Source organism: Tachypleus tridentatus, chromosome 4, assembly GCF_004210375.1.
Source record: "Tachypleus tridentatus isolate NWPU-2018 chromosome 4, ASM421037v1, whole genome shotgun sequence".
NCBI classification, from domain to species: Eukaryota; Metazoa; Arthropoda; class Merostomata; order Xiphosura; family Limulidae; genus Tachypleus; species Tachypleus tridentatus.
Genome location: NC_134828.1, coordinates 68,942,747 through 69,086,925, shown reverse-complemented (window position 1 = coordinate 69,086,925; position 144,179 = coordinate 68,942,747). Strand labels below are relative to the sequence as shown.

The window sequence follows — 144,179 nt, the reverse complement described above, 5'->3', positions numbered from 1 at the left end:
TTAAGAAAATAATGTTGCTAGGCTGTGTCACATGTACTAACTAATACGTTACTCAAAGACCAACGTATTAACACTGTTCGAAAATCTTTTAATGCATTGCTAGGTATACCTTATAGTCACAGGGTAGATGCTTTCCAGGTTTAAATGTTGATAAAACTCTATTTTTTTTTTCCAGCCACTAAGTCAATCAGCCATGAGAGTTTCAAAGGACTGGAGTTCTCCAATGCAACACCAGAGCCAGTGTAAGGCAGCCAGGTGGGAATAAACTGTTAGTCTCTTTCTATTTGACGATTTGCTAAATTAATGTGCTTAAGTTCCTTTCAATGTGAATGTCATGTAAGGCTAGTATTTACAGAAAGTAAGTGAGCTGTGTAAGACATGGTCTCAAAGATTTTCCTGATAAAGACTAAAGCAGATAGAAAATGCAAAGAAAGCATAATCATAGAATAAACATTAGACTTATTAACAGAAAATGAATTTCTAGATTAAAAGCTTGCAGTCAAAATACCCTTTGAGCAAATAAAATGAGATAAATCTAAATATGTTTTAAAGCAAGTTATTCTCTTATACTAAACAATACACTGGTTTACAAAGAACTTCCTCTGTGAGTGAGATAAATCTAGATATGTTCCAAAGCAACTTATTTTCTAACACTAAAGAATACATTGGTTCACAAAGAACTTCTTCTGTGGGTGAGATAAATGTATGTGTTTTTTAAATAAAGTAATCAAACAATTTTCTTCATAATAACATAAATTTATGTTCAGTCTAATTATAGTATCTTTTATTATAGCTTTCGTTGAGTAACACTATTCTTTGCGTTTTATGACAGTAACATAGATTTATTTAATATCTTATAGTAAAACAAGTTTATATATTTTACGACAATACAGACTCTTGAATGTCTAGCTCTGCTATTGCTACTACTACTACAACTTAGGGTATTGATAAAATGAACGTGTCTTAATTTAACCTACCACACCTACACAATGTTACAGCAGTATATTTTCGGACTTACAACGCTAGAAACCGGGTTTCGATATTAGTGGTGGGCAGAGCACAGATAGTCCATCTGTATCTTTGTGCTTGCTTACAAACAAATCGTCTGACTCTGATAGGGCCTGACATGTCTTAGTCGTTAGGGCATGCGACTCGCTACCTACGGGTCGTGAACTTGAATACCGACACTGAACGTGCTTGACCTTTTAGCCATTGGACGTTAAAAATAGATGATTAATCCTTCTGTTCCTTGGTTGAGAGTAGCTGTAGAAGTGGAATAGTTGGAGTTTAATATTTTCTTTCCGTCGAGTTTATCATTTTAGAATAGCAGCTCTAGACGGTTATCACAGAAATGTAGATAAGTTTGAAATTAAACAAACAAACAAATCATTTAACTTGTTTAATCCTATAAATAAATAAAGTTGATATTGCAGTAACAGAAGAAGCACAGATTCGAAAAGGCGTGTTTACTCTGCAGTTTCAATAGTGAAATAGTTTTAGTAACAGTAGCATTTATATCATGAAACGTTAAAACAATATAACAATGGAAAAATGCTAGAAGTTAAAATTATTCATTTCACGTTACACTCAGTTTACCTTATTTTATTATTTAAATTTGAATTAGTTATTTCAGTTATGCTCTGGATGTCAATTACAAAAATAGTGCATGACATCGGTTAGTTTTCTATTACGTAACTTTAAGAGTAATCCGAGGGTCGCGGGTTCGCATCCCCGTCGCGCCAAACATGCTAGCTCTTTTAGCCGTTGGGACATTATAATGTAACGGTCAATCTCACTATTCGTTGATAAAAGAGTAGCCCAAGAGTTGGCGGTGTGTGGTGATGACTAGCTGCCTTCCCTCTAGTCTTACACTGCTAAACTAGGGACGGCTAGCGCTGATAACCCTCGAGTAGCTTTGTGCGAAATTCAACAACAAAAAACTATTACATGACGTTAGAATAGCGCACGGCATTGGATTGTTTCCTAATAGGTATCCTTTGGTTAACGTAAAGCATAAGCTTGTTCTGTTAAATAAAATTAGAACAAAGTAAGGCTTTTGGTTATCATCAGACACAGATATGTATTATTCTACATAAGATATTGATCTTTTTTGTGTTATATAACTTAATGGTGAGTTAAGATATTGAATAGATAATTTTTTTGCTGCTTAAGCATCTGGGTTAAAAATATTATCACTCTTTGTTGTAAAACTCCAGATCATAATCTTAATTCGTAAGTTTCGTCAACTTGTAGAACTATTTTCGGTTCTTTCCTCTAACTTAACAATGAATTAGCAAAAGTAACTTTATTTTAACATTTCCAACGCAGTTTTTAAGCTCAATTTACTTATTGGAAGGTAACAAGACATACTGTAAATATTGACATGTGTTTTTAGATAGCTGTGCATACTTTTAAGTTATTAAAGAAAGAGATATCTTATGCATATGTGGTTCGCTTTTCTGGGATTTTTTTAAATAATTTTTAACTGACATTATATTATTGTACCATGATTAAGAGCAAGTAATAGTACTTAGAGACATAGATTTGTCATTATTAAAACCAGCATATAAAATAAGAAAACACTATTTAATAAAGAATAGAGAATGTCAGTACTATGAGTTATTTAAGCAAATAACCGTCACTTAGATTTGAACAACTCTTCTTCAAGAGATCTAAATTAAAAATTAATTCTATATATTAACTGGAAAAACCCAATACCAGTTTAACTGCGAACCAATATTCCTATACCTGTCCAAAATAAACAAATAAAGATTGATTAAATTTAGTTTGTTTTTAATTTCGTGCAAAACCACACGAGGGCTATCTGTGCTAGCCGTCTCTAATTTAGCAGTGTAAGACTAGAGAGAAGACAGCTAGTCATCAGCACCAACCCCCAACTCTTGGGCTACTCTTTTACCAACGATTAATGGTTGACCGTCACACGATCCCACGGCTGAAAGGGTGAGCATGTTTGTCGTGACGGGCATTGGAACCACCGACCCTCAGGTTTTGAGTAGACCGCTCTAACCACCTGGCCATAGATTTAATTGCATCCAATAGTTAATTTAGATGTATGCATATTCATTAACTCGTTTTAAGTTTACAGAATATTTAACGTTATAATATTATTAAAAGGTAAATGGATAAGGTTTTATTTCGTATGTGTTTGAGGAGAGAAAAACCTTTACCCAGCATCTTGTAGACTGAAATCACGCTGAACCAATCTACGATCTTTATTCAACATTGGACTTCCAAAGATCATGAATATGGAAAATTTTAAGGCAGAAGAAGTTCAATCATAGTTTAGTTTTTATAATTTTTCCACAATTTACAAGTTATTTAATCAAGGTAACCTAAATGCAGCTAACGATTTATGTAACATATTCAATAAAAAAACGTTTAAACTTTTGAATAACATGTTATCGCAGTCATGTTTTAAAACAACACAGTTATACAAAAACTTGATATATGGAGGAAATGGATCCCAATACAGCCTAAAGCATACATTACTTTTAGTATATCTTGGATAAATAACTCGAAGAAAGGAATTAATTGATTATTGAATAATGTTAACTTCTGATCAGAAGAAGGTACAAACTTAAAATAAAACCAAAAATTAACTTTGTAATCAGTATAGTTAATTAATTATTATTTTTACGTCATCACTCATAATTCTTAAAATGTATTGCTTCATCAGTTGGATACTCTCGCTATTAACGATATTTTCGGCCATAATTCCAATTTATTATGGTATTTAGATTAATAAGTAAAAATGGTTTCCACACTGAATGCTACATATCATTACTGTAAATATACTTATTTTCTTTTTATCATGGATTAAACTTATTGCAGTGTATCTCAATAATGCGTGTGTGTGTTTTTCTTACAGCAAAGCCACAAAGGGTTATCTGCTCAGCCCACCGAGGGGAATCGAACCCCTGATTTTAGTGTTGTAAATCCGGAGACATACCGCTGTACTAGCGGGGGGCCTTAATAATATACTTGCAGTAATTTCTAAAACCATTGCACTTCTTAAAAGTAAAAATTAATTTCAAAACTATTAGATTTGTGCTATATATTTAAGGATTTTTTTTCTAAACAAACAAATAGCTATATTATCCAATGATAATATCTCATATGGATAACATTTTGCTTAACATTCATCTTGATTAATCTTGCAAACTAAAAATTCAATTTACAATTTTGTCAGATATATTCCTTTAATTGTACATTCTTTTTTTTTTACGCAAATACTTTGAATTAAGTTCTTGTTGTAAAAATTAATTACTGAATTTCTACTTAGAAGTACGACAAAATTGTATCAACAAGAAAATGTTATCCGTTGATAAAAATCACTCTGCTGTAACTTAATGATACGTTTACGTTCAATTCATTTTCCTTTGTGTTAATTCCTACTTACAAAGATATCGGAAAGAAATTGTTCTCAGAATCTTTGATTATGCACGTGTCATATCTGATTTATATTATATTGTTTCTATTTTGTATCGTTTGGTATGAGAACACTTCTGCTGTATGTTTACATGAGAAATGTGTCAAGAAAGCTCCCGAAATACCACGAGTAAAATAAATACAACAAATAAGAGAAACATGTAAGTCTGCAGCAAAACAAAGGAAGAATAATGTTCATCACACGAACAGCATTTTCTACTTACATTTCCTTGCATCTAGATTTTGTTTGTCTTGAATCGAGAGTTTTCCTTACGAGCTAGGAATCCTTGAGCTAAAGTAATATTATATCTAAAAAAAGGTAGAACCAATACTAGTTTATATAACCACCATGTAAGCTGGAAACTGTGGTCTAAAGAAAAAAAACAGGGCTAGACAAATCGGCGTCTCTGAGTAAAATAAATTAAAAGAAATTTATTTTTTAGAAAACACAAATAATTGAACGAAGTATAGAAACCGATGCTCACGAAGACAGGAGTCGCCACAATCTAGTGTTATTATGTGAAAGTTTTGGTACTTGTGAAGAGTATTGGATTTGGTGTTACACTTTTTATGATCACCCTTCTCTGGATACTCTCAACATTCTATGTGTTTTGTTATAGCAAAGTCACATCAAGCTATCTGCTGTTTCCACCGAGAGGAATCGAACCATGATTTTAGTGTTTTAAATCATTAGATTTACCGCTGTCCAACTGGGAGACCGGATACTCTCACAACAACTGTTTTTGTTTTTTTATTAACTTGAGTAACTGTAGAATATAAACAGACTGCTTAGTTTCGACTTCACTTGCACAAACATTACCTGAGTACCAGTACTGAGTACTCTAATGTATTACGTGTAAAGATATATTTATCCAAACTATACATTAATAAAACCAAAAAGCAACAAATAACTGTGGTGGAATCGAACTTGATGACAATAAAGTTTGAAGACGGGTTGAATTGGTAAAGAACAAACCTTTATTATAAGTTTAACACAGTAAGAACTGTACAACGTTTCAACAAGGTATCTGACGATGACATGAAAAACGTTGTCCAAAGGTTATACATATGTTATTGTGTTAAATTTCTAGCAAAGAACTTTATCCATTCACGCAACCTACAAACTTAATAAACTTAAAACTATGTTTAATCTATTTTATAATACAGAGGAACTGATGATATGTAAAACTAATTTTCATAACGAAAATTCTAATAACTTTATTACAACCTGCTAAACTGTGAATAAACAATGTTTATTGTTATCTGTTAATTTCGTTACTTAGAGTTAGGTGCTTTGGCTTTGTTTGTTTTTGGTGAATTTCGTAGAATACCAGTCGAAGGTTTTATCTTTCCCATATATGTGTGCATCGCTGTTTATATATGGTTTTGCATTTAGTGTACAGTTTGTTTCACAAAAATCATAAGTCAAGTGAAACTAGTGTATTGGATGTTGTTTTTACTTTATATGATACAAAGCAGAATGTATCTCAAATCGAATTGATGCGATACAAGAGCTATACTGACATAAATTAATATATTTTTTTGCTTAAGATGTATTTAAAGCACCGATTGTAGGTTTATTTTTTTTATAATTCTGTCAGTAGAGACAATAATTCACACGTGGACGATACCTCTAGAAAATAAAAGTACACTTGTGAGCAGTTTTTATCAATTACTGTTAAAGGTTGCATTAGCTCTTATAAGTTATTTGAGTAAAGTTTTGATGTAATTATAATTTGTTTTCATTTCCATTTCAAACATTCTATTCAGTAATGATAAACATAATAAAACATATTATGTAAGAAATATTGAATCATGCCTTGTTCAAGTGATCACAACATGGATTAATCGAAAAGACCTAGAGTAAAATTACTAACTAAACGACAAAAGTATAATATTTGACCATATTAGCGAATAAACATGTTAGTGATTAACACGACACAATACAAGCACTAATACAAAAGAAGGCATTTGTCTCAGTTCAGGTTACAGTAACCATCGCATTCAACAGCACAATGAAAATAGTTTTAAGAATGGTTTAACAAACGTTTTCTCGATGGACTCAGCAGATAGTCCGATGTGGCTTTGCTATAAGAAACAACAAAGATTTTAACAATGAATACTGGTTGTATCGTTGACCACATGTTTCGTCTGTTACATCTATTTTAACAACTTATGTAACTTTCGATTTATCCCAGCTATAATTGCGCATGTAAATCTATTTAACGTGTGGAAAAAGTTCTTTATTTCGATATACTGTCTACCGTGATTTATAAGCCAAATGATTAAGCGTCAGAGGGAACACCTTAAGCAAATGGGTAAACTATTATTCATATCGCTTTTACATTTATTTAGTTGTCAAATTACAGACTACGTGATGGAAGTATCATTACCATTTTGTTTAGAATAAGGTTTGGTTAGAGGATTGTAAATTATCTTAAATGTTCCAACAACTATTGTTTTTGAGAAGATGGTTTGATCTGTTACTAAAATCCCGTCTTCGACAATTTCTGATGAAGCCAACCTTCGAGATGTGGGCCTAATAACTGTTATTTATTAAGCTGTTCAATCTATAGCCTGCTACAAAAATCAATAACCTGTCTTAACACATCTGTAACGTAGCATGTGAAGTTGAGATATTTGTTGAAAATATTGCTCTGTTTTGTTTCACCTGTAATTGTTTCTTAGTATATCTATGCTGATATGTTTTTTTTTAAATAATGTTACATGCGTTCAATTAAGCTTTTTTGTAGGCTTAACTAGCAACTCATTTTAGCTACCAAGACAAGGTCATATCACATTTCTTTCAAAGACCGTCAAAGCCAGATTAGGTGCCTTAATTTAGTCATTATACAAATGTCATATTTCTGTAGCAGTCGTTTGAAGTTATCTTAGATGCCTTAATATAGATATAAAGTTATTTAGCTATTACAATAATATAATATCACGCTTCTCTCGAACAATGCTGAAGACGATACGTTTCACTAGGCTGTTCTTATAGGTTTGTTGTTATTATGGAACTGGAATACAACATTATATGTTACCTACTGTTGTACATACTCAGAAACCAGTTTTACTCATTAATTATTTTTTACTGCTGTTGTTTCATCAGGAGAAACTCCCATCCTACAGTTAAATACAAACAGTAAATAATAGTTTTAGGATCTTATGAGCTAGAGCACCTACACCCACTTCAAAATTAATTTTCTGGTTATAATTGTATTTAAAATATGAAGCTTGCAAACAAAGGTTAACTGATAACTAGCACGTTTCTATTTCTGTGTGAGCTCTACTTTAGTAGACAATTCTCTCACTAGGATATTCTTCACTTTTCTCTCAGTGTAGCTTGAATCTAGTTTTTTTCTCTGCCTTTTATGTGTGGCACGTGCTTCGTGTCTTTATTTTTGTTTAGACAATTACTTTTGTAAAGCATCATTGTTCTCTGTTTATTTAACAGTATGTAAGATAAATAAGTATTTTTTTATATTTGTATTTTCGCATTAATTCTGAGAAAACCCCTTTTCTAAAGTGTGCGATATTATAAAGTTATATTATAAAGTTAACCCCAAATCTATAGCATAATTTATTTCCGCTATTATTAAATATTTGAATGAAATTCATATTCTTTTGACACATTTTTTTACTAAAAAAGTTTGTGGTATTCAATATTTTTTCTTGATTGCTCTTCATGACTGCTATAATTGCAAGCTTTGAGCAATGCCTTTAATACGAACGTTCCTGTGAAAGCATGGTTGTTCAAGTACGATGCACGAATTTTGTTAAATGTCAATAGAATAATATTACGTTCATTACGAGAGGCCCGGCATGGCCAAGTAGTTAAGGCACTCGACTCGAAATCTGAGAGTCGCGGGTTCGAATTCCCGTCACACCAACCGTGCTCGCTCTTTGTGCCGTGGGGATGCTATTAAAAGAGTAGCCCAAGAGTTGACGGTGGGAGGTGATGACTAGCCGCTTTCTCTCTTGTCTTACACTCCTAAATTAGGGACGGCTAGCACCGTGAGCCATCGGTGGGCTCAGCAGATAGCCCGATGTGGCTTTGCTATAAGAAAAACACAGATAGTCCTCGTTTAGCTTTGCGTGAAATACAAAAACAAACAAACAATCCACTAGGAGATTGTTAAGTTATTACATCAAGGGTAACATTGATCCTACTTCATTATTGTTTTTGTTATGTAAGCAAACTATATATTCAATATTATATACAATAAATAAAGTAAATAGACAATACAAAGTTCATTAGAATGGCAATAAAAAATAATAGTGTTCGCTCAGGTGTATAAAATACAATATTATTGTTAGTGGGGAGACAAAACTTTCTACTTGACTCGTGATGTTCGTATGTATAGGTGAAGATGGGATTCGATCCCTCCGGGGATTGTGTGTAACGACGACATCTCTTCAAACGTGTTTAATCAATGAAGCGTTTCATAGCATATTAGTACAGAGGCGTCAGCTGGAGCAGTTTTCCCATCAGTTTCAGAAGAGTCTTCTGCTGGCACACTGTTGCTAATCTTAGAGAATACAGTAAACACACGAGCTCTCGAAATCACACAGCTTTATAATCACTAGAATGTTTCTGTAACCGTCCAATAAATCCTATACAAATATAACCTACAAGGTTTTTGTAATGTTCGTCCTTTGCTTCTGCATTTCCAGTTAATAACAACATAACTTTGAAAACTAGCAACACAACTATCCCTAGAGCAAGAATTAGTTATCACTAGTACCTAGAAGAACAGCAAACACAGTTATCAGAACAAAGTCTGCAAATAACGAGAGATTTAAAACTATACAAAACAAGATGGATAAAATGATCGAATGTTGAACTTACTAATGTTTACCACACGTTAAACTATTCATTAAAAAATGTACATTACTGCCTTAAATGGGAAGCTAAGAGAAGATTATATGAACTTAAAACCAGAAATATTCTATCTAAAATCTACTATTAGAATAGAGATAAACTGAATAATACGATTAAACCCACTTGTCCTGTTACAAAAAAAAAATACATTTTGTACTTAACGATGCAATATTTCACTTTACAATTATTTTAATTGATTTTAATACAGTAAGCGATTTTAATTTAATTAATAACTACGATAAACCATGATTCGCTTTTTCTTCTTGGAAAATGTAGCGATGAGTAAAAGTTTCGGACAAGGCAGCCCATATGAGAGTAATAATTCAGCTACCTGTGTTTCTATTAGTTTCTGTTCTCAGTACGCAAAACATACAAGGTGAGTAATAAAAGTAGTAGTATTTATTAGGAAGATAATATTAACATACTTCCTTCATTTTCAATCTCTTCAAGTGTTGTACTAATTGATGGTACTGCAGTATCCTGTACACTGTCATGCATTTGATTTAAATTATTCGACGTGCTCACTCCACTCCTATTCCCACGATCGCGGGTTCGAATCCCGGTCGTATCAAACAGGCTCTCCCTTTTAGCCCTGGTAGCATTATAATGTGACGGTCAATCCCACTATTCATTGGTAAAAGAGTTACTCAAGAGTCAGCAACGGGTGGTGATTAGCTGCCTTCCCTCCTGTCTTACACTACTAAGCTAGGGAAGACTAACTCAGATATCCTTAGTGTAGCTATGCAAGAAAATTCCCCAAACAAAAGAAAAACTCTCCAAGTTTAGAAATAAATAAAATGCTAATTTGAAAGAATAAGGAACTAAATATCCAGCATCACAATGTTTTGATAAAAAAAAACTGTACAATGTTCAAATTTCGCTGAATAAAACTTGTGGTTATCACTGTATCTCTTATGCAATCATCGTTGATCTAAGAGAGTAATTTTTCACCCGTAATAATTTTAAATATGGAGTTTTCTTTGTACTCATCTTGTACATAATCCTATAAAGCAAAATATAAGTAAGAAATCAAAGGGTTATAATGATTAGGGTGTATTGCATCACTAGTTGCATATCCTCATTATTACGCTATTTTCTGAAGTAATCTCACAATATTATCTTTTAATTGTCGGCTTGTGTAAATGGCGAGTTAAAGATTCTCTTTGATCGATTTGTTTAGAATAGGCCTATTTTTAACTTAAAGCTCAAAACATTATCGAAGTAAGGCGCACAGAGGAGTTGGGGAACATTTTATTGTTATAATTCTTGTTGTTAATTTGTTAATAAACAACAGAATCAATACAATAACAATACAGAATAGTACAAAAATATAATGTGTCAACTGATAAATGCCAGTGAAAGTATATTAGCTTAGCGGGTAGCTCGACGCTAATGTATTGTGTTATATTCATTCATGCATTTAAAAATGTACATGTACACTGAGCGTGAAAACCAAATAATTTTCAAAAGTTGACAAAATCATTTCGCTTATGGATATTCGTATAAACAATAAAATTATTTACAAACTTCTCACGTGCAGAGAATTAAGCTACATACTTTAAATATAAAAGGCTTACTTCGATTCTTGAAACGTTGTGTTGTAAAGAACATTTCCCCTGACAAATGTAAACAGAGATGCGATCTAGAACTCCAAAAACCATTTCATTTGTGCTAAATATCTCTCCAGGTCAACTTTGTAGATACTTCGTTATTAGAGTCCTTGATAAAGCCCTAGTGGTGATATATCAGGTATAAATAAAATTGTTTCTGACGCTCTCGACTGTCTTTTATCTTTGTTTTGTTTTATTTAATATTAATACCATAGTGAACTTTGCTTTGCCATATTAAATGTAAGGCGTGCGACTCGTAATCCGAGGGTCGCGGGTTCGCGCCCGCGTCGCGCTAAACATGCTCGCCCTCCCAGCCGTGGGGGTGTATAATGTGACGGTCAATCCCACTATTCGTTGGTAAAAGAGTAGCCCAAGAGTTGGCGGTGGGTGGTGATGACTAGCTGCCTTCCCTCTAGTCTTACACTGCTAAATTAGGGACGGCTAGCACAGATAGCCCTCGAGTAGATTTGTGCGAAATTCCAAAACAAACCAAACCATATTAAATTGTTTGCAAAGGTTACTAGTTTTCAAAACTTGATTTCCCGTAGGATGGCAGCACAATCGAATCCAGGCCATCTCAGTTACTATTCTTTTACCGAAGCCTAAAGATGAGGCCCGGCATGGCCTGCGTGTTCAGGCGTTCGATTTGTAATGCGAGGGTCGCGGGTTCGAATCCCCGTCACACCATACATGCTCGCCCTTTCAGCCATGGGTGCGTTATAATGTTTGGTCAATTCCACTATTCGTTGGTAAAAGAGTAGCCCAAGAGTTGGCGGTGGATGGTGATGACTAGCTGCCTTCCCTCAAGTCTTACACTGCTAAATTAGGGACGGCTAGCGCAGATAGCCCTAGAGTAGCTTTGCGCGAAATTCAAAACAAAGTCAAAAGATGAACATATTTTTGAAAACAGAAATCTTACCAACAATACAAAAATAGGCACATCATTTTAAATTTTGACTTCATGATTCACCAGCCTTCTTTGTAGAGTCTATAAACTATAAGAATATTAAACAACATTTAATGAAGCTTTAAATAACACAACCTATAGTTTTTACTAAATAATATTCACATTTACAGATAGAAACTTCACCTTTATGTTTCCATAATTTTTTTTACATACTTAACACCACAAACATGGGGCACACGAGGACACTTTGTGACACGTACAGAAACAACATAAGCAAATCAAATTAGAATGATTCCGTAGAATAGAACTTTATCACTGAGGCAAAACTAAGAAAATAATTCTGGAATAAAATTATATTTATTAAAAGAAAAACAAGTTATGCCATGAACAGTTATTTCTTGGTAATCATTTATTGTAAATTGATTCGTAATTTCTTCTATACTTGTCTAACATTGCATTACTTTATGTGGAATGTTTAGGTTTCGATTAGTGGAATATTCATGCCCACGCATTTTATAAACGTGGCATGCAGCCCGTCGTAAGTGGCACAATTGCAGGCTAATGCATGACAGAATACTTCTTATTGTTACAAGCTGTTCGACCGAAAAATCCAAGGAAAACAGAATTAGAAGCTGGGACTGGATTGGCTGGTGGCACTGCTTTTGGTGACCTCTTCAGTGCGGAAAGTAGTTCCTATCCTGCGCTATAATCTAATTTATTATCTCACGCTATATGAACTTGTTCATTGAAAGCGTAATAAACTACTATTGCCTAAATGAACCCAGAATAATTGTAATACATCTTTTACTTATTACTAAAACAATGTTTGGCCCCAAACTTGTTTTGTAGGGTAGGTAATTCTTATAAGTTGAAAATTTACGCAAACAAGTGAAATGGAAAATTATTTCGATTTATGGATTTTCTCTACACCCCTGGTGTTATATGGAAGAAAAAAATTAAATTAATAATTACAGAGAATATACATAACCTTTAGTTTATGTTGTAATTGTTTGTTTTGTTTAATTTGTGTTCTTGTTTTGGATATCTGCACTCTGTTCATAGAGGAGAATCGAACCGTGGATTTTAATATTGTACGTTGACCCACTTGAGGACCGTCATAATAAAAACTTATTTTCTTTTCTAATTGAGTGAGGTAGCTGCAAAAATATATTTCTTTTTAATACTCAGTAAAATATCAGTTTACAAATCACAACCATGAAAGTCGTTTTTCACTGTTGACTTTTTAATAGTGACAAATGTTAAATATCTTCCTTAATAGCGTTCTTTTTGTTTTTCAGAACGTGGAAATATCAAAGACGAACTTGAAAGTAAGTCACCGTAATTGGAATTATTAGTAAATTATATAATAATCATTTAGAGGAGCTTCAAGCTAGGAACACCTAACATTGAAGAGAGTGCGCTGTGATCAGTAGCAGAACTGAAGCTACAGTCAAAATCTTTTAAACGTAAAACAGCTCTCACGTTTAGTTTATTTGTATTGGAAGACATAAAGAATCATTTGGAGCTCTCCCGTAAAACAAGTATTAGCTTCAAGGAAATGGAAGGGGAGAAATTGACGGTATAGTGAACGTTTTGTTTGTATATAGATCTTGTATCAAAAGAAAAAGAGAGTGTTAAACCTTATTATGCAACTAGTTCAATACATTTGTCGCCATTCTTGAGCAAAATCGTTATCTTTTTATGTTTTTAAAGAACCGAACGCAGTCCACTAATTAGCGTTTCAGACTGTGATACTTAAGTTCTATGATTCGCTTTCCGTTTCCACAAAAATTGTATTCCCCACTTTGGAGCAGTAGGTACGTGATAAGAGCGACAGTCAAATTCCGTTATATAACGTGAGTAGCTCAAGAGTTGGATGGAGACGGTGTTGACTACTCTATTGTATCAAACATAGGTATAGCTAGCATGGATAGTTTTGGTGTAGTTTTCTGCGATATCCAACAAACAAACCATGTAAATATTAATAATAACCTACATGCTTCCTGCCAAACACACGTTTTTATATATTTAATAAAAACATAGTTTCAGAGTATGGGTGGCTATCAGTAATAAACAGGAAGGGCACTCACTCTCTCCACTTAAGCTCTGCCATATTTGTTTTTCCCAGATTTGATTAGGAGAAATTTTGTTATGTTCTCCGAACGTCTAAGCCTTTTATCAGATTCGGAAAGAACAAACAGCTCAAGCTTCGATGATGAAGGGAAACAAAGTTCGACATAGAAGTTCCTTTATACTGTATTAGCAAAGAAAAACATGTTATTCTACATTCAACACAGTTTCACAACTTGGAGCTGTTTTTGTAGACAGCAAATTTTCATTGGAAATCCCGTTTTACGCAAAAACTAACAGATTTGTTACCAAAGCTAAACAAAGTTGAAGGGATAATTAAAGTAAACAATAGTCGTCTCAATGCATGTTAAAAAGGTGTACCTAGTCTTGACCAGGTAAGAACAAATTAATCAGGAATATATTTGTAACTAGTTTCTATACGGTTAAGTACCAGTGTATCTCACTTTAAGGATATTCCTCTTTAACTTTTCCTTCCTATACCTGAAGTAAAAAGTTTCTGAATCTGTACAATAATAAGCATTGTAAAAATATTGGTCAATAATGTCAAAATACATGCAAAAAGTGGACCCGAATTAGCACAGAAAATAATAAATATATAGGTCATAAATACGCTACGCTTAATCTCGGAAGTCGATCACTTACAGGAAAATTAGCCATTTCACGATTTCAACTTATTAATAGTTATTACATTCGTTGGTAAAAGAGTAGCCCAAGAGTTGGCGGTGGATGGTGATGACTAGCTGCCTTCCCTCTAGTCTTACACTGCTAAATCAGGGACGGCTCGGTGCAGTGGGCTAACCTCCTACTCATTTAAATACTTGTTGAAGAATCCGCAAGCGATTGCGGCCCTATGTTCCTTGATGGAATCTAATGGTGATAACTAAACTAACTAACTAATAGTTATTACTGACCGATGTAAAGTGTTATTATAGCGTTTTGATGAATTGTACTAGGAGCTACTGTAGTTACTGAACTGGAGTTTGTGTGAATTGTACTGCGAGTTATTGCATATCCTAAACGGCTGTTTTTTTTTGTTAGTTGTGTTGGGAGCTACTGCATCTACTGAACTGTAGTTTGTGTGAAATGTGTTGGTAACTACTGCAAGTTTGTACAAATTGTGCTGGTAGCTACTGTAGTTACTGTACTAAGTTAATTTTGAGATTGAGTGTAGCAAATATATATGATAATCTATATTATACACGTGCTCTAGACACGAATTAAAACTTGTAATATCTTTAAGTTACAATACTGTGCAAAAGTTTTAGGATAAGAGAGTATTTTATCATTTTTTCCATTTTATGGGGCTAATTCTTTCATGCTATTACAAAATGTGAATTTCAGCACTATAGTAATATTTCACTGATCCTTGTTAACAACTGAGAAAGAGCCCAGCTGAGAATACATATGATTCTACATACTTCCCCATATACTTATATCAAGAACATGTCATAAGTGTCCATTCTGTTTGAATGAACATGCTAATCAAATTTAGAATCTGAAATAATTGTCATGGTATCCCATATAAAGTCTTAACTACATAGAAAGAAACTAGCATATAGTACTGGTATATGATAGAAGCAATCAATTTAATAACATCCCACATAAAAAATCTTCATAAACACAGTGCTCAACACTGTATGTATTAAATTTTATTGTCATTCGACGGCCCAAAAACATAGAGAGTTGTCAGTAGAGCAGACAGTTCGCATTAACCTGTTCAGTGCCGAAGACGAGATAACTCGTCCAAGCCACGGACGAGCTAATTCTTTCTCAATAATACCTAACTCCAACGCTAGATGTCAGCACCATACATGCATTTGACCTACTTACAAACTGTTTCACTTTCGATCCAAAATGCGTCATGAAAAAGTTACAAAATGAAGAAGCATTGGAGTTGTAGTGTAGCAGCTGAAATACTTGGCAGTGAACAGGTTAAAGCTTTATGTTATGCTGGTTAAACTTTCCGATAAATTGCTGTGAACTTGAAACGTTCCTCAAACACTGTCGAATACATAATAGATCGTGAGACCGAGACTGGTAAATTTGAAAATAGGGAAGGAAAAAGCAGAACACCTAAATTTAATGACACTGATGTCAGAAATTTTCGTTTATGCAGCTTTTGGGATAGAAGGAAGACAACACTAATGTCTAGTACGAAATACACGACGATGTGCCAAACGACAGAAATTGTCCAGATTTACAATATCAAGATTATTTAACGAGAATGGAGAATTTGGTAGTGAAGCAGTTAAAAATGTTTTAATTCGATCTCCAAGTATTGTCAAGAGACTGAAATTTGCTAAAAAGTACAAAAATAGAACTATTGATGATTGGAAATTGGTGTTATGGATAGATAAGTTTAAAATATCTTGTTCAAAGTATAGGTTGTACATCTGGAGGAAGGAAGGTGAAAGAAATGTACCTGGATGCACAGCATTTACCATGAAGCATAGAGAGGGCAATGCAGTAATTTAGGGCAATGTTTTGCTTAGGTGACAGGAGATATTTGTAAAATAGATAGAATAATGGACCAGCGCAAGTACCATTAGATTCTCTCATCTGTCATGGTATACCTACTGATAGATTCTACTAAAGACCACAAACACTCATCCAACCTATGAAGAAATTACTTAGCTAAGAAAAAAGCTGCTAGAGTCATTCAAATGATGCAATGGCCCCCACGGAGCATCGTTTTCAACCAAATTGTGCAGATCTGGGATTTGTTAAACCAAAAACTTGATTAATCAAAATATACTCACTCCCAAAGAAACTAAAATCAGGGGTTCGATTCCCCTCGGTGGGCTGAGCAGATAGCCCTATGTGGCTTTGCTGTAAGAAAAACACACACAAAACACCCAAATTAACGTAATTAGAGTGTATTAGGAATATTTGGAATAAAATCCCAAAGGACCCTTTTAATTAAATATGTTGCAACAATGCCTAAAAGAATGTCTGCAGTTATTAAAACAAAAGAGGGGCAAACAAAATATTAACTGTTTGTTGAACTCAAGCACTTTTACTGAGTTTCTGTTGTACTAAAAATGAAATCAATAAAATTTTGATATTTCAACTGTGATTTACCTTCCACTGTTCTTTGATAGGAGCCTGAAATCTAATTTTTTTATTTTTTCCCTAACACTTTTGCATAGCACTTTATAAAATAGAAACAATGTTTTTGTGAATGGAAACCATTCTTGAAATTATACACGAATTGTTGTACATAATGTTTCACGAAGTACGTACTTTTTTGTATTAATAATTTATAAATTCTAGTTCTTTTAAAGTTTTGTAAAATAGTCAATGATATAATTTATCTAAAAAATAGTCTTTCTTAACTTAGTGTGCGAAAATCACTCGCTACTCCTTTCCTTTTTCAGCAATATGCTTTATCGGTAAGAGTAATAGAACAACATTGTTTAAGACTGTCTTAAAACAGAAACACTGACGACAACAAAACGAAACTCTAAATTCTGTTACTACTGGTTCGTGCTCCATCCTTTTAAGCCGTGAGTGCATTACGGGTGACTGTCAAATACAACTTTGCGATTAGAGTAGTTCAACAGTTGGTCTGGGTGTTATTGTGTAGCTGCCTTCTTTCTGGTGTATCTGTTGGCCTGAATGCTAATGACTAGTTCCCTTCAATCTCGTTTTTATGATGTCTTGAGTACTGTTGGTCAGCTGCCTTCTCTTTGGTCTATCCGTTGGCCTAAATGCTGCTGACTAGTCTAGCTACCTGCCTTCTCTCTCTGATCTGCCTGTTGAAAATTAAGTCCGAAACAAGCAGTAAAGCGAAATAAATCACAAGTCCTGCTCTTTAAAGGCTTTTAAGGAAATAGTCGATTTATTGCTTATTTCTAATGAAAGTAAATACAACCATGGCCAAATTAATTTGATACTTATCCTATGAATCAAATTAATGATTTGATGAAAGTCTGTATGGGTTGGTGTCCACTTTTAACTGGCGAAACGCTGGACCAGTTGTCACCAAACTCATCATGTATTCTCAGGCTCCACAAAGAAGTGATATGGGGAAGGAACTGGGGCTCGAATGATCTCTAGTTCATCTCTGGGTCTCTGTGTCTTCCCTGTGCGTTGAACGGATAAATTATTTAGTAGTATCAATTTAAAAAAGTAAACAGTCGCTTGATATGATTTAAACTAGGTAGTTCTATATGTATAATGGACTCGAATAATACAGTACTAAAACTAAAATAAAAACGCTCTGAGCAACGCTGGAGTCAACTGTTATCATTCACATCTGCTAAAACTGGAAGAATAAAAAGATACCCCAAGACTCATTAATGACCACATTTCAGTAAAGAAGATATTGAAATTATGTCATCGGTTGTAATACTTGATAACATTGTTTACGTCGCGTTTTTTCAAAGTTCTTAACAATACATAGGTTTACCTACGGGGTCAGTACAAACCCCATTTGCTTCTCAAACTTAATGCTCTGAACTATTATGAGTCCTTGGCTTTGACAGATACGGAGTCACTTATAGCGTATGAGTCACAAATAAAATTTAAATAAAAATACGATCAGTGCTGCAGTCGCCATCTATTTTCTGAAGAAAAAGAATAATTTCATCCAGTATGGTATGTTCTGTACACTCAGTTTGTAGCAGGTAAAACCATAACAGTGCTCTATATATCAACCACGCTGATAGAGAATGGTTTCTTTGTTTGTTTTTAAATTTTGCACAAAACTAGACGAGGGTTATCTGCGGTAATTGTCCATAATTTATCAGTGTAACATTGGAGGGACGGCAGCTAGTCATCACCACCCACCGCCAACTCTTGGTCTACTCTTTTATCAACGAATAGTGAGATTGACCGTCAACTTATAACGCCCCTCGGCTGAAAGGGCGAGCATGTTTATCTCCTTTTTACAAAAATATAAAGCTTCATATTTCTGTGTACATTATGTTAAACACTTTGGTGTCAATTGTTACTTAGGCCCGGCATGGCCAGGTGGGTTAAGGAGTTCGATTCTTTAACTTATGGTCGTGGATTCGAATCCAAGTCACAACAAACGTGCTCGCCTCTTCAGCCGTGAGGGCGTTATAACGTTACGACCAATCCCACTATTCGTTGGTTAAAGAGTAGCCCAAGAGTTGGCGGTGGGTGGTGATGACTAGCTGCCTTCCCTCTAGTCTTACACTGCTAAATTAGGGACGACTAGCGCAGATAGTCCTCATGTAGCTTTGCGCGAAATTTAGAAACAAACGAAACATTGTTACTTTTATTGCTTTACTAAACACAAAAACAACAAATATATCACGTGATACTTGGCCTGTTAGCGTGCTTCGGAACAAAAACAATCAAAACAGTGAAAGAGTTCTGGTTGAAATATTATAAGTTTGGCGTATTATCAGTTCCATAATAAATATCACTATACACATAATCAAAGAAAACAAAAGTTCTAAAATTATCGCAGTCTATATGTTTTTTCTTACACGTTTTGACATTCTCTGATTGATATATCTTAAAGAGGGAAACACTTTCTGAACTAATTAATTTTTTTTAAAAAAAGGATTCTATGAATTTATGTACTAATGAGTTAAAGGACAATTTGGGTTTATAATATTGTAACTATAACAAGACAAACCTTTGTTATAACTGTCAACCATTCCCCCTTAGTTCATTTTTATGTAAATCAGGCATACCACGATCAGACGTGTGATTTGAAATGCAAATATCTTGCCATTCCGTCTTGGACCGTAAATGAGCATTTGGTAGAGGTAGATTTATATTTTTATAACTCATGACATTTCATTTTAGTGCAGAGTGTGTTTCTAATAACAACGATTATATCCTAACACTGATAAAGTCATCAGTTTTTTTCGACCGTTCTTCTTAACTAGTTTAATGTGTTGTTTCCAGTGTTTAAAATCACGTGATGAAATGTGACGTATAGCGTCCTATAAATGTTCGATAGGGTTAAAGTCCGATGCCAGTGCAGGTCACTCTATTTGGCTAATCCCATTTTCTCCAAAGAATGTGTCGCCAGAAAGTACGGCCGGGTCTTGCGTTGACTATCAATCCATTAGGCTAAAGTTAGGGGCAGTTGCACCAGCATGTGGCAGTAAAAAGAGTCATGAGAAGCAGTCCTCTTAATATTATCAATCTATAAGAGGTAGAGGGCGGTGCGCATATCACTTCTTATTTATCACTACGTCATATCTCTACTATATTAAAGTGGAACTAGATGTATTTCTTTTTTTTTTTTTCCAAAGACGTATACACCTGTTATCGGTGAATAACGAATCACCTTTAAAAAAGAATATTTATGTGTATCCTGATGATTCATTGGATGTGTTTTTGGCACCTTTACGTGCTTGCTATTCTGTGCTTTGTGTAATGCGTTTCATTAGGTTTGTTGGCCTATCATCTAATGGTATTGTGAATTATGGTGTGCCTTGTACAGGTGTCAGAACATCCGTAACATTGCTTTAGAACGGATTCGACGTTCTATCAATGATATTTTGAGATAGTTGTAGTCAACTTACAGTACACTACTTGGCAGGCTTCTATTCATTCGATGGTTCTTCACATAAGAAAAACATTCGAATGTTTTCTGTGAGGTCTAACCGTCGATTGCGAACATTCTGAAGTACTTTGAACTCTATAATTCACTGAAAAGGGGCAAGTGAGGAAAGACTTTGTTAAACTACTATATATATATATGTGTGTGTGTGTGGGTATGTTTATAAATCACTTGAATTTCATACCAATAAGTTGTTTAACAGTAGACGGTTTGCATTACTCCATAAAAATAGTTTTGTCTTGTTATAAATAACTACAACATTACCAATTCTAATTAATTGTATTGTGCATTATATAAAGAACAAAAAAATCTGAAATTGAACAATGGTCGCTTAAGAATCGATTATTAGGCCTGACAGGAAAGTCTCAAAATGCAGTTTAATGATATCATGTTAACACGTTCACTTTAAATAGTAGTGGATCTTATTATTAGTATTACGTTAATTGCATTAGAAAATCAAGGTTTGCAGCGAATTATTCACATTTACAGACTCACACGCCTCTTGAGAGTGTTGTGACTAAATGCTTAATACAGCAAATTTGCCGTGCGTTAACTATTTAATGGTATTACAGTGAGTAAATGTTGTTTTATTAGTGCAAAGCTGCACAATTGGCTAATGACACTCTGCCCGCTGCACGGAATTAAACCCTAGAATTTAGCGTTATAAATCTGTAAACTTGTCGCTAACCCACAGCGGAACTATAAAATACCCGTAAAATACCCTGTTCTATTAAGTTCTGAGTTTTCATGAGAAAAAAAGCCTATTATATGATAATAAAACGATTTTCGCAAATGATTTTAAACTTTTAAATACGCTCTTAACAGAATTCGCGTATATCGTTTTATTTAATTTTTTAATATATCGTTTCGACTTATTTTATTCAGAAACACAACATCATGAAGTTGCAAACTCATTATTAGAAGCCAAACAATTTTGTTTTAGTTCTGCAATGACAATACACCAAAACCTAAATCAAATATATTTAGCCAAGAAAGTATTACATATTCTATATTTCTTCCGTTATCCAAACGCAATTAGCACTTAAATTTAATCAACATAGCTTCATCATAACATTTATACTGCCGAGTGACAAGCCCCCAGTGGCACAGCAAAATTACAACATAGAACCCAGTTTTCGATACCCGAGCTGAGCTTTGTGCTTAAAATAACAACAAATGTTTGAGATTTGTTTTGAAATTCTATTATCCTAGTAAAACTTGTAGAATTAGTTACATGACTTATTTTACAGTCGAGCTCTATGTAATTAGATCTAATCAGAAGTTATTTGTAATTGTTTTGGTCGATAGGTTAGCTGTAACAGATTTGAATTTCGTACAGAAGTTTTATTTCTGAATACTGAATTATTTTGTAACATGTATGAAACACTGTGCTGCAAGCAAACCACCAAACAGATTAACTCCCACTTTTCATTGTGTTCATAGAACCGCTGTAAAAAAATCTGTTAAATGAGACTGCGGTTAAATTGAAACATAAACGACATGAAATGAACTCAAAATAGGCCTGTACATGTTTTGCTCTTGGTGTTGTCAACTTGAACAGCGCCTTATGTAACACATGGACAAATATTTTTAGTCACTCAGTTTTGTACATGAAATATAATTTATCTGGCTGAAGTTTTCTTGAAATTTCTCCATTTCTCTCACTGTACGAGCAATGCTAGACCAGTCGATAGTGTTGTGTTAAAGGTAATTATATGTATATAAAGGAAATTAAGAAAACCCTTAATGTAAAGAAATTCAGAGAATTTTTTTCCCTTAAACAACACAACTGAGCTGTATTTTAAAAGGAATCTGAAGATTACATGTTTAAGGAATATGAATATTTCAAAGGAACACGTGAGGATACGTGTGTTTAAGTTAACTATTTGTTATTGATGATTTTTAATGTAAATTACAAAAGTATAACTTAAAATAAATTCTAGAAAATGGTGATATTAAGTTAAAATTGCCTGGTGGAACTCTGTATTTATTCGTACTGCATTAATTAATTTACTGATGAAGTATATTTGAAACAAACTAGGAAATCTATTATAATCACATCGCAAATTTATTGGAATTTGAAAAGTTCAACCTTTCTCATCGGGATTCAGTCCATGTTTGGACTAAGGAGAGTCATTTCAATTATAATAACTAGCTGAGGTACTCGTACCCTGGATGGAAGTTATATAAATTCGTGATTAATTAACGTTTATCTTAGGAAAAGGTGTTTCCTTTATATATGTATAATTTTAAAACACTAATAAAAACAGCAAAACAAAAAATGTGAAACCTTAGTTTGCATGTATTTTCTCAGGGACCCAACAAATCTTCAAGTCAAATGTGATGAATATTTATCAAAAGGGTTGAAGTAGTGGTAAAAACACTCATAAAAGCCGCAAAATGCAAAACTGAAGATCCATCCACATCCTACAAAGTATTTATGCGAACATACAAGAAAGAGTACTATTATATTTATATAGATGACCCCAGAGCATTTGATCCGTGTGTGACGTATTCTTGTCGTCATGTCTGCACTCTAAGAATGGAGAAAAATAAAGGTCTCCTTGACGGGAAACGGAGACGACACGGGAAAATCGTGACCCCTATTACAGAATAAAATTTCGCGAAATTTAGAGTTGCAAGTTTGGATAATAAAAACTTGTTTTTAGTATCATATAAGCAAGAGCTCCATTATAGTACGAAACTCAGTTTTATCTGTTTTGAGTAAGCGCACGCATCTTACTATGTAACTGCGCACGCGCGCATACTTTATTTTAGCTAATCTAAAGAAAAGGCGGATGTAATGATACTTTTATAGTAAACGTTTTGTAGAACAATAAAAAGACACACTCTACATTTCACATTTAAATTTAGAGTCACTTATATATCAATTAATTTTTATGTCTATTTACATTAACAAAATGTTTAACCTTTAAATACAGTTTTAAACTGTTTGTATCATACACAGTGTGCACATTGCCAAATATGTTTAAAAAGCCATAGGGATTTTAACGTGTTTTTGTTGAGTTTTTTACGAACAATAATTCTATTGAAAGTAGTATGCATACAGGAATTCATTGTTATCTAACATCAAAGAAGATTAATATAGTCAAGATCTCTCAAAATCTTCACATATTTAAGGAAGCAAAAAAAAAATATCTCAAGACGGCTGGTATTGGTATTAAAATTTTTATTAAATTAAAGAAGAGAACAACGTTTTGACCTTCTTAGGTTATTTTCAGACATTAACCTGAAGATGACCGAAGAAGGTCAAAACGTCGTTCTCTACTTTATTTTAATAAAAGTTTTAATATTATTACCAACCGTTTTGAGATACATTTTCATTTCAAGTAAGTTTCTCGTCATTACCAAATAAAAAAAGCAAAACATTTGAAAAACGTATTTATATTTTGAGTTTTTTGGATGATATTGTCACATTGTCCAGCCCAGTCTCGGTAAATGATTTTATGAAACACGATCCAATCTAAATTAGGTATAAAGCAAAGTTAAGTAAAGTGGGAATGAAGATATTGAAAAGAAATAGTTCTAAACAATCACACTAGCAGAAGAATCCAAATTTCATTTAAACAGTCAAGCTGTCTTAATTTATATATAGTATTTTCAATACTGATCGTACAGGAGTAGTCAAAAACAACTTCATGTTCTTTATGATGCTTGCCTAGGTAGGTAATACGAGATTAAAAATTTCAATGCAAATATCGAAACTGTAACCAAATCTTTCGCATCAAGGTGACTTAAAAAAATTAATATTCACCCACATTATTCATAGTAATTTTGGGGAGTTTATCGATTTTTGAACCACTAACCTTCATTTCTCAGGGAGATAAAGCGAGTTGACTTTGAAAGAGAACAAACCAAATGTTCTAATGGTTTTCTAAAAACTTCTCGTTGATGATGAAAAACGAGCTGTCTGACAAAGTCTTTCTGTGAATGAGTCATCATTTTCAACCGCCTGCAGGGACAAAAACACTGGTTAAAGTGACTAAATGCATTTTTGTTTTATTTCGCATTTCTCAAGCAAATGGATCATAATTTAGAATTTTTATTTACAAACATGTAGATGTTTCTAACAATAACATTGAAACAGACTTAGTTGAATTTTATTCCAACCTTTGTCCTTTAACTAAAACTAAAACGAGATGGTTCATACTTTCCTGTAATGAAGCTGGTTTTTTCATATTTCTCTTATATGAAGTCATAATATTCTGAATAAATACAATTGTTTTTGTCTTTAAGCAAATATCAGACAGTGATATTTGTGACCCTAATCTAGCAGTGTAAGAATAGAGGAAGGTAGGTAGTCATCATCACCTACCGCCAACTCTTAAGCTACTCTTTTACCAACGAATAGTGACATTGACCGTCACGTTTTAGTGTCCTCACGGCTGAAATGGCTGGCATGTTTGGTGTGACGGGTATTTTTATTGAAATGTCCTATTTCAAACTAGTAAGAATTTTCGAGTCTGTAACTATATAACTTGTCAAGTCATGTTAGTATTATTCATAAGATAAAAATATTAATAATAATTGAATTAAAATGCTCTTAGTGGCTCAGCCCCTAAAGACTTATAACACTATAAAACCAAGTTTTGTGGTGGGCAAAGCATAGATAGCATTCTATATGTTTGAGATCAACAACAAACAAATATAAATCTATTAGAACCTGATAAATCAGCTTAATAAGTAGATTGATCTAAAATACATTTCTTATGGTTTGACTATCATTTTAAAAGATGCTTAAAATTAAATTTGCTGCTCTAAGTCAGACGTAATATCCTTATACTGAAAGGAGCTATTAACTTTATTATTTTATTTATCGAAAAAGCGATTAGTTAAATGAGATTGTTCCGAGAGTATTTACAAAATTAGAGGAAACGTTAACCAGGTATTATAATGATCATGTATAAGGCCGAGATGTTAAATTATTACTAACATCCCCAAGGTAATTCATATTGATTTTAGGACGACTTATGATGCATTTAGATAGTAATTCACTGGAGACATTAGTACTATGTTCCGGATGTTCTAATACTAATTTCCAAGTACACCGTGATATAATCAGTTTCAGTATTTAAATTAATTTACTTGGCAATATTACAAACCCATGAAAAAAGTAAACTCCTGAAACAAGTTATTTAGATGTCGATAAATTACACAAATTACAGAAAGATAAACCTAATGTAAGTTATTATACTTATAAACAAATAAAATAATGGACATTTGTTTCCCATATTATGAAAAAAAACGAAACAAAATGAAACAATTTGTGTAATTTACAAATTAAAGAGCTATTATGAATTTGGTCAATGTATCCAAGTATTTGCTGTTTTTTTCTGGTTGGTTTTTAATTAAGCACAAAGCTACACAATGGACTATCTGTGCACTGCCCACCACAGATATCGAAACCCGGTTTTTAGAGTTGTTAAGTCCGCAGACATACCGTTGAGCCACTGGGGGGGGGGGGGCGTGCTGTTTCTTAACCATCGTTTTGTACTAGTTATGTTGTGTTTATCGGAAACATTTCATGTGTTTCAATCTCTTGAGATTGCCTCCATGTTAGAAGTTTTCAAATACACTTTAATTATTGAGCTATTCTGAACTTACCAAAAGTATATAAATCAATATTTTATTCAGCTGGTATAGATATAAACTACCTTATAGATCTGCATAACTAGTTCTTCATCTCTGTTTGTTTTATTGATTAAAATATGTCAGCAAACGATACAAATCTTGACATAAGTAACTGATTTTCTAAATAAGGAAAATCAGATTTGATAAGTATTTTGCTGAACATCGTACTTGGTAGGTGAAACTTTAAAACCTTAAATCTTTGGAATCTTCGCTCTGTAAACGGTTTTCGCTATAATGTTCAGTATCTTGTGAAAACCATTCTAAATACTAGCTTGATACGGCTGATTTTTTAAACGATAATTAATTACACGTATGTAATGTTAATCATAACATCTAATTCTAACAAGTCCTAAAATGTAAAAGTTTTGGCACCTTTTAGGATTAATAGCGTACATTAATATTTGAAAAACAAATAGTGCCTGATTTTCATTTGAAAATGTTTTATTTCAGTTTCTTCCTGTTGAGCAGGTTGTTTGGGTCAGAGCACATTTCTTTCATGATATTTCTCTATTGCCTTTGATAAAAGTTACTGATAGAAAAAATAAATAATCCAATACGATAACATTTTCTATTAACATTTTGTATTTACATTATCTGAGAATATTGTATCTCGTTTTTTTCTCCCCTCTCCATGGAAGTCAGAACTTCCATTGACAAAGTGTCAAGTTAACCGTTCAGTTGAATAATCGTCATAACAAATTGGAATCGAAATTCTTATCAACTTCAATTTCCGCTATTGCCCCTAGTTTCGAATATTTAGTAAAAGGTAAAAAAAAATGCAAACTTTCCTCGTGGTTTTGCTGAGAACGTTTAACTGAAGACTCGATGATGTATGTGTTTTAAATGACCTTTATAAACTTTGAGTAATATCGTGAAATAAGATTACCACGTGTTAAATTTAAATAAACTCCCTTGTATTTATTCAGTAACTGAGTATGTTCTAAACGTACAAAAATGCTGTAATAATTTGTATGCATGGGTAAATATCTAAACACGTAGGCAAAGTTGTTACGCCCGACTTACTGTGGCAGTGCAAAGGTACTTAGTTTTGCTCGTGTATTATCATCAGTGTTCAATGAAAGTTCCTCTTGTTAGAAACTTGCTAATTGGAAAATATCGCATAGATTATTATTGTGTCACAGCAGTTAATTGTAAGAAACATTCTGAATGTTATTTTGTTTACGTTGTGTTAAGCGATGTAAGAATACAGGTTTGCATAATCTTTATTAAGATCAATAAACACAATTTGAAATGTTTTTTTCTATGGAAGTATAATTATTAATAATCATTCATGTAAGTACACAATGATATTATTATGTTCACTTGCAGAACAGTATTTTAAGTAGCTGATATTTAATTTCTAACCCACAAAATCTAGTCCACCTGTGGGACAGCAGTAAGCTTACAGACTTACAACGCTAAAATCCAGGATTCAATTAACACAACCGATAGCCCAATGTGGCTATGCTTATAAACAAACTGACATAAAACCTACATTTTAGTATGTTTCTTTTTCCAATTCGCTGGAAACTGTGGATTAGATACACATACAAATTATTACTTGCAGGATATCTGCTAAAATTACTTTTTATATTTCTTAATTCGGACAAAAGAAGCTTAATAAATATCTTAATGTTGTGCATTATCGTTAATAGAATGTTGGATATTTCAAATAAATAAATGGTCTGTACTATGCATAGAATAAAGATGAATAAATATGCTAAACATATTGTTTGTATGTTTGATATTATTTAGTGTAAACGAAACGAAACACGAGGATACATGGTCATTTGTTCAATATTCAAGGGAACAAAGAACCAAAAACATAGCAATATACATTATACTACAGGTATTGATGCACCTTAGCTTGGAATATTAAACCAAAGTTACAAAAAATTTAGTCATTGATGTACCTTAGCTTGGAATATTTAATCAAAATTACAAAAAATGTAATCATTTTTAATAAAAATAAAACACATAACAATGCACATTACAGTATACGTAGTGATGAACCCTAGCTTGGAGTATTCAATCAAAGTTACAAAATCTTTGATTGTTCTTATTAGTTTATCTTTGCCAATGTTACAATTATTTACGATCATTATTATAATTTTGATCAATGATATTACTGCAACTAAAAAACTAATGTAAAACAACCTTATCTAAATCTTCAATTTCTTGTCGAGCTGATAAACATAGCAATATGCATTATACTACAGGTATTGATGCACCTTAGCTTGGAATATTAAACCAAAGTTACAAAAAATTTAATCATTGATGTACCTTAGCTTGGAATATTTAATCAAAATTACAAAAAATGTAATCATTTTTAATAAAAATAAAACACATAACAATGCACATTACAGTATACGTAGTGATGAACCCTAGCTTGGAGTATTCAATCAAAGTTACAAAATCTTTGATTGTTCTTATTAGTTTATCTTTGCCAATGTTACAATTATTTACGATCATTATTATAATTTTGATCAATGATATTACTGCAACTAAAAAACTAATGTAAAACAACCTTATCTAAATCTTCAATTTCTTGTCGAGCTGATAAAGGTCGTAAACCTTGAATCTCATCAAGATAAAGTGCGAAAGAGACTTACGTTAGAGTTACTTATTAACATTAGTTACATCTCAGGTAATTTCCAATAAAATCTGAGGTGATTTTGCTTACTAGAAAAAATATTTTACGAAAGATAACTGATATTACCTCCATATGCTTTCACGTGATATTTCGATGATAAATATGGAATGCCAAGATAAGTAAGTACATTATTCTTTGTTCTATTAAATAAAAATTTAGAAAACGGTTGAATATAAAACACTGGTTTGTCACTCCACTTAATCAGCAAGGCGACTTATAAATATTAGTATTTTCACTCCATTTATTTAACAATATAAATTATAAGTAAAAATAAGTGTAGCTTTCGCATAAACATGTTCTTAAAGTTCTTGACTGAAGGAAGATATGTTCTAGGAATTCTATAGCAAGTAACGTTTTATAATGAAGTATATGAGTAAGAATTTAACTTTATTTTCTCTTTTATTTGTGTACTTCTGACTTTCAAGCAATTGTCTTCCCTAATAATCTTTACGATCACATTCTGGTGTATTAAGTGTGGTAAACAGCACTGCCTTAATAATAATATTTGTTTTTAATAATAATTTCGATCGTAGCTTTAACTTTTTTGTAAAGTATGGTCGCTGAAATTTTGTTATAGTTTGTAGAAACGTTTTCGCTGAGGAACGAGGAAGCTATAGAGAAAAACAAAACAGACCCCTTAGACCGAAGTAAAACACTCACATCTTAGCTGACTTCTACAACAAACGGTAGATAAATTGTAAGACTGATTGACTGCAAAGTAAGCCTTGGTTAAGTATGTTTTCATGTCGATATAAACTACGCAACAAGTTTAAACAAGTTGCTAACATACAAAGATGGTTTCAGCTAAGATTTAGAATGAAATGACTTAGTCAATTTAAGAAACGGACTTTTCCAACAGCGGCTTGCGTAGAAAAAGTAAACTATAATGGAAGGGGTTCTTTTCTTACTGAGTTCCTATATTACGTAATATATCTTACCCTAAGAGACTTCATACTTTGCCAGTCTTGACGTTATACATTAGTGATATAACTGTAAATTTATATTTCTTCTTTCTTTATATGGTCTTCCCAATCACTTGCCACACATTTCTTTGGAAACTCAAATTCATATACGTGCCAGAAACACGTGCAAAAGAGCTTCGGATTAAAGTTTATGGTAAAAAAATATTTACGACCTTTTTCGATCACTAACAAAAACTCTAAAATACAATTACTGGTACTTCAAATTCGAAACGTCACGAAACATTTATTTGTTTAATAAGCAGATTCATAGAGCCAAAACAGTTAAAACCACTGAGATATTTAATGTCCTTAGTACATCGCTGTCGAAAAATATTGCAAACTTGTTGAGTACTGATATATCAGTTGTTTCTTATTAGATTTATTAATATGAAAATGAAAACAAACAAATATTCCATGGGCAAAGTTTTGTCAAAAAATAGTTAATTGAAAGCTACATAATGCAAAAAAATAACATAAAACAGGTGGAAAGAGTACAAAGTATTCAGTACAGAGTTATCAACTCTAGTGGCTTATAGGTTTATTTGTTTTGAATTTCGCCTAAAGCTTCTCGAGGGCTATCTGACTAGATAGGACTAGAGGGAAGGCAGCTAGTCATCACAACCCACTGCCAACTCTCGGGGTACTTTTTTACCAACGAACAGTGGGATTGACCATAACATAATAACGTACGCACGGCTGAAAGGGCGAGCATGTTTGGTGCGACGAGGATTACAAGTCGAATGCCTTAACCCACCTAGCCATGCCGGCTTATTGTTCATATGATACAACTTTGTTCTTTTTTTTTAATACTATTTTCTGTCAAATGAACGTGAACATAAGCAACTTTATCGTCCATTCAGATTATAGTTCACAACAATATGTTAATAACACTCAAAGTATTTACATACCAAGATTTAGTATTTGACATATTAATTATGATTATGTACCGTCCAGTTTCCTCTCATTTTCACCTAGATGGCGCGTTATAGTTCAGTTAATGTATCTATTGTGAAGTGAGTAAAATATTTAGAACTAGGTTTTCATTCATTTTTATATCTTATTAAGTAAAAAAGTGGAAGAAATTAAATAAGAAAAATAAACTGTTATATGTGATGCTTGGTAACGTTAAGAAAACGATCATTTTATGAAATATCGATCAGAAAAGTAGCAATTATTTGCAGTTATACATCTTGATGTTTGTAAAAAAATAAACAGATGGATATTAATGTTTCCCTCAAAATTGTTTTTGTTTTAACACAATAACGTCTATGTTGGTGTTCATTTCTGTTTTTAATATAGTTCACTTACCTCGAGCCATTTATGGATTATAAAAAAATGGTAATCTACACCAAAGTAAATTATTTTGCTATGTTGCAATTTTAAAGGTGATTTTAAGAAGTTTTTTTTTATTTGTGTCTTTTTTTAACGCAAATAACACAACGGGCTATCAACTCTCTGTTCATCGCTGGAAAGTGAAACAGATTTTACTAATGTATATCCCGAAATGCAAGTTGACCCATAGGAACATTTTAAAGAAGAAGGTACAACAATGGTTTCAACAAAAGATTTATCAACTCACGTTAAACTCATTTTTGTATCGTATATTTTAACCCGTGTATATTGTTCGCATGTTTTCAGAGAAAAATGAATCTAAATGTTTTAAAAATAGGCCAAGCCTTTTTTTTTCAATATTTTATTACAAGAGTAAATCTCTAGGCTCGAATTCGAAAGAGGCAAATAAATATATAAATATTATTTGTTTCTTTAAATAGTATAATAATTTGTAAAAATACTCGAATATTACCTAATAATTTATTCCAGTAAAAAGATCGTGGCTTTTTTGTGAAATGCAGTGTTCAGTTCTCACTTCAAACATGAACAATACATAACATTTCTGATTATATTGCTAGTCCTTACGAGAAGAAAAAAAAAAACTCGCAAATAATTTACTTCTAAAGCAGCTTTAACACAGTGAGAACCATTATAAACAATACTAAATTGCGAACATTTAAAAAAAAGATATTGAATTTTCTAGTGTTGCTTAAAAAGAACTGATTAGATGCAATTCGCTGGTGAGTTAGCAATAAGTTTCTAGGTTTGCAATGTTAATACCCAGAGTTTGATCCTCCTCGGTAGACAAATTGCAGGTATTCATTGTATAGCTTTCCCTGACACAAATAAAGGTAAGATAAAATTTACGTTGATTAAAATATATTACAAACTAGCACTAAATTTGAAAATTTATATATTTTAATCTTAAATATTGATCATAATCATGATGTTATTGTCTGTCAAGTTTTGTTGGGTTGTAAGATAAAACCCATTAAAGTGATTACACTTCATAAGATTGTTTACTTTGTAGACTAGTTGTTAGATCTTGATAAAAACAATCTTACAAGTTTTTATGTTTGTTTGTTTTTTAGTCAATTTAAATAACAAGACCTAGCTAGCTGGTTACTCACAACCAGGAAATAAACCAATGTATGTAAAGCAGATGGGAACGATTTGAATTTCGCGCAAAGCTACACGAGGGTTATCTGCGCTAACATTTACTAATTTAGGAGTGTAAGGCTAGAGGGAAGGTAGCTAGTTATCACCACTCACCACCAACTCTTAGGCTACTCTTTTACCAATGAATAGTGGGATTGACCATAACATTATTACGCCCCTACGGCTGAGAAGACGAGCATGTTTGGTGTGACAGGGATTCGAACCCGCGACCTTCGGATTATGAGTCGAGAGTCTCAACCACCTGGCCATTCCGGGACGGATGGGAACTGAAAAATTTTGTTTGTTTGTATGAACTCAAGCACAAAGCTACTTAAAGGCTTATCTGTGCTCTGTCCACCACGACTATCGAAACCCTGTTTCTGGTGTTGTAAGTAAGAATACGTACAGATGTGCCAATGGAGAACAATATGGAATAGTAACAGGTCCCATTTTTAGTCGCATGAATATCAGACCTAATGTTTTAATCCCTGCGTGTGTGTCTTTATTTATGCTTTGTCGGTAAGACTTCTCGAAAACGGCTCATTGTTTTGAATGAAAGCTGGTATAAACTTGGACTATGACGCAACTTAGAAGTAATTAGTTTCTAGATCGTCAAGATCAAAAGTTAAAGTCATGTCAAGGTCACGAAAATTCAAAAATATTTATTTGTTAACACGTGGACTGGTTTTTCATACAATATTTGCACTATAACTCAGTCAAACATTATCAGTTTTGATGGAGCTTGGTGGACATATGTAGAATGTTATTCCCCAGTATCCTGCAAAAAAATGTCTGTGTCCGTTGATGAAGATGGACATACAAACACATTTATGTATTTTTTGAGGGTCGTATATGATCAACGCTGCGCTTTATTGAATTCCCCTGTGCTTGCCCACCAACGGCACAGTGATATATCTGCAGACTTTCCACACCAGAAACCAGGTTTCGATAACCGTGGTGGGCAGAGCACAGGTAACCTATTGTGTATCTTTGTGCTTAATTCCAAACAATCGATCAAACCCTATATTTTGCTTTTATACTATGCGTAGAAAAGTTTGTTTTGTATTTTAAATAAAAATAATAAATAAAGTTGTAATTTCAGAATTAAAAAAAACTAAAGTCTAAACTATAAAAACGATTTAACTTAAATTGTTGTGGAATCTAACATGTGAATTTGGAGATAACTATGGAAATCTTAATTTTAAAACATATCTTTTAAATATAACAGGTTTCAAAACCATACCTTAGTTCAATACAGAACAAAATACTTATCCACAAAGTTAAGAATATAAATAAAGGCGTTTCGTTTGTCTAAAGACATTTTGAAAGCTACATTTGGCTGTTACAAATTGCTGTAAAGTTTACCTCAATCATTCGATTATGTTTGTTTGTTTTGTTTGTTTTTGAATTTCGCACAAAGCTACTCGAGGGCTATTTGTGCTAGCCGTCCCTAGTTTAGCAGTGTAAGACTAGAGGGAAGGCAGCTAGTCATCACCACCCACCGCCAACTCTTGGGCTACTCTTTTACCAACGAATAGTGGGATTGACCGTCACATTATAACGCCCCGACGGCTGGGAGGGCGAGCATGTTTGGCGCGACTCGGGCGCGAACCCGCGACCCTCGGATTACGAAGTACACGTCTTAACGCGCTTGGCCATGCCGGGCCAAAATAAGTGTGTGTTTTTCTTATAGCAAAGCCACAAAGGGATATCTGCTCAGCCCACCGAGGGGAATCAAACCCCTGATTTTAGCGTGTTAAATCCGTAGACATACCGCTGCACTTGCGGGGGGCCCTCGATTATGTAACACTGGAAATTAGAGTGTCGAGTAACAGTGCCGTCAGAATGGAGGTTCAGTTCTATAGATGTTCTCTTTATCACACATTCATTCGGGCACTTTACACGAGTAATAGTGCCGTCAGAATGGAGGTTCAGTTCTATAGATGTTCTCTTTATCACACATTCATTCGGGCACTTTACACGAGTAATAGTGCCGTCAGAATGGAGGTTCAGTTCTATAGATGTTCTCTTTATCACACATTCATTCGGGCACTTTACATTCGAATAAATATTTTCTTTGCCTTCTGTTCTTCACCCGTCACACACACATTTGGATATTTTACTTTTGAGTCAACGTTTTCTTATGACATGGATAAGTTTGTTTTCTGTACATCAGAGATACTTTAGAAATTTCATGGTTGCAAAACAAAACATCACAGTATATAAATAATACTCAAAATAAGAAAAATAATGATTTATAAACTTGTATTGATCAAATCATGAGAAAATCCTTTAATAGTAATACCTTTACAATTTACAAAAAACAAACTGTAAATATATTTTGTTCAGAGAAGCAAAGAAAACAAACGACTTGATGCCATTATAACTCCCACGTGTATGACTTATGCAAGTATCTACGAAAGCTTTATGAAATACATTGTGCATTTCAGTCAGTTCAGTGCCGAAACACTGCCCATTAGAACAATGGGCATGTATCTTTTTCCCATCTCCCTTCAAAACAAAGCATTATCAAACTACACGGAATCATCCAATTCTTACGGACTCGTAAATGATTTACAATTTCTATATCAATCAGCTGTTAATTCAATTTGTAAGATAATATAGAAAAGTGTCAACAAGCCTTTCCAACCTTTGCAGATTGTATAGATAAACAATGACTGTATAGCTATACATTTTTCAATACGTATATATAACAAAAGAAGCAACTTTTTTACGACGAAAATAAAAGTGCAGGATTTATGGTATGTTCACCGGAAGAATGCATATTTAATTTAATAGAAAAGTAAAACGTTCTTTCAATATGCTTTATTCCTTCGCTAGAATCTTTTATTTAGGATATATTTATGCATATATATGCTTCTTCAATTGTCCAAAACATAAACAAAAGTACTAGAAAGCAAACATTTGCTATAAAATATTTTTATGTAAAATCGTAACAATACGGTTATGTTTCTAAAGGATTTACATCTTATGTGACTTTACTTGCCTAAAAAAATTATATGAAACGTTTCACTTTTATAAATCTTGTCCTACGCCATCTTGGTCTTAAAACTCGTAGACAGAAGAAACTTTCTGCGTTGTAGCATTTTTTGAGTTTTCTAGAATAAATAAGCTTTTGGAAACCCTCTTAAAAGGCTTCGATATTCATAAATCCCGTGATATAGTTACTAAGTAAACTAAAATATTGTTGTTTTAATGTGCTTTACTTTAAGTGTTGGTTTTGATCTTTATGATTAATCCTCCCAGATCTTGAAGTCAGTTTATTGAAGACGACTCACTCATGTTTCAGCACGACTGAACTGAAGCAAATGAATGTATAGATATTGGGAAAGAAGAAAAATATAAGATACAAGCTACCTTTCATGTTTGCTTGAGTAGCATAGTCATGTAAAGTGAAAATGGTGCAGGAAGAATTTTAGATTGTTCTCAATTCTTCATATTAAGTATCTCGGATTAAATCTAAAGCAGCTTTGCACTAGAATCAAAGTACCATTATTAAAAGTTTGATGGCTGCTGGTCCACTGCATGTCTAAAGTAGCGTTCGAAATCATACACAAAACGTCAATAAGAGAAACAAATTGTCAATCAACAGAAAATATACAGCATTATGGAAAAAAAAGAGAAACTTGTTATGGATATACGATTACCAAAAGTAAAAGTTCTTATTAAAATAAAGGAAAAATGTATTTGATTTTGCAAATACATATACAGCTTTCAAAGCTATCGTATGTTGATCAAGAAAGGAATTTGTTTCAGTTTCAAGGTAAGTGAAACAACATTATTCTAATGTGATACAAAATTCGGTAATAGTGATATGTTATGATAAGAAACTTATTACTACTTAAACGTAAAACTAGTCACATGTTTTTAAAAAAACAAAACAAAAAAGACGGTTTGAAATTAGAGTTTGTATGTTTATCTATGGCAGAAAATCCCGGTAAAAATAATTATTAAAATTGTGTTTTGAAACAGTTAAAACATAACATGATTTTTTAAAAAAATACTACGTAAGCAACGTCTGCTCCTACGATTGTACGTTACCTATGGAGTAAGATAAAAAGTGGAATAAATGTCTCCCAATTATTTCTAAATTAGTGAAGTATAAATCTTCTTACATTTTAGAACCACGTTGTTTAATTTCTACCAAGTTTCAAACTTTCATCTACTGCCGAATTAAAATTCAGCTCACGCTCAAAAAGAACATAAAACTAAATCGTTTTGACTTCTAGTTTAATACGGTTTAGGAGTTTTAATGAATTGGACCATTTAACAAAGTCAGCTAAAACAATAAAATAACATCTTTCTTTTGTGGATATGTATCGTTTTATGATCAGCCAGCGTACAAAAACATCCGATCCTCATGCATAATAAGTTGAAAACTGAAAACGTAAGATTGGAATAAGATGAGAGGAAGGAATGTTGTAATTTATCATATTAAGTGTCTGAATATTCTTTATATTATTTGGTTGGTTTAAGATCACAACGCCCTCATATAAAGCTTGATTAATCAGATATGCATTATAACTTTGACAGACTTTTTCTCCTCTTGTTGATCATGGAGCATTGTAGCAACAATGTCTTAAAATTATTCATTTGTCTGCAAAGTTTCTTCATTTTCTGTCATCTGAGTTTGCAATTATAAAACTTTCAAATGGGACTGTATGTTTATGTTCTACACAAGTTACTCCAAACTGAGAAAGCTAAAAAAAAGCTTATATTACGTGAGTAAGTTAGAATATTTTCTATTGCATAAGTATTCAACCCCTTTGTTACGACAATCCTAAATTGGTTTAAGTGCAAAGATTGGTTTGAAAGGTCACAACATTAGTCTAATGGTCTCTACCTGAGTGTAATCAAAGTGGCTTTACTTGACTTCAGAGTAAATGCATCTGTTAAAACGACAACTCAAATAATCATACTACAAACCAACCATGAAGACCAAGATGGTATGAAAACAAGTTTCGGATAAAGTGATAGAGAAGCACAGATCAGGAGAAGGTTACAATAAAATTTCAAAATCACTGATTATCCCTCTGAGTGGAGTGAGTTTATCATTAAGAAGTAGAATGTACTTCACACTATCTAGTCACTACCCAGATTAGGCTGATCTTACAAAGCAGCTGGACAACCAGAAAACTGGTAATGAATGCCACTGTGAAGCCAATAGCGACTTTGAAAGATTTGCAAAGTTTCATGTGTGAGATAAGAGTCAGTGCTCATACATCGACAGATTCGCACACATAGCTAGTCTGTGTGGACGAATGGCAAGAAAGAAGCCAAAAACAAGTCATGTTAAATCTTATATGGACTTTACAACAAGCATGATAGTTATACTACAGACGTAAGACGAAAATTTTTGTGAACAGACAAGACAAAAATTGAGCTTTTTGTCTAAATTCAAAATGTTACACTTTGCACAATCCCAACACAGCACATCATCCAGTTAACACCATCAAATATGATGATGGCAGAATCATATTATGGGTATGAATTTCATCAGCAGGGACTGTGAAGCTTGTCAGAATTGAGGAAGAAATGGATGGTACAAAACACAGGCGAATCCTGGAGAAAAGCTTGCTTGGGTCAACGAACAATCCAAAATGACTTGAAAATTTACATTTCAGCAAGATAATGACCCGAAGTAAAGGCCAAATCCACACTGAACAGGTTACAAAATACAGACGAATCCTAGAGAAAAGCCTACTTCAGTCAGCCAGAAATCTAAAATTGAGTCGAAAATTTACATTTCAGTAAGACAATAACCAGATGTACAAGGCCAAATCCACACTGAACAGGTTACAAAGGAATGATATTATATTTGTTCTTTTGTTTGTCATTATATCGCTATATTGAAAAGCACATGTAATATTAAATACATCATAAGGTAAGGAACAGTTTGAATAGATTAATACAAAAAAGTTTTATTAAGAAAAACTACAATATTTATATATAAACACAAACACACATTTAGTCTACTTATATAATTTATTATTTTACTCGGAATGTTATATGTTAAGAAATAGTACTATGCGCATTTATTCAGCTACATAATATGATTTCTGTGGTGTAGTTATATACATCTCTTTTTTATCGTTTTGAGTAGTGAACCAGACACTAGTATAGTTTCAGTCAAACTCAATGCTAAATTAGACCTGCCAACATAAATCTCAAGGCAGCTAAAAACACTTATAATAACAGTGACAAAGACTTCTGGTGATAAACTTGGTAATCCATCTTGAGCATGTACAACGCTTTGGATATTTCTACCCTGATCCTTCTATTGATCTATTGATCTATAATAAGCCGTTTTTCTTACATTCGACACTCTTCCTTTATGCTCACCATAAATTTCATTGTTTTGTTCTATATACGAATTTATTGAGGGGTTTTAGTTCCCCCGGTGAGATGGCGGTAAGTCCTTGGATTCACAACGCTAAAACTAGTTGGTCTATTCCCTTCGAAGAACACAAGAGGTAGTTGAATGTGGTTTTACTGTAAGAAACTATATATACGTATTTAATGTGATTTTTAAAAAATCCAACAAACTAATAAGAGGACCAGCATTTACAAATATTGAAAATAAACGATATGATAATCTGTTAGTCAGCACCTAACATAGAATAGAGTGTAAAAATTAACCACTTGGACCACAAATAAAGAATGAAGTGCACAAAAGGATAGTGAAATGAGCAAATTAAGATCAGTGTAAAAATGAAAAGTAAAGTACATGAACAAATAATGGACAAACAGCAAAGTACAAACAACAGCTATACAAACTATGAGATTAGTGCGTAGTTTAACAAAAAACAGCCAATGATATACATAAATAAAATGATTAACAATTTGCGTAATACATACATAGATGGCTATATTCACAGTGAAGTAGACATCGCATAGCTTTGCGTTGAAAACAACGGCTCTAACCAAATTTCTTTTTCGCGAAATTAATTTTTGCTCGAACATCGTTCTTTTCATATTACAGTTCCATACTTCAAATTTCATTAAACATTTTTGTTAAACGTTTTGTTTTACGAAATATCTTTTTACCGTCCTTACATCTTTCTGCTGTAAACTTTTTAACGCAGTCGGCAGGATAACGTAAGGGCTAACAAAGGTATATCAGTAAACCATTGGTTACTCATGCTCTAAACACATGTGCTACAAACCACAATTTTATCACTTTTATTCCTTTACAATTTTGTATAGACCACCACATGGTTATTGGAGTAAAGCCGAATTCGCAGTTCTATCGCGCCTTTCAGTCTCAGGAGACAATGGTAACAACATCTGTACAGTTCTATTGAAACCACCAACACATAAAGCAGTGAGATTTTTTATCAAAAGCAAAAATCGAAGAATAAGTAAATGCAAAGACGGAAAAGCGAGTATAAGAAAACATTAATCTACAGAAATATCGCTATAAGAACATTACAAACTGCATTGAGTCTTTCTGCACGAGCTTGAGTGTGTTATATATATTTTTGTAACTAGATAAATATGTAAGCGGGAGGAATGATACTGAAAATAAATAAGTTTTTGTTCGTCAATTATTTATGTTGTATTCTTATAGTACACAAGCACCATAATACGGCCAAACCTGTCAAAATTACAGTTTGATTATACTAAATATTTCTTGAGCTAAGAAAAAGCTTAATATAGAAAGATGATATTTTATTACTTTTATATAAACGGAACATGAAATATTACATCACACATTTAGGTTATTGTATAAAACAAAAACAATAACATTATTTACAGATACAATTATGCCTAAGTATATTCTGCAATTATGCTGGTAAAACAATTCATTTGTCTTCCTTAACCATTTTATTTGATCTTAAAACCCCCTTCAAGTTCGTAAGACTATCAAACAAGGTGTCATTACTTCTTGGTCCCTCTCTCTCTTTTATTGCGTGGAATAATTTTTCACACGAGCCCTTGTTTCTAAGGGATGTGAGCAGAGCACACACAGTCCATTGTGTAGCTTCACGCTTAACATCTAAGCAAACTTTCCTACACAAATATAATGTTGTATATACTACGTGAGCTTTCTTGTAACACTAGTTTCTATAAGCAACAGTGAATCGCCAACTGAACATTTCACTTCGCCGTTGCTCTTTCACACCCATTGTTGTTTTTGCCGATTATTGAAATCAGCACCTGACATAAAGCTACAGTAATAATTCTATTTTTTATGCAGAGTGGTTTCTAACGGTATTTCTAGTGGCTCATGCTGGCTTACGATGCTCAAAATCAGATATCGATACCTGCTGCGGGCATAGCACAGACAGACAATTATGTAGCTTTAAGGTTAACGACAACCACACGAACTTTCTTACACAAAATTAATGCTGTATACAACATGAACTCTTTCTTGTAACACTAGTTTCTACCTTAAATTAGAGCCAACAAGCAGTATATACAGTAACAATTTTAACAAAATTCGATTTTCTCTAATCGTTTCAGAATATTCTGTCATGAACTTTTCTGCCCTCGTTCACTGAGATGATTCTGACCTATTGCTCTGCAGAGGATATAAAGAGACTAATTCATAGCTATTTTAATACACTAGATTCGAAATTAAAAAACCTAAACCCAGGTGAAAACAGTGTTCAGCTTATTCAAACAAATCCCAAAAATAAAATAAACACTTGCTAACTAATTATAAATTAAAACGTTTCTTCTTAAAGTATATCCGGTAAACAATTCAGGTAAGCTGCAGAACATGATATAAACACATAAGGTTAAAATAAATCACTCAGCTCCAACAGACTTTAAAATATTGCATTATAAGTATGTATAATTCTGTAGTCTTGACAAGTAATAGTCGAATACTTATCATAAAGATAAAATTAAAAATATAAACAAAACGTCTACAGTAACAAATGAAACAGACATGTCCTCTTATTTTCTACGAACAAAAAGTCAAAGTGTGTTGTATAAACCTAACATTTTTATACAACAGGTACTGGCTAGAGAAGATATTAGAAACTTCGTGTTATGCTCCTTGATACAACCAGTTTGTTTCAACAGATTACGTGACATATTACTATATTACTGAACCCTAAACAGAAATGTTTGCATTCGCACAAACAAAAATAAACGAATGTATAAAAATAATTTATTTGGATGTGTGTTTCATTGTCATTTGATTATTGTTGTTGCGAAGTTACCCAACAGAAAAAAGAATTTTCATAAGAGAAATATTTTTACTTCATTGTTAAAAGTGCAATCATATTCGGATTCTATGGGTCAGTGGATTGGACAAAACACATAATATACCCGCTCGATACTGACAAATTGGACAAGACACATGATAAACCTGCTTGATACTGATAACATATAATTCAACTCAGAGTAAACTAGAAACGATGGGAATAGCAACGCAATTTGCATACAACGTGTACGTGTAACTTGGTTAAGCAGAGTCTAAAAAGTGACGAAATGAACCATGTGGTCATAGAGCTTTGCAGCGTTCGTAAAATTTAAGGATAATATAAGCACAATTTATGAAGAACTGAATGATGTTCAATATGTAATTATTATATTAATGTGCCACAAACTTGATAACTTTTATGGAAATAACTGCTTATTGGAAAAAAAAATCTGAATAAAATGTTTTGTTTTCCAGAATTTTGTGTATATATATATATGTGTGTGTGTGTATGTGAATTAGATTGTTTCTTTCAATGTCGTAATAATAAATCATACTTAAGTAGATTTTTACGATGTTCCCTCTCTTTGTATCTCAGATCATAAATTAGTAATCATATTAAGGAAATTAATTATATTCATCAATTATACAGGAAAAGTTTAATTATCTTAATAAGTATTCATAAAATAGAACATTTTTAGGGCACGCTGAACATTTTTCCAGGCATTATTATCAGTAGGTAAATTAGTAAATTGCAAGAATATCATGTTATTGTTTTATTAATGAGTTTAATATCTTTTATTAAAGCTATTGTTAAACATCTAACATGTTTTGAAATAACCCTAGTAACAGTATGGAAAAAGTAAAACGCCCGAAAATCGACAATGAAACGAAAAACAGTAGACGAAAATTAAATACAGGAAAACAAATGAAAATATATATAAAAATAAATGAAAAACATAACATACGATCAACTCTCATACTCTGTTTTACAGTCACACCTCATAATAGTTTCTAAGGAAAGCAAGCCAAATCCATGGCAACGTGGATATTTAACTGCGTTTATTCATGAAGTGTTATAGGACCTTTTGTATGGTAGATTAATCGCACTTCGTAAGAATGACGCTTTAGGTCCTTTACTGCATTGGAACTTTTTCTCTGTCGATATTCCCAGTGACAACACCTCTATGCCTAACAAAGCAATTTCCATGATAATAAGCTGAACAAAGGATGGCAAAGTGAATCTTAGAGACCACAGATCTGAACAAACTTTCCACACGTCCTTTACTCTACGTAGACTTCGGAGTTCAAGACCAAGAGCATAAACGTTTATTGGATCGGCATGAGAGGACTTGAATGGAATGTGGGTACGATGATTTCAGAGATCACATTCTTATTAACGGTATTAATTATTATTTTGGTGCAGAATATTTTTATTTACAACTGTAATTTTCTCGTCACAGAATAAGGACTTTTTCCAAATTGGTTTTGGTACGTATTGCTATTAAAAACTCTCTATCACGCGAATTTTCCCGTTTTACTTGAAACGTAGAAAGTTTCATTCTTTAAAATGTCATTTCCTTTAAATCTACATCACTAAATAATCACGCTATTCAAACCCAATTTTCTTAAAAGGCTGTGACATAATCCCTCAGTCATATTTATCATAACTCAATAACATGAGGCTCATTGTATTTTTGGCATTATAGGACCAGCTTTTATCCATGTTTAGCTGTAGACTGATACTGAACAACGTGTAAGTTTCATTTCCATTAACACCTAATATATTATGCTTGACAGTATGATTATTACATGTTATCAAATTTTTCTTTTCTAATTGCTTTGTCATTATCATGGCTTTGGCCTAGTATCGGGTTGGAACAAGAACATGAAAACCAATATGTTGATTGCTGGAAAATATAATATCAAATGCGCACACGTGTACTACAAATATTTTGAAACTACTTAAGAACTTTCTACGTTGCTTAACCAGGCTTACTGCGTACTTCAAGAGTTCCTTGCAGTCTTTTTATGTCTTTAACTCTCCTGTTGACACGACACACCAGACTCAACGTGGTATTAATTTCCTACGTGGTTAAAGTGTTTACCTTTCGTTCTAACACCTAATGGAATCGAAGCGAGGTTCTCTTAGATCACCGTACCTTGCACTACTAATGACCTTCTGGTCAGTTTTGGATGTTCTTATCACATGGATACATTAACCGGATTTCTCGAAAAACGTACTACTAGCTAGTATTTCAGGGGATCTCTTAGAATTTCGATTATTCTAATCTGTGGTCAGACTTTTTCTGTTTTTTTAAGCAGACTTCGTATTTTTGAAGTGATTGATGAAGGTAAGTCTCGTACCGACATCATTTGTTCAATCATTTTATCTTTTATTTCTCATAAGAACTCCAGTATCTTTTCTTGTTAAATAACTTGGAATATACCATTTGCGAATAGTAGATTTTTTATGTTCACATAATTTTTTTATTTATCAATTTATACTTACAAAACTTGTCAGCAAATACTTTTACCTAACACTAAAGTTAGATGTATAACATCTTTCACTTATTTAAATGAAGAATAAACTTCTAAAAATCCTAAGTTATTTGTGCCCAGAAATCTTCAAAAATAGTTTCGATACATGTTTGTTTATTTACCGTTTTGATTTGTCTCATTTAAAATGCTTAGATAATTAAATTGACATGTCTTATATTTGAATGATATAAAATCAGACTCAAGATATTGATTGAGATTTAAGATACACGAAGAACAGGACGATGGTTATATTTTATAAAATATTATTTAGGAAAGTTTTACTTGGACAGTATTATTTGAATTTCGAATTTCGCACAAAGCTACACGAGGGCTATCTGCGCTAGCCGACCCTAATTAAGCAGTGTAAGACTAAAGGGAAGGCAGTTAGTCATCACCGCAAAATCTTGGGCTACTCTTTTACCAACGAATAGTGGGATTGACCGTACATTTTAACGCCCCCACGGCTGAAAAAGCGAGCATATTTGGTGTGATAAGGATTTGAATCCGCGACCCTCAGATTACGAGTCGAACGCCGTAACCATCAGGCCATGCCGGGCCTACTTTGATAGATTTAGATGAGTATATGAGGTATTTTGTAATTCGTAGGCTTTCTTTAACGAAAAGTTAAGGACCTGAAGACCCAGTGTAATAATAGTAAAATCATGTTATAATTTTTCTTATTTTGTATTATTTTATATATAATTTTTTTCAATATTATTCATTTCATGATAAAACCAATATTTTGGTTGCGTACTGTAACTTTATTCATGTACTCTATATACAATATCCACTCTACGTTTTACATCTTACTGCTTTTAACATCGTTCTGGATTTATATTAACTAAACTCGTACCGTGCTACAGATTTTACTGATGATAGAGCAACAGTTCGACACAAAAAACAAGTTTGTTTTGTTTTTGCTTTAAATTGTCTTCTCTGTTTTTCTTATCAGATTTCGTTTCCCCCTCACGAGATAAGAATTTACAATTTTTGTTCTCTGTTATACTTCTAATCACGAAAAATCGCTTTCCAGTTCTTCTCATTTTTTTGTGTGATCAACAGCTAGCTCTTCCTGAAGCAATATTTCTATATACAGATCTTACAAGTTGTTAAGATGTTTCAAAACAAAATCACATTAGGCTATCTGCTTTGTATAACGCGTGGAATCGAACCTCAGATTTTAGCTTAGTAAGTCCGTATAACGTATCGCTGTCTCAGCACGAACATCAAGTTGGTTAAACCCTTCTCAATGGGTCGGTCGTGGCCAGGTGGTTAAGTCACTCGAGTCGTAATCTGAGGGTTGCGGGTTCGAATCCTCGTCACACCAAACATGCTCGCCCTTTCAGCCGTGGGGCGTTATAATGTGCGGTCAATCCCACTATTCGTTGATAAAAAAGTAGCCCAAGAGTCGACGGTGGGTGGTAATGACTAGCTGCTTTCCCTCTATTGTCATGTTGCTAAATGAAGGACGATTAGCGCAAATAGATCTCGTGCAGCTTTGCGCGAAATTGTAAACAAACAAACCAACTTCTCTACTACGTTTTACACATGTGTGTGTGTTAATAAATATGGCATGCACGGTTATATACATTGTTAAACATCAGTAATCCTCCAGTTGGTTTCCTTCTTTTCTTAAGAACTCTTTTAAATTTTATTTTCAAAAACGAGTAATGTGCATTTATGAAAAGTTACAAACAAGTACTAAATATGCCTGTCCCCAGTAATATATATAAATGAGTTTTTGCTAAGTTGTACTAAAATATCCTGTTTAAATGAATGTTTATGGACAATTATTTATATTAAGGAAATGTTCTAAAATATATGGTTAATGACTTAACTTAAGATAATTTTTCAGAGTAAAAGAGAAGCACACCAAATTATAAGGTATTTCTTGTCAGTAATTAACAGTATAGACGTAAACGCATCACACCATTAAACGTACAATGTCCTAGTATAGAACGTTATTAATACAACAAGAATGGATGTGTTCACCACTTCAATATACGTCACGAAACTTTCAGATCAATGTACTACCCTTACTTTATACCAGTTACTAAAATGTATTGATTACGTAATCTCTGTCCGTCTCCAATACTTCATAGTAAACGTTTGATATTTTGTGTAGACTCTTACCAAGTCATCTTTTCTATATCGATTATGGTCCGCCATGGCCAGATGGTTAAGGCGGTCAATTCGCAATCCGAGAATCGCAAGTTCGAATCCCTGTAACAACAAATATGATCGCCCTTTCAGTCGTTGGGCGTTACAAAGTTACAGTCAATCTCACTATTCGTTGATAATAGTTTATCCAAAAAAATTTTGTTAGATGAGATCTTAACAGATTTGAAGAATACTGTTAAAATCTCATCTAACAAAAAATATCATTATTGATCAAACATATAAGTTCAGTGTTGAATAATATTTTGCTAATCAGTTTTATTAGTCATTTAAGCTGATTAATACTTATCGACATTTCGCATTTTGTAATGATCCTGCATACTGGAGAATGTTTAGAGAAATAAATAACTTACACATGTATTAGGATAATTCTTGTACCTTATAAGTGTAATATAGGTTTATTTAGCACGTTTTACTAAACATCTTTGTCTGAAATATTTCAATTTAACAAAGATAGAAGAACAGCTTGGATCATTTAAATTTATTTGAATAAATTCATTCGTTAGTTAAGGCAGGCTGGAAAACAGCTCCACTTATTGACTTGGAGTTAGAAGTACCTGACAGTTTTATTAATACTACACTTCGAGAAGTCTTTTTCCTATTTTTATTGTCAATATCTTACCCTTCTAGACGTGCCTTTAAAACTTTACTGTTCAATATATCATCCCTGTAGCTTAGACAATTTTTATTGTTAGAAGTACTATGATGTCTTTCTGATGTAACATAAGTGTAACAACTAGTGAATCAATAATAAGTAGGTCTCTGTGAGGTTACAAATATAGTCTAACACGCAACGCTCACGTGTTTTTGCCCTGTCTGAAAGGAACGTGAAAAGCCTGAAAGGTATACTTAATAAATACTGGGAAAGGAGGGAGGGGGGGTAACACTAGCTTCGTACATTCAGGTTGTGAAGTTGAATAAAGTGGCAGTACGGTATACAACGATCAGCAATTCAAAACTCAACAATCATACATGGAGAAAATTTGTTTCACAATGAGGAAAGACTTCAATATTAACATGTTTTTCAAACTAGAGCAAATAAATCGTCAGCTATGTTCCGAGTCACGTAAACAGCGATTTAAATTTATCATTATCAAACATTGTAGACAGCGGATACTTTTTCCAAAAACAGCTTAAAATAATTATATCTTTATGAAATAAAAAAATCTTCCATTTTTTTCCTAAAAAAATTATCATCATCTAACTTAAAGTCATAAAAGCAAATTAAATTGATATCGAATCAAAAACAACTATTCCAAAGAGATCAATTACTGAATATCTAATTTTAGGGCTTTTTTTTTTATTCTTCTACTGAGAACTAAGCGAGTCAATCCATCATGATTTCCTTCCCAATTCTAAAGGTTGACTACTTTGGTGCTCCATTCTTTTCTATTATTCGCTGCCCGCACCAACTTTCTTAATTCAAGCTTTTCATCTCCAATCCATTTTCAAATATCATCGAGCCAAGTGAGTGTCTGTCTGCTTTTCGCTCTACTTCCTTCGACTTTACCTATCAGAATCTCTGCCAACCTTCCTTCAGATCTAATTATATGTCCCAAGCAGCGCTTCTTCCGTTTCCTACATATGTCCAGCAATCTTTCTGTCTTTGCACGTTCCAGTGCTCTCTCATTAGATTTTCTTTCTCTGTATCATTCAATATAACACCACATTTCAAGTTATTCATACTGTGGTTTAGTTTCAGCAGACAGAGTCCACGTTTTTACTTCATAGGAAACTTAGGATATTATGATACAAATGAGCCAAAGAAACGGAAAACTTCTTCATTTCTGTTGTATTTTTATTAGAAACAAATGTAAAAAAATATTACAATACAACTCTTAAAATATTTTTTAAAAATTCGTTTTCAATTATTTTATTAGAGATTTTCAGAAACAAACAAGAATATAGCTGGAAATCTGCATTATGCCAATTAAAAATTTTGACTTTGTTTGTTTGTTAAGCATGAAGCTATCCTTTGAGATATATGTGTGGTCTGTCCCCAGATGGGTAAGTATAGAAACCCCATTTTAACTTTATACTTCTCACACTTAATGGGGACTACTACATTCTTCAGGGATATTTCCATTCTTTGCAATATTTAATATAACTTGTTTCTCAAGAAGAACTCATATTCTGACAGCTTTTTACACAATTAACAAAAACTTTGAGTGTTTGACATCTAAAGGTAGCTTCCTTAGTTTCTTATTCTACATATGAATGTCTTTAAACCAACTTCATTCAACGTTTTTCCCCTTTTACTAAATCTGAAATAATTTCATACAAAATAAAATATACACAATTTGAACCAACATACTACTTTTATTTAGCAATTCATCTTGAGAGTAACTTACATGTGAAATTTAACATACAAATGCAAAATGACCTGAGTTTCAAGAATCCGTGTCTACATAACTTACATAATCTCATAATACAATTATTGAGTTACATTGAAATATAAGTAGATGTTTTGTTTTAGATTTTTCACATAAATTTACACAAAGAACTCTCTCCAAATACCATTTCCTAATTTTGAGCTCACAGATTATCAAACAGACAGTACCTACCAATAAGTTGGGACGCAAATTGTGAATTTTTAAAGTTTTAAAGTCTGACGTTGTGTTGAAGAAACGTGTATTTCAGTAACGTATTGCTATATTTATTTATATATTTTGTGGTTTGTTTTGAATTTCGCGCAAAGCTACTGAAGGCAGCTTAATTTACCGTCCTTAATTTAGCAGTGTAATACTAGAGGAAGGCAGCTAGTCATCACTAACCACCGCCACCTCTTGGGCTACTTTTTTACCAACGAATAGTGGGATTGAAAGTCGCATTATAACGCCCCCCACGGCTGAAAGGGCGAGCATGTTTGGTGTGACGGGGGATATGTTTCGTGAAGATTTGTCTATTCTTCCAAAGATACTTTTATTATTTAATGTTTTGCAATATTTTATATGCTCAAATGTGCGATTAGAATTTTGAAAAAAAAAATCAAAAAATATTCGTTTCCTAACCTTTCTTAGTAAGCTCATAAATAAAGATTTCTCAGTTTTTCAAACAAAGTCTCGTTACTGTTTTGTTCGGAAATAAAATCGATGGTGCCAAAGCTACTTTAACTAAAACATATATAGGTATATAATTTGCACATATGGTTATATTCTGTGTCATCCGGTTTACTTTAAATAATGTATCCTGAAGACACAACATGACCTTCAACTATATTTCACACGTTTCTAATAAAATTTTCACCAACGTTATGGTTTCTTTCAGCGCCGACTCTCAACGCATAATGTGTTTGACTACATTATATTTTCATGGTACGTTTACTGATATGATATGTTTATGTCTTAAGCTCTAAATTTATATCGCAATAGCCGTGTATGATTGTGTGCGTAGCTCAAAGCATCACTGTGGATTAATTACAATCATAATAATGTTAATTTTATTGAGATGTCTGTTTACATTTTATGAATTAGGTCTTCGTTAGCGTAGAATATAAATGGCTACTGATAAGTTCTTACGCTAGTTGTCTTCATTTTATTGAAGTGCTAAATAAATATTTATTTATTTTCTTAACCGCTATTATTTCAGAGAATTCAAGCTAAGCCTTACAATGAAGTACTTAGAAAGTTTTTTAGCGCTTACCTATTACCTTGGGTGTGCTTAACCCTTAAATGGCGGCCATCATCAATTGATATTACTACCTAGAACATTCCCGCTGTTTAAGGGTTAATAAGTATTCGATAAATGCCGCTCTGATATCTTTGGACAATTTTTAATAAACTATTATCTTATTCGAGAAAAGCATTGATTTGAGTTTCGCGTAAAGCTACACGAGGGCTATCTGCGCTAGCCGTCCCTAATTTAGCAGTGTAAGGCTAGATGGTCTACTCTTCTTGGTCTACTCTTTTACCAACAAATAGTTGGATTGACCGTCACATTATAATGCCCCTACGGCTGAAAGGGCGAGCATGTTTGATGTGACGGGGAGTCGAGCCTGCGACCCTCCGATTACGAGTCGAGTGCCTTGGCCACCTGGCCATACTGGGACCAAGAAAAGGAAAAAATGTCTAAAACATTCGTGTTAGCTTCAAAGCCTAACATGTATTTCATAACACGATTCTTGAAAAGTCTGAACACAAAATAACACATTCTTCTGATAACTGAATTACATACCACTTGTTATTATTTTCAGAAAAGTTTTATCGTATTTTTATTTTACATATCTTTTGTTATTTTTTTATGAAGTTTGTTTTACAACTAGTTATTTATAATCATTATATATGAATTATTCTATTCTATTCAAACCTGTCTTTAGGCTCGAGTACGGATATTTTAGCAGGCATAAACACCTCACCCACTATTATATACTCCGATGTACTGTACATCCTAAAAAACTGTTTGTTTGTTTTAAGTTAAGCATAAATTGCTCTGCCCACCACGGATATCGAAACCCGGTTTCTTGTGTTGTAAGTTTGCAGACACTTCGCTACTAGTGAACGCTCTAAAAAACTGGAGGCACTTTAATTTTACATGTCATAAAGTTTGTGTTATTATGAGTGTTTTAAGTGCTATTAAGTAAAGTACATGTTTCCTATTAAATTAATAATATGTAAATGAATTATATTTCTTTTGTAGCAAATATTGATAACTTGTCAATCAAGCATGACACTGCTTCAGGGACCGCCTTAATTTATAACACAACTGTATGTAATGAATTAAAATGTTTTATGCTGGGATTTAGCGTCAGCGCACATTTATGTAAATATAAAGTTTGATGTATTCATCTGCTGTGGCTTTACATACACAATTAATCAATTAATAACGTTAAAGGGCAAAGAAAGGGTCAAAATTGTTTGTTTTGAATTTCGCACAAAGCTACTCGAGTGCTGTGTGCGCTAGCCGTCCTTAATTTAGCAGTGTAAGACTAGAGGGAAGGCAGCTAGTCATCACTACCCACCGCCAACTCTTGGGCTACTCTTTTACCAACGAATAGTGGGATTGATCGTAACATTATAACGCCCTCACGGCTGAAAGGGCGAGCATGTATAGTGAGACAGGGATTCGACCTAGCGACCCTCAGATTACGAGTCGAACGCCTTAACACACATGGCCATGCTAAGCCTAAGAAAGGGCCAAGAGCATAGCATTCCAATAACTTCTGTTGTATAGTTATGTTTTTTCTTGATTTAATCAATACATAAAAATTACTCGTGTTTCCATCTGCTGTGTTACAAGTAAAACTTTCTGCGTGGCAGATCCAGGAAGGATAAATTGTATAATGGCAGCAAGCAAATAGAAACAAGATGATCAGTGTGGAACTTTATTACTGAAATATTCAGATGACAAAACATTTTATGTGTTTCAACATACATATTGTCTCACCACATATCTAAATACAAAATAAAATATATAAATTAAATTATATCAAGCAGCAAAAAACTTCCTCGGAAGCGAAGATATGAAATCCAATAATTTCAGTTTCAAAAACACTGTTTTGTGGCAATAAGTGTTTACCTTTTGATCTTAAAAGATGCATTTAGATAGTACTAAGCACTTAAGTGTAGAACATTGCCATGATCAAGATGAACCTTTATGGACAAAGACAGTGGCAAGTAAGCTAAAAAAGAAACTCATTTCACAGTTCTTAAAGCAAATTCTAACTTGTATTTTGCTGATGTACACTACCATGAAGACTGCTGTACGAATTTTACTACTGAACGGGATATAAAGGCACTAAAAATTAATTATTTGGATCATTCTCAGTTAGACCTGAATACCGCTCTTCAAAGTGTAATTAAGATCATAGAGGAAATTCTTAAACACACATTGATATCGGTTGATTTACATAACATTTCCTTTAAAGAAGGAAATGCTTTAAAGCAGCCAATGGAAAAATATTACGTTGACAAATTGTTTTGTACCTAGCGAAGTATTATATCAATGATTTTATGATTATGTGAACTCAAAGATGTGCAAGTACAGTATTAAAAATAAGTATTGAAACAGAGTACAAAGTGTGTATATATGTAATGATGAAAATTATATTAAGCAAATATGCAAGAAACATAAGCACAATTCGTTATGACAGTAAATATTCATAGTTAAAATCAGTGTTAAGGGCATATTTTTAAGTGAGCTCTTTACTTTATATAGAACTTGACATCGTACCTTCATGTTCCAATTCAAATTCGTAATTCGATACCCGTGGTGGGCAGAGCACAGGTAGTCTATTGTATAGCTTTGTGCTTAACTACAAACAAACCCATCTACGAAGGACACGGGATGTTGTTTTCAATATTCTTTCACACGTTTCGTGATTCATCCAAGTTGTTTGAGTGACGTACAACTTTCTTCGCATCTATGTAACCCTACATTGCGTTGATAATGTTCGATCAGGGCTTTGTGAGCATTTCATCTGTTTTTTTACGTTTGAAATCTATTTTCGCTACATTGGTTATATGCTTTGGTTCATTGTCATGTTGAAGGACGAAACCCTGCCTATTAAAACGTGTTTCTAAGGGGATGTAAAGATGGATCAGAGTCTGCCTGTATCTGTCGGCAGTAAGGGTACCTTCGAAACGCTTGACTTAGATACAGCGCTATAGTTTAATTTATCTACCTTCTTGCTTCATTGTATCTGTAGTACACTGACTGTTACGTCTATTTCCAGTCCGTTTTAGAAGAAACAGCCGTTGATTATTGCAAAAAAACGCAAACTTGGACTCCTCTATAAATAGCACTTTTCCTACGTTTCAAAATCCAAATATTCCATTTATATTACCATTTTACATTTTTTGTTGTTGTTGTTGCATCCTTTTATCAAAGGTCTCCAAGCAACTACAGGCTTATTGGGACCAGGCTTGGTTAAGGTGTATCTTACTTATATTAAATAAATGTACTAGTTAGGTTACTATCAATACCTGTAATGAATTGTCACGTATCTGCAAAGCATTTACTCTGAGAAATTTTACGTCACTTTTTGATAGTTTGGATTTTAGAACATGAAGTCAGATGCTACCTGTCTATAGGAGGAGTTTATTTAGTTAAAACTTTGATTTTTAAGCACTCTTCATTTGTAAATTCTTATCTAAGAGCCATCATGTTAACTAAAAGTGTCATATCCTACAATAGTACCACTTTCTACATTCGTTCTATTTTGACACTTACAGATCGGTTGCCTGGCAACCAGTGTGTGCTATATTAGCACAACGCACCATTTTATCAGGTACTATTTATCAGGTATTCATTTTTACACAATACATATTATTCTGCCATGTCTAAATTTCCATTACATATTCACTTTATCCTCTGTTTCCATAGCTGTATTCAATACTGCAGATTGCACATTATTCAGTTTTTCCTTTGAACCTCAAACTTGCGGAAGTTGAAAGTCATTAATCAAAGCAGAACAGAGAATTCAGGAATACCAAAGCCAATAGATTATGATCTCAGTTGTGCACCAAAATCATTATACAGCATTGTAGCTGTAAGAACGAAACGCTCTCCTTTACATCCTTTTGTAACTGCCAGGCGGGTGATAGCTGTAACAACAAGCATACTGCTACACTCGATGAAACAAAATATTTTTTTAAGAACAGTTCCAAAGTAACAGTGACGATGAGGTGAATGGTACTTAAAATGGACAAGTTGATAAAACTTGCATTAGACATTACATTCAGACAGAGAGTGTGTTAAGGGTTATATTAATTAACAATTCAGATTTATGAATGGCCTTTTAACTACTGTAACACTTACTTCCCATCTAGAATTAATTTATAAATTAATCCAACCATATTTATTGGTTGGTTTAGTTTGTTTTCAATTTCGCACAAAGCTACACGAGGGCTATTTGTGCTAACCGTCCCTAATTTAACAGTGTAAGGCTAGAGGGAAGGCAGCTAGTTATCATCACCAACCGCCAACTCTTGAGCTACTCTTTTACCAGCGAATAGTGGGATTGACCATAACATTATAACGCCCCACGGCTGAAATGGCAAGCATGTTTGGTGTGACTGGGATTTGATCCCGCGATCCTCAGGTTGGGAATCGAGTGCCTTAACCACCTGACCATGCTAGCCTACAACATTTATAGATAATTTCTTACTATATTTCAAAAGAAAATTTTAAAACTTATCTTTCATGACAGTGCCAGTGTTTTCTTTCATTTTCAAGTCGTTTTTATTTATGTGTGGCCCGGCATTGCCAAGCGTGTTAAGGCGTGAGACTCGTAATCTGAGGGTCGAGGGTTCGCATCCCTGTCGCACCGAATATGCTCGCCCTCCCAGCCGTGGGGGCGTTATAATGTGACGGTCAATCCCACTATTCGTTGGTAAAAGAGTAGCCCAAGAGTTGGCGGTGGGTGGTGATGACTAGCTGCCTTCCCTCTAGTCTTACACTGCTAAATTAGGGACGGCTAGCGCAGATAGCCCTCGAGTAGCTTTGTGCGAAATTCAAAAACAAACAAACAATTATCTATGTGTTTCTAATTTTTATGAAGTGTGTAACAAATGCAAGTTTTAATTTCTAGTGATTGTGTATCATGTTTGTTAGTCATATACAACCGTTTATGTTTACACTATTCTATTCGAAATAATATATATCATAAAGCACATTAGATTGTTCTTCGGTATATATCGTTTCAAATCAAAATCAAATAGCGAAAAATGACACTACAACTTAATACATTTATATTCGATTTTTAAACTTGAGCAATCAAAAGTAAAACTCAACTATAAAATATTAGAAACTCTCCTACGTTCACTGTTATTCAATCGTTCGGTGCAAGTGTTTTTGTTCTGAATTTTATTTATAAAAAATCTGATTTAAAACGTAACATTTGTAACTAAAATAAACACGTACCTGAGTTGACAAACCTAATCCAATCTGATGGATATTATCGTAAGTTTACCGACTTCAAACGCAAAAATTTGGGATTAAGTTTGCCACGGTAAACAGAGCACAAATAGTCCATTATATAACTTTGCGCTAAAACAAACAAAAAAGTTCCTTTAGGGTATAGGAAAATACTAGTCAATACGAGGGTGTTGAGAAGCACATTTTATGACGTAAAATAATTTGCTGATATTCTTATAAAAACTCCAGTGGATCAGCGGAAAATATACTGGGTTTTTGATATTAAAATCCGGGATGGGTGAAACGCGGATAGCTTCTAGCACAGCTTAGCAAAACAAAAAATCTCATGTTAAGAATGTGAAATGCTAGGAAAGTTCAAAGCTGCTTTGATTATTCAAAAATCTACTCATCTGTTTTAATTACATGTAAATCTATGTTCATTGTCTATTTCAATTTTACCGTTTTTAATTTTCCTGTTCAGTGAAAATGAAATACGGACCACTGCGGACTTGTGTTACTAGAAACTGTGTTTCGATCCTCGTGGGGAGCAGAGCACAGATAACCCTTTTATGTATATTTGTATTTAATAAGAAACAACAATAACTTACCATTTGTTCTGGCATGGCATTATCCTAGTTAGACTTGTAAGTAGAATAATCTACATGTCTTGTTTTCTAGTTCAGTTCTGTGTACGTAGCTCTAATCACAAGTTATTTATAATTGTTTTGATCAATAGATTAGCTGCAATACATTTGAATTTTGCACATAACATTTATTTCTGGACACTGAATTGTCTTGTGATGTATATAAAACATTGTTAAAACTACTTTAAGTCTCGTGCCAACTGTATTCCCCTGCTGAGAGATACAACTTTCAAGTACCACTGTGTTTACTTTCATTGGAACAAATCTGTATTCTAAAGACGTCTGGTATGGGTATTAAAACTTTAATTAAAATAAAGTACAGAACAACGTTTCGACCTTCTTAGGTCATCTTTAGATTAACAGGTTATTTGTTCAAATTGTTACGCTTTTGGTAACACATGACACATTATCACTTGCAATTACTGTTAATGAATCATTGAAATTTTGTCAGGTTTAATGGATCGTTAAAATCACTAACTAAAAGTCGAAATTTCCGTCAGCCAAGTTTAACCTCCTGGCAAAGGTCCAAAACTGTTCAATTCTATATCAAAATGAAGAATTCTTCCTACAAAGTTACTGTGAATTTAATTTCGTTTGGATTGGTACGTAATGATGGGAAAAACCTGTTTATTCTGTATTAATATAAAAGGACGAGAGCAATGAACGACAGTAATATCTGTAAAGTTCTTAAGTAACTAAACAAGTCGTGTAGCAAGTCATTTAATGGCATCATTACTTATATATACAGAAAGTTATTCCCTGAAAGTCTTCGTTGTATATTGTTGTCCTGATAGATGTTGACAACGGTTAAATGCGTAGAAATAGAGAGTGTATTAAAGTTGTAAGATATAGGTATTTTCCCTGAAGTCATATTAAGGTTTTGGCAACATGTTAGTTCTGTGGAATGACAAAACTATGTTTAAAATAATAATAATAGTATTGGTATCACTTTAAATAATGTAATAGAATAATTTTGTATTTACTCTTAGTTATTTATCTTTTTCAGTGATGATAATGGAGTGTTATTAAAATAGTATTTTTGGTTAAAGAAAAGTCTTTGTTTACATTTACAGAATATGATATGTGTGTGTACTCGTTGTTTTTCCAGAGCATTTCAAAAACTAAACATAATATTCCTGAAAATCAATACTCTTGAAATAGGTTTCGTGAAGATTTAATGCTCCCAAAATATTTGGAATTCTAAATAATACATAAGTAGACCAATATAATACTTTCGACAGATAACTACGTAACACTGTTATTGAAAAAAGTGGAGAGAACCACGAGAGAATGCCATTTGTACTCCAGCCGTAAGGCATGCTGTTACGTAGAGAGATGACATATTGAGATTTGGAAACACCGATATTTCGCCTTAAGCGTTGTGGCCAGAGAATGACAGTCTCATAAATGTGATTTCCAGCAAGTCGAAAAAGTTACGTTTCACTCGGAAGTAAAGTATAACCAAATTTGGAGCGTATATTTTTATTGTTTCATCTAAAGTGCCTTCTTAAAAGGATGGATGTTTCTCTCTGAAAAGCTTTTTCAATAAAAACTGATAATCAACAACAGTAGAAATCAATTTGAAGAAAGAGTATGTGCCGTCAAAACTATGTTTTACAACGACGATAGAGACATTAGATAAAGTAAATCTATAACGTAGCGCAGAATTGTTATATCTCTTGTATGTATCAACATGCCGACTGATAGCTAGTTTAATTAATCTGTAACCAAATAAATAGAACTCAGCTAAAAAGGGAAGCTAAAAAAAAATATTCTTCAAAAGTCAATATAAGACCTCTAATAAAAATTTGAAAAAAAATTGAAAACATAAAATATTCAAACATTCCATAAATTTAAAGTGCTTACGTTCACTTACTTTTTGTTCTATTTATTTGTTTTCGAATTTTTGAATGAAACATCTGCACATTACACTTATTAGTTTAGAAGGAATATCAGTCAACTACACCCAACGCCACCTCTTGGGATACTCTTGTGTGAATGAATAATGGGATTTTATCAGTAGCGAATTTCAGGTTGTACGGGTCCTACATCCCATGTAATTTTGCATAAAATAAAATTATTAATGGGCCTCCATCAAGGCCACGAGATCAGGGTCTGAACTACCTCTAACCCTTACCTAAATGTGCCACTGGATTTCATCTTACTGTTTTGACACATCAACTGCCCGAAACTGCGAAGCTTGTTTCTGTTGCAAGAGAACGCGAATCACGAACTCTCATATAGCCCACGACTGACCCACTTTTTATTTTAATGTTAAAGACAAACATAACTTTATGCTTATCAAACCCATATATTAATAAAAATTATGTCGGTATAACAGGTTATACGCGACAGAATTCTGAAATGTTCCTTTGTTCGAATGATATCTAACTCGATGTATGAAAACTACATAATACTGATGTTTTGTCAAAAACAATAATGTACAAGAGTAATATTGCATCTTTTACAAAATTAAATAACAAGAATTAGAATATCGATCAAATTAGGGAGATTTTAGTAAACAGAAAAATAGTATCAGTTATAAAATGAGGGTCCTTCTCTTAATTTTTGTTGTGTATTATATGTGCTTTCGTGAAAAGAAATTTCAATAAACCAAAAGTAAGGTAGAAGTCTTATGGTACCACAAACTGGGTTTCTATAACTGTGATGAGAACAACACAGGTAGCCCATTGTACAGCTTTGTGCTTAATAATAAATAAATGCAAAATCTAAATTAATGCCATTGACTAAACTTTCTTCTTTAAAAGGAAGTTCACTCATTAAACTAGTTCAGTAGAGTTAAATTAACATTCAAGAAGGCAGAATTTGTTGATATATATATATTTATATATAAAAATATGTACATTAATCGAAACGTGCAGCAAATAATAACGTCCAGAATTTCCTTAATTATCACATATAAAGTCAAATGAACCTTCTTGTAACACGTGATTTCTGCTAAAGAATCATTATATAGATAAGATTTAATCCAAATACCTGACGTAAGTAGTTGTTTCTCATTAAGTTTAAGTCTGAGGACAAGTTACAATAGCATGAAAAAAAGGTTAGGGCTAAATGAAAACACATCAACTCAATAAATTAGCTTTAAGTATAAAATAACAAACAGTGAAATATATTGGATAAAAAACAGCAAATGTGAACAATGCAAAAAGGAACGTTACATTACACTGAATATTATTTCACTTAATTGTTTGTAATATCCATTAGGGACGATCTTTATAAAATACAAAATAATTACAAATGTAAAAGGTTATATTCATAACTTTTTATGCAACAGGAAATTTTTCACTTCTAATAAGACTTTCTTTACAAAATCTTATTTATTTAAATTTATACATGTCACAGAGTTCTCAGTGTTTTTATTTCAGGCTATTTTTAAACACGAGCGCTTTGATACATGTGTATCGATATTATACATGCAGTAGCCTAAGTAAAATGTTAAATATATAATGGAAATGAATTTATTTAAAACTTTGAGATGGTTAATTAGTGACTTGTGAAGGAATTGAACTCCACAAACGTGTATATCATAAGCTTTCTTCTACAATACTGTATTATTTATTCTTCACTGGAATTTCTGGAAAAATATTTCCGACATGCATGTATAATTACAGAAGTACTGGATATGCCACACTCAATTTTCTTTCAACCGTTTGTCGTAAAATAACAAGAGGTTTTGTTTTTGAACTGATAACCTCATAAAATATTCTTAGAAGAACTTAGATTGTAATTCCAGCAATCAAAAATTGCATTACTTTTGCCATTGTTTTGTACGAGTGTATTCTTTCTTTACTAAACAAGTGAACAGTTTGATTTAGACTTAGGCAATTTTTATGTTAATAGTCTTTAAATAATCTTGGAAAAGATATACTTCTGGTTGAAGTTTGCTTCGTAGTATTTCCATATCGGTTGCTCGTAGATCTATGCTATTGTATTTATGATAAGTATCAGTAACAGACAAACATAATTGTTCAGAATGGTGACAAAACACAAAAACACTTTAAGTTATTTGAGTTTTTTCTTACGTAAATTACAAGTTTTAAATCTACGTCTGAGCAAATTTCCTCCCGCTTTTATGTGCAGAAGAAAAGGTGAGAAATATATATATAGATAAATATACTTTGATTAGCAATGTTCCATGTGGCGTTGATCAGTTTTTCCATTATTTTATGAGTTATTGGCTGCAGTTTATGCCAGTCAACTCTTTTTGCTTTGTAGAAAGCAGAGAAAGATAACTGGATCTGGCCCAAAAATCTATCAGAACTTAATTCTGTCATCAATAGCCTGTTATCTGTCAGTAATTGTATGGAGGCAATATGTATAACATTGGCATATTTCCCTTTATATCCTTATCCATAGTGGTCCTTAGACTGCCAGGAAGCTCAAAAGACTCAGAAGAGAGAGTGTAGTATCTTACACAAACACCCCATTTTCGCCAGCCTAATTGCCTCTAATACAGTTAAAACACAAGTCCAGCAAATTAGATGCCAAGTCAAAAGAAATCCTGGATCAAGCTTACTTTTAGCATCACTTCAACGACAAGTTTTTAACATCATTGGGAAAGTGAATGGGAAGTGCCTGACTCTTTCGTTTTTATCTTATAGCCCCATGACCAAAAAGGTAGATAATTTATAGGAAATTACCAACAACTAGCATTCCAAATATTCCAGTATTTCCGCGTATTCTAACAAATTCTTCGCTATTTAGATACAAGTTAAAGGAATTTCTCTTTCTTGTCAGAATAATTATTTTGCAAAATACCGTAGCTCATTCACCCTAAAAGAAGTTTATTTTTACGTTAGTTTTGTACTACATTTGTTATGTAGGGTAATATCTATTATTATATTTTGTGTCATCTCTTTTCAACTTTTTAGGTCTGAATCTTTTCAACTGGAACTGGCAAGAGGAGGTATTTTCTGAGTTTGGCAATAGGTTATTTTTACCCATTTTTAGGAATATCTCAAGACGTTTTTAATAATATACCGATTATTTTAACTATTTGCCAGTGTAATGTTTTGGAGAGGATAGTTAGTAGTCGTTGTATTTATTTCTCTAAATAAATTATTTTTATTTCGAACAACCAGCGTTGATTTTGCAGGTATAGATCCATTATGGGCCACTTTATTTGACTTAAAGTGCCAATCACAGTGGCTTTCTCAAGTGATACAAATTTCTTTCTCAGTTGTTTATATTGAAAAGGCTGAAGACATAACACATGGATATTTTGAATTCATGAGACCTTCAGCATTATGCCGTTTTACTTGTAAGATTTTAGCAGCCACGTCATTCATAGTCTTTGTAGGATTATCTGATCCTTCACCTAAGTGTTTAGTATACCTTAGGTTTATGTCTTAAGTGAGATATATTTTAACATTATGATCAATACCATCGTTAAATACCTTTTTTCAAAAGTTGCATACATCATTTACATTAGTAACTTTGAGATTTTATTCGAGGTATGCTCAGTAGAATTCTTAGCAAACTATGTGTAGTTCACAACAGACTGTTTTAAAATCCTCATCATATTAAACTATTTGTACGTATAACTATTGCCTTTAGCGATTTTACCCTGATTTCAAGCTAAATCTGGAAAGTTCACAGACTGAGGCTTTTCTTTTCAAATAAATTAACTTTTATTTCTTACATAAAACATAAAATTAAAGTGTACAAGAGCACTAATCATCTTTGATCTATCTTCCACTGCATGGAGAGTACGTAGATGCTTCAAACTCCAGAATTATATGCTTTAAACTGAACTACGAATTTCTGCTCTATGTTTCAGCAACCTAATCTGTATTTACTTGAAACCTTATGCGTCATCAGAAGCTTTGGCACTCTTAGGAGCACGCTGTACTTCTCCAACACGCTTTGTACACAGAATCTTGTAAGCATTCTAGAAGTTTACATTAAAATCTTCAACATTCTTCACTGTTTGCTGCAAAACTACCATCCCTGCCACAGCATTTCACTTGAAAGATATGTTTCTTGCCTTGCTTGGCCATAATATTTGCAAATTTATGGTCTGCTATCTTTAGTTTTGACTATGATATTCAAAAATGGTTGTGCATGATGGGCCTGACATTTGAGGCAGATGTCGTGTTTGATGATCAGCCTTTCCTTTTTGAGATTGTTATTGTTTTCCACTGAAATACTTCACTGGGCCACATGATTAAACCAGATTCATACGAGTGGAAGTTCTAGCTTCTGTTTATTAAATATTTCTTGAGCCAATCTTCCTTAAATGTATATGTTGATGACTCAAAATCAATAGGCTCTGTCAAGGGTTGTTGTGAAACTGTTGCTACTGACAGATTCTCAATGCAGGCTTCTCTGTTAATATAAGAGTTGTATGCAATTTCAGCTCCTCTGGATCACATTGAAGCTAAGCAGTACTTTAAGTGTATTATCTATTCTCTCTGTCTTTGCTCATTGAAGATCCTTGAATCACTTAACAGTAGGTTTCATCTTCTTCTCCTGATAATTCATCATAAATAGGCCACATTATGCTTATTATATCTATCTTTTAAATTCAAAATTCCTATCCATTTTGATTCTAGAAGAGCGGGCTCATTGACACACGGTCAAATAGTTCTCCACGGGCATTTTAAGCCTCCGTTCTTTCTATACCTTGATATGACACCTCTCATCAAGGTGTGGCTTCGTATTAAATAGCAAATTATTTGGTATAAGCAACCATACAAAAGAAGCAAACAATTTGTTTTAGAAATGTACATGCAATATCATCCTAGGACTACAAGTCCTAATTCAAAGAGATACAGTCAACCAAAGAGGTAGTAGAAAACATTGATATATATACATTTGGTGACACTTACATTGAAATCAATGATGTCAGATTCATGCATATTTTACGCATCTTGGTGGGATCAACACGCAGATGGTCTGGTAGTTAGGACACTCAACTTGCAATCTTCAGCTAGCGAGATTGAAACTTGCTCGTGAACCCGTTCTTTTTTTTAAGCTATGGCATAGGACGTTATAATGCCACGACCAATCCTACTATTCACTGCCAAAGAATGATGTAAGAATTGGCGATGATTACTGTTGACTAACTGCCTATCCTCTTGTCCATCGCTTGAAAATTGAAGTTGAGTAGCGCAGATAGCCCTCGAAGGGCTAGCTGTACTTGAAATTTAACCAAAGAGAAAAAGCAAGAAACACAAAGCTCACTAGAAAAACAAAATTGATTTTGAAGAAGTATACACTGCCAAATGTATAAAAAATTTCTCAAAATAAATACTATCACAGGAAGCCTTGCAAAGAACAAAAATGAAAAATATGATTAAGATATTAAAATTAGCCCTAAGAAATTCGTAATCAATAAAATGAGTTGACAACGGTCTTATATAATAAATATGTTTTAGTATAAAACCAGAGGCAATGCAGCTAGTCATCACGACCCACCGCCAACTCTTGGAATACTCTTTTACCAATGAATAGTGGGACTGACCGTGACATTATAACGCCCCCACGGCTGAAAGGGCAAGGAAGCAAGTTTGGTCGACGGAGATTCGAACCCGCGACCCTCAGATTATAAGTCGAACGCCTTAATCCGCCTGGCCATGCCGTGCCTGTGTTTTTATAAGAACACGAACTAATCTTAAAACACATTTAAAATAAAGTTGAGTTAGTGACACAGAAGGAAGAATGCTGTAAATATATGAACAGTCCTAACACTAATGGTGTTAGAACTTCACACCTAAGGTTGTTTTGATAATTTGTATTGGAGTTTGTTCGATTTCAATTATATTTCTAAGTAGTTGGATTTCGGTTTATTTATTGCATAGACTTAATTTATTTTGGTGAAATACTGTGAATTCTCCAGACGTAAAATCGAGATATACGAAACATTAATTTATAAACAGGATCAATAACTAATTATTTATATTTTGGATCACATCACTTATTGTTAAATGTTTGATTTGTATTAAAAAGTAGACGAAAGAGCTGATTGGTATTATTCTCTAATAGTGGGTTTGCTTTAATTGTCTGGAACCGTCAACGTATGTCCATAATATTTGTTTTAAATATATGCCAGCTTAACAATGTGAGTATCTTTAAGAATTCAAAGTACTGGACATTAAAGAATACAAATTAAATGTTTATCTTGGATATACGTTGAAAATTATTTAGAAGTAATTCCAGATTGCGATAATTAAAGGTAATTTCATGCTAGTTTTTATCATATCATGCGTTATTTAAATTATTTTAGATGTTTTTTTTAAGTTGAAAAAGCTGTAACTTACTATAATTAGTATAATACAACAGATATGTTGGCAGTATCATTACAGGTTCAGGTATACCCTGATGTGCTCATTCTGTGAATTCGAAGACTCATCCAATACTTTGGAACTTTGGGCGTGCTATGAGAATGACAATGAAATCTCACTATTCGATGAAAAGAAGTAGTCAAAATATTTCAGTGTAGTATGACTGAATAGTTACCTTTAATATATTGTAGCAGCTAAGATGGTTAAGACATAAAGAAATAATATATTTCTTTACTTCAATTGAAGACAGTTTAAAAGCTCACAAGGAAATTAAAGTAAATTTCTATCATTAAACGTCTGATAATTTATGGAAACATTTCTTGAAAACTTAAAACACTTAAGGATTATTTTTCTATTGTTATTTAGTGATTTTACAATAAACAAACTTATCGTGTTGAAGATCTTCAAAGAAACGTCTGGTTCTACAACATCAAACGAAATTACAAGAAAAAACTTGGGATATTTAGAAACCTCTTAAAGCTCATTGATAAATATTCAGGAAATCTATTTTCGCTAACAGATAGGTCGACCTGCTTGTTTTTACTGCCTGAGTGATTTGTCCAAATAGAATGTGGATCTTTGCAGCTAAAACAAACATTGGAGTCTTTAGAAACTCAGTATTCTGCATAGTGTTTGTACAACTGTTCATGAAAAAGCTCTTCCTTCGCATCTTTTCTAAACTCCTCTTACTTCTGTAACACAGACATTAGAATGCTTATACAATAAGCAAGAACAATGTCTCTTCTTCTTTTATTATTTTTATCGTTACCGCATCTCTTAAAACCTGTACTTATCTGATGCTAATCTAAGCATTAAAACTATCATCCGAGCACTTACATTGATGTAATCCTACATTAAGCTTAGAATAAAATAAACAAGATTTAGTTATTCTAAAAATAAAATACTAAGGAAAGTAGTTGTTGTTTTTGAATTAAGCACAAAGCTACACGATGGACTATTTGTGCTCTGCCTACCACGGTTATCGAAACCCGGATTTTAGTGTTGTAAGTCCACAGACATACCGCTGAGCCACTGGGGGGCGGGAAAGTAGTTATTTGACGGAACTATTGAGGAATATGCTACTTACAAAGCTGAAGACCGAATGTTTTTTTTTCTTTTATTTATCATCTGACCTAGGTTAATTAATGTGTATTACTACATTAAAATATCCCTGGTAATGAGAGTTGGTAAACTCTCGAAACTTTGGATCTACTTTTTAAAACACTTTTGGTTTTGGCTATTTCATGTTTTATATCAACTGCTCTGGGAGTTTTATTTAATTATTTCTCAGTGGTTTCAACGTTATTCATTACAGTTTGTTTGAAGGTTGTTATGCAAAATACAATCAAGATTAATCGTATACGTATAAGTAAATCTGTGTTTATTGTAAGAACTGGAAAAGGTTTTTAAACACATAATAAATTCATGTACCTCAATATGAAAATATCAGTTAAGTGTTCTGATTTAAACATAAACGTTTCATCCTGATTCATAAGTGTTTATTTCTTGAAAAAATGCTCTCCACTGGTACAGTAGTATGTCCGCGAACTCACAATGCTAGAATCCTGGTTTAGATACCCGTGGTGGGCAGAGCTCAGATATCCCATTGTGTATCTTTGTGTTTCACTTCAAACAAATAAACAAAGTTGAAAAAAATGAATGATCGCCTTAAATACAAAATATACTTGGAAGAAACAATTAGTTATTCTACAGTTATTTATAAAAGTTTAAGGTGATGAATAAGGCGCCTCTACATGGCCAGGTGGTTAGGACGCTCGACTCATAATTTGAGGGGAGGGTTCGAATTTCCGTCAAACATGCACGCCCTTATAGCCATAGAAGCGTTATAATGTGACGGTCAATCACTCTATTCGTTGGTAAAAGAATAGCCCAACAGTTGGTAGTAGGCGGTTATCAGTAGCTACCTTCCATATAGTCTTATTACAGTGTTAAATTTACAACGCGAAATTCAAACAAATGAATAAGGTAGTCCTTACTTTTATAATTTTCTGAGGAAACCATCTTATGTGGCACGTATTTAAAAAAAAAAAAGTATTATTGAACAAAAATGCAATGTCAGCAAAGATTTTACTAATAATGCATATTCAACAAAAAAAATATATACTGATTTTTATATATATGGGCCCGGTAAGGCTAAGTGATTAAGGCGCTCAACCAGTAATCCGAAAGTCACGGGTTCTACTTCCCGTCACTCCAAACACGCTCATTCTATCAGGCGTGAGGACGTAATAACGTTACGGTCAATCCCATTATTCGTTGGTAAAAGAGTAGCCCAAGAGTTGGCGGTGTGTGGTTAAACTAGCTGCCTTTCCTTTAGTCTTACACTGCTAACTTAGAGACGGCTAGTGCAGATAGCCTTCGTGTAACTTTGCGAGAAATTCGAAACAAAACAAAATACTCTACAGGAAAGAAGAATGTAATACAACTTAGTAACTACATTAGCATAAAATGTTGAAATCCATACGTTAAACAAAATCTTAAAATTGATACATGTGTCTCATCATTTGTCCATTATTGTTCCACATATATGTATATATCAGGTAAGTGGTGGTACTGCCTATATAGAGATGGCTCAAATTGTTTATCGAAAAGTATCATAAATACCTCCTCAATAGGTCATCAAAATTTTACAATACTCTGTAGTTTTTTCTTTATAGTAATATCTATCTTATGATTGAGTCACAAATCTGAGAATGTCTATAGAAATCATATCAAAAAGTTTAAATTTCTGATTCCCCTCTTTCACTTTGTTTTATATGGTAACTCAAAAATCAAAACAATGCTGTCAACCAATCTTCCGGACATGAAATGGAGTATTCACTTTTTTAAGTATTATTAATGAATGCTCATGATGTTCTATGAACACGTAGGTCCAAGAAGTCTTGATAAAAATGAAATAGAAACCTTATAACCCGAGCACTTTTGAAAGGTGGACCTTTTATCTTCAGGGGAAACTGGGAGTGGTAATGTGATTGAACGAGTGATATATATAGAGAGAGTGTTTAATGACATCATGGGGTCATCCGGTTTTCCGGGAATTGTTTATTTTTCTGTGTACTGTTGTGAGTGTCTCATTTCTGGTGCAATGTAGCCGATGGCGAGAGTGTGTGTGAAAAAACGTAAGTAATATTTAATTTTGAAATTATTTTTATTTTTCTGACAGAGACAAAACTAACGACCAGAGGTCACTTTTTAATAAATATTTAATATAATTCTTCTGTAAAGTGGGTTATTACTATTTCTTGAAGTTATCTTTATTTCAAAATTTTGGTGTTTCTTTAAAAGGCTTAAGTACAGGGTGAAAGAGGAATTACCAGCCAATAATAGATAAGCAAAAATGCTATAGTTTGGTCTTCATTGTATTTAGAAATTAGTTATCAGTACAACTTTCCTATGTCTATTGAAACATTGCATTAAAAAAACACAACAAGGAAACAAATGAAGTAGAAACTTTTCAACATCGAAAGTATAATATCAATTCATGAAAAAGAGTGCAAACAAGATAGTAAAGATATCATTTCTGTCATTTGGATATCATTCTAATGTCATGTCTGCTATCTTGTTTGCATTATTTTTTGAAGGATTGACATTAACAAACCCTACATTTACTTCATTTTCTTGAAGAGTTTTTTTCTTTGCTTTTATATATACATATAATTTTCAAGTTCTTATGCTAAAACTGCTTAACCCTATTTTAACCTTCCAAAAAATTGGAGCAGGGATCAAGTCTTTGAGCGTCGTTTTTCTCACCAAAATATGTCATAGCAAATAATAGCAAACTTTAGCAATAGCAGAAAAGTTGATTAACCTTACAGCATAAAAGCGTTCGGTGTAATATTACAGCATAAAAGTGTTCGGTGTAATATTACAGCATAAAAGCGTTAGGTCTAATATTACAGCATAAAAGCGTTCGGTATAATATTACTGGTGTCAATTTTTTATAACATTATAAGATACTTAATTGTGGGAAACTAACAGTAAATAACTTTCCTTTTAATATGTTAACAATTATTTTAAACTGTATCATCGACATGTGTAGTTAATAAAATGAAAAGAAACATCAACTTCTTGCAATGTATGAAAACGAAGTCGGTACCTCATGGTAGGTACTATCCCTTTCTAGTGAAGTGGATTAGTTGCAATAAATAGTTGCTGATTCTTAAATACATTTTATTTTGTGTTTATTTTTACACTAATGTATTTGTGTGTTTGTTTAAATAAATTATGATTAATAATATTATTTACCTACTTGGAAATACAGATTCTTCTGTACTATATTAGTTACTTTTTAATATTAAAATGTTACTTAATCCGATAATAAATTTCAGTTATTTTATTCACATAAAATCAGAAAAAAGACGATATTTTAAATTATTTTAAAATACCATGAGTCATTACAAATACCTGCATTTGTTTTCATTTTCTGATTTATAAAAGTTAAAGTAGCATACACACACACACACACACAAAACGCTTTCTGTTCACTCAAGAAAAAATTACTCATAAAGATTTTGTGCCACCACTATTTTACATAAGTAATTTCAGCAACTTCAAATAATTTACAAATGACTTACTATTCCTTTAATAATAGTACTGTATTTTCATAATACGGAGAAGATGATTATTTATATTTATATTTAACAGGATTTTTAAATTCACATTTTAAAATATTATTAAAGATCAAAGAATTAAACATTGGTGAGCCACTTTTTCATTTACGTCAGCTTTTTTTTATATATGATAAAGTTAGTTCGTAGCAGGAAGGAATTTTGTGAGCCTGAATTTCCATGTCATATGTGAGTGATTTAATAAAACTTATGAACTGTTACTCAGTTTTCGTTGCCTCAGGTTTCTTATGGCGGTATACCTTCTTTAATATTTGAAAAGAGGATAAGAAAGGAAAATCAGGTATTCAACAGAATTGAAAATCTTGCGTCATCAATTTCATGATTATTATATTTTGTTGTTGTTACGAAGTATGTTTTCAACTTAACAACAAATCAGAAGTAAACTGCACACACATCTCTTTTTTTCTGTGAGCACATCTGTATGCAAATCATTATTAAAATCGAGTTTTTTTGTAATATAAACTTTATTAGGTCGAAATTAACTATTGGTCACAAATTGATTGAACTTCAATGTGTAATGGTTATTGACTGATAACAGTACGGTATGACGGTTCTTGTCAGTTCCGTCTCCTTGAGCCTTTCCAGGACAGTTATGAACAATGTTATGAAAGACAAAAGGTCGTGTCAGTGATAAAAGTAGAAGAGATTATCAACAGGTCAGGCCAGTAGAAACTTTAAACTTAAAGAATAACCTATTTCACATTGATCCATTACCCAAGAAGTCAATAAATGGAGGTCAATATATATATATATAATCCAATGAGAATACCAAGGTCAAAGTGTCAACTACGTGGTACTTGGAAGGCCAAGATTAGTGTATTGAACAGTGAAGACATCATTTGAAGCAATGTATCGCAGCACGCGTTGTATTCATCCAATAAATAAGACTGTGTTTGCGAATTGTGTTGTCCCAAATGCGAAAGGTAATGGTGGAGACGTAACGGTTTTGATGTTATTTCATTATATGGACTACATCCTTTGGTCATGGTGAAGGAAGAGATTAATGCCGCATTTTATATTGACATTTGGAACAACACTATACTACCAACTTTCATACATTTGTATAATGTGGGTTTTTACATCTACTGCGCGATTTTACATATTACTGTATCCCTTACAAACTGGTTCGAGAATAAATATAGTCAGAAACTGCAGGGCAAACCCAGAGCCCCAACTTGAAACATAATTACTTAAGGACCACGATCGACAGGAAGCGTCCTTCTTTTAAATTGGCTTTTGCTAAAAGAGGAATGTCTACCTTATGTTTCATTTGGTACAAAGTGATAATGATTGGGTCTGAGCTGATTGTTGCCAAAGGCGGACCAAAACGTTATTAGAAGTATGTCGTTATTGTCTCTCGGAATTCATAGCGTATACTGGAAAAACTTCTACATTTTGATAAAATGGTTAGAAAAAAAAACGACTTTTACACTTCAGGTAAATTTTATTGTAACTGACATTTTGCTTTTTTTTTTTCAGTTTTATGTACTAGCTCCGAAGAAACGTCGGTAAAATAAAATTCATCTTATAATTACCTAAGACGTAAAGGTTATTTTTCTAACCCTATTAAAATTAGAATAAACGAATATGAATTAACGACCTTGTATATTTGCTTATTATACGAATACTTATGGCACTACAGTGATTTTATTTTGTAGGATGAATATCTTGTGATATTACGATGTGTTTGAGTCATATAATAAGTATTTAAACAGAATTATTCCTAAATCTATTTCCATAAAGCTTTTTTTATATGATTCTAATATTTACTACCTAATTGTTATAACAGTTCGAGGCCCGGCATGGCCAAGCGTGTTAAGGGGTTCGACTCGTAATCCAAGGGTCGCGCGTTCGAATTCCGGTCGCACCAAACATACTCGCCCTCCCAGCCGTGCGGGCGTTATAATGTTACGGTCAATCCTGCTATTCGTTGGTAAAAGTGTAACCCAAAAGTTTGCGGTGGGTGGTGATGACTAGCTGCCTTCCCTCTACTCTTACACTACTAAATTAGGGACGGCTAGCGCAGAGAGCCCTCGTGTAGTTTTGCGCAAATTTCAAAAAACAAACAAAACAAAAACAATATAACAGGTTGAGTAAAAATGTTTACTGAGTTAAATAATTAAACATTCACACTGAATCGTAACATTTTATAAAGATATTCGTTTTATAGCAAATAACAAAAACTAAATATACTTTACTTTTTTGTAATAAATGAGATAAAATACACACTTACTGTCACAGTTAAAACACAGTTAATGAAAAGAAATTCCTAGCATTTCACACTGGACTCTTCAAATCATCTAATTATCACAATGTATGTTTAGCGCGTAGTTCAGATTACATGTTGGTTAAGCTTTGAAGATCGTATACCATTATGAGCAGGTGTTATTCACGATTCTAATAAAATTATACTTGTGTAATCTTATTCTCTTTTTTACTTTTTGTTCAGAAAACTATCTAAACAATCAGCCAAGGAAAAGCAAGCGCATATCTAACACAAACACGTTCATAGTTACAAGTGAGATAACAGAATAGAATTCCATTTCAATATCTTTCCATCCTTTCTCCTTTGGCTTGGTGACTTGCCTTGAGGCTTATAACGCTAAACTTCGTAGTTCGATCCTTTAGGATAGAAACAGCTCACTGGGTAGTTTGGGGCCAAAATAAACAACCAGACTAGCTGCTTCCCTTCGTCTCCTGGGCCGGTACGGACTTAAGTCTGGTTAAGTTTTTCTATTGTACTTCTATACAAACTGGCTCGAAAGGTTTTTTTGCAAAGTTTTCTTGCAGTTATATCTTGTAAAAACCAATATTTTTTGAGTAAATTTATTACATCTTCACTGTAGGCGTTTCTGACATGACATAACATCCTATGGACCACCAACAAAAATAATTATAAGATGAGTAGTAATTTACTAAAATACAAAAAACTGTTTTTGTACATGCTTGCTTTATGTGAGGTACTTGAAGTTTGTAAAACGAACTGTAAAAAAAATCAGTACACTTTATAACTACAGCGGACATGACCAATTAATTGAGAACTGGGAGCATTACTGTATTAAAAGAAAAAATATATATTCATGACTTGCATCCAGTGCATTTTTTATTTGATAATTGTGCTTTTTCTTTAAGTAATAGATAACTGGTTTCACTTTATGAACATTAATAATACTTAAAAAACAACCCGTCTGTAACCGAGATATGGTAGCAAAAATACAAAAGTGTCTAACTCAAAACTTTTTCTCTTTCACCACATATTCTGATTTTTTGTTTGGCTTTTGTTCTCGAAATGTTTTAAGTAAATATCGACTTGTGTTTTACAAGGACCATTACGTTTTTGACTGACCGTCAGAGCTTTTTAAATGATAAATGACTACAGAGTTTTGTGGCTGATCACAAAGTGCCTAATCTACGAATTGTAGGATTCTTCTCACATGGCATCCTTCCAAGGCTATCACAGACAGATATAGATTTAACCGCTGCAGAAAAACACGCGTTGTTGTGTTTGCAAACATAAATACTTATTTATTTCTTCGTGCTCGTTAAACCTATTTATTTGACTTAACAACTATCCAGCAATAGCTAGCTTGTAGTGGTCTTACAAACACAAATATTCCTAGAATTCACAAATCTTATGCTTTACTACTTAACCCTAAATGGCTTTTTTTCTGGTTATAGCAAATGTAAAACCACCTAGAGACCGCGTTAACAAATGCTAACTTCAACATATATTCAGAGAGATTATTTTTCCTGGAATAAATAATATCTTAATCTCACGAACAACTAACTCTTTGTTATAAATAGCAGTTTTTCTTAAACAATTGATTTTATATCTTATATGCAATTAACAGACACCAACAATTTTTACTTATTTACGGAAGTGATATTTATTTTTAAGGCGTTCATGTAATACTTACAACATACGAGCTATAAGTTATTGTTATCATTATCTTTATAAATGGAGAAGTTTCAGGAGACTAACACTTAAATCATTAATCAGAAACATTACACTAGGAGAAGTATGCATAAATAATATTAATTTCGAATTGTTGTTTGCTTGTTTTGAATTTCGCGCAAAACTAGTTTAGAGTTATTTACGCTAGCAGTCCCTAATTTAGCAGTGTAAAACTAGAGGGAAGGCAACTACTCATGACCACCCACTGCCAACTCTTGGGCTACTCTTTTACCAACAAATAGTGGGATTGATAGTAACATTATAACGCCCCCACGGCTGAAAGGGCGAGCATGTTTGGTGTGATGGGAATTCGAACCCGCGACCCTCAGATTATGAGTTGGGTGCCTTAACCACCTACTCATGCCGGGCCTCGAATTATTATTATTGCCATGTATTGATTCAAGACGTAGGCTTAGCATTTTAGCACTCTAGTTGTCCCTTTGGCCTACATCGATTTTGGAAAAATGAAAACACTGTTTATTTTTGTTGTATTTGATATTCACTTTGAAGAGCTCAACAGCTATCTATGCTGTTTTTTACAGGTTCTTTTAGTTGGTTATCCTCAAAGGACTGGTAGGTGACACGTATTTGATCAATTTTTCAGTACGTCGAACTTGGGATTTACTGAGAGAATAAAAACTTCTTAACATTCTGCGCTTAGTTGCACAGAAATTGTTATATCCACTGTAGCTGCGTGAATTTAAAGAAATGAAGCTCGGATTCGATATATAACGTTCAATAGAGCAAACAAATAAAACAATGTGAAACAAAGAATATTATCGATCATGGACCGCGTGTAGTCCAGTGGTCAGCGCGCCTAAGCTATCAATTCGAATACCAACTGTCGCAAAATTTGGGAACGTGGTTGTGCTATAAGAGTAACTGTCAAATCCCAATATCAAGTCAGGCAGAAGTAATCCAAGAATTCAAAGTAAATGTTATTCACTAACTGCCTTTTCTCCAGAACATTGGTCAGAACTAGGAACGACTATGCGCAAGTAGTACTTGCGTAGCTTTCGCTAAATTTTGGAACAAATAAATATTTATGTTTCCGAAATGAATTTCAACGCTTTAATATCACTTAGTTAAAAATATCTGCATTAATAAACAGAATATTATCCTTTTAAATCATCACACAGAAACACCTCACTTAATAAAAATAGGAAGTAGGCCATAGAATATGAGAATATGACAAAGTTGGCCACTAATTTCTTAAAGAGGAGTTTACAGTTGTTAATTACTATTGGACTTGTTGCATGTTATATAAAGGTTTTAGCATTTACAATAGACCATTTAATGGTATAACAGAAATGAAGAATTCTAAATTTTGTTATTTGTTGTTCATTTGCTATTTTAGTTTTCAAGCAGCGCATGTTTGGTTAGAATACAAAAAGTGACAACTGTTTGTCTTAGAAAATTCTCGGGAGAGTATATGTAACATATATAATAGAATTATTCGAGTTTATGAAAAGGGAAACTTTACATTTTAGACTTGTATTGGACCTTGGGTAAAAAAATCTCTACTGTTCATGCGCTAAACGAAACCAAATAGAATTTATCAGATTCTCAAAAAGACAGAATGCAAAGTTATGAATAAATAAATGAAATCCGTTTGGAGCAATTTCGCGTGGAATAGAAGGGTAGAAAATGGCACTCTCTATAAAGATTCCACAATCCTGAAAACAATACATTATTAATGAACCTGTGAGATATCGTCAATAGCTTTTAGTAACGTAAAAATAGAATAAGTACAATAAGAGTTTTCGAAGGAGTGAAAACATCGAGAGTTTCTAATACCTTATAATTAACGGGTGTCATCAGGACCGGAAATGTTTTGACCAAAATAAAATTTATATATATATACAAAAACCAAAAACAGTCGCGAGGTGATATGTTGCTGCAATAATGTGCTACTTTATAGTATCTATCAACACGAAGAAAAGCCAGTGTAGACTTTTCGTGACGAACTATCCCTCCAAAGATAAATAACGTTTTATTTCCTTTTCAGATTATCTGCTCTTACAAGACAATGACGCACTTTGGTAAGCCTCATTTGCTCAACAAACTACTGTAAGATCCGTATTTTGATACGTTTATTATTATTGTTCTAACTCATATTTCATTCAAACTTTATACCCATTCTATAAACATAATGTTCTAGTGACTAAGCCTCAAGCCCATTACCTCAAATGTTCTAATGACCAAACTTTAACCCCACTACCTCAAATGTTCTAACTTAGTGTTCTAATGACCAATTTTTAGCCCAACATCTCAAATATTCTACCTTAATGTTCTAATAACCAAGCCCACTATCTTTAATGTTTTACCTTAATGTTCCAATGACCAAACCCACGACTTCAAGTGGTCCCAAATAAATTACCGTGATTGAGAAAGCATTTTGTTGACTTTTTCTAATGAAATTATTTTAAGCCCAAAGATGAATTTATTTCTGAAAAAGTATATCATCTGGTTGTTTCTTTTGTTAGAACGTAACCAAAAAGCTACACGTTGTAAGTCCGCAGACGTACCTCTGTGCAACTGGAAGGGGGATTATATCTTTAATTTAAGTAAGTGAATATAGCTAAAATATATGTATTATACAATAGATAATTCTTCAGCCTAAAGATAAATAAGAAATGTATAAGATAGAAACAAAACTAATAAAACTTCATTTATTTGTTTACGTCCTTGCTTTTCTCTGTCTATTTTCAAATCACATTACTATTTCTAGGTATTCTGTGACCCTAAATGTTATTTTTCTAGATATTTAATTTATAAATTGGATTATTTACTTTTATATCTTCTTAAGAGTATTTATCAACAAAATATATGAAAACAGGTTAATTATGAACTTTATCTTACAATTCAAAACTCGACATGAACAAAAATGTATGCTTCAACATATCATGACGTTTTTATCATTCGAAAGTTTAGCATCTGAAATTATTTTAATTATTACCTGATACGTTTAGTTTTACTCCCGACGATAATTTACACATATCGTTGATTCAAGATTTTTTTTTTTTGCAATCTCGCAATAGGAGAAAATAATTTTTGAAATCTTCTAAATATCATTTAGAGATGAATGTTTTTAGCTCTTTGATCACTTTTATAGTCATTTTATCTTTTCTATTGACCCCGCATGGTCAGGTGGTTAGAGTGCTCGACTCGTAATCTGAGGGTCGCAGATTCTAATCTCCATCACACCAAATATGATCACCCTTTTAGCCGTGGGGGCGTTATAATGTGATGGTCAATCCCACTATTCGTTGGCGATAGATGGTGATGACTATCTTCCTTCCCTCTAGTCTTACACTGCTAAATTAGGGGCGGCTAGTGCAGATAGCCTTCATCTAGCTTTGCGCGAAATTCCAAAACAAACAAACATTACTGGTGATCTGTTATTTAATTATACATATTTCGTTTGTACGTGCCAACTTATGATCGTGAACGTTCTATATTCTTAGTACAAATATTGTTGTAAATTTTAACCACTGGTTTCTAGTGTGTGCATAATTAATGAAAGTGTTAATTGTTTCTTATATTTTGTTGTGATGGGTTTTTAGATCTCCTTTATAAGAGATTTTGTAAATATAAGCAAGCACGTTAAAAAGGGATATAAAAAGGTAAAAAAGTTATATCTCATAAAAGTATACGAATACGTCAAGAAATAGATATATATTTTCGCCATGGAGGTTCAGCATGGCCAGGTGGTAAATGCACTCAACTCGTAATCTGAAAGTTGGGGTTCGAATCCCCGTCACACCAAACATGCTCGCTCTTTCGGCCGTAGGGGCGTTATAATTTGAGAGTCAATCCCACTATTCGTTGGTAAAAGAGTAGTCCAAGAGTTGGTGGTGGGTGGTGATGACCAGCTGCCTTCCTTCTAGTCTTACACTACTAAATTAGGGACGGCTAGTGCAGTTAGCCCTCGTGTAGCTTTGCGCGAAAATTCGAAATAATCCAAAGCAAACCCCATTCAGTGTCTTCTCTTCATGATTTACCCTGAAGTTAGACGTTAATTGTTTTTTGTGCCTCTCTCGTTTTGTTGCTGTGGAGAGATTCCACTAGTTGTTGATGTTATCTCTAGCTTCTCTGGTGGTGTAGCTATTACCCTGACTGATTTACTTCTTAGTCTCAGAGTAAGTCCAAAGAGTCCAATTTAGATAGTTTAATTTCAATGCAGGGACTTTGTTCATTGCCAGCTCTTCTAGAGGCTTATCTAATTCTACATGAACAGAAAATGTTAGTAATTTACTGACTCTTAGATAATACTAGCTAATACAGCTTAATAAGGTCAACTCGAACATATAAACTCAAACCATTTTCTAACTTTGGCATTAAAACAAAACTCTTCCGTTGTACACAATTCATAATCTCACTGGAACAGGGAATGATTAGTGGCATAAGGTACTGAACTTCACAGTTCAAATAAAACTAAAATAAGCAGTGATTATTTGTGCTAGTCAGAAGTCCAGATTTCAGCATTTTGTGTACTAGTGGCAACTAACGTGCACTTGAATGGTTTTTCTCAATAATGTAAAAAAAAAACCCATTCAAGTACACGTAAGTCTTATAAGTAAAGTAATATGAGGCAAGAAATTGGAGAACCTCTTTTTTATTTACTAACAAACAGTTACCCGTTCTGCAAAGTAGCTTATTTTCTTTTCATGCACATAAACATGTTATCATCATAAACTGTTTCTCGTGTCTCCTATGTCAAAAAAACGTCACACGGGACGAGTTCATTTCTCTTAACCCCTCCAAGCACAACTATAACCATATCGATATCTAATTAATTATACTCATAAAATCTACAATAAATATAAAATATAATATTAGAAGTGCCAGAAGGGAAAGCGCAAGGCATTTTATTGTCTCATGTTATGTTTTAATAGGCTAAAAGCATACGCATCACATATATTTTATTACATTGAAACGTTAAGTTTTTAATGTTACACAATTTTCCAACATCTGCTATTGATGAAATCAAGTATTTAAGTCACGTGTCATACCAATGTCGTATTTTCAGACACTACTAAATGACTATTGAAATCACTACAAACACTATTTATATTAAACGTTTTTATTTGCTTTTTTTGTTATTTGATGCTTAGTTGTCTTTTTCCAGCTTTGTACAAATTCATTGTTTTACTCTCATATCTCTTTTAATTATTCTCTATCGTACTGTTTGAATTATCATTTGTATTTGATTTATTTATACATATATAAATAGCTAGATGTTTAGTGTAAATTCAAAACAAACCATTACTCATAACAAATTTAAACTTTATAAATTCCACAAATGTATACTTCAATAAAAAGATTAAAATCATGCCATTTTCAACAAATATACAATTGTATCTCAAAACGGCTGGTATAGGTATTATCACTTTTATTGAAAGCAGAGAACAACGTTTCGACATTCCGAAGTCATCTTCATGTTAAGAAAGAGAGAGTTTGAATGTAACCGTTGACGTACACATGTCTTAGGGACGAGAGTATAAACGGGTACGGGATTGTAGGGGGCGTTGCAGGTGGATGTCAGGTTATTAATTAGTATAGGTATAAAGGTGATAATACCCATTACCAGCCGTTTTGAGATACATTTTTATTTCAAGTGATTTTTCTAGTCATCAAGAAAGATACAATTATTGTGGTTCTTGCAACTTCAATTGTGTCTGATAGATGGAATGTCCTCCATACTATTGGGTGCTATTATCACAGAGATCTTACTTTCAAGTTATGAGTAATGGTTTGTTTTACCTTTTTACTAAGCACCTTGGTTCTAGTTTCTGTACAAATCGTAATCACTGTTATCTAGTGTCGTGTACATTGCCTTATATACAGTTTACAGCATCGAACCTACTTTATTTGCTTATATTCGTGAAACGTTATGCTAAGGTCCTGACCTATTCTCCTTTATCCTTTTTTTGACCTTCATTTGTCCACTTGTTTCTAGTCCAGCTAGCTATTAACCAAGAATTAAAATATGTTACATCCCCGTATGCAAAATTTATTTGGAATAACTCAATTTTTTAATTTGTCCAGCTTCTAGAAATTATTAATATTTATATCATAAGAAATGACGGCGTGAAATAATGTAATTCTTTTATCACGTTGTTGGTGTATGTGGTTTAAAATATATGAGTAACTTCTAATCCTTTACATCTAACGATAAATCTACATAGGTTACAATATAACAAAGGATTCATATTCTTTTGAAACACCATTTTATGAGACACATTTTCTAATATTAAAATTACTATTTTAGGAAAACGTTTATAATACAATTCATTAATAAAATGTGAATATTATTTTATTTAAAAAACTTTACTTATAAAGATGAAATGATGATTTTCAAAATAAAAATGCCAAACCTTTAAATAAGACTACTTTTATTATGTGTTTATTTCGAATTGATATTTATAACATCAAACAAAATAAGAAAGAAACAGAGGTAAACATAAACAAAAATAGATTAATTTTGAGTACGTGTAAATGCTCGGCATGGCCAAGTGGGTTAAGGCGTTCGACTCGTAATTTAAAGGTCGCGGGTTCGAATCCCGGTCACACCAAATATGCTCGCCCTTTCAGCCGTGGGTGCGTTATAATGTGATGGTCAATCCCACTATTCGTTGGTAAAAGAGTAGCCAAAGAATTGGCGGTGGGTGCTGATGACTAGCCTTCCCTCTAGTCTTACACTGCTAAATTAGGGACGGCTAGAACAGATATTCATCGAGTAGCTTTGTACGAAATTAACACCAAAGCAAAGAATTACGTGGGGATTTAGGTTCTAGTGTTCATAAATATGCTAAAATTTTATGTTTTGTTATGAAATTTTTTTTTTATTTACATGGCTCAAAATTAAAATGGTTATCAAAATTTGTACTAAAATTTCTGTTAAATATATTATTTCGGAAGTAATTAAATACAGATCATTTTCCATAACACAGTGTTAGAAAATGCATTACTTATATATTCCCTGGTAAGTCTACATACGTATAACTCTAAAATCCAGGGTTCGATTACTTGCTGCGAACACAGCAGATAGTTCAATTTGAGTTTGCTTTAAGACAAACAAACAAGGGATCATTTCTCAACAAATAATATTAATAACGGCATGTAGGCTACTTGTTTTTATCGAATATGCCACAGTGACAGGTAGCAGTCTATTTTCAATTTACAGAGTTAACAAACATCTATTCAACAACTAGAAAGATGGATTGTGGGTAACATTTTGAAGTGCTCTTTTTCAGAACGTCTAGTACTATGCACTACTAAAAAACTATTAGCGTTGACTAATTCAATCATAAGTATTTGTTGATAACCTGAAGCAAGATGCCCAGTGATAAACTTACTTATCAGCTGTAGACTGAGCTAAGGTGTCATTGAGGATAAACTTCAATCTACTTGATAAAATAACTAATTAAGATGAAAAATACTCTCTTTTAAGTGGTATATTAAATATGTTCTACACAGTCTGACAGAAACAGCTTTAGAGCCCACTAGACACCAAATGCTCTCTCTTGAATTATATTAAAATTGTTGCCATAATTTTGTACTAGGGATCTGTTGTTTTCAATTAAGCACAAAGCTACTCAATGAGCTATCTGTGCTCTGCCCACTACGAGTACCGAAACCAGATTTTAGCGTTGTAAATCCGCAGACATACCTCTGAGCCACTGTGGGGCGCTAGAAATCTCAACTCTTTTGAAAAATGAGCATATGCATGAAGATATGATGTAACTGAATTAGTGCTAGCTATACAACTAACAGTATTCACTCCTTTTTCGTGTCTGGAATCACTCCATTTAATAACTGCATAACTATCTGACCATAATTACACATGATCTGAGCCACGGTGAGTTTTAAAGAGAAAACAGCGTGTTTTAGGCATCTTCTCCTCTACTGAATAATCAAGTTTAATACACGAGACTGTTAATGAAATTGAAGTAATTCTAAATTCCCTATGTAGTATACTATTCTTTATCTTCATTTTACAGGCATCTGAGTTAAAACTCAGCTGTTCCAAAGGCTACTCTAACCCTAGAAAGTCTTGGCCAAAAGCTGCTAATATTGCTTTATTTCTTTGTAAGATAGCATGAATAATGAGACAGAATCAAGCTTATGTACTCACTTCTAGCTTACAGAAATTGGAAAGAATATAGAATATCAAATCACTGGTCAAATATGTCTGGCGCTAACTATTTTAAACTGCATAGTACTGCGGTTTCATCAGCTGTCTCTTGTCTTTCGTTGCTGTCAAACACCTTTCGGAATTGAAACTACAAATACTCATTCCATTACAATGGTTATCCAAAGTAAGAGAAGACATTACAATTTACATCAAATTATGATTAACTTTTGGGCAAAGCTAGTTTACTATATAGATCAAAATAGAAATTTATCCAATAATTAATGTAATTCATGTTATGTACCTTTATGATTAGAAGTATGGAATGTTATAAAACACAGATTTTTAATGGTTTGAACGCTTTGAATCATCAGTTAGATACCCTCATCGTCAGTAATATTTCCAGACGTAACCCCAATAATGTTTCACTATGTTCAACCAGCTTACAAGTTTCAGATTAGCCATAAATTCATACAGTACGATAGTAATGAAAAATATTTTAATAATAAAAATAAATATACTATGTGCATAAATATTTTATCTCTTACTTTTAAAGAAGCTAAAATTAAAGAAACAATATAATATAATTTAAAAAGATGAATAAAAACTAATTATTTGCTTCATGTACTATCACCAGTTTTCTGTCCAAGTTGTTGTTTTTTTTACACCAATTCCTAAATTGTGAATATTTCTACTGAAACTATGTTTTTTGTACATTCGTATTTATAGCACAAACACTTCCGTTAATAATAATAAAGCTATGCAAAGTGCAAGAAAAACTATAAAAGGTTGATAGCTGAGGTAATGGCGCCCAAAAGCTTTGGAAATATTTCGTTTTGTAAAATCTATTAAACGCAGGTAAAATCTTGAAGACTTATAAGATATCTTCAGTGTGCAAAGATGTGGTACCCAGGTGCTTAATCACACAACACTTCTTCACTTATCATTGGCAAATGAGTGTGATGAAAATGAATTTCAGTATCTTTCACATTATTTGGTAGTTGATAGAGTGACTTACTGAATAGCTTGGAACTATGTAGGATGATTATTACGTTTCGTGTATTTGTTGTAATATTTTCCAAAAATGGTACACTTACAGTCACTATAATTTATATGACATCTATAGTTACTGCAGGTGGATTGACTATAACTATCTTGATGGCCCGGCATGGCCAGGTGGTTAAAACGTTCGACTCGTAATCTGAAAGGACATGATAATGTGGCCGTCAATCCCACTATTCGTTGGAAAAAAAGTAGCCCAAGAGTTGGCAATGGGTGGTGATGACAAGTTGCCTTCTCTCTAGTCTTGTACTGCTAAATTAGGGACATCTAGCGCAGATAGCCCTCGAGTAGCTTTGCGCGAAATTCAAAACGAAAAGAACCCAACAGTCTTAACTTCGCTCTTGCGTAATCTGAAGCATCAGAAAACTGGTTTTTAATTAGTGTTATGGTTGTGATAAAGGTCTAATAAAGTTTAACACTAAGTCCAAATTTTTCGTTATTTTATATTGTGTACTATATTGGGATGAGTTCATATACTTCCTTTAGTGGAATGACAGTAAGTTTACGCACTTACAACGCTAAAATTGGGGTTCGATTTACTGTAGTGGACACATTAGATAACTTAATGTGATTTTGATCTAAAACAAACAAATAGACTTCTCATATTTATTCATCGAGAAATTAAACCAATATGGTTTATGTGGCGATCGAATATCAGTATTGGGCGTAGTCTGTAGCCTATACGGTAACCACTCTCCAGTTACTAACTGGTTAATAGTTTGTTATTACCTATTAAAATAGGCTTAATTATTCCTACCTCTTTTTAACCAAAACAACGAATGGTTCACACTTCTACTAATGCCTTCAATAATCCATTCGATAGTCCTAGATCATAGTTTTTATGCACTTCGATTAATCAGTGTGAGGAATGTTTAATAACTCTTTATATTCCACTGAAAATTTTTCATTCACTTTGAGGCAAAGTGTAAAAGTAGCTAATCTTCACGTATATAAAATATATTTTTGTTACATAAACTAGTTTAATACTTCACTGCGCAAGTCCAAATTCGAACGAGGTTTCATACATGACTCTTAAAGCTAAATAACTGTATATGTATAAACCTTGTTTAATAAAGCATTTCATAAACTACTTCTAATTAAAAGCTATTACTAAACTATCCTGTTGTGTTATTTTTTTTTATATACTTCTCTACAAAGATATGAGCTTTTTCAATTTTTGTATTAATATTTCACGGCATACATATTATATATACACGTGGATTTTAGTTTTAATAGCTTCCTGTTCTACCTAGTTCACCTGAGAATACTGAAGAAAACACTTGAACAAAATTTTAAAAATTGGGTAATAAAGATAAGAGCCCGGCATGACCAGGTGGTTTAAGGCGTTCGACTCGTAACCTGAGGGTCGCGGGTTCGAATCCCCGTCGCACCGAACATGCTCGCCATTTCAGCCATTGGGGCGTTATAATGTGACGGTCAATCCCACTATTCGTTGGTAAAAGAGTAGCCCAAGAGTTGGAGGTGGGTGGTGATGACTAGCGGCCTTCTCTCTAGTTTTGCACTGCTAAATTAGGAACGGCTAGTTCAGATAGCCGTAGTGTAGCTTTGCACGAAATTCAAAACAAACAAATAAACAACAAAGATAAGAGCAAAAATTTACAAACAGGTAGGTAAAAAACAACAAAAACAAGCGTATTTTGGAATACAGTATAAATAACTACTGAGCCAAGCCTCACTTTATTCTTTTCTTCCTACTTGTGTAATCTGTTAGTCTTACAAGGCCTACGCATGTATATAACAATAAAAGTAAAATGTTTATTTCGAAATTTTTGTCTTATATCATTCCTTTTTAACTTTTTACCTGTTTATATAAATTTCTTTATTTTTTCACCTTCGTTTTATTTTCATCTGTTGTCTTTTTTACCCTTGTCTTTATTATCATCACTGATTTGAAAATAAGCAATATATATATATATATATAATTACGAAATATAATGCTTGTAAATATCTTCATTTCGTAAAAGAAAACTAAGAAATTTTTCGCTGCCTCGCTTTAACTGTACATTCTGGCATTTTTAGTTAATTGTATTATATACTATAAACATATATTAATTTTCTTGTATTGTTGTTTGTTTTCATCATGTGAAGAAATAAACTTTTTATAAAACAAACTATTATTATCTTCATGTGCAAACTTGAAGGATTTATTATTGATAAACTCAGAACTACATGAGCATTAGTGTACTCTTGAATGCTTACACGCAATTCAAAGCCAGAACAATGTCTAGTCGACATTAAATATATCATCTTATACAAATCTCGAATGGAATGTTTTCTCCTTTTTTTCCCTAGTTTAAACATGATTAAATATAAGCTGTGCATCGTTTACCACTGGTAAACGATATGTTTCTGAACACATAATATAAAAATGAAATATTAGGTACTTTTTATCTCTGTTTTGAACTTGGAATATTAATATTTAGAGGTTTTAACAAACATCTCTAGCATGTCGATTCGCGTTAAGGAATTGCCTACCAGATGAAAGTTGGAGTAATAACATAACATTTTTGAGGTAACAGATTTTTCTCTTTTCATTTCATGAGCATATTTTATCAAACCAAAATAATACTTTAAGTTTGCTGTTATTTTATTTTCCTTACGTGTAAGTTCGCGTGTTTGTTTTTTCTTAAGTTATTCACGCTTTAAGATTCCAAAAGGCCTATAATGGATTAGTAAGTAATATATATCCTTCCCCGTTGGTACAGCAGTAAATCTACGGATTACAACGATGAAATCAGCGGTTCGATTCCCCTCTGTAGACACAGCAGATAGCCCGATGTGGCATACACGAATGTATATTATTTTTCTTTTATGCACAAAAAAAAAACATAAATCACGTGCAAGGTTAGGAAGGCCGAAATAGGCTATAAAAAATTCATTCGCTTCGATCATGCATGTGTCTGTGACTGGTACTACTTCAGAAATTAATACAAGCCATACATCCCTAAACGTCTTTAGAACTGCTGTTGAATATCATTTAGATTTTAAAACGACCTAACATTGCTGACAAGGTAATAGATATAAGTGCTCTAACTATATTATTAGGTTTTTATGACCACACAAAAGTAAAAGTGTGTTCTATTTAGAGTTTAGCTAATACTTTACAAATAACTAAAAATTGCAAGGTTCGGTCTATGTACTGCATTACAATGTTTTTATATTGCTTGCTTATCAAATTCTATTTGTATATTTTTTTAATATTATACATTACCTTTAATGACCACAAAATGTGGAGTGGATAAAATTATGATTTTGCCGATATATAGAAGTTATTACTCTTTTATAAAAAAATTAATTTTTATAACCATGGATTTACATGTTTTCGCCTTTAGCCTTTCAGTAAACAGGAAATAAGAATCTTATCTTTATACAGTATTTTAAATAAAATAAAAAATACTTAGTGTCAGTGAACTCGTTAAAATGCCGATTATAATTCCATTAAAAGTCATATACAGCATGTATAATACACCTTTTAAACAATGCTTTCCATAACATAAAGTGGTAAATTTGTTTCTTAACTAAATTGTCTTGCAAGTTTATTGCAAACTAACATTAAGACTGTCTAGTTACTTTAATAGTTGATGTCAAATTATACTTTGATCAGTGTTAAGAAAATTGTGCAAAAACGCAAAATAATGTGTGTTTAATAACAGGCCAAACAAGATTTGTCAGCACACTCTCGTAAAGATCATTAACTTACTATATCAAAAACAAACCAGTGTCAGGATTACTATCTCGTGGGGATAATTTGTTAAGTAATATCACTTTATCTTTTTTTGTTTTTAAAAAAATACTCTTTCTTAAGCAACGACAGTATTATTTGGTAAATGCAGGTGCCTAACTAGTTGCAATTTGATGACTCATAAGAACTGTATCTCACTAAAGTACAATGTTTTCGAGTCGGACCGAAGCAAGTGAATGATCTGGACTAAAATACATTTAATTATGATTTCTTGCGTAACAGCAATGTGTTTTTTATAAGGGACTAGATAAATATCTCAAATCAAAACCAATAATCCTTAACAAAACCGCATTGTAGACCCCTCATAGTACATAGTTCAATTAGGGTCAACACTCTGTTGTGACCATAAATGTAAATTTTATGTTTGTTTTTATATATATATTACCTTCCCCCTCCTCAATGATACAGCGATACGTTTGCGGACTTAACGCTAAAAACTGGGTTTCAGTACCCATAGTGAACAGAGCACAGATAGCCTATTGTGTAGCTTTGTGCTTAACTTGGAACAAACACCACATTCTTTATTCAGTAAGGAACAGCATGGCCAGGTGAATAGGGCGCTCGTTTCGTAATATGCGGATTCAAATCCCCCGCCACACCAAACATGTTTGCCCTTTTAGACTTGAAGGCATCATAATGTCACAGTCAATCCCACTATTCGTTGGTAAAAGAGTTTACGGTGGATGGTAATAACTAGCTGCCTTCCCTCTAGTTTTACATTGCTAAAGAACGGCTAGAGAAGATATCCCTCGTGTAGCTTTGCGCAAAACTTTAAAACAAACAAACAAACCTTGAGTAAATTATTAGTTTCAAGTTTATAATGTCTTGTAGCAGCAACGTATACAGTGACATTTACAGTATCAAAAGTAAGAGCTGTTTAACTAATTTTCATTTTTCAGTCGAATTATTCTCTGAACATTTAAGACTAAGAACCATTTATATGTAAAACTGAGAAGATAAGAAATAAAACTGCGTTTGCAAGCTATTTTTGAGAATATTTATTAGATAAGATATGCATTTTCGGATGAAAAGAATGTTATAACCGGTGATATGAAAAGCACAAAAAACTATAAGAATAAACCTATAACCATGACCTAACTCTTCTTCCATTTCACTGTTTTTTAAAAAAGTTCACCTAAAGGAATTTTATTGTTTTGTAACTTTCTTTATTACTATTGTTATTGTTGAAGCACATTCTTTCATAAAGCTGAAAATCTGAAAAGGAGTTCTCAATTGAAGCCCGTGCTCAAATATTACATCTTGAGAATCTTTACCATATTTTGCTTTCAGCAATCACCTTAAATAAAATTGAATAGTATAAATACCTCTTTGACATCGTGTTCCAGTCAGTTATTACAGTCAACATCTTATTATCTTGTTTTTTTTATGTTTTAGGTCTCAAATAATTCTGTTGTTTTTTTTTATAAGCAGCTTTCTGTACAAGCTTTCTGGTTATCCGCATGGAGTTCTAAGAAGGATGAACAGGTTTTGTGTTTCCTTGGTTGTTATGCACAGAAAAGAGTTGTTATTTATCTCTTTCTTTCGCTTTGTTAATAAAAGTATGACTCATAATAAGGGTTGAAATAAGTTGAAATGTAATAAGTGTAACAATGTTTGAATGTGAAAGTAAATTAATGATATTTTTTGGAAATACGATCGCAGTTAAAATTAAAACAAATGTAGGAGTTGTGATGGTTTTCAAACTAACGATAAATATAGGACTTTGATCATATCTAATCCAAAGATGTGAACGAATGTACATGATGATGAATGTTGGAGGGCGATCATCGTGGAAATTACAGTAGGTATTAGAGATTTAACAATTTAAAAACCAACGATAAATATACGACTTTCACTCATATATAATAAAAAAATGTGAACAAATGTACACAAATATGAAATAATTAAAAAAATTACAAATAGTGTTTCATTAACATCAATTATTAGTATACGATTTATACTATCTAAAATTTTGATTACTTTAATATTATTTCCAGTTTTGTTACCATTTTATAACTCAAATTCTCAAGGCAAACCTCCAAAACAGTCAGTTCATGTCTATCTTAATACAAGCTACAGAATGTTGTTTTAATTCTGCTTTTATATGCTTGTTTAATCCGAGGGTCGAGGGTTCGAATCCACGTCACACTAAATATGCTAGCTCTTTCAGCCGTGGGGGCGTTATAAAGAAACGGTCATTCCAACTATTCGTTAGTAAAAGAGTTGCTCAGGAGCTGACAGCGGGTGGTGATGAATAGCTATCTGGAGTAGCTTGGCGCGAAATTCAAAACAAACCACACAAAAAATATACTTGTTATTGTTTTCCTTTTTTATTGCTGATTCGCTAACATTTAAATCTATGCCCAATTCTTTTTTTATCTTTGCAAGCTAATGAACTTGAAACTATAAAAGAGAATCATCTACAAATGCCTTTGATTAATAGCCTTTTCCTTGGTAAAAAATGGAAATATAATGGAAGAGATAATTATACTTAACACGTTCTATCTTCCTACATTTATTCCACATGTCTTTGTCCACGTGCTTACGAAGGTTTATTCAACTATTTTTTGTTCATTTATATAAAATGAATCGTCTTTCAACACACGCACGTGTACCCACCTGTCCCTCGCGACAATAAACTTCGTGTTCATTCATATTTTATCATACATACCTTACAATATCCCTTTTCATTCATATCTAAACCAACACACACTAATCTTCAGCACACACAAAGTTTCTTTCTGCACATGCATATTCGTCCACCCTTTATTACACACTCCCCCTTCATTCAGAATAGACTTTCGTTTCTCCACCTTTTTTTAAAGACACGCATTCACACTCATATTCATCTGTCGCCCAAGAGTTGATGGTACATGATGTTTGTTGACTAGCTTCTGAATCGAGACCTGACATAGCCAAGGGTGTTAAGGCGTTCGACTCGTAATCCGAGGGTCGCGGGTTCGAATCCCCTTCGCACAAAACATGCTTGCCCTTTCAGCTGTGGGGGCGTTATAATGTGACGGTCAATACCACTATTCATTGGTAAAATAGTAGCCCAAGAGTTGGCGGTGGATGGTGATGACTAACTGCTTTCCCTGTAGTCTTACACTGCTAAATTAGAGACGGCTAGCGCAGATACCCCTCGAGTAGCTTTGCGCGAAATTCAAAAACAAACAAACAAAAAGCTTCTGAATTAAGGATGACTAGCGTAAATAGTCCTTGTGTAGCTTTGCGCGAATTTTAAAATAAACCAAGCTATTTGTTTAACGTTCACATGCATTATTCTATCCTTTATTTTAACGTACATATATACATATTGCTAAGACTGATTCAGTTTCATTATATTTGTTTCTTTCTTTTGAATTTCGTGCAACTCTACACGAGGGTTATATGCACTAGCCGTTCCTAGTTTAATAGTGTAAGACCACTCAAAGCCAAATTACTTTGGATTACTCTTTTACCAACGAATAGTGGGATTAACTCTTACGTTATAATGTCCCCACGGCTGAAAGGGCGAGCATGTTTGGTGTGACTGGAATTTGATCCCACGATCCTCAGATTGCGAATTGAACGCTTTAACCATATGACTATGCTGGGTGCAATTTTATTAATTAATAATGTTTTGGCCATTATTGTGTTAATTAAATATTGTTTTTATTATTAATTGCTTTGAAAGACATATTCCTAACATATGCTTCTTTTAAAGCTTAAACTTGATTAAATATTTTCCTTAGTCTAACAAACCCCTTACATTCTCGTAAGTACTGTTTCAACATTTTATTTGTATGACAACTTAATGGTATTACAATATAACAGCATCTTCATAGGGCTTACTCGTTTCTTGTATCCCTCTTCTGTCTGCTCTCTTATTGCTAATAATCTAATACCGCTATCTGCATTACTTGTGGGTGTCCAAAAACTTCTCCAATGCAACATACCGCCATCTATTGTAGGATACGTTTTGGAAAATAAACTCCTTCAACAAACGAGATCTGGCATTGAGCAAGGTTTTGTCAGCAGAGGCGTTCTATAACAATTTATAGCTTTAATGCTTCTGAAAACCATTATTTATATAAAGTTTAATATTTACAAAAATACAACCAAAATTACTGAACACACCATAACTTAAAATATCAGAGATTTTAGTAGTTAAATTGACTATATGTTATTTAACAGAAGCAAAATACGAGAGAAAAACTACAAGGTAATACCTGAAGAGTGCTTCATAATAAAACACAGAGTATTAGTAGCGAGTACGAAATAGAATGAATAGAATAAAAAGGAAGTCCAAACCACGCCTAAAGTCGAATGGTGGACGTTAAAAAAACTTATAAAGGAGAGGATTGTTAAACCTCCTTGAGATCGAAATAGAACCACAAGATACCGGGTGATGTAGAATAAAGTAGAAAGAGTTATACTTAATAGCGTCAAACAAATACTAGACAGTCGAAAGGAGGCGTGACTGTTAATAAGGAAACCGAATGGTGGAATGAAAATATCCAAAATGCAATGAAAAGTTTATCGAGAAAAAAGGGTGAAAATCGAAAAGCACCGAAAATCTGGTAACGTATAAGGAAGTGAAGAAGGTAAAACAAACTATTATCAGATAATAGTTCTAATTCAAAAGAAGATCATGATAAGCTAGAATCCATAGAAGAACAAAAGGTGATCTACGAACTACAACAAGCTGGAGTTCGAGCGACAAAGAACGTAACTAAAATCAAAATCATCAAGGACGTAAACGTACTACATAAACAATTTGAATAGCGAAAAACAGACAGATGGAGCAACTACTTCAGTAGATTACACAAAAAAGAAGACCCAAAGCATCCATTTTTTCAGAGACACAAAATTTTGCGGTTTATGGAGCAAATTTCTGAAATAGAAAAAGAAAGAACTAAAACAATAAAAATAAGAAAGGCTTTTGTTCCAGACTGAAGTCCAATCGAGATATGAAAGGCATTGGATCATGAAGGATCGAAATGGCTGACACTTTATTAAAGATAAAAATGACAACTGAACAATTTTTGTACGTAATGACCGGAGAATGAGCTCAAGAAGTCCAAACAATTTGGAATTATCCAGGACTGAAATCCATGTGTAACAAGATGAAGTTGTGGAAATTGTAGTGGAAACAGAAACTGACAAGAAAACTCCATCTTAAAGAATCAATTTGAATTTATATCTGGATGCTCAATAGTGAATGCGATATTTAACTGTTAACTGATTCTGATTAATGTGATTGAAAGCATCGAGAAAATAAGACAGTTCATATAACATTTTTTTTATTTGGAAAAGACATAACAAAGTACCAGCAGAAGCAATTTCGAGAAGTTTGAAAAAAGAAAAAAATCACAAAAATATAACAGTCATTGTTGACATGCGTTAAGATTTTCAAATATATGTTCTTCATATTCATATTTTAACAAATAGCTTGCATAAATAGTGTTTGTTCTGATCACAAGTGTGTTTGTTGTGCGCCAGCCGGCCAGATGAACAACGGACTGAGCAAAATGTGAGCAAAGAATATGGAGAACGTACTGGGATTTGATTGCTATTATCTTACATTTTTATAACTATTGAGATTCCTAAAGAAACTAGCTATACGATTGCAGCGTTAGAAACCTAATATTAATGTTTTATGACAAGTATAATGAATTGAAGCCAAGCTACGCCAGCTCGAAGATAAAGTTCACACCATAACAGTCTTGGCATCTGTTACACTATGCGACTTTATCCAGTTTTCCAATTTTATATCTAGATATGTCACCAACAACTAGACACTGCAATTTTGCTTTCGATTATACCTGTTAATAGACTCTCCTGACATAAATTTATTTAAAGAACCAGTCAAAGAGAGGAACGATCTCCGATAACGATAATCTAGTTGGACAGACACCTATGCAATTGGTTTAGTCTAATTTCAGTTTCGGACAAGGATACTCGAGGCACGTCTGCATTAGTAGTCACTATTTTAGCACCAATGGATTTGAGAGAAGGCAACTAATCAATTATACCCACTTACTCATTTTCTTTTACCAACGAATAATAACGTGGATTGTCGCGTTATAACGCCCCAATGGCTGAAAGTACGATCATGTTCGGTAAAGGAAGTTCAAACCTGTGACCTGATGATCACGAGTCGAGCACTAACTATCGTGCTATACCTATGAATTGCCAGTTCGAAGAGCTCTCACTTTTATCCTTTGCCTTACAGGTTAACCATTGTATGATAGCATCTCTATTCTAGCGGGATTCAAACAATTACCTGACATAATTCCTCTGTTTTTAATAAATACCTTTAGGTGAAATGTCTAAGCACAAGGAGACTTATGAGACTTGCATTTTTTTATTTATATATATTTTTCAACTTACTGAATGTTTTTCTTCTTTTTTATTGCTTAAACCGTGGGCCCGGCATGGACAGGTCGTTAAGGCATTCGACTCCTAATCCGAGGGTGGCATGTTCGAATCCCTGTTAAGCCAAATATGCTCACCCTTTCGTCCGTGGGGGCGTTATAATGTGACGGTCAATCCCAATATTAGTTGGTAAAAGAGTACCACAAGGTTTGGTGCAGTCGCTCAAAATTTATTGGTGATATTAAACTTGTTTTTAATCATTAAGTGCATCATATGATTCTTTCTAGTGACAAGAACTCGACTAGTGATGATAAAAGGATTATTTTTATCTATGTTCGAACCAGAGAACTACGTCTCTTTGAAATCATTTAAAAGAGGTAACGTGGAGAACGAAACCAACGAGAAAGTACTTAGAACAACGACAAATGGACTTCTTTTAAATTTTATTTGTTCCCATGGTGGACAATGTAAGATTTTAATTGTTGTTAATTCAGAATTTTTTAAATATTCATCGTCAGCATTATGTGGTTGTACAGAGATAGAATGTACTTCGTTGGTTGAACGTGTTTGTTTTCTTCTTCCTTGTAAATTTGATCCAAGAACTTTCTGATTTACCTTTCAATTTGAAAATTTTTGTTTGAACGTCAATGATTTTTATTTTGATCCTTATATTGAAGTAGCTCATTTTAAATAACACACGACTATTACCAACAAATTTATTGTTATTACATGCGGTAACCTGTCACGGCCAGGTGCTTAGGCATTCGACTCGCAATCTGTGGATATTGGGTTCGAATCCCCGTCACACCAAACATACTTGCTCGTTCAGTCACGGGAGGCGTTATAAAGTGACAGTCAATCTCACTGTCCGTTGGTAAAATAATAGTCCAAGAGTTGGCGGTTGATGGTGACGAACTAGTTGTCTTCCCTCTAGCGCAAATAGTCCTCGTGTAGTTTTGCGCAAAATTCAAAACAAACAACAAATCATTAGGTGTGATATGAAAACTCTGAAGAAGATGTGTGAAATTAATACTGTTGATAATAGAAGCAACTGAGTTATTGAGCTCAGGCTGTTCAGCAGTGATACTGTTTACACAAATCATGACAATCCAGTAGAAGTATAACAATGACCTAGCTGCGAATAAAGGTGTAAATTTATATCCAGAAGGAAAAGATACTCATCAATTTGAAGTGGCTTCAATCGATGTAAAAGTTTGAGGTAGAACAAACCTTCAAACAGTTGGTTGAGAAAAGGAGGGTAATCTTTATAGATGAATCCAAAATCAAACCGTTTGGTAGTGATCAATGTCAATTTATCTAATGCCAGGAGTATGTCAACTTACAACATGTACAATAAAGCGGACTGGAGTTCTAGTACATTTGTGGGGTGCATCTTAGACAGTGGTGTTAGAAATTCACATTAAATTGATAGCACCCTGACTGCTGATGGATACGACAGGTTTGAATCCATCGTGTTTGGTTGCTATTTCTGGAAAATAATAAAATATATTTGTAGCACGATATCACGGTCATTTATTGATCAGCTATGGTATCATAAAATATAGTTTGCTGCTCTATTTAAGGCAAACACACGATGCCAGAGCAATTGCACATTTATTTTATTTTCCGTAATAATGTATTACACTAATTACAAATTGCTCATTTAATTTAGATTACTCAGTTCTTTGTGAGTTCCTTATGAACTTCATTGTTTCTTTCCATGGCTATTTTCATTACTGCATAAATGCATATATTCAGAAAATGCCAAGATGAATTACCCCGTCAGATTCAAGCCTTCAAACGACTGTTCAGTCAGTGGCAAAAACAATTCACGTGCTCGAAGAAACAATTGCAAGATGGACCTTGATCTGAAAACAAAGTCACTACGATATGAGTTCGCCAAGATAAAGGCTTTCAGTCATACTTTCGGTTCCTCTGTTTCACATTCAAACACCTGGAGAATGAAACTGATGTTAAGGTTATTCCTTACGTTACATACTAAGACACATCGATAAAGTCTCAAGACACAGTATATGTGAACGTCTTTGTGATCAAACTGCAGAAACAGTGAAAAGTCTTGTCATGTACACTAGATGATCTATGGAAGCCATGCAGTGGGGAGTGATGTGTTTTGAACATGAAAACCTTATTACAAAATCATTTACTATGCTATGGAGCTATGTCAAAATGTTTTCTCGTCAGGAAGAGAACGATTGAATGGCTGGAAGCAATTACGCTCAAAAATTGTTTTAATGCTAAGTTTATAACGAACTCAACCTTCTGTATAGCTCAAAACAATATCACTGTTCGCATTCTTTCTTAAACGTTGTTCTCATGATAGAAATGCCACATGACCATAGGTAGATTTTTTTGTTTCCTAAGGTTTGACTGATCCGTCGAAAGTTCTTTGTTTTTAAATGTCAATAATGTAAAAATCGAGACACATTTTTTAGTTACTTTTAAATACTTCAAAATTGTTACTTTTCTAAATTCGGATAATTATAATTAACAAAATATAACTTCATCGCTTGTTTGTTTTGGATTTCACTAACATCAGAGAGGAAGGAAAAAAGACATCAAGGTTTAATCAAGGTATAAGACTAGAGGGAAGGCAGTTAGTCATCACAACCTTCCGCCAACTCTTGGGCAACTCTTTTACTAACGAATAGTGAGATTGACTTTCACATTATAACGCTCTCACTGCTGAAAGGACGAGTATGTTTAGTAACGGGGATTCAAACCCGCGACCCTCATATTACGAGTCTAGTGCCTTAACCACCTGGCCATGCCGAGCCTAATTTCATCTGCGGCACCAGTATCTTAATAGCACATCCTCTCCAAATTAGTAGATAAAAGTTCTTATGACCTAAATTGACGTAAGGCTGTTACTTACAATTTCGCAAATTTGAAGTTTTTGTAAAGTCAAATATGTTAGAAATGTTATTCGTAATATATTTTAGGCAAATTATTATTTAACATACGAAACTCTCTTTGTGTGACAAAAAAGCAATACAGTTATATTGAAAAGGTTACATAGATTTTAAATTTTACACTTAATTAAAATATGAAATCAACAAAATCAACATAGTCCTCAGTGTACAGCCAACAGTGTATTTTGTACACATTAATACTCTGTTATTTAGGGTAATTAACAACCTACTTGACCCTTTATAATACTGTACTAACCAGTCAGCAAAATATACTGTTTTAATTCACGTTTTGTTTATGTGAATTTGTTTATCTGCAAATTCCTTCCACAGTTTTGGAACAAGAGGGACCAAACTTAGTGGACGGACTCCAGGTAGTCCGATTCATACCCATATTTATATGACATAAACTCACCTTCTTTTTGATTGGGTTACCAAGTAGCCTTAACCACACCCAGAAAGTTACCGAAGCATGACTGACCCAGTCTGGGTCTTGAAGTAGGTTTGAAGGGTCGCTGAACTGGAATCTGACATTGGATTCTTTGTTTCTGGCCTTCTTCTGGAACCCAGGGCACCATAGTTAAAACTACCACACTAAAATATGGTACACGTTCTCAGATACTCTAGGTGGGTATCCTAACTGATTTGTCTCCGAGTGAGAACCCCTCTGAGTGATTACAGAAGTGAATGAGCATAGTGGAGAAGGTTGATATATTCACTGTGGTCACTTTTTGGTAGTTAATAATAATTAATTTTAATTGTGAGTAAAAGGCAAGCCTCAAAAACGTATACGACCACTTTTGCCATGAGGAACAACATACTGTATTTCTTTTAATCCATTTCCTAACACAGTTAGACAGTTAAGTGAAACTTTGCTTTAATAAAACATATAATTCACAATCATAGAACTTTTCACTAACTCTACAACTAGAAGGTAAACGATGTAGCTAACCCGCTCTTTCCTTTATAATGTGTCTTGTGTCAATTCACGTTGCAGCTTTGTATGCATATATCTCTAGCTAACCCCTCTAATCATTCTAGAGAATGTGCTCAGGTACAATGTCCAAATGTGGTAACAAAATTTTAATTCGGGTATAATTCAATTACGATAGCTGTAGAAGTGACTGGGGATAATAAAAGAGAATGAGCAGAACAATGGTGCCTTTATGAATCATAAGGTTCTGTGAACCCCGCAGCGAAGCATAGGTGTCTTATACTAGTTTCCTCGAACAATGCATCTTACTTCTTTTACCTACGGCCCGGCATAGCCACATGGTTTAGACACTAGACTCGTAATCCGAGGATCATGGGTTCGATCCCCGTCACAACAAACATGCTCGCTCTTTTAGCCCTGAGATCAGTTACAGTATTCTTTGGTAAAAAAGTAGCCCAAGAGTTGGTGGTAGGTAGTGATAACAGGCTGCCTTCCCTGTAGTATTTGCACTGCTGAATGAGAGACGGCTAGCGCAGATGGCCCTTGTGTAGCTTTGCGCGAAATTCAAAACAAACCAATCTTTTTCTTACTGCGAAATCCAACAAAAAGAATAATTGACTTTTGGCTCTATCTCAAAACACAGTCACCAATATATCCTACTTTTGTCCACGCCTTATAAGACAATACAGTCACCAATATATCCGACTTTTGTGCACGCCTTATAAGACAATACAGTCACCAATATATCCTACTTTTGTCCACGCCTTATAAGACAATACAGTCAACAATATATCCTACTTTTGTCTGCACCTTGTAACACAACACAGTTAACAAGACATCTCACTTGACTTTTAATTTTAATGTGTGACCCATTCAACACTGCTTGTATCCTATATTTTTATTATATAGCAATTCCAACAGTACAGCTTCTCTGATATTTCATTGTATCCTATTATGAAAAATAGAATTTTCTTATCTACTACATTACACATAGTATTGCACTTTAAAGTGCATACTAATGAATGTGGTTTATTTTCGCTTTTATTTTCACAGCAAAACACACACACACACTGATAATAAAAGAAGTTCACATTCGAGCACTTCTAAATATACGATCTAAAGTCACTCCATATATTATCTCATTTGCTCTTTGCATTTCCTAATCCATCAATGCAACAGTTTGTTTGTTGAATTTCGTACAAAGCTATCCAAGAGTTATCTGCGCTAGTCATCCCAATTTTGGAATGATAGACCAGAGGTAAAGTGACTTATCAACACCACCCACCACCAACTCTTAGGCTACTTAACGAAAAGTATGATTGACCGTCACGCTATAACGTTCCCACAACTGAAAGGGCGACTATGTTAGGTGACGAACTTAAACCCACCACACGCAGACTGTGAGTCGAGTATAATAATCACCAGGATGTATAACGGTAGTTTACTCTGCAGACGGTATTGCAATCTAACGAGTGTAATAATTTTTTCATTTCATTTCTCAGTAGTAAATAATAATGAAAATTGGCAGTCCTTAACTCCTAAATATACAATCCAAATATGCTCTTTACGTTATCTCATTTCTGCTTAGGCCCGGCATAGCCAGGTAGTTAGGGCGCTCGAGTCGTAATCTGAGGGTCGCGGTTTCGAATCCCCTTTGCATCAAACATGCTCACCCTTTCAGTTATGGGAGTTGTAATCTACGATCAATCCCACTATTCGTTTGTAAAAAAGTAACCAAGAGTTGGTGGTAGATGGTGATGACTAGATAGCTGCCTTCCTTCTAATCTCACACTGCTAAATTAGGGGCAGCTAGCGTTGACAACCCTCGTGTATGTTTGTGCGAAATTCAATACAAACAAACATTTCTGCTTTGCATTTTCTAAGTCATCTATATAATGGTAGTTTACTTTGGCAGTACAGACTTAACAAAGTAGGTTAAAAAACATTTACAGATAGTTTCACACATTATAAAAATAAATCTATCTGATGTTCATCTTTATACTGATTCAATAACAACAACAAAATATTAACTTTTAAAACGGGACCTATGTGTTTACCACTTTCTTCACTTGGTTGAGAAGTTAATATAAAAAAATTTGTATTTGCAGAAAAGAGTAAGATAAACCTCGTTCTATTCTCTATTTTTTAACCAAAGAAAGAAAGCTCAATTGAATATTTTAGTCGAATCCAAAAATGACAAATCAGTAGCACGAGTTTTAATTAAATTCGAAGAAGATAACACGGAATTTTTTTGAGTTTACAGAGTTCAAATTTGCATAAATACAGACAGAAACCATGTATTGTTGAATAACTCTCAACATCGCCCTCTACCATATAAACGCAGTACTAATCAAATGAAATATCTGTTCTTTATTTTCATCCCTAACAGGATTAAGTTAATTAAGAAATTCGCCTGAAGGTGGTACTGGAAACACTACCTCAGAGACATCAGGTATTATTTGTATGCAAGAAAGGTGAATGATTATTCTAAACCATGCTTGTGAACCTATAATTGGATTACATATAAAAATCATTAAACTTGTCTTAAAATCGTTATGAAACTGTATTCACTAAGTGATTTTATACACGAAAAAAAAATCCTCCATAACTAATTTATTTTCGATTCTGTTTTCCAAGATTTTTAAACTAACTTTTTAACTACGTTATATTTTGGAATTTAAACAATTATTAACATATAATTTTATATTAAAACACAGTTATTTTCTGTACAGTTTCTTAAAAAGACTCAACACAATTTGAAAACTAGTTCACATTTCTACAAATACAACCTGATATTAGCACTTTGTAAAACTGCACAATAGACTGTTTGTGCTGTGCCCACCATGGTTATCGAAACCCGATATTTAGCGTTCTAAGTTCAGACTTACCGCTCAGCCACTGCACTGAGTTGAAATGTTAATAGATATATTTATATTGTATAATAATTTGTCAACACGGTATTTGTAACGTTGTTAAAAACAATTTTCTTTTCTGGAATTTTGATTGAGAATACTTTTTCATGTCTCTGATCAAAAGCTTTTTGAATGAGTCAGCCAATGCTAAGGACGTTGGTTTTACCAACAAAAACTGGATTGGCTTTGTAAAACAAAAAAAGAGTATTAGTAATATAAACCAAATTTAACGTTAAAGTTTGTTTGTTTGTTTTTGAACTTCGCACAAAGCTACTCGAGGGCTATCTGTGCTAGCCGTCCCTAATTTAGCAGTGTAAGACTAGAAGGAAGGCAGCTAGTCATCACCACTCACCGCCAGCTCTTGGGCTACTCTTTTACCAACGAATAGTGGGATTGACCGTCACATTATAACGCCCCCACGGCTGAAAGGGCGAGCATGTTTGGCGCGACGGAGATGCGAACCCGCGACCCTCAGATTACGAGTCGCACGCCCTAACACGCTTGTCCATGCCGGGCCTTAACGTTAAAAGAATTATTGCAACGTATTTAATATTATTTTCTCACAATAGAGAAATTGTGATATAACCTAGATCTTTTTATTAAATTATATTGGAAAAGTTACTATAGACAATGAATAATTTGTAAATTAATGTTCAGTTCAAAGAAAAAAAAGACTGTCTCATCAATAACACTTTCAACATTGACCGAAACAAACAATTTCGAAGCACTTATTTTCGAAAGGTTTGTTTTTTTTTAATTTCGCGCAAAGCTACTCGAAGGCTATCTGCGCTAGCCGTCCCTAATTTAGCAGTGTAAGACTAGAAGGAAGGCAGCTAGTCATCACCACCCACCGTCAATTCTTGGGATACTCTTTTATCAACGAATAGTGGGATTGACCGTCACATTATAACGCTCCCACGGCTGAAAGGGTAAGCATGTTTGGTGCGACGGGGATTCGAACCTGCGACCCTCGGATTACAAGTCGAACGCCTTAACCCACCTGGCCATGCCGGGCCGCTGTCTCGTTAACTCTGACCTATCCATGGTTTGAAGACTTCGGTGATGTGGTAAAATAAAACATTTTGACATAAAATAAAGAACTATCATTATATCGAAAACGTCTCTCCTTTCAGATTTTAAGTCAAGTACAGAAAAATGCACATTACGCTTTGCTAAACATGAATTCTACAAACTTGGCTTGAAATTTTATTTTTATACTCAAAATAAAACAAATCATATTCATCTGTAAAATCAAATGACACGTCAGATGCAACATGCCTAGCTGCTTCTGTATTGTCACAAAACATTTTATTGGGCCTGGCATGGCCAAGTGGTTAAGGCTCTCGACTCGTAATCTGATAGTCGTGGGTTCGAATTCCCGTCACACCAAATATGCTCACCCTTTCAGCCGTAGGAGCGTTATAATGTTACGGTCAATCCCATTATTAGTTGGTAAAAGAGTAGCCCAAGAGTTGAGTAGGGATGACTAGTTGTCTTCCCTCTAGTCTCACACTGCAAAATTAGGAACGGCTATTGCAGATAGCCCTCTTGTAGCTTTGCGAGAAATTCAAAAACGAACAAACATTTCAGTATTATTACCTTGAGGCCTACTAGACTAATGTTTCATTTACTTAGAAGTTGTTTATTTATTAGAAAATAAAACGCAAGCGAACCTACTTTTAATAGGTAGGCTAGTCCAATGGTTTAATATTAATAAGAATGAAATTTTAATCAGTTAATATACAAAAGAACCACTCCTTCCAAAACTGACATGAAAAACGACCTCGACCTGCCACTGAACAAGCCTTCACACTGTACTTGTGACTATGATTAACATTAGTGTGTTTTACATACCATTTGAGACCAACGTTCATTGTTACATTTTTCAGTCGTGTATCATGGATAACAACACTTACAGCTACTTAGGATTGTCCAGTGTCAGCCATGTTATTAATTAAAAAATTAATTTAAAGCATCAGACCTTGATGTCTTTCTCCTTCCCCTTTGATGTTACAGTGAGATCTAGTATAATTATGCAAATTATATTCTCTTTTCAAATTAATAACTAAACAAACTATATTTTGTGCAAGTAGTGTGTGTGCGAGTGTAGCTTGGGGGATATATAACTTTTATCTACGTGCGTTATAGAACATTGACTTCCCGACATATTAGCCTAACAGCACTCGTGCATGCTTTAAAAAAAACGGGCCCGACATGGCCAGGTGGGTATCGTGTAAAAAAAATTAAAAACTCTTGTGAGTTGAAGTTCTGTAGCAAATGACTATTTCTGATGGTTTATATTCTAGAAAACCTAGCTAGGGTTCTTGTTCCCCAGTCCAACGTTAAATATTAGAAACATTAATCATCTTCTATCACAATAATAATAGCAACGATAAATACCAATCAAAAGCTCCTCAAATCTCTGAGAAAAATGTTTATTTGTGTTTTAATACTCCTCCGTGATTACTTTAAGATGCTTTCTAATGATAAATAAGATATCAATGCGTATGTTTATTCATGAAAAATAACAAAGGAGCACTAGGTATTGCCTGCTTGAATACCTATGGTCTTTACATCATACATTTTGTAATGAATATTAATAGAACTTTAAAAGAAGTTTATAGTCCTAAAATACATCAGAGAGCAAGTAATGTGTAAAATATGCTCATACATGACGTTAGTAAATTACTTTACATGAAGATGGAACTATAGCTATCGATCGTGGAAAAACTTTTAAAGTATATCTGAACCAAACCAAAGAACAACAACATTAAAAAAGTGACATTTTTTCCTCTTCAATATCATGTATTTATTTTGTATCATGTTATTTTTGCCTGTCGACAAGCGTTTTTTTTTTATTTATACGTTAGTAACGTTTGTGAAATATGCTTGTGATTGCTTTAACCCTCTGCGTTTTGAGGTGTGTCACATCACAGATATCTCAGGTACTCTCCATGACAATAGTTTAGGTTAAAAGGCTGAATTCTCCCTGACTTTGAAATGGTATCTGTTTATCAAAACGGTCTTTAACAAACGCCATATTGTTATGCCCAGCTGACCAATTATTGCTTCCAGTCGTTAGTAACTGACCAAGCGAGGCAAAACAACTGTACAGGCTTGTAAAGAGTAAAACACATCAAATACGTATTCCTTCAATGTTCGTTAGGGTTCTATTGTTTTCAACCATCCCATTCGAAAAAACAATGTTTTAATACCCATACCAGCCGCCTTTAGAATACATTTTCATTCTGCTCACATTGTTCTGTATTCTAATGAATATTGCGTTGTATGTTAAGTCTGTTAATCCATTTGGTAGGCCGAATAATATTCAAAGTGTATACTCCGTGTGTGGCCGATCCTATACACCTCCAATAATACATTTTCAAGCAATATGCAAGGGTTCTTCCAAAATAATCATGCAACATCCCACTGCATTTGTGTTTGAAGATCGTGTCATCGACTTCAGTCATCTTCCTTGTCTAGTAATGTAACCGGAACTCATTCTTATAGAAAACATTTGGAGTGATCTCGACTTCATGTTCGTCACTGTAATTATCTACCGAAATCATCAAACAAAGTTTAAGCTATGTACGAAATGCGTACTGGAAAATTGTGTATGCCACACCAATTTCAAACTATTATTGTTGAAATAAAAGGTTTTTAGGTCAATCCACTCACCCACTCACCACCATCTCTTGGGCTACTCTTTTACCAGCGAATAGTGAGATTGACTGTTACATTATAACGGCTCACTGGCTGAGAGGGCAAACATGTTCGGTGCGACGGAGATTTGAACTCGCGACCCTCAGATTAAGAGTCGAATGCCTTATCCAGCTGGTCATGCAGGGCCTGATGAGTTTGTGTACATTATCAGCATTAAAAAAATCAGACCTCTTGAACATTTATTTAATGCAGCTTTAGTTAGATGTCATGAGTGTTAAACTAACATTTTTTATCATTGTATTTCTAAATAATTTTCCTCACCTCTTTTGTAGTTTCTATTAATAAATAGTTAATCGCACTTTGTAAGAAAGATCTGTATATATTAGCACAGCAGCGACATATTTAGTTACCGAATAATTATCTACAATTCGACGCTGCAATGTTGTTACGAGTAGTTTCATGGCTGAATAAAAATCTCAAAACCACTTTTGGCAAACGATATGCGCATAACAAGCTTGTTTAAGTGGTGTAGAACCAAACAAATAACATATGAAACCATGGTGACTCCACGTACTCTGCTCGTACAGCATAGCAGTTATGGCAGCAATAATCTCTACATCCCAAATCATTCTGAAGCATAAAACCATTGTGATATAAAGTTAATGAAGACTTCTATACCAAAAACGTATAACCTCTCAATCGCAACTTCTAATCGTCTGCTGTTTCAAAAACTAAGATGGCCGAAGAAACTGAAACCATACTAATTTTATTCAGTCACTTAACTGCCATGTCTGCTTCATACAGTTCCAATAAAACGTGTGCTCTTGATCTGCTTAAACGTGACATTGACGCTTAAATTCGTTATTGGAGCTAACGTTCACTTGCAGTGGAAAGTCTCTCAAGGTGTATGTCTAGTGCTTACTTCGCCGTTCTACACGAAAGCTTCATGTTAATGTTCAGTATAGCGGCCACCGTATTAAACACAATCAATGGCGGAGGCAGCACGTGGTTTGGACCACCGTTCTTATTAAACATAATCAAGCTTTTATATATGACTTATTTCTTCTTTAGGATTTATTTAATATGATACTTTGTTCACTGTTAATAAAAGTAATATGTATAGCAAAAATTAAGTTTACTTCAATAAACATTGCATAAAATAGGTTACTTGATAAGCACTTGCATACCAATAGTTCCATTTATAAATCTAATTATTGAGTTTATTCAAATAACTTTTGTTGTTTTTTGTTTTGTTTTTTTTAATTTCGCGCAAAGCTATACAAGGGCTATCTGCGCTAGCCGTCCCTAATTTAGCATGGTAAGACTAGAGGGAAGGCAGTTAGTCATCATCACCCACCGCCAACTCTTGAGCTACTCTTATACCAACGAATAGTGGGATTGACTGTCACTTTATAACGCCTCACGGCCGAAAGGGCAAGTATATTTGGTGTAAGTGTGAATTGAACTCGCGATTTTCGGATTACAAATCAAGCGCCTTAACCACCTGGCCATGCCGGGCCATAATCGATACAGAAAAGATGGCTTGGTAAGAGTCTACACAAAATATCAAACGTTTACTATGAAGTATTGGAGACGGACAGAGATTACGCAATCAATACATTTAATAACTAGTATAAAGTAAGGGTAGTACATTGATCTGAAAGTTGCGTAAAGTATAATATAGTGGTGAACAGACGCATTCACGTTGTATGTATAACGTTCTATACTAGTACGTTGTACGTATAATGGTGTGATGCGTTTACGTCTGTAGTGTTAATTACTGACATAAAATAGCTTATAATCTGGTGTGCTTTTATCTTATTCTGATGAAGAATTATCTTAAGTCATTAACGGTTTCGACATATATTTTAGGATATTACCTTAGTATAAGAAAGTGAATATAAACGTTCATCTAAACAGGAAATTTCAGAACAGATTAGCAAAAAACTAATGTATATATATACTACTAGCAACAGGTATGTTTGAGATCGTTACCCACGCTATAGCACTGTGAACTGCTTATAATAATTTAAGAAAATCAGTAAACACGTTTTGTTTTTAATTTTAGAAAGTTTGCAGAAAGAAAAATTCAAATTAGGTTCAAAATTATCAAGCCTAACCTGGTTAAATAAAACTTTGTCGTCCAGTTATCTGTCATAATCATGACCCTGTTAGACCGCCCAACGTAATGTCAAAAAATAAATTTGTATGTAAAAGGGCATTTAAAATTTAATCACACACACTGCAAAAATTCCAATGTGATTTGGATAAAAAGAAAAATTTATAATCGGAAGTTCTACTTAGACACTGAAGGAAACTGCATTAACTATTGATATCAGTAGAATAGGCTGCTTTTGTTTAATTAAAATTAGTAAACAAATATGACTTAACGATATGTCTTCTGTTCTAGGCTTTTAAGTCTGGATATTATGCGTGAAAATTTAGCGATTCAACTAAAAAGGACGATTTTAAGAGTTATTTTTGTTACATCACAGAAAGTTTACAATCAAGACAAAGAAAAAATAGTGTAGTATTTTCTGATGAGGTAGTGGATTGTGATTTTTTAAATCACGAAACCTGTAAACTACAGAATACGTTAAATTACACTTGAAACTAAAATAATCTAGAATGAAAGTTTTTAGCATGCAGAAAGACACATTAGAAAAGGCGCAAATAAATTTAAAACACACCTATAAAGCTGTTTATTGTTTGAAAAAACAATACAAACACCAGTATCTATTACGAAAGGTAAATTTCAATTAAAATATAGAAATTAAAATAACAAATATATATTTTAGTAAAATACCCAAAATAGTAATAAAGTAAGCGATTAGAAACGTTACAATGATAGCCAAAGTGACCAGTGTGATGGTCTTATAATTTGTATTTGAAAAATTAAAGTAAAACAAGAAACTTCGACTAAAAAGACAAAATTATTACATAAGTAAAAATAACATAATTTTTGCCTTTGATTTTTTACTCCCAAAATATTTGTTTAAATCTGTTGTTTCTTATGTACCTTTATTTGCTTAAATGGTTCATCAACTGATTTTATCTGAAGCAAATGTTATTTAATTAGTTATATATATAAACAAATGGACAATAAAACAAACAGTGAATCTATAGATGAGAACAAGAATTTAAAATGATAACATTCATCGCTGTGTTGAGGGGCAGTTGTCCCGAGTCCTTTATTCACGAGGATACTCCAGTGTGATTTTTATTAGGATTATCTAAGATCTTTGTCATATTGGTCTCCGTGAAAATTCGAGGTAAACCGATATGTGGTAGCTAGTTTTAATTCGGTGAGGTTTACTTCTTTGTTAAATGTTAGCCAGAACTGTACACAATGAGCTATCTATATTCTGCCGACAGCGAACATCAAATATCATTAAAAGCCCTCAGACTTACCGCCGAGCCACTGGAGGGCAACTCCCTGAATGAAAAAAAAAAGGTTAACAGTCATATCAGGAACGTTTGTCTTGAAATATTAATCAGTAGTCATGAAAGGACATCTGGAGGCGGGTCCAAGTAAGTTGCCTTTTGCACCAAAAAATCATAATCCATTAGTACAAAAATAGAAGAAAAAATAGGATTCTTAACTTTTGCGATTGCTTTATAAAAGTCCAAGCTGTTATTTTACAATAAAGTAATGTTGGTGTAAGGTGGAAAAGAAGCAGCTGAATGGATTTCTCGGTACAACTCTTCAAAACTTGCTCAATCTTTGTCGCCTCCCAGTGGCTCAGCGGTATATCTACGGACTTACAACGCTAAAAACCAAGTTTCGATACCTGTGGTGGGCAGAGAACAGATAGCCCTTTGTGTAGCTTTGTGCTTAATTCAAAACAACAACAACATCAATCTTTGTCTTTTGTAACATACCTGTTCTACCAGTCACCTGTTTACGTATCTTTTATTTCATCTCCTCAGCCTTGCATCAATGTCAGAAAATAAGGAGAAACTTGGCATTTTGTAATTTTAAACATTTCCTTCCAGTTAAATGATTTAGGAAACTGTGCGTCTTCATTCTGTATGTCTGATATTATGTAAAAGATCTATAGAGTTTTTTGTTTTATTTTAAAAGTTTGAACTGAATGAGTGTTGGTGTAACAAAAGGTAATTGTCACTGAATTTAACTAATTTACATTTATAACTATACTAACACTAGTTTTCAGATTACAACTATAATATTATTTTGTGTAAATAACCTTGTTAAGTTTCACTGTTATTTCACACGTAAAATATAAGACAAAAATGTCAAATATCTGTTTACAACACTTAATGACAGTTTTGGTGACGTCTATGTTTTGACTATGTTTACATTAATATTTTCGAAATGAGTGTTTGTTTACAGAGTAATAAAAACATATACTTTTATAACGTATCTTAATCAAAACTGAAGAAACATTTAGGTTATTAAAAGAGCGCAACGCAATAACTTTGTCAGAGCTCATATGATGTAACTTGCTATTGAGGTACATTTCAAATATAAAAACACAAACTAGTTTAAAACCAAACTTTGAGCTAAATACAAAGGAATTAGCAATGTTAAAAAGTAACTCAATATGAATATCACCACAACTGAACATCAACATTCATTCTATTAATTAAAGTCGTTGCTCATGGTGCTGAAAGAACGAGGACAACGTTATTCATAAAATAGTTACAACAAAGTTAAGTGTTATTAGTTTTAAACTGCTAATTAGGTTCTATGGGTAATGAACGTCAAATCCCAAATCGTACTTTGGGATAAACTACTAATTATGTTTCTTCTGTCCGGCGCGTCAAATCTTACTTTTCCGTACAACTAGTTTTGTAAAAAAATTTAAAATATTTACAGTAATTAATTCTCTAACCAGATTGTGTAAATGTTTTTAAATGATTAAACAGACCATTTATCCCGGCCACTCGACTAAAGGACTGATATACTGAAACGTACTGATATGCAAGGTTGTTTTAAAGGTTTATCCAAGTAATAAACATAGTAATTAAGTACGTATGTAACGCTTGTTAATTTTATAAGGGAGGTACTACATTATTAAATATCCATATTACATAACTAAGTGAATAATAATCTAGTTAGGAACACCTATTATGATGATCAGGGTTTGCTTCTCATAAGCTAATTAATTACAAATAATTAGTTTCCTGAGGACAATAGGTATATTACATGCCTATAAAAAGACGCATCATTTATCTATGCAGGTCTTCTGAACTAACTAGTAGTTTGAATATATATGTATTAAATCATCTGAGTAGCGTATTGCATAAATAAACAAACTGACAAAGAGGTTACCTAAATTATGCCGATCCATTAAATGAACTGAAGTTTATGATTAATATACCGGTTGTATAATGGTAACGTTGTTAAGATGTACTTCAGCGTAGTTAGCTAAAGGCATTTTATATCATGAAAAGTAACAAATACTCATTAATGAATGAAGTTTTAAGTGTTATGTGGTATACATACGTGTGTGTGTTAAAACCTTGGAGTTAAAACAATTAGCTTATTACTTGGATGTACGTTGATTGCCTTTCAAGCCTATGTTAAAATGTACGTATGAAGCACACCATTATCCTGGAGACAGAATGTTTCACTTAATCCTCAGCTAGAAGTGATTTTCTCTTCCTCACGATACATTTAGTATCAAATATTAGATGGTGAAAATTGAAGGTGACTACAAGTATAATATCACGTGGTCATTTTAATCCACTAGAAGCTCCTGTGTTGTAGAAATACTGAAGAGACGTCCATCACAAACCTGCATACATCTTCCACATACATAAAAAAAACTTTAAATTGGATAGAAAATAAAACTTTGGTTCCAATTTAGAGACAGTGATATAATACTAAAGTGTCAATAAAACCATATGTCAATTACCACAGAAGACGTTAATGTTAATGGATCTTAGCCTTCAAGTAGCAACTAAGAGTGCTTTTCTTTTGTATAGTGAGATTTTGAGAATCAGTTTCTCACTAAACTTTTAATATTATTACTTGATCTCCTTCCATTAATTATTCAAGCAATCCTAAACCACAGTATGCTTTACTGGATAATTTATTAGGTGTTATACTTGTTTTTTAACTGTACCGTTCAGTCTTCAAGTTGGAATAATATTCTGTCCGCGAATAGCATGATATAATCAATGCTGTCGTAATGTTCTTGGTGTAGTCGTGGTGTACCTTGTTTTGAGGTGCTTAGTTCATTTGTTATTTTGATAATCAAAACCAACAGCAAAGAAAGTGAGAGTGAAAACTTCGAAGGGATAAGTAGAACAAAGGGCAAGGTAAAGAGACTGGATTCCAAGTAATGTAATTTAATAGAGCATACGTATATTCAACTCTAATCTTTTTGGGTGTTTTTTTGTTTTGAATTTCGCGCAAAGCTACACGAAGGTCACCTGAGCTAGCCATTCCTAATTTAGCAGTGTAAGACTAGAGGAAGGCAACTAGTCATCACCACCCACCGCCACCTCCTGGGCTACCCTTTTACAAACGAATAGTGGAACTGACCGCACATTATAACGCCCCCACGACTGAAAGGGCGAGCATGTTTGGTGCAACATGGATTCAAACCCGCAACCCTCGGATTATGAGCCGAACGCCTTAACCCACCTGGTCATGTCGGGCCCACTCTAATCTTTACAGTTCATAAAAGAAACCAGAACCAAACAGACTAAAATTAAACTATCTTGTAAAGGGAAGGAAATACTTTTCTCCATAACAAGGGTCTTGATCATTTACGGGGTTATAACTTTAAAACCTGGAGCTATACCCCATCCTCCCCCGTATAGGTGGTCAGATCATAGATTAGCGACTGTGTAGCTTTACGGTAAGAAAACAATAACAGCGATATAATTCTAAAGACGGAGTCTTAACTTAACTTAAAATTGACTTTATAATATATTAAGCAAGCGGTAGTCCTGTTATGTAGAGGTGGCTCGGATTTCATCGAAATGATATTTTGAATATTTTCTCAATAGGTTTGGTTCGTTTGGTTTGTTTTGAATTTTGCGCAGAGCTACACGAGGACTATCTGCGCTAGCCGTCCCTGATTTAGCAATGTAAGACTAGAGGGAGGGCAGCTAGTCACCACTACCAGCAACTCTTGAGCTACTCTTTTACCAACGAATAGTGGGATCGAACGACACATTATAACGCTCCTCCCCACGGCTGTTGTGACAAGTCATTAAAGCTTTACAATACTACACCTTATTTTCTTTTGCAACAATTTTTATGTAATGATTAAGTTACAAGTTCTGACAATGTCTATAAATATCACAGTGAAAATTTTGAATTTCGTGATCTTCTTTATTCTAATTATGCTTTATTAAAAGATAACTGAAAAACCGAAACAATAATGTCAACCAGTTTTTCTGATGTGACACGGTTTGAGAAAGAAATATCCGCTTTTATAAATATTATTAATTAGTAGTAGTAATTTTTTTAATTATAATTATAGCGTAAACTGTGTTATCATTATCCCTTTAAGTTAGCTTTCTTACAGAATTTTGGTTTTCCTTTGGAAATGTAAGTGTACGGTGAAACAGAAATCATTAGCCAATAACAGATAAACAACAAATATTACAGTTGGAACCTTGACTATATTTAGAAGTTACCATCTCTAATATCTTCTTTGCATTTGAAGAATTGATATTAACTGTCCCTACATTTATTTTTTACTTAAGATTTTCTTTACTTGTTCATTAATTAATTTTCTGCACTTATTTCACCATTTACTTTCTCCCTTATTTCTGTTTAAATATCACTAGAGTACGTCAGGTAAAAAAACAAAACATTCATACAATCGAAAAATGCGTATAGTAGGGTTTCGCTTGACTTTGTATCTTTGTCAACTTACTCTTAGCGTTATTGAAGGTCTCAACTGTTTCTAATGCAAAAAGAATAAAGACTATATTGAAAACATCAAATATTTATGCATGCAGATAAATTCAAAAAAATTTATTTCCTACTAGCTGAATAATGCAACGTCCGTGTCGTAGTCGTAATTACCAGATACCTCCAGAGGTTCCTTATCACATTGCCGCTTCCTTACCATACCAACGAACCACCCTTATATTAAAACCGTGTGGTTGATATAACTAATAAATATAATAGTGATGTACATGGACACATAGCATTTTCTGGACGATAAATTAGAACATATTCATTCAGAAACAACGTAATTAAGTTTCTCTTTGTTTTCTAAATAAAGTCCCTAGACATAATTATATTTAATTCGTAATGATGAGGAACCCACTTCAAGTAAAAATATATCTCAGCAGGTAGGTACGGGTATTAACAGTTTCACTGAAGCAGAGAACGACGTTTCGACCTTCTTAGGTCATCTTCAGGTTAACAAAGAAAGAGTTTGCAACTGACCGTTACTGGGCATATGTCTTAGGGACGAGAGTATAAACTGGTTCGGGACTGTAGGGGGCGGTGCAGTTAGATGTTAATAATTAGCATAGATATAAAGGTGTTTATATTGTTTCAGTTTTGATTTCAGTTGAGTTGTTTTATAAGTACAGCTTTGATTTTGCGTTTGTTTATATTTCTTTCCCTACAGTGTTTCTGGGTGTTTTCTATGGTTATGACGTGTTTGTTTGATTTTCAGTGTTCAAAAACGTGTGAAGGTTTTTATGCGTGTTATTTGAACCTGGTTTCTATTTTTCTGCTTGTTTCCCCAATAATGAAGTCGGGCAGTTGTTGCATTGTAATTGGTGTTGTGTTTGTCCGTGTAGTTTTTACGTAGTATGGACTTTAGTTTTGTATCTGGTTTTGAATAAATTTGGTTTTTACTGGAATGTTGTGTTTTGTTATAAGTTTCTTTTTTTTCCCAAATGTTGGTTATTTTTTTTCGCTGATGTCAGGAACATATGGTATGCAGTAGTGTAACGTTTTGTAGTTTGTTGTAGCTAGGGATTTACTGTCGTTTGTTTGTTGTTGTTGATTGCGTGTGTATGTATAATTCTTTCAGCGGTTTTTGGAGGAAATTTGTTGATGTTGATGAAGTGTTGTTTTATTTTGTTGAATTCATCGTCAGTTTTATCGGGTGAGCATAGTTTTGTGCCTGTGTTCATTTGGTTTTTTAATATGTTGAGTTTTTGTATTGTTTCATGTGCTGAATCCCAGGGAATGTATAGGCCAGTATAAGTGATTTTTCTGTGGATTTCTGTTTTGAATTGTGTGTCGATTCTTTGGATCTTGAAGTTAAGAAATGCAATTTGATTAGTGTTTCATGTTCCCAGATGAACTTAATGTTGGAGTGTATAGAGGTAACATGGTTGAAAAACTAAGTGTGTGTTCTGTAGATGTGAATTCAGCAATTGTACTGTCAACATATCTGTACTAGTTTTGTGGTGGGTGTAAGGCTGAAGTGATCGCTTGAAAGTCAATCTGTGTCATAAAAATGTTGGCTAGAACTGATGACACGGGATTGCCCATACTTAGGCCATTTATTTGTAGGTAGTTTTGGTTATTGAACCTAAAATTAATTTTAGTGGAAATGAATTCTATAAGGGCTGATAATTGGTTGTTGGGGATGTGTATCAATGGGTTGGGGTATTTGATATAAAGTTATAAAGCTATCTTGCAGGCTTCGGTAGTTTGGACTTCTATGAAGATGGAGATTACATCAAAACTGGTCTTTAAAGCTTTATGATTTAGTTGATTAAGAATACATTTAAAGTTAAAAGAGGCTTTGAAAAAGGATCTGGCTGATGTTACATATTTAGAAAATGCCCACGCTATATGCACTGCATGGCCAAAAGTTTGTAGACACTCATTCTAATTAGTGGGTTCGGCTATTTCAGCCATAACGATTGCTAACAGGTGCATAAAATCAAGCATAGAGCCATGCAAACTCCATAGACAAACATTGACAGTAGAATGGGTCATACTGAAGAGCTCAGTGACTTTCAACGTTACTCTGTTATAGGATTCCACCTTTCCAACCAACAAGTCAGTTCATCAAATTTCTGCCCTGCTAGAGCTGCCTTTGTCAACTGCAAGTGCTGTTATTATGAAGTGGAAACGTCTAGGAGAAACAACAGCTCAGCCACGAAGCGGTAGGCCAGGCAAACTCATAGAACGGGACCGTTGAGTGATGCTGCAACACTTACTACCAAGTTTCAAACTGCCTCTGGAAGCAGCGTCAGTACAATAACTCTTCGTCGGGAGCTTCATTAAATGGGTTTCCATGGCCAAGCAGACTAACACAAGCCTAAGATCACCATGTGCAATTCCAATCATCGGCTGGAGTGGTGTAAATCACATCGTCATTGGACTCTGGATCAGTGGAAATGCGTTCTCTGGAGTGATGAATCACGCTTCACTATCTGGCATTCTGACGGACAAATCTGAGTTTGGTGGATGCCAAAAGAACGCTACCTGCCTGAATGCATGGTGCCAACTGTAAAGTTTTTATGGTTTGGGCTAGGTTCTTTAGTTCCAGTGAAGGAAAATTTAAATGCTACAGCATACAATGACATTCTAGAGAATTGTGTGCTTCCATCTTTGTGGCAACAGTTTGGGAAAGGCCCTTTTTTGTTTCAGCATGACAATGCCCCTGTGCACAAACGTTGGTGTAGAAGAACTTAACTGGTGTGCACAGCGTCCTGTCCTCAACTCCATCGAACACCTTTGGGATGAATTGGAACGCCGAGTGCGAGCCAGGCCTTCTCGCCCGACATCAGTGCTCGACCTCGCTAATGCTTTTGGGACTGAATAGGAGCGAATCCTCGCAACCATGTTCCAAAATCTAGTGAAAAGCCTTCCCAGAAAAGTGGAGGCTGTTATAGCAACAAAGGGGGGGACCAACTCCATATTAATGCCCATGGTTTTGAAATGAAATGTTCAACAGACACATATGTGTGATATGGTCGGGTGTCCATATACTTTAGGCCATGTAGTGTATTTACCGAGGTTGTAGTTAAATGTTTCATTGGTCGACATTATGGGTCGTAATGGACAATCAGGTTGTGAGGTTTGGGGATGCCGTATAGTTGTGGTGTGCATGAGTCTTTCCTTCGTAGGTAAGAATAAAGGTTTTCTGAGTTTGTGTTGATTCTTTTCATTTGTAGTAGTATTTTGTTTAATTGGTTTTCACGTGTTTTTGTTGGAATTATGCATATTAGTTTAAATTTATTTGTATCTGATAAGATGTTCATTTTTTGAATGTATTCATATTCATTTGTGTTCATTATAAGTACAGCATTGCCTTTATCTGCTTTTATAGTATTTATGCTGTTGTCTTCTTTTAGGTTGTTTATAGGATTCATATCTTTCCTTGTGAGGTTGACTTTTAGTTTTTTCTGTGAAATTATATTGATGGTTTTGCATGAAAAATTTTTGAAATACTATCTTAAATAACTTTTGTTAATCTGAAAATGACCTAAGAAGGTCGAATCATTGTTCTCTGCTTTATTAGTGAAAGTTTTAATACTCATACAAGTCGTCCTGAGATATATTTAATTGTTAAATTAATAACTAACTAGGTTATAGGCCAACGTTCTGAGGTTGACATCATACACTACTCAACATACATTAACACAGTATGTTGTGACTTTGAATTTTTAAAAAATAAACAAAAACTTTTAATGCCATGTCCATACTGCGATTTGAAGCAATGTGAAAAACATTTACTGCCATATCTATATAGTGAATTAGTCAAATTAAGAAACACTTACTGCCATATCTATATAGTCAATTAGTCAAATTAAGAAACACTTACTGCCATATCTATATAGTGAATTAGTCAAATTAAGAAACACTTACTGCCATATCTATATAGTCCAAATTAAGAAACACTCTATATCTATATAGTGAATTAGTCAAATTAAGAAACACTTTCTGCCATATCTATATAGTGAATTAGTCAAATTAAGAAACACTTACTGCCATATCTATATAGTGAATTAGTCAAATTAAGAAACACTTACTGCCATATCTATATAGTGAATTAGTCAAATTAAGAAACACTTACTGCCATATCTATATAGTGAATTAGTCAAATTAGAAACACTCATATCTATATAGTCAATTAGTCAAATTAAGAAACACTTACTGCCATATCTATATAGTGAATTAGTCAAATTAAGAAACACTTTCTGCCATATCTATATAGTGAATTAGTCAAATTAAGAAACACTTACTGCCATATCTATATAGTGAATTAGTCAAATTAAGAAACACTTACTGCCATATCTATATAGTAAATTAGTCAAATTAAGAAACACTTTCTGCCATATCTATATAGTGAATTAGTCAAATTAAGAAACACTTACTGCCATATCCATACTGCGATTTAATCAAATTAAGAAACTCTTAATGCTATGTTTATGCAGTGTCTAAGGTCAACTTAAGAAGTTGTTAGAACTATGTTAGTTCTATGAATTGAAGTCAAATTAAGAAATTCTTACTGGCATGTTCATTCAGCAATTTAGTCAAGTTAACAAATTATTTTGCTATAACGATATAACGTTTTAAAACAGACTGAAGAACTCTCACTGACACGTCCTGCAATTTGATATCAAACAAAAAAAATCTTACTTCTATGCCCCTAATGCGATTAGAAGATTAAACAATTAAACAATTCTTATTTGGCACTTTCATATTTAGATTTGAAATCAAATTAATTAATTAATTAAAAAATTCCAACTGCCATGCCTGTACTTCGATTTGAAATCAACTTAAAAAAATTCTTAATGCCATATTTATACAGCGAACTGAAGTCGAATTAAAGAAAAAAACATAAAACTCTCACTGGTTTTTTATACTGCAGTTTGAAGTCAAATTAAAAATTATTTCTGCCATTATCATACTGCGATCTGAAATCAAATATCAGAAAACTCTTACTATCAAATCTGTATAGGGATTTCGAAATTAAGTTGCTTAAATGAAAAAAAAAAAATACTCGAGCTAAATAAACAGGAATCGATGTTCCTTGTGAACCCTAGAGAAAATGGCTGTTATTCATTCCCCATCCTGAAGTGACTCAATTAATGACTGCTTTCTTGAATTAAAATCACCTTAAAAATAACAATAATTATTATTATTACCGCTTTTCGGAAATGAATACGATTTCATAAATTTACCTTACATCAAGGAAGAGAGAAAACAATTACAAATAATTTGGAACATATAGATCAAAAACTATGTGAGATTCAACCGAGTGCTAAAAACATCAGTGTTTTCTCACCTTCAGGAACAAAGTGAGAGCACATGGCTATACAAGATAGGAAAATATGCAGAGAAATAAAAACCCACGATGAAAACAAAACCGAACACTAAAAGGACTCTACAGCTGTCTCTTATTCTTTTTTCTATTGTTTGATTACTATCTGACATACACTATTATTCCACACTATGTCTTGCTCTTTTTGCTATATACCTTTATTATATGAAACTTTAGCTTGTAATAATTTTACATAATTTTCCATCTTTATGATTTATTAAACACTGTTGATCCTTAGATCACTGCAATAGTTGTGATTTATTGATATCTACGAAAATTTACTGATCTGGCCTGTAACAAGGCCGGTATTGTCTTCGTATAGCCGTCTCGCTTTTTAATTGTTTCTTGGTTTGATTTCGCTCAAAGCTACACAAAGTATATCTTCTCTAGTTTCCCTAATTCTGAAGTGATATACCAGAAGGAAGGCTAGAGCTACTTACACCACTCACCGCCAACTCATGGGCTACTCTTGTCAGGTCGAATAGTGGGAATTGACTGTCACTTTTCTTACATAACTAAGACCTCAAAAAGAGAGGCAGCAGTGAGACGTGACCCACGCTTGACAGTCTGACACGCTAACCAGTGAGCCGGAACTGATAGAACTGAGTGAAGGCTGCCACCGCCAACTCTTGAATCAGTATTTTCTGAATAATAAATGATTGGACCTCACTTTCAAGCGCATTGACGTCACCTATGTGAGGAACAGTTTGCTTTTTGTTGTTGTTTCTCTTTTGAATTTTGCGCAAGGCTAAACGAGGCTTATCTGCGCTTGGCGTCCCCAATTTTGCAGTGTAAGACTAAAAGGAAGGTAACTAGTCATTACCACCCACTGCTAACCGTTGGGCTACTCTTTTACCAACGAATAGTGGGATTGACCGTCACACTATAACCCCCATGACTGAAAGGGCGAGCATGTTTGGTATGATGGGGATTCGAACCTGCGGCCCTCAAATTACGAGCCGAGTGCCTTAGCCACCTGGCCTTTGACCTTTTATTTTAGTTCTTCCCTCTTAAATTAAATAATTGGAAAGCGTTTTATGGCATTGTGTATTTAAATTAGCTAATGATAATCATTAATTACAATTTATAGTGTGTTGTAAATAATAGAAAGAAATGTCATGTGAAAAAAAACAGAATTATTGTAGAACAGCTATAACCTCTCATTTTCCTCATTTAATTTAATTACTTTTACTGCAAAGTTTTTCTTAATTCTAAAATTACCTACGGTGTCTATTTATACCATTCTTTCCTTATGCTATGATGATAATACGAGACATGCTAAAAATCAAAGTTAAAATACAAAGTTTAAGTAGCACATAATTGTTGCGTTGCACTATAAACCAAGCACTGTTTAAGAAATTTGTTCGTTTGTTTTAGATATTTCCGCAGAGCTATACAAAGGTTATCTACGGTAGCTGTTCCTAATTATCCGAGGGTGGCAGGTTCGAAACCCTGTCACACTAAACATGCTCGCCCTTTTAGCCGTTGGAGAGTTATAATGTGACAGTCAATCCCACTATTCGTTGGTAAAAGAGTAGCCCAAGAGTTGGCGATCGGTGGTGATGACTAGCTGCTTTCACTCTAGTCCTACACTGCAGACAGCCCTCGTGTAGCTTTGCGCGAAGTACAAAAACAAAACAACCCGTCCCTAATTGTAAACTGATAGATTAGAGGAAAAGCAACTACCTATCAACAACGTTTGGGCTACAATAACGCATTCATGGTATCAAAATGTCGAGTCTTTCTTTTTATCGCGGTAATGGGACTCGAGCTACAAACCCTCGGATCCAGAGTTCAACACGTTATACACTGGTTCATGTTCAATTAACAAAATAAACTAATAAAGGATACACAATATATTGAACACATGACTAACATTAGGTGTCTGACTGAACTATGTAACAAATTACGTTAATTAATTCTAAACATAATTAGGCAATAAATAACAACATAAGCTAAAAATAATACAAAGCTCAATTTATAAATTCACATACTGACTATTTTTATGATCGTAATTCGCGTTTGCAAATTATGTATGGTTCAGTAGTATAGTGTATCAGAGAGAATAAACGAATCAAACGTATGGAAAGTCTATTGTAAGTGAGTAACGACATTTATTCTAAATTTTACTTTAGTTTGCTGCTACACACACCGCCAGCAGTTCTTTAATGTAATAGTTGATAAGAATAGATTAACCTGTGGGATATCCTTCACCTGCTCTCGTGTAACAGAAGTAACATTTAATCATATGATGACAAAAAAACTATTATTTTTTGTGGCTGCAGCTATAAATCAAAATGAACGTCATTAAACTACTCTTCTCCTTTTGGTCAGGATTTGATATAATAGCAAGAGATTTACGCAAAAAATAATATTTACTGTTGTATTAGAACTTTAATGTCAGTAGAAATTTTAATTTTCAAATTTTGAGTTGTTTCAATAATTTCAAAACATACTTGAATTTTTTTCTGTAAATATTTTCAGGAATCCTTCGAGGATCTTATTCTTTATAAAAAAAAAACATTTGCCAAGAGGTACATAAAATGATAGCTAAAACGGCTTTGGTCCAAACAGACACGTGACCTCATTCGCGCCTTTTTTTATTTGTCTTGGTTTCTCTCGAGTACGCGAGTTTATTCTAAACGTCGCAACGAAACTAGTTTTCTAAGCCCATGCGTATTGTTCAAGACGTGTGTACTTTAAAAAAAAAATCGATATTGAACTTTTACCTTTAGGCTTAGAGGAACTTGAAATAAATCAAAATTAGGTAGAAACCAGTCAAGAGTACAAAACATAACTTTTGTGTTGAAGCCATTTGTCGGAACTAAAACAAAAATTATTCGGGTTAAAATGTTATTTGCAGTGAGTTAAGTGTATCCTCTCGTTACTGTCACGTTAAGTGTTATTAAACAAGAAAGATTAAATCTTGTATCAATATTTCATTTCAAATCAGTTTTGTAAGCACTAACGTGAAGTAACATTTTTTTCTGTACCTAAAAATCTTAGTTGGAAAACTTGTTATCAAATTATTTGTATGCATTTTTCTCAAATACATAAATTAAAACATACAATCTAATGCATTTCTTTTTCATTTAGTATCTAATGTTTAAAGAAACCTTAGGCCTAAACTAAAGAATGCTCCGAATATCGTGTGTGTATGGCAACAGATGTGCTTATTTTTTATTATTTTGCTAATGACCAAGTGAAACTGAGAAAAATAATGTGCAACACTCCACAGAAATATGTAACTATTAAATAATATTATATCAGTTTAATAATACGTGAGTAGTAGAAACCCTACAGTAAAATTAAGCAGTTTTGTTTTTAATAATTCAACACCAAACAAGCAAACCTTCTCAGACGCTTGACAGTGTGAAGTCATAATGTTGTATAAAACACAGTAGGACAAGTATATCTATGATATACCTTTGTGTGTGTAAAATTTATTGCGTGACATCAGCTCATTGTATTTCATAAAAGTGACACATTATAGCAATAACCGTGCATCATTTTAAGCATAGGTCGGAAAAGAAAATCCGTATCTTTAGAACGCTTTAGGTTTTTGTGTTATATTTTGAAAACAAACTACTCTGAGACGGGTAAATATTATATATAAAGAAATTCGCATTCCTAAACATTTTTGTCTTAGATAAATATAATTAGCATTCAGTGCAAGTCTATTCTTTAAATATATTTGTTGTTGTTGGAGCAGGTCTTTTAGATTTGCATTATAACAAAATCATACAAATGACATACAAACTTATAGTAGCGAAAAGTTTGTTTCCAGACAAGATGTTCCAACATATAAACTTTTAGCACATAAATCCTTATATTTCTTATAGCCTTCAATTTATCAGTGAGAGAGCGAATATACAATTTACTTTTGCTGAAGCGGTATTCATAACGCTTATTGATAAATGTTATTTTTGTTTCCTTTCTGAATATTAGTTTACAGTATAAAAACTGATATTCAGACCAAGAAATATTCTTTACCATATCATAAGCCTAATTTTATATCCTGAAAAAATTACCCGCATAATAACAACAAACAAAATGTCTGATTGATTCCCTAGAAAAATAAGTTCCCTTCAACGGTAAATTGACTTAATTATTAATATACACTAACTAACATTAACTTATTATCAAATAAGGCCTGATATGGCCAGGTCGTTAGGACGCTCGACTGGTAATCTGAGAGTTGCGGGTTTGAATCTCCGTCGCATCAAACGTACTCGCCCTTTCAGCTGTGAGAGCATTATAATGTGATGGTCAATTCCACTATTCGTTGGTAAAAGAGTAGCCCAAGAGTTAGCAGTAGGTGGTGATGAATAGCTGCCTTCCCTTTAGTCTTACACTGTTAGATTAGAAACGGGTAGGGTTATACCCTTCGTGTAATTTTACGCAAAATTCAAAACAAACAATTATCGAATCAAATATAACAAACTTCACATATACCAAAGAAAGTCAACAGACCTAATTTAAAACTTAAGTAACATTTTAGATATGAAATTTGTTTGTTGTTTGCTGAAGAACTAAATAAGTTTATCTGAAATGGAAAGTGAAACTAAAGTCCGGCTACTTTGCAAATTTCTTTTCATGAAAGATCACCATCGCCTCAATTAAAGTAATATTTAAAGACTAGTTAATGAAATAGAGTAAAAATGTTTGTGCTTCAAAATTTCAATTTAATGTGAAATTTAGAACGAATAAAACTGACTGGTGATATTATAGATATTTTTATTGCCGGTAAAGTCTATATATCGCATTCTTTTTTTTTTTCTTTTATAACACTAGAAACAGACAAAGAAATTCTTACAAAATCACTCATTTTCTGATGAATTAATTGTCAAACTGGCTAAATTGTGTTTTTGCATTTTGTGGGGGGCCCGGCATGGCCAAGCGCGTAAGGCGTGCGACTCGTAATCCGAGTGTCGCGGGTTCGCGCCCGCGTCGCGCTAAACATGCTCGCCCTCCCAGCCGTGGGGGCGTATAATGTGACGGTCAATCCCACTATTCGTTGGTAAAAGAGTAGCCCAAGAGTTGGCGGTGGGTAGTGATGACTAGCTGCCTTCCCTCTAGTCTTACACTGCTAAATTAGGGACGGCTAGCACAGATAGCCCTCGAGTAGCTTTGTGCGAAATTCCAAAACAAACAAAAACAAAAGCTTTTCGTGGGATTTTCAATTTATTGCGGTCTTATAACTCAAACATTCATGGATCCACAAACAATTTCGTGTATAAATAGTTTCAAGAATTGTGCTTTTAAAAGCCACTGAGGTGCATAGCCATCGTTAATTACCCAATGGCGAAGCGTTGTGAGACATAAAAGATTCAAATAAAACGCAGTGAACAAAATTAGATTTCAACCTTGATAGAATATGATAAATTAATAAATATTTTTAGTAGTACTTAAGTTACCAGGCAATCTGCAGTTTTTCTATGGCTTACACTTTCAAAAGAAATTGTATTGCCGAATTATACTAATTACTTCAAGGCTTACGATTAGCGATTGTCAAGTACTTATTTCGAATTCATGGCCCGGCATGGCCAGGTGGTTAAGGTATTCGATTCGTAATCTAAGGATCCCGGGTTCGAATCCCCGTCACGCCAAACATGCTCGCCCTTTCAGCCGTGGGGACGTTGTAATGTGACGATCAATCCCACTATTCTTTGGTGAAAGAGTAAGTAGCCAAAGAGTTGGCGGTGGGTGGTGATGACTAGCTGCCTTCCCTCTAGCCTTACACTACAAAATTAGGGACAGCTAGCGCAGATAGCCCTCTTGTAGCTTTGCGTGAAATTCAAAAAGAGGAGAAAGCAATCCAAAATCATAATTGATCCTTACCATCAGCTTACCTCACTATTGTAAAATTCTCGCTGGCAAGAGATGTGCTACATATTAGACATGTAATGCAACACTACGGGTTTTGTGTGAGTTCTAAGCTCTACTTGCATTATGCTCTTATTTTTTTATTCAGGCTCTAGTAATAGAGCTTTAATATTCTTCTGCGCAAGAAGGACATGCATATTTAAAGACAACAAATGACATCACGTCTGTTTTTTGGTTAAGTAGATTCTTGAATTGAAAAATAAAATTGTTCTGACAATTACAGACTTTCAGAATAAAAATAAGAGGTGTGTGTGTGTTTTTTTCTAATAAAGCCACATCGAACTACTTGCTGAGCCCACGTAGGAGATTCCAGCCCCTGATTTTAGCGTTGTAAATCCGTAGACTTACCGCTGTACTAGCAGGGGCATATAAGAGGTAGTTTGCTATTTACAAATTTGTACACATTTAAGATTGATTACTGAAATCCTAAGTTTGTTCTTGAATGTCGCTCAAATCTACACGAGGACTATCTGCGCTAGCCGTCCCTAATTTAGCATTGTAAGGCTAGAAGGAAGGCAGCTAATCATCACCACTCATCGCTAACTCTTTTACCAACGAATAGTGGGATTGACCGTCACATTACAACGATCCCTCGGTTGAAAGGGCAAGCATGTTTGTTGTGACGGGGATTCGAACCCGCGACCTTCGGGTAATGAGTCGAGTGCGTTAACCACCTGGCGGCCTGGCATGGCCTAGCGCGTAAGGCGTGCGACTCGTAATCCGAGGGTCGCGGGTTCGCGCCCGCGTCGTGCTAAACATGCTCGCCCTCCCAGCCGTGGGGGTGTATAATGTGACGGTCAATCCTACTATTCGTTGGTAAAAGAGTAGCCCAAGAGTTGGCGGTGGGTGGTGATGACTAGCTGCCTTCCCTCTAGTCTTACACTGCCAAATTAGGGACGGGTAGCACAAATAGCCCTCGAGAAGCTTTGTGCGAAATTCCAAAACAAACAAACAAACAAATAACCACCTGGCAAAATCCAAGGTACTCTGCTAATGGTATATAGAATTTTACTGGTGACAAAGGATACAATTTAATCAAAAGTAGTGGAGAGAAAGGTCAGGTTGAAGAAACGAAGAAAAATTATTAGAGAAAATCGTCAGTGAAAAGAGATATTCAAGGAAATGGGGAAATATAGGCGATGAATGAAAGGTATGAAAATTAGCAAAATATTATATGGCATCCTGTTAGAGTTATTTAGGACAATTAATTTTTGTACATGAGTAGAGGTTTAAAGAACTTCATATGTTTTAATATTACGGTTTCCAGTGGAATTATGCGTTTATTATAATGTGAAAGAACGTTCTAAGTACTTAAACATGTAACCAGAGTATTCTGTGCATATACACAGCAGAAGATAACAATAACTGAGACAGATACTCTAAAAATCAAGACATTTGGTTGAGGATTGCATTTGAATTCAATACGTACTTACCAAAGTAAAACTGAAATCCGTAGCAGGTTCCGTTCATACATAAGCAATGTTACCTGCCAGTGTCTCTCGTTTTCTTTCACTATGTCTACAAAGTAATAATTATTGGCGGGAAAAACGTTTCTTTCTGCCTGACACACGTGATATTTTTTTACGTGTTTTTTTTCCACATTAAATTCAAATAGACGCTAAAACTGGTTTTGAAAAATCTTCCCTTAGTTTTTTTTTGTAGTTATAGTTTTAGTAGAAACGTAACATACAAAACAAAGTAAAAAGTGAGATACAGTTGTAATAATTCAAAAGTGTGACAGCATAATAGTTGAAATTTATACCACTGTTTTTGAGACTGAAGTAGTGGCATAAATCTGTCATAACACAGCACTTCAACTCTTTAAAAAAATGGCCAGTTGATAAATAAAATGTGATAGAGATGAAAAGCTTTCTAATTGTCTTGGAACCAACCACTTTCAATATTCAACATGAAACCAATGAAGTTTAGAAGTCGGTTTTAAGTTACCAATGATTAATACTATGTTTGGAATCATGTTCAGTGTTTGCACTGGTACCAATCATGTCCAATATTGCATTAGAAACAATTATTTTATTTGTACTAAAACTACTTTTCTACAGTAATAGACTTGGAACAAATTATGTTCAATATTGCATTAGGATCAATTATTTTCACTATTTGCAATGAAACACTTTTCTTCGGTAACAAACATGGAATCAATCATGTTCAACGTTGTATTAGTGTCAATTATGTTCACTCTTTGCACTAACACTACTCTTCTGCAGTATTAGACTTGGAACCAATCATGTTTAATATTACATTATGGTCAATTATGTTCACCATTTACATTGAAATACTTTTCTTCAGTAATAGACTTGGAAAAGTCGTACTCACCATGCGCTGCTGGTCTTTTTTGGTGTCCAAATGACACGTTTTTTTTTATGAGATTGAGCCACAATGACGCCCGCTAACATATCTTTAAATTTTGCATAAGTTAAACACATTCTAATATTCTCCATCAAAGTGTGACCTTTTTCAGAAGGGATTTGCATATACACATACTTCATTTTATTAGTTTCTGTGATATATTACAAAACCGTTTCGTATTAGTTCAGAGTAACCAAGTGTATAAGCGTGAGATATAGCACGACAAATTCGATGGAACTCAAGACGCTTACTTTGTTTCATTCTGAACTATTTAAAAAGAAAATACAAAACTCACTTAAACAATGGAACTCCGAATTTTTACTTCATTGAAATATAGTATTATTAACCTGAGTCCTATGAGCGTTTTCACGTGATATGTAAGTTTATGGTCATGATATTATCTTTATAGTGATTACGTTATATACTGTAAAATGATTTTACGTATATATATTATACATACTATCTTAGTTTAAAATTGTTTAATGACAATTTTTAATTCACTAAGGAGGGAGGTGTGACCAATTTACAATTATATGTTTATTCTAATATCTATTTTGTTTCAATTTAATATATATTTAAAAATATGAGTACTGTTAAAACGGTATTGCAAAATTCACACATATTCAATAAATTCATAGAAGATTCCCGAGCGTAAAAATCAACAATATATATGTGTATGTAAATATTAGTGATTGTCAGTATTGTTGCCAACTGAAATGTCGAGAATCCTGCCTAACGTTTGTAAACCGATTCGCCAAAAGATAATGTAATATTGTTAGTTTGCTATAGTTGATAAACAATGAACCTCGGAATCTATAATGTCATTACTGCTTATTAACTGGGAACTTCATACATTTGACCAGAAACGTTTATAGATTTCGAACATTAGAAACCGTTTGACTTCAGTGGATTAACATCAAACGTTAGTATTTGTAGAAGGACATTACATAGTTTCAGTGGTGAAAACTCATTTGTGATCAGTGAAGAGCTAGCTAGCTCCCCCTAAAGTAAATTGTGCATATATAAACTCAAAATGAATTCGCTCATCGTGAACCTTCGATGAAATATTTAGTTCCAGACCAGATAGATGAATCATTTAACTTTTAAATTAAAAATATAATTTTACTTAATTTTAGGCTATTTAAATCATAATACGCAACATAATAAACTGGAGGATCGTTCGAGATAAATCATAGTACGTAACAATGTATATATAATGTCATGTCACATCTTACTTCGTAAGAGTTCGAGCAATGACCTCTCTAACTTCACAGTGAAAAGTTGACGAACTGCATTAAAATTAATCAGTAGCTGTAGCACTGGTCAGGATTTGATATCTATATCCAACAAACAAAGAACGCAACAAAAAGTCCTAAATAGCAACTGTCAAACCGGAGAAAACCGCTCATTTGAGTTTCAAGAAAAAAGCAGCTGCAGTGTAAACCTTGTACAATAAATGGCCGGAAGTACTTTGTTTGCGTTATACCCTTTACAAATGAATAATCTAACCACATAACTCTGAGATGAAATTGTTCGTCCCTGCCACCCATAAATAAATTGCACATTCTAGTATTTTGTGGAGTCTATGCGATGCTGACTCAGGTCCAGCATAATCAGATAGTGTGGGCACTCGACTCGTCATCCGAGGCTCGCGGGTTTGAATCCCCGTCATACCAAACATACTCGTCCTTTTATCCGAGGGTGCGTTATAATGTGACGGTCAATCCCACTATTCATTGGTAAAAGAGTATCCCAAGAGTTGGCGGTAGGTGGTGATGACTAACTGCCTTCCCCCTCGTCTTACACTGCTACATTAGGGACGGCTAGCGCAGATAGCTCTTGTGTAGCTTTGCGCGAAATTCAAAACAATCCAAAAACAAACAAGTACTGTTTTAATAAATAACCATTAATATGCACATTTTGACATATATATACATTTATATTTCCACAGTATAAATCACCATATACACTTGTAGCTGTAGACAGACTGACTACCTCTAGCATTATGTCCAACCCAACTCGAACTGTTTCCGTGAACTGTATACATATCAATAGTTACAGTACTGAAATGTGTCAGCATCTGTGAACAATAAAATTCCATATTTTTTACAGGTATTATAAAACAAGTAAATGCCAGAAGTAAATAATTCAATTTGATACTAACGCACATAAATTTTAATGTTGCCAGTGAGGAAGTAACATAATGAAAATAAAGTTCTTCTGTTTAAAACTTTACGATTTACATCAGAATGTGTTAAATTACACAAAAATACAGATGTTTTTTATCCACAATTCTTTAATATTCTATAGGCAATTCATTCCGCCTATATTTTCTTATTCCAATTTCACGTACCCTCTGAATATTAATAATGACATAATACTAAAATGTTATAAGGATGAAAAACCTGACTTGTTTTTTTCTGAAGTATGCAATGTGAATTTTAAAGGAAGTATAATTCTAGAAATGCGACTGAAAAAGAAATTAAATAACGTGAAAAAAGGATATTCTCGAAAATATCAAATGAATTTTATTAGAATTATATTTTCTCACCATGACACACTAATACTATTACAATTACGAGTTTATTAGTGTCTAATTCTAAATTATTTACTACTTGTATGTTTCGAACAAAAGGTGGTTTACTTCCATGAATCTTCGCGCCAAACATGCTCGCCCTTTCAGCCGTGAGGGCGTTATAATGTGACGGTCAATCCCACTATTCCTTAGTAAAAGGGTAGCCCAAGAGTTGGCGGTAGGTGGTGATGACTAGTTGCCTTCCCTCTAGTCTTACACTACTAATTTAGGGACGGTTAACGCAGATATTCCTCGTGTAGCTATGCGCGAAATTAAAAAAACAACAAAAAACTCATGAATACAGAACATACTATATTAAATATATAACACTTTCTTCTATTAAACAGAACTGGTAACAGTACAGGATATAGTGTTTATTTAAGAAAACATATATCTCATTTAATGTATTTCGTTAATAAAGTAGTTTATTAAAAATAAGATTGGCAGATATCCCCTCGTAATTTTTTTTTCGTTTACAGCCTTTAAAACGTTCTGCGTAGGAAGATAAATACACCCTAGGAAGTTCTTTGTAGGAAGACAGACACACTAGAAATTTATTTGTACGTAGACTGATACACACTATGATGTTTTTCGTAGGAATACAGAAACTAGGAAGGTCTTCGTAGAAAGTGTGATGGACACTAGGAACTTATTCATAGGAAGACTCTCGGGAAACGTATATTTTAAGTAGTATATATTGAAGTAAATGTATGGGTGTGTTGAGCTAAGGAGTCTTCTACAGTAAGTGTCTGTGACTTATTGGTGAAAAATTCGATAATAAACGAACAACACTTTACTTTTTTTTTTAAAAATGATATATATATCCGAAACAAGTTAAACGTTTATACAAAATTCCTTACACTGTGGCGATCTTAGCTGTACCTTAAACATTTGCATGAATCTCTTCCTATTGTCAAAAGTCAACTTAGGCTAATTCAGCTGCTAAGCTTAACTATAGATAAAATATGTATATAATTCATTTTTCCGTTCATCACATTTAGACAACTTGGATTGGCTGGCACTGACTCCATTGTCATTCTTTTCATTCGGTTGGGTGAGATTTGCAATCTCTAATTGTGCTCTTAATCTCTCAATTCATAGTCCCTCTTCTCTCTTTCTTTTTCTCATTTTGTGCAATTTTTCTCTCGCTCTCTATTTCCAGTCTTTCCTTCATTCTTCCATTCTTTCCATCATTTTCTTCTTTCAGTCTTTCTCTTTCCCTTTCTAATTTTAGTCTTTCTTCTACTTTTTTTATTGTTGTTTAACAAACTTCTATGGTTCACCGTCTCTAAACCAAAGACGTTGTTCTCTTTCCACCTGCTTATTAAAATTGCCTGGCATAGTTATATAGTATAATCGTCATCTCTACACTATTTGCGTTACTGGTACAGCAGAACTTATATAAGCCTACTTATTTTCGCTATCGTTCATGTTTTCTTCTACCGCCGTTTACTACTGCATAATCCTAGCTGTGGCTCGCCAAATGTAAAAAAACAAAAAAACAAACTTATTTTGTTAAATAATGTATATTAAAGTAAGCGTATGGGTGTGCTAATAGGTGTCTATGATTCGTTGGTGATAAATTCGGTAGTAAACGAACAGCATGCACTCCACTTTTTAAAAATAAGATATATATTCAAAACAAGTTAAATATTTATACAAAATTTCTTACACTATGGTGATCGTAACTCGTCTTACAGTCATGTGAAAAAGTTAGGACACCCTATGAAAGCCTGTGTAATTGTGTAACATTTTTGGATATATAGATATTTAATCTCAATTTTAACAATACTGAGAGATTATAGGAATATAACTAAAGAATTAAAACTGAAGAAAAGACTTTCAAGATCTTCTATAAATGTAATTCTACAAAATTGCATATTCTAACTGAGGAAAAAGTTAAGGCACCCTAATAGCTAGTGTTACCCCCTTTGGCTGAAATAACTGCAGTGAGACGCTTCTTGCAGCCATCTACCAATCTCTGACATCGGTCAGAAGAAAGTTTGTCCTACTCGTCAATGCATAATTCTTTCAGCTGTGAGATGTTTGCGGGGTCTCTAGCATGTACAGCCCGTTTCAAGTCACCCCACAGCATCTCAATGGGATTAAGATCTGGGCTTTGACCCGGCCATTCCAGGACTCTCCATTTCTTAGTTTTAAGCCAGATCTAACATACATTTACTGGTATGTTTTGGGTCACTGTCATGTTGCAGGGTCCAGTTCTGCTTCAGCTTTAATTTTCCTACAGATGAACTCACATGATCCTCAAGCACCCTCTGATACACAGTAGAATTCATGGTGGATTTTATGATTGTGAGCTGTCCAGGTCCTACTGCAGCAAAGCAGCCCCAAACCATGACACTTCCACCTCCATGCTTTACAGTTGGTATGAGGTTCTTTTCCTAGAATGCTGTATTTGATTTACGCCAAACATGTCCTCTGTTCTGGTGTCCAAATAATTCAATTTTGGACTCATCTGTCCAAAGAACATTATTCCAGAAGTCCTGGTCTTTGTCTATATTATCTCTGGCAAACTTCAGTGTGGCCTTGATGTTTCTCTTAGAGAGCAAAGGTTTCCTCCTTGCACACCTCCCATGCAAGTTAAACTTGTGCACTCTCTTTCTGATTGTAGAGGCATGCACATTCACATCAACAGTAGCCAGAGCCTGCCGTAGGTCCCGTGATGACATGCTAGGGTGTTTGGAGACCTCTTTAGCATCTTGCGGTCTGCTCTCGGGGTGAACTTGCTTGGACGACCAGACCTGGGCATGTTGGCAGTTGTTTTGAAAGCCCTCCACTTGTTGACTATTTTCCGCACAGTGGAGTGGCTGATTTCAAAATCTTTTGGGATCTTTTTTAAATCCCTTACCAGACTCATAAGCTGGTACAATTTTCTTTCTAAAGGCCTCAGACAGCTCTTTTGCTCTCACCATGGTGCTCCCTCTCACTTCAACAGTCAGGAGCACACCAAACTAAATGTCTGAGGTTTAAATAGAGCAAGCCTCATTAAAAATGCTGAGTAACGATCTTCTAATTACGTGCACCTGGTGTGTTACACCTGTGTGTGAGTTGAGCCATTTTAAGTGGGAATAAATGTGGGGGTGTCCTAACTTTTCCTCAGTTAGAATACACATTTTTGTAGAATTACATTTACAGAAGATCTTGAAAAGTCTTTTCTTCGGTTTTAATTCTTTAGTTACATTCCTATAATCTCTCAGTATTGTTAAAATTGAGATTAAATATCTATATATCCAAAAATGTAACAAAAATACACAGGCTTTCATATGGTGTCCTAACTTTTTCACATAACTGTACACACGGTACAGTTACATTCTTTTTGTCAAGCTCCCCAGTGGCACAGCGGTATGTCATTGGACTTACAATGCTAGAAACTGGATTTCGATACCAGTAGAAAACAAAGCACAAATAGTTCATTGTATAGCTTCCTGCTTAATTACAAACAACATATTATTGTCAAAAGTCCATTTAATTCAGTTCAATTGCTTTAGATTTCAAATACCAAGCCGAACTATTTTTATATTACATATATTGCAATAGTATCCACATATAATTCACTTACGCTGTCGCGTGAGTTACCGCTGCTGTATCCTGTACTTTCAGTAATCGTCTTGTGTTTCGTCAATGTGCATACAGGAGGGTTCAATTAGCTAAGAACACTCTTTGACAAGAAAATTTATTCTTGTTATCTCTTTCAAACTATTAATCTTACTCCAGCATATCAACCGTTTAGCTTCTCACTCCTACGATGGTTAACTTTGAGTTTTCTAATTTTACTATCACCGAACTTCTCTCTCCTGTGTCCCTGTTTCCGCACGTCTGGTCGCTGTTATTTATACTTTTATCACTTAAGCCTTCTAGAAATCTCCATACCCTCGACATAAATGACTTACAAACACAAAATAAACTAATAAATAATATTACCTACACTAAACAGTCCTTTATATCTGACAAAGACAGATATGCACCAGGAAATTTTTTGTGGGAAGACGGACACACTAGGAAGCTCTTCTTCGTAAAAAAGATCCATACTAGCTCTTGTCAGTAGAATAAAAATGAAAGATTTGATCTTGGAAAACACATAGAGATAAAAATCAAGTTGATATTTACATTAAATTTTAACAGCTTCAGTATATTTTCTGAGCCTAAAGTCTGTTTTTTTCTAACAACAAGTTAGAAGCCCAAGTTCAATAAACGATAGAAAGAGCTTAAAGTAGTATAATTAACAATAATAAGGGTAAATTATTTTTTCAGTATCTACTTGTTTTGTACATTCAACCATATGTTATTATATAGGTACATATTGTTTAGGTAAGACATCATTATTGTTAGTATTATTTGAACGAAACAATTTGCACAGCTTAATTTTTGCTGCGGCAGATAATGTTAATTTAGAAAGAGTAAAATGTTAGAATTGCATATAATTTGTTTGTTTGTTTTTTAGTTTCGCGCAAAGCTACAGGAGGGCTATCTGCGCTAGCCGTCCCTAATTTAGCAGTGTAAGACTAAATGGAAGACAGCTAGTCATCACCACTCACTGCCAACGTTTTTATCAACGCATAGTAGAATTGACCGTCACATTATAACACTCCCATGGCTGAAAGGGCGAATATGTTGTATGACAGGGATTCGAATCCGCGACCCTCATATTACGAATCAAACGCCTTAACCCACCTAGCTATATTGCAAATAAAAAAAGAAACTCAATAACGGAAAAGAAAAATCATTTGGGAAAGTAAAATATATTAGTATGTGTTTTATGTGTTGTTACGTTTATATATATATATATATATATTTATACCCCATAAATACTCAATTGTTATTTGATTGCATTCCAGACCGAAAACCGACAAGCTCGTTTTTTGTCATGTTTGACTTTTCTTTCCGAAATTTAACATCTGAGTTCAGTTCTTGTGCATTTGTAATGTCATTCAGTTCAATCATTATTCTCCATTTCTCTACATCGGAAACTTTAGGGAATAAACTTATTTTATAATTAATTGTAGTAATGTATCCTTCTAGACCGACTTAATTTTTATGGTTCAAAGTATTGTGAATATTGTTTTGCATGACTTAAAACCTACATCATATTTGAGTATATGTTAGAGCATTACATCTTTCGTAACTTATTATCAATTTAAAATATCAGTCAATAAAGTCCTCTCTTTTATTGTTGCCTTTGGATTATTCTTAATAATATAATAATTGCAATATTTGGTTTACAACTACTTGTGCATGTGTGAGCAATTCAACCTAATTATTTCATTGTGTTTATTTTATTATTTTTTGGTTCCCAGCATTATTGTATTTTTAAATCTAAAACAAAACAAATGAGTTACTAAAGTAAGATACACAAGGTTAATCTTTTTTTTACAAATTTTCTTAAAGTTATTTAAATATGATATTTTTATATATTATATTATAAAATCTATAGGGATTTGAAATCCATTATTACTTACAACATTTTCACCGGATCATCAATATTTCCATAACCCTTAATCCATATAAAAATTTCTGTTAAACGCTGTGTTCGGCCTGAAACCATCAGCAAGCATGAGAGGCAGAAAAATAAGTCCATAGTAAGAAATAAAAGCTGTAGTATTCAATGCCATTAACGGATAAAGAAAATAAGACTATAAAGTTATTTAGACTAAAAACATTACAGCTAGATAGTTTTATATTTCTAACATTGCTGATACAATTCCCGAAAGTAACTAATTATAGCATGAAAAAAAAAAAAAAAAAAACAACTCAAAACAAACTGGTTTTGTTTCAAAAGACGTTTAAATTTTTGTTTGACGTTGGTCTTAATTTTTTAGAAAGTTCAGTCAATATTCATGAATTAGTTTAGGATTTTAGTGCTATCTCTGTGTACAATACTTCAAGGGTGTCGTGTGAACTGATATGTCTACCGAGGGATCTTTTGTTTGGAAGTAAGAACAAAGCTACACAATGGGATCTGCCCATTACGATCATCGTAAGCCGGTTTGTAGTGATAAGAGTCCTCAGACATACCGCTGTGCCACTGGAAAGCCTTGTATTCACAATTATTTTTAACTTTTTAACTGCAAGAACGTATATGCTTTCTGTGTTTAAAGTTTGTTTGTTTGTTTTTTAATTTCGCGCAAAGCTACACGAGGGCTATCTGGGCTAGCAAGATCCCTAATTCAGCAGTGTAAGACTAGAAGGAAGGCACCTAGTCATCACCACCCACCGCTAATTCCTGGGCTACTCTTTTTACCAACAAATAGTGGGATTGACAATCACATTATAAAGCTCCCACGGCTGAAAGAGAGAGCATGTTTGGTGCGACCAGGATTCGAACCCGCGATCTTCAGATTACGAGTCGAGCGCCTTAACCACCTGGCCATGTCGGGCCTATTTAAAGTTTGGGCCAAAGTTAAATGTCAGCATATATTTTGTCCACAATTTTGTGTGTTTTTCGTTGTTGTTAATTTGTTGTTACATAAATTATTTGGTCACCTTATATACATTAATGTTAGTATACCATTCTCATTTAATCACATAAAAGCGAGAAATCTTTTTAAACGACCTATCAACGAACAAAAACAGGTAATTTTGCAAATTTTCTAACAAATAAAAGAAACATGCATGTCAATACGCATACTTAAGAATAAGCTGGGCTTTTCTAACGATGACTAATAGCCTATTGATTCACCAACAAAAACAACTACGTAATTCAGTGATGCGTTGTTAAAATACAAACATGTTTTCATCGTGACCAAATTAATTTTGGAGCTAATAATTCTAATAGTGTGCTTTAAATTGAACACAAGCTTTCAAAATAATATACGCGCTCTTAGTTTGGCGAAAGACAGTTTGCACACGAACGCCACGTCAGACACAGCACTGGCCCAGCATGGCCAGGTGGTTAAGGCGTTCGACTCGTAATCTGAGGGTAACGGATTCTAATCCCCGTCACACCAAACATGCTAGCACATTCAGCCGTGGGGTCATTATACTGTGACTGTGGATTGGTAAAAGAGAAGCCCAAGAGTTGGATGTTGGTGGTGATGCACAGCTGCCTCCCCTAGTCTTACAATGCTAAATTAGCGCAGATAGCCCTTCTGTAGCTTTGGGCGAAATTCAAAGCAAAGAGACGGACTAATGAAGTACCAAAAAAATAAATATTGTCTCATAATAATGATTGCCAGAGAAAAGTATAGTGCAGTTTGAAATGAAAAATAACACCAACCCACAAAACACTTTCACTCATGTAGTACAGAGGAGTATTCTTAAACAAATAAATTAAATAACAAAAAATAAAAATAAATACAGTCTCATCCACGTGTAGTAACTCTCAAAAATATTATGGTGGAGTTGGAGTTGAAAGTAGCTCCTATACACAAAACATTTTCACTCGTGTTGCATAGGCACAGAGTGTTCTTATAAACAATATGAAAGGTGATTTATTCTAGATAACTTTAAGTTTTACTATACGAATTTAAAATATGGTTCAACAATCGTTGCTAATGAAGTTGAATTTGCTCTGAAAAGTATGCAAAATAGGAGAAGACCAAAGGAGAATTCCAAGCAAATAAGACAGTTTACAAGCTGTTCACAAAATTCATTAAGAAGCCCTACAATAATCTTTAAAAATATTTAAATAATAATTCAAGTATTATAAAAAATCAGTTTAATATAAACTGCCCTTATGGCTTGTCTTCATAGGACAAAAGAAAGTGTTTGATTCCGTAGAAACCAATACAGTACACTGCACCGACGAAGCATCAGCTCACAATAAATATAAAATATCAAAGAAATATATAAAGTAACTGAATTAAGCAGTTTACGTGGATGAAGAAAAACATATTAGGTTTAGAGATCATGTTGTTCTAATTTCAAATGATGCCAAAGAAATGACGTCTATGTGAAAAGTCGTATTGAAGATGAATATGCGTAAGACAAAAACAATTCACTATATGTATATACTGATACAGTACATTAACATAAAGAATCATGCAATTACTAAGTAGAATTACTTGTATCAGCTTGTAAAAATTGTTTCGGACCACTCTGAAAAAGTAAAAAGACGTAAAAGAGTTGGATAAAATACCTCTTGAAACTTGACGAACATTTTCAATAGCAAATATCCTATGTATTTAAAATATAAAGCTTACAATGAATATAATACACCAGAAACGTCATGTGGTAACGAATTTTATTGTTTACGATAGTAAACATTGACAAACATAATAGAGCAGAAATCAACTATGGCACGAAGAACAAAGAAAAGAAATTGTTCGGGTATTACCAAATTGGTATTACCAAATAATACAAGAAAAGAAAAAAAGACAAGATGGAATTCGGTAAAACTGGTGCCACAGAGAACAGGTGGACAACAATAATCATGGACTACCCACCAAGAGAGAGAAGTAAAAGAAGATTCACAGAAACAAAGATAAGATGAAGTGATAACTTTGGAAAATGTTTGGTAATCCAATAACCATAAGTAGCAAGAAATGGAAAGAAGTGTAGTCGATTGTGAAAAGTATTAACTGAATAGTCAAATCATAATTAAAAAATATAAAGTTAGCTTATGCTACCATTAAATAAAATGCCTACTGTTATTGTCAACCCACGTCCACACGATTCACTTGTAATTGCTATGTTTTTGTAGTTTATAATTCTAATAGTATAGTGAAAGTAAGATTTTTGGAACACTTTTCTTTGTTATATGTTATGTTTTGTGTCTTTGCATAAAACTGATGTATGGTTGTGTGAACACAATATATTATCTCCACCAAGATATTTTGCTTATAAGTAACGTCAACAAACCGTTCAAGTTCTCGAGTGATGGTGTCGTTTTCTTGCTTAATGTTTTTAGATTCAACATTGGTTTTTATTTCTGTAACTAAAGCTAATAATATTTTTTTAATCCCACAAAGTCTATATCGACTTGAAAGCAAAATTTGAAACACTGTGTTTGTTTATCCATATCTACACTCATAAAGTACGTTAAGATAAATCATATACATTTCACTTTGTTTTAAAAGATTGTGAAAATATATACTTGACCAGGACTCTAATTAAACACATAATGGACAAGGGTTTGTAAAAATTAGACACGTGAGAATTATAGTTGCGTACATGTAAGAGTGAACAGTTTAATACAGTGATCAAACACGGGCTCTCAAAAAGTTATCTCGACTTTATGTGTACATTAGATGTATGCTGGTTCTTAATTCTATCATCACATTAGAAAAAACGCAAGAACACTGGCGTGTTTATTCACTATGAACTTAAAACCAAGCATGAAAACACTCTTAACTTTCTGACTGAAGATAATATCTCATTTTCTTAATCAACTGAGGAAGGAAAATTGATTAGTGTGAGAAGTATTAAAACAAAAGAGTTTGTTTGTTTGTTTTTGAATTTCGCACAAAGCTACTCGTGGGGTATCTGTGCTAGCCGTCCCTAATTTAGCAGTGTCAGACTAGAGGGAAGGCAGCTAGTCATCACCACCCACCGCCAACTCTTGGGCTACTCTTTTACCAACGAATAGTGGGATTGACCGTCACATTATAACGCCCCCACGGCTGAAAGGGCGAGCATGTTTGGCGCGACCGGGATGCGAACCCGCGACCCTCAGATTACGAGTCGCACGCCTTAACACTCTTGGCCATGCCGGGCCTAAAATAAGACAGAAGGCTGAAGGTAAAAACTTTACACGTAGATATCAGGAATACTTACAGTTCGATTATAATGAACAAGAGTAATGGCTGACTCTCAGAAAATTATCTTTACTTTATGTTTACATAAGATGTATATTGGCCACCAAGAGAAAGAAATAAAAGAAGGTTCAGGGAACCAAAGGTAAGATGAAGTGATAACTTTGAAAAATGTTTGGTAATCCGAACTTTCCTTGGGCCATTCAAAGAATCTTTTTTTTTCAGCTGATTGACTGATTATTTAAAGGTTTTCTTGGAAATGATATTTTGTTGACAGTTTTCAAAAGTAAAACTATTGAAGACACGTATAAGAATGCAAACAATTTTTCGCGAATACGTTATGCTTTGTGATAAGAGTTCAAGCTATTTGAATAAAATGTTGTCAGCGTCACTTCACATAGATAAATATACGACCTTATATTCTCAAAACGGTTGGTAAGACCTCAATTAGAATACACAGAAACGTTTCGACTTTCTTAGTCCGTCTTGAGATACATTTTTACTTCAAGTGTGTTTCTCGTCATTACGAAATCTATAACTATATCCTGTTATCATTTCATCCATAATCGATTAATTGAGAAAATCAGAAACGTATAATATGCTAATTAACAGTAGTAATAAATAAAAACGATTATTTAGACTCGCCAAAAACTGATTTCATTTAAATGCTTCAAAAAAACCGATAATCAAATGAGTTGACGAAAATGCAAAAATGCCCAGAAAACATTTACTGTGATCCATTTAGCATGTGAAGGGAGAAAAGTATTCAAAGATATCATGTGCTCCAGAACTAAGTCAAATTGAATAAAGTTAAAAAATGATGAAAAGAAATATAGTTCGATAATCGGTTTAGAAAGTTCAATATTTTGAACAAAATTCACGGCACATAGTTTTGCCGTAAGAATAAATCTTTAGTTTAAACCATTCCTAATGTACTTATATATTTGTTTAAATTCGTTGCTATATAAACTAAATCATGCATCATTCGATAGTAAAATAACCATGAAAAATGAACAATTCTTTATCGTTCAGATACCTCTGTGTTAAAAGGAACATACAAAACACGTTTTGTCTTTTCTCTTAAAACCATCTACTCATTTTTCTAGCATAAAAAAGTTATGTTAAAACCAAAAAAAATTAGAAACGCATTTTTTAAAACTGGAACAAAATTTTAAGGTAAGTCAACTGGTTTTGATTATTATATAAATAAGCATTTATTTATAGTTCCAAAACATTTTCATTAAAATGTTATTAATGTTATTAAATTAAGAAGTTGGGTTTAAAATCATTGTTTATTTGCTGTTTATGTATGATAAACTTATTTTGATTTGTAAATTAATTCAAAGCAAATGGGAAGACAACAAACACAATATATATGATACGCTTTTGAAAATAAGGAATTTTTTTCAGTGATTCATAACCTAAAATGTTATGATTTGATCTGACAAGTAATGTCTTCAAAAAGTACACGTCATTATAATCACAAAATAGCAACGCCATTCTGGGCAAACAATAAAAAACACAACCCTCAGTACTAACAGTAGTCAAATAGCGAGTAACTTACGTCAAAACAAAAGAATACAACTCCCATTAATTGCTACGACTTATAATAGTGTTTTTATCATAAACATAAATGACGTCTTTATTACACGTATTAGCAGATAAGCATCCCAAAGTTTCAGCCGCGGCACAGCGGCTTATAAACTGGCTCGGAATTTTGTTTAGTTTTTCATGTACAAACGTTTAGTTCATAGCTCTATCTCTTGACCGATTTGAGATCTAATTACAGCCGCGGCTACTGAGGGCTATTTCTTGTTAATTGAAAATTTAGTGAATTTTCCATAACTGACGTTATTTGCTGTTTCTCATAGTTAAGTACCTTTGGGTTTTATATTTGCAAGACATAATAATACCTTCTGATCAAAAGTATTGAACTGTCAGTTTGTCTGTCGTCGCTGTTAACAATATTTTTGATCACAGTTATAACAATATATCTGGCGTTTCGGTTATCATTCCTCCTTTGTATGCTTTTTCATTAACATTGATCCGTATTTTTGCGACAGATGTGGCGTTTTGTTTATTGGGGCAAGAGAATATTGGTATGACCCTTACAGCTTCTATCTCTTTTGTCTTGTCGCCTGGCGACTGTCGATAAGCATTTGTAACATTAAGAGAAACCAGCTAAAGCTGAAATATTCTGTGTTCTTACAGGAAGCTTGTTGCTAGGCGCAACAAGTTGCTTGGAAAGAAACTCTCTGGGATGAGACTGCTAATAATATACCATGGTTAGGTATGAAATGGTTTGTTGTCAACCTGTTCTTGAATTGGTTGTTATGACACAAAACTTTCAAACATGAAGTCACACACACACACACACATATATATATATACAAAAAGTTGATTGATTTCCTTTTCAGAGCAAAGCAACACAGAAAATTGTCTCTATTCTGTTCGCCACGGAGATATAAACAGATGGCCAAGTGGGGACTTGGTTTCCTCCTATATTATTTGTTTTAAATGAATATTTAACGGAAATAAAAATGGTAAAGTATGGTAGCTATCTAAAGAACTTAATAAAGTTGAAACTGACACACATTATTTAAAATATTTCGTATAAATGATCTAAGCTAGACGGATTGCGCTAACTTTCATTGTACGTCAATATGAAATGAACTGCAAAATCCTGAATGTATGAAGTAGCTCAAATTGTTATAAATCAATATAGCATATACTGTAAATTATGAAAACCACCCGAAATAAGATCCAAACTAGTTATTATTTCTCAAATAATGATAAAACTAAATGTTTCTTTGTTTGTTTTTCACCTATTAAATAATTAAGCACAATCTATTCTCTTTTTCTCAGTTTTGAATTGAAGAAAAACAAACAATGAAACAATTCGTTTTTCATTATTCTGAAAATTAAAAACGAACCAGTTCTGTGTTCAAGTTTCCTTATCTAAAACCTGTCTTATTTTTTATGTTCCATTTTCAAAAACTGAGAGACGAAAAAAAAAACTAGTTCGTTTCTCGTTATTCAAAATGTTTCGTCGTTCATGTTTGGTTTGAATTTCGTGCAAATCAACACAAGGGCAGCTATTCATCACCACCCACCACCAACTCTTGTACTACTATTTTACTAACAATTAGTGGGATTTACCGTCACACTATAACTCTCCCACAGTTGAAAGGGCGAGCATATTTGTTGTGACGGGGATTCGAACCCGCCACCCTCAGATTACGAGTTGCATACCTTAACCACCTGGCCATAGTTTATGTTCTTTTATTCAATAATTAAAAAAGAAAAAGAAATTAGTTCTGTTTTCAGTGTCCAGAAACGTTAGTAATTTAATTGTGAGAACTGAGATGAATCATTATTCTTAGTAATCTTTTAAAAGTCAGAAATGTACAGTTATGGTTAACAAAACAAGCTTACTAAAGGTATTTGGACGCAACTTTAAACCCATCTATAAAATTTTATTCACTTCAAAATAACAGGTAAAGTGTTAAAAGGAACGTTGTTTTTTTTCTGTTTCTAAAATTATTCCTAATAATGTAAGAAAACAGTAAAAAAAAAGTTACCTGACTGTATAAGTCTGTACTCCAATACATACCAGTTGTTCTATGTATATATACATAAGTCTGCAAGAATAAGTATGGCATGTATTGGTAAAAAAAAAAAAAAATATTATGAATATGCTACACTTCGTATCTGCCTAAAAGCTTATGGATACACCACACTTTGTGTTTGCCTTCATATGGCTTGGAAGCTAAGGCACTCGATTAAAATCTGCGAGTCACCTGACGTCTTGCCCTTTCATCCCTGGAAGTAGTAAAATATGACTCTGTTTATTGGTAAAGAGTAGCCAAAGAGTTGGCAGTGAGTGGTGTTAACATTTGTCTTCTCCCTATTCTATTACTTCAAAATTGGGGACAGCTAGCACAGATAGCCCTGGATCAGCTTTGCATGAAATTCAAAAACAAGCTTACCCTCACAAGTTCTGCCCTTATCTAATTGTTTCGGTCATGACCTTGTTTAATTCACAGATATAGGTCTTTTTCACTTAAAGTACATTTGGGGTACCTAAACTTTAAAGCCTGTTTTCACATAAAAATATGTTCTAATCTTGAAAAAAAAACTATACGTTTAAAAACTCAGAATTCTCGAGAGTAGCTTATTTTTTTAAATATTTTACTAACATAAAGCTGCTCAGAAATATTACGTCATGGTTGTATGCATAGCTTGTTTGTTTTGAATTTCGCACAAAGCTACTCGAGGGCTATCTGTGCTAGCCGTCCCTAATTTAGCAGTGTAAGACTAGAGGGAAGGCAGCTAGTCATCACCACCCACCGCCAACTCTTGGGCTACTCTTTTACCAACGAATAGTGGGATTGACCGTCAAATTATAACGCCCCCACGGCTGAAAGGGCGAGCATATTTGGCGCGACGGGGATGCGAACCCGCGACCCTCAGATTACGAGTCGAACGCCTTAACACGCTTGGCCATGCCGGGCCCTATGCACAGCTTACTTTACGTATCGGATCTCATTTTATCCAGTTCGGTTTCCATACAACAATTCCTACAAAATGGAGTGCCATAAGAACGATTGTCGTTGTTGAATTAAGCACAAAGCTACACAAAGAGCTATCTGTGCTATGCCCACCACGGGTATCGAAACCCGGTTTTTAGTGTTTTAAGTCTGCAGATGTACCGCTGAGCCACTGGGGAGCCACCATAAGAACGGTCTTACAAGTTTTCCCTGGGTACTAACCTATTTTAGTAAAAATCTCTAACTGAATATTTTAATTGATACAAGTTATTAATTACTATAGTTTTAATAAACTTCTCTAGTGCAACACACACGGTCTATTTTTGGTATCATATGAACTTAAATTTAGTGAACACTGCACAAACACAAAATCGAATACAAAATATAAAACAAGATATAAGAACCCTACCTTCAAACTATTAATATTACCTCTTGATTCAAAGCAAGTGTAATGAAATTAACTTACATAATACAACAACTGTATATGTAGCCTGCAAATTTACATTGTAGTGTATCATTAAATTTTGATTATTCTAGATTCTAACATTCGTTATATTAACTGATGGAATATTAAACACCAGGCGCTCTGTCTACCATCTAATTGTGCAAATAATACATAATAACGAAAGTAAATTTAAGCAATTTTAATATCAGGCGAAGTTGATTTCATTTTCTGCTTTGAGTAGATCGTTCATTCTGGTAATGATGCGAATCACTAGGTTTCAGAGTTGGATCTCGAAAATACTGGGTTATTTAACATCAGGGGTCATTTGAAGGTTAGATGTAAAAAGTTATCCAGTTAGTTGGTGCAATACGACTGGAATTATGTGAAAACGAAAACTACCTAATGTAAACTTCATGGGTAATAATTTTTAAAAGGTTCTATTTGCCTCTAAGTAATATATGGTTGAGTGTTTAACTTATCGATTTTAAAAACAAATGTGTGGTAGCCTTCAAAGTGGGTTTGCTGTTTAAAAGATTCCTCGGAAAAGATTTCAACTTGTTCTCCTAGATCAAAATGAGAAACTATGATAAAAAATGCCCACAGTGCTAGTTACTACGATACTTTATACGGAAAATAAAGTTATATTGAATTTTCTAATGTGTAATAGATATTAAAAGATTCAACATTATGTAAAGAAGCAAATAATAACAATTACCGTAATATAAAATATGATAAAAATTAGTTCTACGCTAGAACATGAATCTTTCTCTACTGAGAATCAAAATAACAAGTAGAACAAGAAAATATTCACCTAAACTCCTACCCATACTGTGACAGAAAAGGTACAAATAAATACGTACCCAGATATCCTACTTTATGAAACATATGTTACATAAATTGTAGCATTGTGTTACGTTTATTCTTTATTTATTGGTTACAATAATGTATTTGTCATACGAATCCCCAATAAACACAATGTAACTCTATGATGGAACTAAAGAATTTAACTTTCGAACGAGTAAGGATTTTACTTTCTCTGGTGTTTCTTTCTACAGTTACAGCGAATATCTTTTGATAATATTACGCTAAGGAACGGTGCATATTTCTATGTTATCCTTATTTTACACCTCTTGCAAGCTGTCCTGTTGGTTTACGTTTCGTAATACTTAAGTTTCGACTCAAAGTCAGATTATACATATAACTTATCACTAGTGTCATCTATGAACAAATGCTGACATTATACCGAACCTCAATAAAATAAAAATTTATGTAAATTATTATTGATAGTAGAGTTCCATGATAAGCAAAGGAAACTGTTTTACATATTAAATTAGACCACATGCTGTACGAAGTTTCTCCATAAAAAGTTTTGCTCGTTATGCAATCACACGAATTTATTCATAACTTAAAAATACTATGTGAACCATCAAGCGCAATACGTTGGACAACACATAACGTTTATTTCAGACAAAACATTACACATTTATATCTCACACACTGCTTCATAAACTGATACTAATATGGGCGAAGTTTTTCAAAAACAAACAGAGAGGTTAAGATCAATAAGCAACACGGGAGGTTCCATATTGATAAGTTTTAATAAGAATAGAACTAGAACACAGTTCCATTAATCACAGCCGTAGCCGAACATGTCAAAAATTGCATCAATGTATTGTTCATTTTCTGCTGCATACACTTGCTAACAAGCGTATATATCCCTTGAGGTAAAGTAAAATTAATCAGGTAGTCGTCCCTTCAATAACATAAGCAATTCTAAAACAAAAGGTTGTTCTCTTCAGACATCGACATCTCAGGTGTTCGAAAGTGACTTTTGAATTAGGCTTGGGATAAAAGTGCTTAAACCTTAATCAAGGATTACAACTAAGATCGCAATTTGCATAATCACTATGTAGAAATCGCTACAGACGAAGCCTGAGAAGAAACATAATATCAGGTAGTCTGCTAGTTTTTCAAAAAGTGTTTTTTTTAAATTTGTGTGAAAAAATAATTTATTTTATTTTTTGAAAAGATTTGTGAAATTTAATGAACGAACATTTTTTTAGCTTGACAATTCCTTTACCTTTGCAATCCAACTACAAATGGATTGTCAAAATAACAAATGCTATGAAAACTTTCGAAAATTCATTCAGTGAATGAAAACTGTATGCGTTTAAAATGTAAAACAACGTCACAAAAGAATTTGGTTAGAAATATTAGGTTGGCGTCTGTATAATGATGACATGAAGCGGTAAAGAAGGACATTTTGAATTCTCAATGCATCGAAAATTCCTAAAGCTAAGTTTTTGTGGCCATAAATACCACAGTTTCATTTTTAAAATTTCACGATCATTTCAATAAAGTTTGTTAATAGAAATGATTCTGAAAAATTAAAAACGAAATTTAAAGTCTGTGACCGTCTTGTCTTTATCTAAAGCAAGAAATCCTATTCTTAATTTTGTTTATTTTGAAGATTGGAATAGTTTTTTTCATGAGCAAAACACTTTATCTTCAAAATAATAATCACAGATCGTTTATCGGAAAATCAGATTATTAATGGTTCAGTTAACAAACCTTATTATTAATATCATACGAAGTGCTTTTTAAAACACATTGTATTTACAAACGTAAACTATTCTGCCTACTTCTTAAACGAAGATTTGCAGCCGACCCCTAAAAGATTCGTTTAATTAGATACATTACAGTCGTTTTCATAATATACTGTCTTGTTTTACTTAGTTTGGTTAATTCCATCAGAAGCTGACAAGTGGAAGTAGATAGGTACTAGTAGCTAACGAGTTTTGACCTTGAAACAGTGTTTTGAAAGGATTCTGTTTAACTGTATAGTATGCGTATAACAAGTAACAAATTATAATAAGAACAGAAAAAAATGCTTTCCTCGTGCCAACGTGAAAAGAGGAAAAGATACGAGTGGCTTAATTAAGAAATTCCTCTTTCTCCGTTTCCTGAAGACAGTCTTGTCAGTGTTGACAACAATAGGAAACTTACTTGACCGTGTAAGTCTGGAAGAGTCTATCGCATTACAGTTCTTGGCATCCTAAACAACAACTAATCCACAGCAGCTGTCACGGCCTTAGCA

General features: G+C 33.5%; 1 long non-coding RNA gene across 5 annotated transcripts; it reads left to right on the top strand.

Moving 5' to 3' along the window:
- Positions 1 to 67,033: 67,033 nt before the first annotated feature.
- On the top strand, positions 67,034 to 135,157 carry LOC143248362 (uncharacterized). Of its 5 annotated transcripts, none has more exons than XR_013026944.1 (4): positions 67,034 to 67,089; positions 74,562 to 74,623; positions 75,040 to 75,120; positions 86,947 to 87,166. It is a non-coding gene; the product is annotated as an uncharacterized LOC143248362 (long non-coding RNA). The 5 variants fall into 5 exon arrangements; XR_013026943.1 differs by having other exon boundaries at positions 67,054 to 67,089; positions 74,562 to 74,595; XR_013026945.1 differs by lacking the exon at positions 75,040 to 75,120.
- Positions 135,158 to 144,179: the final 9,022 nt, after the last annotated feature.